The sequence below is a fragment of the Panicum virgatum genome, chromosome 8K (assembly GCF_016808335.1).
Source record: "Panicum virgatum strain AP13 chromosome 8K, P.virgatum_v5, whole genome shotgun sequence".
In the NCBI taxonomy this organism is placed as follows: domain Eukaryota; kingdom Viridiplantae; phylum Streptophyta; class Magnoliopsida; order Poales; family Poaceae; genus Panicum; species Panicum virgatum.
Genome location: NC_053143.1, coordinates 48654049 through 48798227, shown reverse-complemented (window position 1 = coordinate 48798227; position 144179 = coordinate 48654049). Strand labels below are relative to the sequence as shown.

Sequence of the window (144179 nt, the reverse complement as noted above, 5' to 3'; positions counted from 1 at the left end):
CTTGCTCTTCTTCTTTGCCATCTTCTCCATCCCCACCGCATTCTCTCTAATGAGAGTTTTGTACCCAAGCTCATAGAGCTCATGTACATGCTTGGCTATCTTGTGGTGGTGATATAGCATGGCGCTTGGGTATTTATCCTCACTTGAACTTGATTCATCATCACTTTCTTCCAAGTGTTGGGTTGTCATCAAATCACCAAAACACATATGAGGAAATATGACAACCTTGGCATGAGAGGCCATTTCCCTAAGAGGGGCCATTTTCCTTACAACAACATTAATTTTTAGAATTATCTAATTCTTTAGGTTAATCCAAAAAGTTTGTTAAATACTATTAATATATACGTTAACTTTTGAAAATAAAATAACAAAAATTATACTATTTTATATGAATTTGGAAGGAAAAAAATATAGAACGTTGAGCATAAAGCGGAAGATTGTACATTGCTATCTGCAAGCTGCAACAGTAAATTTGTGGAGCCAGTGCACAACACGTGATGGAAAAAAGATGCAACATTTGTATGCATGTATGCAAGGAGCTTTTGGAATCGAAGGTTAGAGAATAAATAAAAGAAAGAAGATTGTTTACTTCAACTGGTATTTTTATTTTTAACAAACTTTTTGGATTAACCTAAAGAATTAGATAATTCTAAAAATTAATGTCGTAAATACTTTTGAATCTACCATAAATAAATTTATTCTATACGGACTATTTTCATATGTCATTTTGCTTTCCAACTCAAAAGAAATCAAAGTATCTATTATCATTATTTTGTTTCCATATAGTTCATTATTAATTATATATGACACATACTTTTGTTTAGCTATTTTATTTAAAAATCATATCCAAATTAACTACTCACTTTCTTATTTTTAATCCCTTTGATTAAGCTATTTTTCTTCCTAATTTGCTAGTTAATCGCAATACAAATCGACTACTAGTATTTTTATTTTTAATTATAAATTTAGCTATCCATTAGTCATATTTGATAAGGACTCTTCAGTGAACTACTAATTTTTTTTAGTATTTGTATTTCAAATTTAGCTATTTATTAATCATATCCAATATGTAATGTTTTATCGGGGCTAATTTTTATTTTGAATTTAGCTGTTCTAATCATATTCGTCTTGGACTCTTTGATCAAATCCTAGTTTTTTTATTTTTTAAATTCCGAATTTAGCTAGTTACTAATCGTGTTCTTCATGGATTTTTAATTATTAATCATATTTGATATCGACTCTATGAGTCGGTGTAGATTCGTAGATCTTCGTAAAATTCAACTATGTAAATCTTCTCTTTTTTAGATTTTTTTGCGGGTTCTTTTTTTAGATTAACGTGTTAATTTTTAAACTCTCTTAGCGATCGTAGTGGTTTCTTTTAATATTCCTATATTAATATAATAGATAGATAATTACCGAAATCAATATGAAATCAGTAATGGTTTATACTGACCATATAAGGCGTGAGCCAGTCACGTGAGCTGTTCGCTTGTCGGCAGACACGGACCTGCAACCGGCGACTTTTTTTTTTTTTTTTTTGAAGGATGCAACCGGCGACTTGGCAACAAACATGGCAGCGACGCAGCAAACACATTCTCGCCTCGCTCATCGCCTGACAAATTGTCCCTGCAACATTCTTGCCAGCCTTTTTTTTTCCATGGCCTAAAGCAATAACATATCGCTAAGATGCAAGTAGTTTGTGAATTTGCTGATCGGGCTATTCTTACCGGCCCGGCCCATAAGTAAAAAACAAAATCCAAACAATCGAGCCCATGTACGTTTTTATGATTGCATGGTGGATGGATTTTGTTTAACGAGAACGCTTTTATGATTTTGTAAGTCGTGGTTAACTTTGAGACTTCAGCCATTTTTAATAGTTGTAGTTTGACCTAATATTTTAATTTGTAGCCTAAGGATGCGTGAGCACAAGTTTTTTTATTTCTCAGTACTGAACGTTTTACGGGCACCCAAACCTGATGACGACATCGTTGAGGACGCCATCAAGTGGTTGAGAGTCTTGTAACTGAGCTCGGCGCAACAGTAAGGAGCGTACATTTGGATGACGTCCCCATAATTACCAAAGGTTTGATCTGTTGCTTAACAAGTGAAAAGGTTATGGTACGACACAGCACTGAACCCAAAAACCAACCATGATCCTGCAACACATGGAACGTCGTCTTCAGAGGTTCAGGTTCCGTGCGAGTACTCCAACTATTGGAGTCTGTTTTTAGAATTTTTGAGGGAACAAAACTGCAGCTCTGAAGTTTGCTTCAGGTTCTTACACTTTGGAACTTGGAAGGCAGGGACAGATTGGTGTAGTATGATCACTGATTCCGTTGCATATGACAGAGCTAGTGAGATTTTTTTTCCTTCCATTGCCACCCGGCCGGATTCTGAGTTCAGACTTGAGTGCATGCATACCACTACCTCCTAGAATATGTCCCAGTGTACAGCACCCCACTAAAACGATAAGTCCGGATATTTGTAAAGGGAAAGGATGATCATCAGCGCAAGATCAAGATGCCATCTTTCACCAAAGCCTGTCTACTTCACTTTGGTCATGATCATCAGTGCAGGAAGATGCCATCCTCCACCACGGCCTGTCCACTTCAATCACTTTGGTACAAGGAAAAAGAAGATTCGTCTTGTTACTGCAAATGCTTTAAGAAAATCAGATATGATATCTAAATAGTACATAAACACTGCTAAAGTCCATCTCACGGTAAATAAAATAGCTACAAAATGAACTTTATTTCATTTTTATTTCTATCATCCCTGCAGCGACATCGTGATTTGCTACAGTGGCAAGACGGAAACAGCAGGACAACGCAGATGACCCATGCGTGCTCGATCAAATTCTTCTTAGCAGGTCATCCCACTCTTAATTAAACAAGCTGCCATCATTATTGCTTTGAGAAAAAGAGATTCCTTTTGTTGGTGCAAGGATGAAAGAAAAAGGCATTACGCATAAATAAATCAACAAAGGAAATGGCCGTGCCAGCCTACCAAACGAACTTTTATCCTCTTATCCCTAAAGTGCTTCAATTTGGAAGCACAATTCCAATGCACCCGGGCAAACTTTTGATATGCTCCCCTTGTATTTCTTGGGTCATTTGCACACTTCCCTCCTGTCTCTTTCATTATTCAAGCAATGCAATACATTTGCTTTTACACCTGTGAGCCCTTGGTTGGTTGGTGCGAGTCAAGGAGTCTGTTGCTTAACAAGTGAAAAGGTTATGGTACCACACAGCACTGAACCCAAAAACCAACCATGATCCTGCAACACATGGAAGGTCGTCTTCAGAGGTTCAGGTTCCGTGCGAGTACTCCAACTATTAGAGTCTGTTTTTAGAATTTTTGAGGGAACAAAACTACAGCTCTGAAGTTTGCTTCAGGTTCTTACACTTTGGAACTTAGAAGGCAGGGACAGATTGGTGTAGTAAGATCACTGATTCCGTTGCATATGACAGAGCTAGTGAGATTTATTTTCCTTCCATTGCCACCCGGCCGGATTCAGAGTTCAGACTTGAGTGCATGCATACCACTACCTCCTAGAATATGTCCCAGTGTACTGCACCCCACTAAAATGATAAGTGCGGATATTTGTAAAGGGAAAGGATGATCATCAGCGCAAGAAGATGCCATCTTCCACCAAAGCCTGTCTACTTCACTTTGGTCATTATCATCAGCGCAAGAAGATGCCATCTTCCACCAAGGCCTGTCTATTTCACTTTGGTTTCTGGAAAAGGAAGATTCTTCATGTTAGTGCAAATGCTTTAAGCAAATCAGATACAATCTATAAATGCATAAAAACTGCTAAAGTTAATCTAACAGTGAAGAAAATAGTTACAAAATGCATTTCATTTCATTCATGATTCAGTGATCACTACTAGAAAAGAGGCCATAGGTACCGATTAGGAAAGGCTTTAGGTACCGGTTTTCGAACCGGTACCCCGAAACCGGAACCTTTGACCTCGATCTTCGGCACCAGGTATTTCAACCGGTGCCTTTGGTCACCATCGGTACCGGTTGGAAATACCGACCGGTACCAAAGAGGCTGGACGCAGCCTCTTTGGTACCGGTCGGTATTTCCAACCGGTACCAAAATGTTTCCCTTTGGTACCGGTTGGAAAAATCAACCGGTACCAAAGAGTTTTCCTCATTTTTATTTGTTTTGTTTATTATTTGAGAATTGCTATGCGTACCCGATCGAGCTCTACAGTACTATACGTCCATTGGTCATGTTTCAAATTCAAAGACTATTCGAAATTAACTAAAAGTTAAAGGCAAACATATAATTATGTTATAGCAATAACAATATATTTACAAATATACAAGTCATGTTTATAGTAGGACCCTCACGACGTCGATACGGGCAGTTGCCTCTGATCTCCCTGAGAATGAATCCCGCGAGCTGATCGCACACGGTGTTAATCCGATCAACATCGAAAGCGGCGTTGTAGATTTGCGACATCTATCATTTTGGGAAAGATTGATAATATTAATTCATCACATTAGTAAAATTAGAACTCCACGGAACTATATGACAAAAACTAAAACATAAATTTGTAAACTAAATAATCTAAAGCATAATGAAAAATAGAAATAAACAAAAAATAAAGAAAAATAAAAAATGGCGCGGCGGCCTTACGTCGACGCGGCGGCTTTACGTCAGCGCAGCGGCGCGTGGGGGTCAGCGAGATGCGGCGCGTCGGGGCCGCACGGCGTGTGGCGCGTTGGAGCCAGCCGGAGTCGGTGAGGAGAAGAGGTGCCGCGCTCGGGGTCATCGGCGTCGGCCCGATGCAAGCGCGGGCGGCGGGGGACGAGGGCGTCGACCCGATGCACGCGCGGGCGGCGGGGGACGAGGGCGTCGGCCCGATGCACGCGCGGGCGGCGGGGGACGAGGGCGTCGGCCCGATGCACGCGCGGGCACCGGCGGGGACGATGAAGGCGCAGGCGTGTGGAGGCCCTCCTTCAGGCAGTGCGGGCGCGCAAAGGTGACCGGAGACGACGACGACGCCGAGGCGCGGGTGAGGGCACGGAGGAGGCAAGGGCCACGGGTGCGGGCGGAGGAGACCGAAGCAGGCGCGGAAAAGACGCGAACGGCGGCGGGGCAAGATGATGCGGCAGCGGCACTCACGACGATCGAAAATCAGGGGACTAGAGGAGGAAGAAGGACAAGGGTTTGGTTTTATGTTCAGGGACTTTGATACCGGCTAGAAAAGTCACCCAGTACCTAAAGCACCCTTAGGCACCAGTTTTAGATCTACCCGGTACCATAGGACAGCCTTAGGTACCGGTTGTTCACCTACCCGGTTCCGTCCCCAACGGGCGGAAAATGAAATCCCGCTTTGGTACCGGTGGAGAACCCTAAGCGGTGCCTAAGGATGGTTGTAATTTTGTTTTCCTGTGTGTTGGCGGCAATACTTCTAAATATCCAACTGTATCAGTCATCGGCACCAACCGGGTCATCGGCACCGGCTCAGCGGCACCCGGTGCCTTTGCCATGGGCCCACCAGGCGGCATCAGGTCATCGGCACCCGATGCCTTTGCCATGGACCAGGAGGCACCGGGTCATCGGCACCCGGTGGCTTTGACATGGGCACCAGACGCGCGGCATGGAGTCATTGGCATCGGGTCATCGGCACCCGGTGCCTTTGCTATGGGCCCACTAGGCGGCACCAGGTCATCGGCACCCGGTGCCTTTGCCATAGACCAGGCGACACCGGGTCATCGACACCCAGTGCCTTTGCCATGGGCACCAGGCGCGCAACACAGAGTTATCGGCACCGGGTCATCGGCACCCGTTGCCTTTGCCATGGGCCCACCAGACAGCACCGGATCATCGGCACCGGGTGCCTTTGACATGGACTAGACGGCACCGGGTCATCAGCACCCGATGCCTTTACCATGGGCACCAGGCGCGTGGCACTTGGTCATCGGCACCCGGTGCTTGCGATGGAGCATTGGCACCGGTTCGTGCCATGACCCGGTACCTTTGGCCTGAACATTTGAGCGCTGCTGCTGCCTAATAAATATGTTAATTGCCTAATAAATCTTTTAATTGCCTAATAAATCAAATATTGCTTGAAAATATTATGAGTGAGTGTATGTGCGTTTGAGTGTGTGTCTGTGTGTTTCAGTGAGTGTATGTGTGTGTGAGTAGGTGAGTGCGTGTATGTGTGTATGTTTGTGTGAGTGAGTATCGAGGTTACCATAATACTCTATATGGTCCTCACAAATAATATTTCAAATATTTCTAATGATGAGTACAAATAGTAAATGTTGATGAGAAATATTACAAGAGATAATCATTCAACTAATGGAATATTAACAATGGTTTGCTTTACGATCGTCCCTTCATTGTGATCATGGCGTGCGTAGGGAGCCTCCTCTTGGGCTAAAAGGATACTTGTGTCGACCTCCATAGCAAACGGAGTCATGTCTTCAACCTTATTGTATTCTTCTTCATCTGTGACATCGTCAACTCCCACAATTTTTTGTTTACCTGCCAGAACTATATGACACTTTGGCTCATCTCCATCTGACTTGTCCTTTGCTGATTTATTTCTAGACTCATTCTTTTTGGGTTTGCTAGACATGTCATGCACATAGAAAACTTGAGTGACATCCTTAACTAGGACGAATGGTTCGTTTCGAAAGCCAAGCTCTTTGATGTCTACTGTTGTCATTCTGTACTCGTCGATATCGACACCTTTTCCAGTCAGCTTTACCCATTGGCCACAAAATAGAGGAATCTTTAGCGGCTCATAGTCGACTTCCCATATCTCCTCAAGGTAATCAAAATATGAGTTCATTTGGCCACTAGAGTCTGTGGCATCTATACGGACACCACTATTTTGATTGGTGCTCTTGTTATCTTGGGCTCTTGTGTAAAATATGTATCCATTAATTTTATATCATTGGTACGTCAAGATTAAATTAGCTGGACCCCTGGCCAGCCCGGCCAGCTGCTTATGAATTTCATCGTTGCCCATGAGTTCCTTATGCAACCAGGTGGCGAATGTATCGTTATGATGGTTTGTAATCCATGTTTCAGACTTTGAGATGTGCTGACTGTTGCAAAACGGTGAGATGTGCTTTCCTCAACGTAGCATGATCGCTGGCATTTACAGATTTTCTTCCAAGTGTGCCCTTTCCAATCAGCCGCCCCTCATGTCGTGATACTGGAACCCCAATCGGGCAAAGTTCATCCACATAGTCAACACAAAACTCAATGACCTCCTCTGTCACATAACCCTTCGCAATGCTTCCTTCAGGACGAGCATGATTACGAACATATTTCTTTAAAACTGCAAAGAATTGTTCAAAAGGAAACATATTATGAAGGAAGACAGAACCGAGAATACCAATCTCTTTGACCAGGTGAACCAAAAGATGCGTCATAATTTTGAAAAATGATGGAGGAAATATCATCTCAAGGCTAACCATACTTTGGACAACATCCTCTTGTAGCCTGATTAGACTCGTTGGATCGATTGCCTCATGAGAAATTGCATTGAGAAATGCACATAGCTTTATGATTGTTGCTCGAACATTAGCTGGCAGAATACCTCTAAGTGCAACTGGAAGTAATTGCGTCATTAGCATGTGACAGTCATGGGACTTTACGTGTGCGAATTTCTTCTTTTTCATGTTTAGTAGCCTCTTTATATTCGAAGAGTAGCCTATTGGGACCTTGATACTGTTCAAACATTCAAACATACTTTGCTTCTCTTCCTTGCTTAGAGTGTAGCAGGCATGACCTAAATAATGATGTCCTTTATCTCTCTTTTCTGGATGTAGGGCGGCCCGTTGTTTCATACGTTGAAGGTCTTGCCGCGCTTCCAGTGTATCCTTGGGCTTACCGTAGACACCAAGAAAGCCTAGCAGGTTAACGCAAAAATTCTTTGTGAGGTGCATCACATCAATCACGTGGCGGACCTCTAAGACTTCCCAATAAGGTAAATTCCAAAATATACTCCTCTTCTTCCACATAGGGGCACGTCCGTCATCACTCTGCACTGATCTGCTACCAGGTTCTTTTCTGAATACTACTTTTATTTCTTTGACCATTTCAAATACCATTTTCCCACAATGGTGCCTTGGTTTTGTACGATGATCTGCCTTTCCACCGTAGTGAGCATGCTTCCTCCTTAATGGGTGCTTGATAAGAAGAAATCGTCGATGACTCATGTACACGATCTTCCTACAGTGCTTCAGATACATGCTGTCAGTTTCATCTAAACAATGTGTGCATGCCCTATAACCTTTATTGGACTATCCGGACAGGTTGCTTAGTGTAGACCAATCGTTGGTGGTTACGAAAAGCAATGCACGTAGGTCGAAATGTTCCTCTGTGTGCGCATCCCACACACGAACACCCTCCTTTTTCCATAGCAATAGAAGATCATCAACTAATGGTTTCAGGTATACATCAATATCATTACCAGGTTGTTTCGGGCCGGAGATAAGCTCCAGCATCATAATGAATTTCCGCTTCATACACAGCCAAGGAGGAAGGTTATATATACAAAGTGTCACAGGCCAGGTACTGTGACCACTGCTCTGCTCACCGAAAGGATTCATGCCATCCGTACTTAAGCCAAACCTTATATTCCTCGCATCATCTGTGAATGTTGGAAATGTTCTATCCACCTTTCTCCATTGGGACCCATCAGCGGGGTGTCTCAACATATTGTTTTGCTTACGATCTTCTTTGTGCCATCGCATCAATTTAGTATTCGTTTCGTTCATGAACAATCATTTCAGACGTGGTATTAGAGGGAAATACCACCTCACCTTGACAGGAACCCTCTTCTTGATACGAATGCCCTCAACGTCACCTGGATCATCTCGAGGGATCTTATACCGACATGGACTGCATACCGGACACGCATCCAAATTTTCATACTCCTCACCACGATAGAGGATGCAGTCATTAAAACATGCATGTATCTTCTGTGCTTTCAATTCTAGAGGACAAACAACCTTTCTTGCCTCGTATGTTGTTTCGGGCAAGGTGTTTCCCTCAGGGAGTAGGTTTTTTATAAATTTCAGCAACTCATCAAATCCCTTGTCAGACAAACCATTTGATGCTTTCCATTGCAACAATTCTAATGTGGTACCCAACTTTTTATGGCCTTGTTTGCAATTTGGGTACAACATTGTTCTGTAGTCCTCCAACATACGCTTCAGATCTCTGGATTCCTTTTCTATTTCGCAAACTTCCTCCGCTTCGCACAGCATCTGACCAAGATCATCTTCTGCAACGTATCCTTCAGCATCTTCTTCAGGCTCACCCATTGCAGTATCTTCAAAAAAGACATCATGATAACTATGCTCAAAGTGAGGAACAAAATCATCTTCTTCTTCACCATCCTCTAGAATAATCCCTCTTTCTCCATGCTCGGTCCAAACATTGTAGTTGGGCATGAAACCGTTGTGGAACAAGTGACTGTGAATGGTTCTTGTTGAAGAGTAATCCTTCTCGTTCTTACACAATTGGCATGGATAACGAAAGAAACATCCATGCCCGTGTTTCTTGGCCACATCGATGAATTCATGCACGTCATTAATAAACTCCTTTGAACGTCGGTCGGCGTTGTACATTCATTGCCGACTCATCTGAAAAAATAAAGAGTAAACTGCACTATTTTCAAAAACAAAACTAATTATCACATGTATAACAATAAATATAACAATAATAAGCTAAATCAATTGCTAACTCCATCTAAAAAAATAGCACATGTATAAAATAATGACAAACTAACCAAATTGCTAACTACATCTAAATAAATAATTATTTTATACCTAATAATTTATATAACAATATCAACAAAATTAGATGCTAACTAATCTAAAAACAATCATCACATGTATAACAATTAATAAAACAACTACAAACTAAATCAAGGGCTAACTAAATCTAACAATATTTATCACATGTATAAACTAAATCAAATGCTAACTACATTTTTAAAATTAATTTCTAAAGCATGGAGAAAAAAATACTAACCTCTTAAACAAAAAAATTGCAAAAATTTCCCACCCCTCCTCTCACTCGGCTGCCATGAACAGTGAGTTCACGGTAGCTTGGAGGGGGGGTGGGCTGGGGGTATTTATAGGCGCGGCCCAAAAGCACCGGTTGGTGGCAATGACCCTGTGCAAAATGTTGCGCATCGGCACCGGATCATGGCACCAACCGGGTCATCGGCATCAACCGGGTCATCTGCACCGGGTCATCGGCACCCGGTGCCTTTGCCATGGGCACTAGGTGGCACTGGGAAGCGGCATGACCCGGTGCTAATAGGTCATCGCACCAGGTAATCGATGCCGGGTCATCGGCACCGGGTCATCGACACCAGGTCATCGGCACCCGGTGCCTTTGCCTTGGGCACCAGGCGGCACTGGGTCGAGGCTTGACCCAGCGCTAATGTCCTCAAAATTGGTACCGGTTGAAGCCACAATCCGGTGCCTATGCGACTGAGAGCATTCGGTACCAGGTCATGGCTCAACCCGACGCCTAAGCTGGATCATCGACACCGGTTCGTTCCATGATCCGGTACCGAATGTCGCATGCTGAGCTGGGCATTGACCAAGAGTACCGGCTGCTGTTGCGGCTGGTACTGATGCCTCATATCAGTACCGGTTGCAACAGCAGTCAGTACATTTGGTCTGGACATTTGGCCCGTTTTCTAGTAGTGGACATCTTGTTTCGCTACAGTAGTAAGGCGGAAACAGGATGACAACGCAAATGACCCATGTGCTCGATCAAATTCTCTTCTTAGCAGGTCCAACTCTTGTGATTAAACAAGCTGCCATCTGTATTGCTTTGAGAAAAAGAAGCACTACTAGAAAAATAGGCTTTTGCCACCAAAATTATTGCAACAACATATAAATTGTTGCAATAAGTAGGTAATATTGCCACAATTCAAAATTTCGTTGCAATATATCTATTGTATTGCCATGAATTTTTTTGCATTGCCATATGTTCAACTTCTGTTGCAATAGGTTAGCATTTATTGAAACATTAGCTTATGTTGTTGCATTGAGGTGTTTGTTTTTCCACGGTAAACTAATGTGGTAATATTTCAAAAAATGGTTGCAACAAAAAAGTTATTATTGCCACGAGTGAAGTGGGGTTGCAATATATGAATACTATTGCCACATTTTCTAACTAGTGCAACATTTTCTTACTCATTCTCATGGTTAATAGAGAGGATAGGATGTCACGAGTGAAGATTCCTTAAGTTGGTACAAGGATGAAAGCAAAAGGCATTGCGCATAAATAAATCAACAAGGGAAATGGCAGCGCCAGAAGGAGAAGATGAAAACGAAAAGCATATGATGCCTACCAAACCAAGTTTATCCTCTTATCCTATAGTACTTCAATTTGGAAGCACAATTCCACTGTACTCGGGCAAACTTTTGATATGCGCGTCTTGTACTCCCTCCATGTTGGTAAAAAATATCGTTTAGAACATCGTTACTGTCTTCAAAATGTAACTTTGACTACTACTTTTTGCTATAAAGTATTTTAAAATATAGCCAAAATATACTTTTATGAAACAATATTTGGAGATGAATCTACTTGTACCATTTTCACATCTCACAACTCAACATATAAAAATTTATTTGTAGTCAAAATTTGAAATGATTGACTTAGGACAAATTCAAAACGATTTTCTTTACCAACCTGGAGAGAGTATTTCTTAAGTCATCTACACACTTCCCTCCTATCTCTTTCATTACTCAAGCAATACATTTGCCTTTATATGATTCGATTCCAACTCTCCCTCATCTATCGTTGTCGTTCACTCCATTGGCTTAGCATTCTATTCCATGGCACCTGCGAGCACCTGAGTTGGTTGGTCGCAGCAATTTCGAGTCACGGGAGCCATGGAAGTTGCATACCGCCGCAGAAGCACGATCTGGTGACAACCAGCGGCGACTCCATCCAAGGACCTGGGGCAGCTCTTGATTCCCATCAAGAAGAACCTAGTGGGCCCTACATCTTGTGCCCTCTTGTCCTTTATTATATTATTCAGAGTTTTAGGCACGCCTTGTGCAACACCGAGAAAAAACAGAAACAATAACTTACTTGCTCCTTGCCCTCTCCGAGGGACAGATCCATGGAGGTGGTGACAGGTGCACTGCCAAGCGTTATCACCAAGCTCGGTGAACTTCTCATTGGCGAGTACAATCTGCAAAAGGGGGTGAAGGGGGAAATCAGGTTTCTCCAATCTGAGCTCGAGAGCATGAAGGGTGCCCTTGAGAAGGTCTCTAGCACACCGGTAGACCGGCTTGACATTCAAGACAAGATCTGGGCTAGGGACTTGAGGGAGCTGTAGAGGACAGTATTGACACATTCATGGTCCATGGCCAGGGTAAAGAGCAGGCCGATCTGCTTGTGATAAAAAATTGCCAAACTTGAAAATTTTTGTGATGCCTTGCTTATTGAGAATGAGAAATTGAAAAGAGATGTCTCTCTTGGTGACAAGCAACTTGAATGGTTTAAAAGTTTACTTGATGAGCCTTCTATTGATTATGATGCTCTAAAAGCTGAAAATGACATGTTAAAATTCAATGCTTCTATGCCACGCAATTCTTGTATTGCCTTGCACAATGATCTTGATTTGGCTAGAAATGAAATTAATGAACTAAAATTGACTCACACCACATGTGTAGATGAACTTGAGCATGCTAAGGCTAAATTTTTTGAAATGAAGTCTATGCCTTGTAGCATGTGCTATTTTATTCTTGATGATGATGTTTGCCTAACTTCTTGTGATATTCATGATACTTTGCCTGATGTGAATGTTGATGATTGTTCTTGCGGTCTTATTTGCACATCATGCATTGAATTGAAAAATGAAGTTTTGGCTTTGAAGAGAATGCGCGATGGTATGAGCGCCAAGTTGGTTGAGCACAATGAGATGAGTGGCAACCTTGAGCATAATTTGGAAAATGCTCTGTGCGGTACTTGTGATTGCGTTAAACATGAAAATGAGATTTTGGTCACAAGATGCAGGAGTCTTTGCGCTAAGTCTTTGGATTCTCACGATTCTTGTCACTCCGATGTTGGTGTTTCCAAAATTGCTTCTTCCCAACCGGAGTTGGCTTCTTCAGTTGAGCGTGAGTCTTTGATTGTTGGCACTTGTGCTACTGCTTTGGATAGCTCTTCCATAGCTATTCCTAAGCTTGTTGCTTCTTCTGGTATTGCCCAAGATAATTCTCTTGGCAAGGGTGCTTCTCACTTCTTTGGAACTCATACTTCTAAACCGAAGTTCCATTGCACCTTTTGCAAGAAAGATGGGCATACCGTTGAGTTTTGCTTTCGCCGTGTCAAGCACGAGCGACATGTGCGTGCCAAAGCTTTTAGAAAGTCACGTAGCATTTCACATGGCACGTATGGTTCTAATTTGAGCACCAAGTTGGATGTTGATGCTTCTTGCTCTAAGTCCCAAAGGACGTCTCACTTGAATGAGAATGGTAATTTGTACTCTCGGATTGTGCCTCCAAATAGGCCTTTGTACCGTTGCTCTTTTTGTGAGAAAGATGGGCATCAAGAGAGTTTTTGCTATTGCCGTGCAAGACGCATGCGGTGAGCTCGTGCTTCTAAGTCATCTGGTGTTCATAGCCTTTCTCATGGCATGAAGACTAGTGAACCTAGCACAAGACCTCGCTTTATCGATGGATACTTTGACTCCTTTTCGAGTGGGTTTTGTCGTGATCGTGGGCATGCTTCTAGTGCTTCTTGTGTTGGTCCACGACATGTATCTCGTGATGCTTGTGTTGGTTCTTCTCTTAGACCTTCGGGAGACTGTTGCCTTTTTGCTAATGGTAGCACTCGTTCTTCTTCTTGAGTTTCTATTTTGAGGCATGGTTCTAATTGTGCCTTGAAAACTTCTCATTTGAATCGGCATTTTCATCATGCTAACCCACATGATAAGTTGAGTGAATCTTTTACCCATGTTTTCAAGTCTTGGGTTCCCAAGTTCATGCTTGCTAACCCTTCGGGATCCAAGACTCGGGCTTGTTTGTCCTCTCATGTGTAGGTATGAGGACGCGGGATGGAGAACATGGGCTTGATGGCTCTTGGTCTTTTGCATGATCAGGACTTGATGGTTCTCCACACTGTTTGGATGGCTCTCATGAGCCTTTGTACTCTTGTATAGTGAGTCTTTCCCTTTGTACACTATTGCTCTCACTTGTATAATTTTGCATGTTTTACATTTGTTTCATGCTGTGAATATACCATAGTAGGCTAGCCAACTTTTCTTGTTAGCATGTGTTATCCTCTTGTATATCTCGTCATGCTAGCTTTGTAAGATATCTTGGTGGACTAGTCACCTTTTGATGATAGTGTGTGATCCTCATGAACCTTGTGCCATGATCTCTTATTTGCTTCATTTTGTTAAAATGACATGGTGTTCATTTGGTATTTTTTGTGTGGGTCTTTTTGTACAGACTCCTTTGTAGCTAGTTGACATGTGTGCAAGCCCATGCTTTTATTCATTCAATTGGCATCATGCTACAATGCTTTAATCCCTGTCATTTGATATCTTCATTGCATTGTGTAGCATGAATTGAGCTTTAACTTGCTTTTGGGCTTGTCATGTCTTCGAGTTGCATTTTACTCTTTCTTTGAGTTCTCCTCCCTTGTAATTGGTTTTGGAGTCTTTCATTTGCTTTTTGTGTGACTCTTTTTTCTAGTTTTGCTTTTCCTAGGTGTCTTTGGTTGAGGGGGAGTTCGGCTTCATTTGAGGGGGAGTTTGGGCTAAGAACTTGTGTTGGATTCGGTATCAACTTTTGATCACTTAATTGGTATCCATTTTGGTCCTTCAATTGGTATGTTTCTCACGGTACGTAATTGGATCCTTGGTTGTCCTTCATTTGCTATGGAACTTTTTCCAGATTTGTTCCAAGAATTAGACTTACTCCTCATCAGCTTTCTTGATCTTGTGTTGAGCCCCGCCTCTTCTAACTTTGCAATTGCATGTGTCTTTTTGTTTATTTGACCTTTTTCTTTGGTTCTTGATCATATTCATGCGTTGCATTTGTATATCTTGCATTAGCTTCCTATTGAGCTTCTCATATATGCCATGTCTAGTTTTTGTACACTATTTTGTGGATTAGCCACTTTTCTTGCTAGTGTATGTTTTATGTATATATTGTGTCTTGGAAACATCTGTTTTGGAGACTACAGATGAACAAGTGATGAGTGAAGACATTTTCATGAAGGAGGACCTTTTATAGTGCTTAATTAAGAGAACTCTTTTATAGTGTTTAATTCCAATCTTTTAAGTGAGGCTCTTAATTGGCTTTTTAGTTAAGCTTTGCTTCCGCTTGATTTTGTGATGTACTAATTGTTGAATCTTCGTATGCTTAGTCAAGTGAAGTTTTGGTGTTAGCTTTGCTTGAGTAAATCGCTATTCTTTGGTTTCCGTTTTGTGTTGAGCTTTTAGCATTATTAATCTTTGCTTTTGCTTTGCGCCGAGCTTTACCTAACTGTTCTTTGGGTGAACTCGTCACGTGTTAGCTTGTGTCATCTTGACGGTTAGAAGAGAGGTGTGTCGGGTTGAATTCGGGACATAGGCTTTGTTTCTTTGGAGAACTTTTAAAGGCTCCCATTCAACCCCCTCTGGTCGTCTGTTCGGTCCTTCAAAACCATACGTGTGAATCAGGTGAAATTAGCAGAAGAAGAAAATACTTTTATCATTCCCCCTTAATCTCCTTTATTTGTTGGATTGTGGAATTGAGAATACCATGCAATGGCATCAGTTCGCCTGGACTGGCGCACATAAAAAATGCAACTGCAAAGGCTTGGCATCAAGCTCCAGTGCAGGCTATGTTTGCCATGACAAGACTGAGAAACTACGCCATCCTCTGCTATCCCTTTCTTCTCCCGTTCTCCATTGCTCCCTTGTTGGCAAAACAGAGTTGGCAAATCGGACACTTGTTGCCCCATTGCAATGCTGAAACCAGAAAAAAAACACGAGTATTTTGTTACTCCACCAGCTACTCCCTCTTCATATCTTTCAAATGTGATGAGAACTGCACCAACCGGGGTACAAAGATTTAAACGCTCTTCTATCCTTCTCTCATCTATTATTACTTACGCGTGCATGTTGCCTCGTCAGATCCATGGCCCATGGGTACCCAGCGAAGACCTTGACCTCCGGCGGGCACCCGACAGGGCGCGTGGGTGTGGCCGTCCTCGACAAGCAGCTACCAGACGCTGAATTCATCTGGTAGCAATTGGCCTTAGGTGTAGGACAGGCCGTGCGGGAATCCAATGGCCTCGTGTCTCTCTCTCGTTCATTATTTGCCTCCCATGCGTACCATAGGACCCTCCGTCCTCCCCCACGGCAGCAGTGACCAGCGAGCTGTGACAAGAGCTGAGCAAGCAATCAAATGAATGGAGGACGATGGGCCAGACCGAAGACCTTGACCTCTCGACTGGAGTGAGCGCGTGGTCCTGGACGATGATCCACCCTTCTACCGCCCCCCCCCCCCCCTCTCATTTTTCGAGATTAAGAAAATAGTTCCGGCCTTGAACATTCGGATAAATATCGACAGCCAAATTCATACACAGCATTTAGACTGTCAGCTACTGCCAAACAAAGAAACTGCTATGATTTGTCAATGACCCTCCACTCGAAAGGGACAGCGCGTTGGCCATAATAACATGTGTGTCTGGTGTCTCTCTGCACAAGCAGATGAGGTTACACAGTGACATCTTCTACTAGCTCTCCCGTCTATTTATTCTTGCCTTCACCTTCACCCCACCACCGGGCTCTCCATCCTGTCCAAGGCAGCTGCAAGGCAGAAACCTCGAGCGAGCTGACTGATCCAGATCTCCATTCGGAACAAGCAGCGCTCAGTGATTCATGGAGATCGTCATGGGGGCACTGCCGAGCCTCATCCCCAAGCTTGCTGAGCTGCTTGCTGGCGAGTACGGTCTGCAAAAGGAGGTGAAGGGGGGGATTATCTTCCTCCAGGCTGAGCTCGAGAGCATGCAAGGTGCCCTCAAGAAAATCTCCAAGACGCCAGCAGACAAGCTTGATGACCAGGACAAGATCTGGGCAAGGAAAGTGAGGGAGATGTCCTACGACATAGAGGACACTATTGACACGTATATGGTGCGGTGCAAGGGGGGAAGGAAGCCGGCTGAACAGCATGGCTTCAAGGAAGCCATTGACCGGACCCTCAAATGGTTCAGGCAGCCCATGATCCGCCGTAAGATTGCTAAGGAGATCAGAGAAATCAAGAGCCATGTCGAAGAGGTAGCCATGCGACGTGATCGGTACAAAGTCAATGACACTGATGTTGCTAAGCCTGTGGCCATCGATCCTCGGTTATTATTTGCTCAGTATGAGGTTAAAGAGCTCGTTGGCATCGATGAGGCGAGAGAGGAGGTAATCCGGATTCTAATGGAAGGCAATACGGAAGTGTCCAAGCAGCATGGCAAGATAGTTTCCATTGTTGGGTTTGGAGGCCTGGGGAAGACTACTCTTGCTGATGTGGTGTACAAAAAGATCAGAGCACGATTTGATTGCTCAGGTTTTGTTTCTGTATCTCAGACACCTGACCTGAAGAAACTATATAAGGAGTTGTTATATGATCTTGACAAGACAATGAATGTAGAAACATTGGATGAGAGGCGGCTCATAGAATTACTCAGAGAATTCCTTCAAGATAAAAGGTACGAAAGCACTCCTTTCATCAATTTCTACATATAAAGTTTTTTTAGCCACTGATAATTTGCACCCTCTGTTCACGATACTCCTTCCGTCAATTATACATATGAAATACAAGGCTAGATATGGTTCATTAAATGGTCATGCATGGCCCCTAATAAATTGCAAAACACAACCACTTAAGATTTATCACACAAGCCTATCAACCCATGCTTCCGCACGGGCTAATTAGAATTAATATAAAAATAAGACTTACAGCCAAAAGAGCCTCCAATTAGTAATAGTAAGATCGTATTACATGCAAATAGTTTCTTGACTGGACTTAATTTTTGTTTTGGCAAACATTCTGAGTGGACTTATTTTAGTTGTCCACGAACTTGCTAAACCAGCTGCTCCGTATATATTTTAGTCTAACCATTCAATCATTAGTAGTGTTCCAGTTAACTTAATTTGCATACAGCTGCAATATGAACAATATTAGAACTCTTTTCTATCCTAATAACGTGGTGTTGTTTTCTCTGACAACGCAGAAGAGCTGCGTGTCATTTCATTAAGAAGAAGATAACGTGTGGTATGTGTAGTTAATTTGTTGTTGATGATTTTTTTAAAGATTATACAGTACAATTCAGGCACTCACAACACACATTCATCCATATGAACACACGTACGCAAACTCTACTCCTATAAGCATCTTCGAAGACTGAGATGGCAAATCCTTGAGATTGACGAAGTCATCATAGGCGCCTCACTGTCCACGGGAATGGCACCTACCACTGAATATAAGATGTGTTTTGCCTGATAATAATGATTTATGAGATATCTCAGAAAATTATTATATGTGCTTTGCCTGATAATAATGTTGGATACACTATTATTACAACTATTCGTATTCCTAATGTATAGAAGAACATTTGGTAATGGTCTAATGGAAACAAAGGCTTGGCTTGTTTTGGCAAACATTCCGAGTGGACTTATTTAGTACATGGACTTGCTAATCCAGCTGCTCCCTAGCTATTTTAGTTTAATTATTATCATAGTTGTCCAGTTAGCTTAATTTGCATAAAGCTGGTATATGAACAATATTAGAAATTTTTTCCATCCTAAAACCAAAAGTTTTTTTCTAATAACTTGTGATATGTGTAGGTATTTTGTTGTTGTTGATGATATATGGGATATCTCAGTTTGGAATATGATTAGATGTGCTTTGCCTGATAATGATGTTGGATACACTATTATTGCAACAACCCGTATTTCTGATGTTGCTGAACAAGCCGGTGGTGCTTACAAGCTGAAACCCCTTTCTCCATACAACTCACGGAAACTATTTTTTAGAAGAATATTTGGTAATGTAAACAAAGACAACAATGAAGAAACAGAAAAATGTCCAGATGAGGAGCTAGCTGAAGTATCTGACAGAATACTAAAGAAATGTGCTGGTGTACCATTAGCAGTTATTACGATGGCTAGTATGCTAGCATGTAAAGCAAGAAATAAAATGGATTGGTATGAGGTGTACAATTCGCTTGGTGCTGGTCTTGAAAACAATCAAAATGTGAAGAATATGAGAAAGATTTTGTCATTTAGCTATTATGAGCTGCCATACCATCTAAGGACTTGCTTATTATATTTAAGCATGTTTCCAGAAGATTTTGAAATTGACAAGGACCGTTTGATAAGAATGTGGATAGCTGAAGGTTTTATCCAATGCGAAAAACATGGGAAGAGTCTATTTGAACTCGGAGAGAGTTACTTCAACGAGCTCATAAATAGAAGTATGATCCAACCGATACATAACTCAGGAACTAGCATGCTACATAACTCAGGAACTATCATGCTACATAGTTGTCGCATACATGATATGGTGCTTGATCTTATCCGTTCCTTGTCAAGTGAAGAAAACTTTGTTACTGTACTGAGTGATATGCATAGCACATCTCCATCAAATATGATTCGGAGGTTGTCCCTTCAAAATGGCAAGAAAAGTCACGTGATGGCTCAAGCTACTAGAAACTTGTTGCAACATGCAAGGTCAGTTGTTATCTTCCCAGCTGCCGTTGCTCAAGTGCCGGCTGCTGGCAGCTGCCGATTTTTACGTGTACTGGATTTGGAGCATTGCAACCTTTCACATACTGATAGCCTTAAGTACCTTGGAAATTTATACCAGTTGAGGTACTTAAGACTATATTCTACGCATATTTCTCAGCTCCCGGAAGAAATAGGAAACCTGCAGTTTCTACAAACATTGGATGTGAGGAGCAATCCTATTTCCATCTTGCCTTCAAGTGTTGTCGAGCTAAGAAATTTGATGTGCCTAGACATTGACGAGACTACAAGGGTGCCAAATGGAATTGGAAACCTAACATGCCTTGAACAGCTATCATGGTTACGTATTGATGACTCCACCATAAACATTATAGAGGAGTTGGGCCAGCTAACTGAACTGAGGCAGCTGCGTATTCAATTAACATTATTGGACGAGTGGAACGACAAGCTGTTGGGGTGCCTACACAAGTTACAAAAGATCCAGGAACTACGTATAGCAGTCCATCTCCGTTCGCCATTCAACATCGGTGCCTGGGTCGCTCCTCGACATCTCCGTTTGTTGACTACACAAGGCATCTGTTGGTTTTCTACACTGCCGGATTGGGTGAATCCATCGTTTGTTCCGGTTCTCACCTGCCTAGAGATTTCCGTGAGGGAGCTACATCAGGTGGATCTCGACATCCTCGGGAGCTTGCCAGCTCTCCGCTGTCTATGGCTGAGGGTGGACAATAAGAACCTGGGAATCCTTCAGGGGTTAATTGTTAGTCCTGGTTCGTTCCCGTGCCTTGAATCTTGTTGCTTCTTGGAATTTGTATGGCCAGTGGTGTTTCAAAAAGGAGCTATGCCAAGGCTCACACAGCTTCGCCTCTGGTCGTTGTTTTATGTGCGGGAGGCAAGAGGAATTGGCAGCAGCGATGGTGGTCTCGACTTGGGCCTGGGGAACCTGCCATCGCTGCAGGACGTCAGAGCTGAGCTCCCATGTGAAGGCGCTAGCGAGGAGGAGGCCAGGCAAGCCAAGGCTGCGCTGACGCATGCAGCTAAAATGCATCCCAATCATCCCTACCATTATATACGTATACGTGTATATTGATTGTGAAGGTGCGCTAGCTCCTGTCCTTATTCCTTGCGTTAGTTTTTTCCCACCCTGTGCCATTTTTTCCCGCTTTGTTTTATTACAATCTTAATTGAAGATGAAGGTGAGTTAGCTGCTGTTGTTATTCCTTGCTACTCCCCTTCTACATTTCTTCTAAACTTAATTTGCATTTATTTTTCCCTGTTTATTTCCTCAGATTCGGATGATGGATCTTGGACTGACAGTGCTAATAGGTATATAAGCCCAGCCTGACTCCTGTTGTTCAATATAACCCCCTTTTCCACCTTCTAATCTTAGTTTTGTATATTTGTCTCATACTAGACAGCAAAATTTTTATTCTAAAATTAATTGCGTTTGTTAGATTGCTCACCTCTTCATATTCTTCTAATCTTATTTTTTTCGATTTCTGTCTCAGGTTCAGATGATGAATAACGAACCGGATAAAAGATTTGAGTTAATGCAAATGATAAGTTGCCGGTGGAGCTTCGCCACATTTGCAGAGATTAGATTGCTCACCCATGGACAGTACCAAACAACTCGAACCTGTATTTAGTGATGTTATCTACTCAGTTTCCCGTGGAAATGCCACGTCTGTGGTTAGATTTGGTTGGTTAACAACTATTACGATGTCTGGCTTCTGCACACTTGGAACCTGGAGGCCTTCCTAGACGGCTCAATTTTACTCCCTTTTTTGCAGTACTGATGTTGCTCTCTGGAGTTATTTTGCATGAGACTTCAGAGCATCGGTGCCGGAATGCATGGTTTTTTTGAGGGGTCAGGAATGCATGGTCGATCGCTCTGTTTCTTTCTAATACAGGGCAACTGATGTAGCATTTCATTGCAACTAAGTGCAACTAAGCCGCCTGCTCTGCTCTGTTTTGGTGCGCGACGAGAATATGAGATCACTAGATAGTAGTGGTTCCCATGCTCTGTCTCGTGCTCTGTTCTGAGGATTTCTCTAGACTGCAGAACATGGTGCCGAAACATGAATGTCAGGTCAGCGGTGCCAGGTGTGCGGTCACCTTCTAGTTCTAGCAAAGATCGCCCATTGCTTATTTTCTGCATTGTGCTCTGTTCATCTCATCTCATCTGTTATTATTGATGCATTGCATGGATAATTTGATGACCCCCTATGCTCTCTTTCCGTGTGCATATCTCTGCTCCGACCAACCGGCTGCCGGCAACACTCGTCAGGAGCGAACTGCCTGTATTATCATCCTTGCTGATTAGCTTCTCTCTCGCTTACATGTGGGCCCCACCTGTCATCACCCAAATCTACTCCCTGCTCTTCTTCTTCCGGTTCCCTCCACCGCCGGCCGGCAAAGCCAAGGGATGGATATGATGTGAACACATGCATCAAGCCAATTAATAGCTTGGAGGAGCCAAGATTGACCAACAATATAATTCAGCCAAGATTGCAATATGTGCTGTGTTATTCGACCGATCGCAAAATTAAAGATGCATGACCAGTTGCCACGATCGAGCATATTTAATTTAATGGAAAAAGTCTAAATTACTCCTCTCAACTATAGTTGAAGTCTGAAAAACCCCCTAAACTATTGTTTGGTTCATTTAACCCCTCAAACTATACCATTTGGTTCAAATTACCCCCTACTGTAATTTGTCTTTTTCATTTCTCCATGTATAGTGGAGTTTTAAGTTGAAATTTAACAATATGATAGTACACACCATAACACATGTTAAAAAAATAAATCATAATTTTTCACCATTATTTTGACAGGTTAGGATATTTAATAATAAATTAGTCATTGTAGTTCAAAATTATATGAAAACTAATGGGGGAAAATTATAAAAAAATTTCTAAATATGCATTATGATGTCCACTACTACCCTGCAAAATTTGAAATTAAAATTCAACTTGTGTAAGGAGAAACATAAAAAATAAATTATGTTTTGGGGTAAAATAAACTAAATGACATAGTTTAGGGGGTAAATTGAACCAAATTAAAATTTAGGGGGTTATCTAGACTTTGGCTATAGTTGAGAGGAATAGTAAATTGAATTTTTCTTAATTTAATTGTGCTATATATTAATTACTCGACCGCAACAGAAGAGATGACCACCAATTGCCTCCGGCGGCGCTCACCGGCGGCACGGACATGTGCACGTCAAGCTCCACCATCACGTACTCCTCGGACACCACCAGCTCGACCATCCTCCACGTCAGGTAGCCGGCTGGTGCCGCCGACCACCACGGCCTCCGCCTAGTCGTCGTAGACCCCGACGCGGCCGGCCATGGAGAAGGTGCTGCCGCTGTACGGCCCCGCGGTGAGCGCGACGGTGACGGCGACAGCGAGCTGCTGGTAGCTGGAGGCGAAGCAAGCCAAAGCTGCGCTGACGCATGCAGCTGAAATGCATCCCAATAATCCCCGACTTCATATAAGTATTGAATATGAAGGTGCGGTAGCTCCTGTACTTACTCCTTGCTTCTCTCATTTCCCATTTCTCCGAAACTTAATTGCGTTGGTTTTTCCTGCCCTGTGCCACCCTAGCTCCGGTTGTTTTTTCTCCCGTTATTCTAACATATCTTCTCCGCTTTATTTCTTCAAACCTTAATTTCATTTCTATTTCCGTTTCAGGTTGAGATGATGAATAACGAATCGGAGAAAAGATTCGAGTTAACGCCAATGATAAGTTGCTGGCACATGACAAGTTCCTCTGCTTCCCCACATCTGCAGAGATTAAATTGCCTGCCTTATGCACGCTTTGGAACCTAGAGATCTTCCGGCTGGCTAAATTTTACTCCATTTTCTGCAGTACCTTAATGTCGCTCCCTGTCGCTGACATCAATCATGCAGTAGTGCACGGAAAAGGCAGCGCAATGTGTTGTCCACAGGAGGAGCCTGCAACGGCAGCCTTGGACAGAACAAAACGCAATGGTATTCCGGTGACAGAGTCGGGCCTAGATGTCATGCAAGGGTATCCTATTGTACGGTGTGTTCCTGTTGAGTGCTAGTGATCTACTTCCATGAGGCTCTCGAAAGTGCAATTATTTGCATAGCTTTTATTATGCTGTATTTGGCCTGCCGTTTGTTTGTACTAATCTTCTGGAGTCTACCTATGTTTGACGAAGAGGAACAAGAAGTATTTTTTGGGTTATTTGCAGCTTGTGGCCTTGACCGTCATGTGTGCCGATGAGATGTCAGAGCTAGCATAGCTGCCAGTGTGCATGGTCGCCGTTCTCTTTCTAATGATGTAGTATTTCATTGCAACTCAGACGCATGCCCTGTTTGAGGGACAGAGGCGTGCCATGGAGCCGCCCCTTGGCGCCGATGATTCCTCCCAGCCCCGCTCCTCGATGACGGACGGTCGCTAGGGCTCTCATCTGGAGAGAGCCAGAGCCATCCGACGGAGGTCCAATATTCGGTTCAGAAATAATCAAGATAACTAGGTGGGCCACCCGCGCATTTGCGCGGCTAGATATTATATAAAGTTACATTCTTTATTTTGTATTCTAATGTTGTACTTTTTAAGTTTTTAGTACAAACTATATTTTTTATGTGTAATTTTTTTAATTTTAATTTGTTTTAACATTTTGTAGATAAAAGTAGTATACAAAGTTGTTTTATTGAGGGTATGTGTAAACTCTGAAATGTTAATAAAATAGCGTGGACAGTTCACATGAGATAGAGAAATAACCTTAATAACCTTATCAGCCTTATCTATTTCCCATTCGATTTGTCATTGTCTTCCATTACATTAGGCTATTCGTACTCGTGGTAGCTATTTTTTAGAAGAATATTTGGTAACGAAAACAAAGACAACAATGAAGAAATAGAAAAATGTCCTGATGATGAACTTGCGGAAGTATCTGACAGAATACTAAAGAAATGTGCTGGTGTGCCCTTAGCAATTATTACAATGGCTAGCTTGCTAGCTTGCAAAGTAAGAAATAAACTGGAGTGGTACGAGGTGTACAATTCTGTTGGTACTGGCATGGAAAACAATATGGATGTGGAGAATATGAGAAAGATATTGTCTTTCAGCTATTATGAGCTGCCATGCCATCTAAGGACTTGCTTGTTATATTTAAGCATGTTTCCTGAAGATTTTGAAATTGACAAGGACTGCTTGATAAGAATGTGGATAGCTGAAGGTTTTATCCAATGGGAAAAACAGGGGAAGAGTCCATTTGAAATAGGAGAGTTTTACTTCAATGAGCTCATAAACAGAAGTATGATCCAACCGATACAAAATCAATATGGCATGTTAAATAGTTGCCGCATACATGATATGGTGCTCGATCTTATCCGTTCCTTGTCAAGTGAGGAAAACTTTGTTACTGTACTGAGTGATATGGATAGCACATCTCCGTCAAATACGATTCGGAGGTTGTCCCTTCAAAATGGCAAGAAAAGTGACATAATAGCTCAAGCTACAAGAAACTTGTTGCAACGTGCAAGGTCAGTTGTTATCTTCCCAGCAGCCGTTGCTCAAGTGCCGGCTGCTAGCAGCTGCCGATTTTTACGTGTACTGGATTTGGAGCATTGCAACCTTTCACATACTGATAGCCTTAAGTACCTTGGAAATTTATACCAGTTGAGGTACTTAAGACTATATTCTACGCATATTTCTCAGCTCCCGGAAGAAATAGGAAACCTGCAGTTTCTACAAACATTGGATGTGAGGAGCAATCCTATTTCCATCTTGCCTTCAAGTGTTGTCGAGCTAAGAAATTTGATGTGCCTAGACATTGACGCGACTACAAGAGTGCCAAATGGAATTGGAAACCTAACATGCCTTGAGCAGTTGTCATGGTTATGCATTGATGGGTCCACCATAAACATTATAGAGGAGTTGGGCCAGCTAACTGAACTGAGGCGGCTGTGGATTAAATTGGACGAGTGGAACGACAAGCTGTTGGGGTGCCTACGTAAGTTACAAAAGATTCAGGAACTACAAATAGTTCCTCGACATCCTGATAGCATTGATCGTTGTCTATGCAACATCGGTGGATTGGATGCCTGGGTCGCTCCTCGACATCTCCGTTTGTTGAATACACAAGGCATCTGTTGGTTTTCTACACTGCCGGCTTGGGTGAATCCATCATTTGTTCCGGTTCTCACCTGCCTACGGATTGCCGTGAGGGAGCTACATCAGGTGGATCTCGACATCCTCGGGAGGTTGCCAGCTCTCCTCCATCTATGGCTGATGGTGGACAATAAGAACATGGGAATCCTTCAGGGGGGGTTAATTGTTAGTCCTGGTTCGTTCCCGTGCCTTGAATTCTGTTACTTCTTTGAATTTGTATGGCCAGTGGTGTTTCAAAAAGGAGCTATGCCAAGGCTCAGAGTGCTTGAGCTGTGGTTGTTGTTTTATGTGCGGGAGGCAAGAGGAATTGCCAGCAGCCATGGTGGTCGCGACTTGGGCCTGGGGAACCTGCCATCGCTGCAGGAGGTCATCGCTACTGTCCAATGTGAAGGCGCTAGCAAGGAGGAGGCAGAGCAAGCCAAGGCTGCGCTGACGCGTGCTGCTAAAATGCATCCCAGTCATCCCCACCATAATATACGTATATGTGTATATTGGTTGTGAAGGTGCGCTAGCTCCTGTCCTTATTCCTTGCGTTAGTTTTTTCCCACCCTGTGCCATTTTTTCCCGCTTTGTTTTATTACAATCTTAATTGAAGATGAAGGTGGGTTAGCTCCTGTTTTTATTCCTTGCTACTCCCCTTCTCCATTTCTTCTAAACTTAATTTGCGTTTATTTTTCCCGGTTTATTTCCTCAGATTCGGATGATGGATCTTGGACTGACAGTGCTAAAAGGTATATAAGCCAGCCTGACTCCTGTTGTTCAATATAACCCCCTTTTCCACCTTATTCTAATCATAGTTTTGTATATTTGTCTCCTACTAGACAGCAAAATTTTTATTCTAAAATTAATTGCATTTGTTTTTTCGTGCCCTGTTGGCAGACGGGCTCTAGTTGTCCCCCCTCCTAAGTCCTAAATTTCCCCTCTTCATCTTCTTCTAATCTTTTTTTTTTCTGTCTCAGATTCAGATGATGAATAACGAACCGGATAAAAGATTCTAATGCAGAGATTAGATTGCTCACGGCTCACCCGTGGACAGTACCAAACAACTCGAACCTGCATGTAGTGATGTTATCTACTCAGTTTCCCATGGAAATGCCACGTCTGTGGGTTAGATTTGGTTGGTTAACAACTATTACGATGTCTGGCTTCTGCACACTTGGAGGCTCAATTTTACTCCCTTTTTCGCAGTACTGATGTTGCTCTCTGGCATCAATAATGCGGGGCGTGGGGAAGGCAGTGCAATATGCCGGCCCAAGGAGCCTGCAAACCCTGTATTGTAGGGTCTGTTGGTGTTGAGTGCAGCAGCTTGATCTCTTGAGGCTCTCAAAACCAAAATCTTTTGCTTATTTTCTGCATTGTATTTGTCCTGCCGCTCGTTCCTATTATTCTTCACGAGTGTTGCTTATGTGACGAAAAAGGTCAAGTAGTTATTTTGCGTGAGACTTCAGAGCATCGGTGCCGGAATACATGGTTTTTTTGAGGGGTCAGGAATGCATGGTCGATCGCTCTTTTTCTTCTTTCTAATACAGAGCAATAGATGTAGCATTTCATTGCAACTAAGATGCCTGCTCTGTTTTGGTGCGCGACGAGAATATGAGATCACTAGATTGTATGATTCCCCATGCTCTGTTTTGGTGTGCTCTGTTCTAAGGATTACTCTAGTCTGTAGAACATGGTGCCGAAACATGAATGACAGGTCAGCGGTGCCAGGTGTGCGGTCACCTTCTAGTTCTAGCAAAGATCGCACCCATTGCTTATTTTCTGCATTGTGCTCTGTTCATCTCATCTCCTCTGTTATTATTGATGCATTGCATGGATAATTTGATGACCCCCTATGCTCTGTTCTGTGCATATCTCTGCTCCGACCAACCGGCTGCCGGTAACACTCGTCAGGAGCGAACTGCCTGTATTATCATCCTTGCTGATTAGCTTCTCTCTCACCTACATGTGGGCCCCACCTGTCATCACCCACCTCTACTCCCTGCTCTTCTTCTTCCGGTTCCCTCCACCGCCGGCCGGCGAAGCCAAGGGATGTATATGATGTGGAGAACACATGCATCAAGCCAATTAATAGCTTGGAGGAGCCAAGATTGATCAGCAATATAATTCAGCCAAGATTGCAATCTGTGCTGTGTTATTCGACGGATCGCAAAATTAAAGATGCATGACCAGTTGCCACGATCGAGCATATTTAATTTAATTGTGCTATATATTATTAGTTAATCGAACGCAACAGAAGAGATGACCACCAATTGCCACCGGCGGCACGGACATGTGCACGTCGAGCTCCACGCCTCCACCATCACTTACCCCTCCGACACCACCAGCTCGACCATCCTCCACGTCAGGTAGCCGGCGGCGCACCGGAGCCGGCCGGTGCCGCCGACCACCACGGCCTCCGCCTTGTCGTCGTAGACCCCAACACGGCCGGCCACAGAGAAGGTGCTGCCGTTGTACGGCCCCGCGGTGAGCGCCACGGTGACGGCGACGGCGAGCACCTCCTCGTGCTGGGAAGCCAGCATGTAGGTGCCCTGCGCCCGGCCGACGGCCCGCGCGCCGGCGTCGGGCTCCTCCATCACCACGCCGTCGATCGCCACCGTGTCGCCGAAGTAGGCGCCCCGCTCAACGTCGTGCGGCGGCCCGACGCCGTGGATGAGGTGGATGGCCGTCGTCCCTGGCCCGCGCATCACGTCGTGCATGCCGCTGGTGGACCGTCTGCCGGCGGCCGGACGCGCCGGCGAGCAGGAAAGCCACCACGACGACGGCGACGAGCTGCTTTGCGGAGGAGCTGGGGGCCATTGTGAGGATGAGCTAGCTTGCTTGGGACTGAGCGATCGATCTGGTGGTAGCTGGGGTGTCTCGATCGTCCGTCTTGCTTATAGCGGGCCGGAGCGATCGAGGAGACATAAAGTAAGACACCGTGCATCACGTGTTGACGTGTTGTCACAATATATATACTCTGTTCGTTTTTATTAACATATGAATGAATGTCATATATATCTCTCTCTCTTTCTCTCTCTCTATATATATATACAGCAGCACTATTCTACACCTAGCCAACCCAACCAGCAAACCCAAACCAATCCGTGGCCACCCCTTGACCCGACCCATCCCCACATGTCCAGCTTATCTGTGAGCGTGCGGAGTGCGCGAGCGGCGAGTGGGAGACCACTCTGGATTGGCGGCGCGCGGACCGGCGGGCGGCCAAGGCTGTGCCGCGGCGCTATCGGTGTCGGGGGCGGAATTGGAAGCGAGCGCGAGCCGCGAGCCGCGCAGAGCGCGGCGAGAGGCGAGCGCGAGCAGGAGGCGCGCTGGGAGAGGATGGGCGGCCTGCACGGGACCAGCGGTGTAGCCTCGCAAGGAGCGGCGGCGTGGCCTCGCAGGGAGCGGTGGTGGCGTGGGGAGCAGCCGCGGCGGCCTCGCTTGCAGGGATGCTGCGACGCAGGGGAGAGCGGCCGCACAGGCCGGCGCAGGCGGCAGTGGTGCCGCTGCTGGGGTGCTGCGGCACAGGGGAGGCAGCCGGACGGGCCGGCGCCAGCCCACGCGAGGTGCAGGCAGGCTGCGGAGGCTGCTTGCGGGGGTGCTGCGACGCGGAGGCGGCCGCACGGGCCTGGTGCGGCGAGTGGCAGCGAGTGCCCCGGTGCCGGGAGATGTACCGTAGCGAGATTGGGGATGAAAAAATTACTGAAACCTTGCACTGAAAATCGAAAAATTACTGAAGAACTTGACTTCTTATCTCAGTCAATGAGCTACTACTCCTCCTGTTATAACTTCTCTCCGTGTATTTTGCTACGATTGAGTTTAGTAATTTATGGCATGATTTTTAGTTTTTGTTCTTAGCCTTGGAGATCAGTATCTGGCATTTTATGGTTCAGTAATTAGCCTATTCAAACTATGTTGTGGAGTACTCACGAGCTCAATAGTTTTTAGTTTTAGTAGTTTTTTTTTACTGAGCTGTGAGCTCTATTCAATCTCATTTTGTTCGGTCATCTAGTATTTTGTTGTTTGATTCAGTAGTTCAGCAGTTCCTAAAAAAATAGTTCTTTATTCAGTGATATACCTGTAGTTCAGTAGCTCAGCATTACAGCAGTTTAGTATTTTTCAGTAGTTTGTGAGGTCAACTTTGAGCCACTAAAATGGTACGCATGAGTTTTACATAGTGTATGCCAAACTTGCATGTTTTTCTAACAAGAAAGAATGTGCGAGCGGGGGAACACAAGGAGAAAGTTGTGCTAGAATAGCAGGGAATGGAGTTTTACACGCATTGTGCTTCAGCATAACTACATGCACGTCCCTACACCGCGAATAACGAGGCAGTATGAGGGCGCACAAGGTGAAGACCCAACTATGATGAATCCAGTTGACACCATATATGCGAGCCATGTCCTCCAACCCAACATTATGCGCGTCCTATGCAGTGTTGATCAACATATATACTGGATTACTGATTATTTATTACTATGATTCTGGAATAGTGAATCCAAAACATGTGCACAAGCGTTACTAGATCATAAAAATTCAATGGATTTGCTAGATAAATTGTAAAAAGAATTACTAGGCCTGCGTGTATTGAGTAACTGAATCTACATATACATAAAAAATACTGAATTGAAGTATCACCACACCACATTACTGAACCCAAATGAATGTACAAAAATTATTAGATGTATTACCAAATCTACATATACATAGGTATTGTTGGATGAACATATGCATATGCCTTACTGAATAACTGAAACTGTGCATTACTGAAACCAAGCATGTAAATGGTTGTTACAAGAAAATGATTCCCCCAAAAACATAAGAAATTACTGGAAGTGCATAATACTGAATAATTGATTCTCTAGATTACTGAAAATCCAAGCATATACATTTAGTTGGCGGTGGCATGGATAGTGGGTATGGATAACTGGAAATACTAAATAACATTAACTGGATGTCCTTGTTACTGAATCGATGCATGTACATGGTGTGTTACTGAAAAAAACATTCATTCAAGAATATGAGAAACTATTGAAAAAAGTACATAATACTGAATAGTTAGTTCCCTGGATTACTGAATCCAAGGATATACATGTAGTTGGGCGGCAGACTGTACATATGTACACATATTAGTTATGATTATCTATCTCATGCAGCCTCCAAAATACAAAAAGTCTTCAAAGAACACATGAACCATCTTTCACTTCACTTGGAACCCTCTCCCCCTTGCGAACTTCAGTACTATCACTGTCATGTGCATGAGGTGGCAGAGTTGGAAAGTGATGCCATGCCCACGTAAGCCTGCCACCAGTAAAACTCTGAAAAGATCATTGTCAAAAATAGAGCAAGAACAATAGGATATTGAATTACTGGGTTACTACTTTACTAAGGGTAACTGAATTACTACATAGTATTACTGGGTTACAGAGAATTACTAAAAAAGGCACAAAGTAATTCTGGGGTATCGAGGGATTACTGATATGTAAGTATTACTGGCTTACTGGAGACATACCGTAAGCGAGGGCGGTAGGATGACCTCATATCCGACAGAATTGGGGTTTCGTTCTTTATCATCAAGCGTCGGTAATGAAAAAAATAGTGACTATCTACTAAACCTAAAAAGTTACTAATACTAGATCCTAACAAAAATGACTAGCCTAACTAGGCAACATGGAGCACAGTTTAGAGCATCGAAATATTCAGTAATCTCCGACAAAAATGGGTATGCGATTTTTCATATAGAACATTACTCCCCCTATTCTCACCCCAAGTTGTCAGCATCATTGCTTGCTTAACGACTAGCTCGATGTGATCAACGTGTCTCCAGTTCCAACGTACTCCAAGAAAACCTAGAACACATATATCGGTCAAATATTGCAAGATGATTCAGTAATTAGCATATTCAAACTATGTTGAAGTGTCTGGCTCTAGATGATTCATGAGATGATTGAGCGTAGTAGTTTTAGTTACTGAGCTCTATTTCAAACTCATGTAGTTTGATAGTCTAGTAGTTCATTGTAGTTCATTACTGAACTACCTACTCAGTTCAGATCATCAATGCCCAGGAAATAAAAAAAATACTGGACTAACCACCAAACCTAACGAAATTACTAATACTACTGGCCTAACTAAATTTTGAGCATCAACATTTAGTAATTGCCAACAAAAAAAAGTGGTGCTGGGAATATTACTGAGCCTAGAGCGTCTAAATATTCAGTAATAGCAGACAAAGAGATATTAAGCATTACTTCCACAGTTTTTATGAATTTATCAGTGCCACTGATTGCTTAATGATCAGCTTAATGGGATCAACATGTCTCCATTCGAATTGAGCATACATGGATATGAATTCCGGATTAGGGGGTTGCAAAAAAATTAGAAAAACAACACAGTGTTATGCTCACCGGAGCACCTCACGTAGGATCAGGATGCCTCTTCAACCTACTGCTCATCGGGATCGTGCAGGGAGGGAGCCGCTAGGCGCGCAGGGGAGGGATGCTTTCAGGCCACATCCCCACGCGGCCACTGTGCAAGGGCCCAATGCGAGGATGGGGAGAGCGCGGGCATCTGGCAACCTCTGAGACGCCGCTTGATGCTGCTGCAGGCCACGTGCAAGGCCCCAGGAGGGTGTGTGTGGGACCGCGACCGCCACTCGCCCCACCGCACTCCATCGCCGGTGATGCACCTCGGCTGCTCAAGGACGTCGATAAGCCTCCTCCGCACCATGCCGCTCGCTGCCTCCGCGCCCCGCTCGACACCTCCACCCATGCTACTCGCTACCACCTCCACCTCCGTACCCATCCTCGGCCGCCGCGCTCCCTCCCGCTCGGGTCCGCCGCGCAATCGCCGCTCGCGGCTGCTGCGCTGATTTGGATCGGGAAGGGTTGTGGTGGGGGAGGAGCCGAGGAGGCAAGGGGGTAATTGGAACGGGGTGGCCTGGGCCGAACGGGTCTGGCATGGGGACGGGGTGACGGGGCTGAGTGGATCGGCTGGCTGGTTGGGTTGGGTTGGGTTGCGTTGGTGGGGGTGCTGGGTGTAGAATGCTATTCTACACCTAGGGTATACCCTAGGTGTAGAATAGCACTAGAAAGAATGTGCGGCGTTGCCGCGTTGGGCCATTGCTGGTCCATTTGTTTTGGCACGTCAGAGCTTCTTCATCTATTTTACCTGCAGGTGTCTGAATACCCAAGAGTTGGAGATATTGAAGTTTACCAAAGCAATCAAGAACGTAATGATGCGTATGGTTATGAGATTTTAGGACCATACAAATATGGTAGGAAATGCTCATAGTGCCATTCTACCAAACAGATATGTTGCCAGTACTTTCATGCGACCATATCTTGGAGTGTGATCTTGGCCCATGCAGGTAGCCAGATGCGCTCTACATTTACAGCTATAAACTTAATCCAGTCACATTTGTCTCAATGACCAACAAAATCATTCTCCCAGTTAGCTTCAACAAATTACCAGCAGGAGGAACCATTGATAACCACCTGTGGATATTGCATAGACCGTATCTGGTGATGATCTTTCCATTATATGTTTGCAGAGGACCTCAGCATCAACAAGCACCTTAGGATGCAGAGGTGCAATTACAAAATAGTCAGTCTTTGTTGTTGATAGAAGAAGCAACGTGATGTATACTGCATCTGTGCACCAGTTGGAAGCCTAATCCAGTCTGCACATGAAGAAACGCTGGAATGAAAAAAAAAGAATGGAATGAATCATAATACTGAATCAGCTAAAGGAAAATGCAGCAATAAATTAGGATTTATAGCCAAAAACTGAACCCAATCACTGTTATCTGATTTACAAAGTTTTCATAAATTAAACCTTTTACTACTCTGCATCTATAGTTGTCTCAAAATTGTCGCCCCTGTATTGGCGGCGGTAGCTGCCGGAACCGCCAGCCTTCGCCGCCAATTAAGTTGCAACAGATACTGTCACACAATGCAGACGTCAGTATTAAACTATTAGTAAAAGCTTTTAATACATTGTGCTGGAGTTCTAGTGATCTAAGTTAGAAATGAGGTAAAGAACAATCTATTTATGTATGGAAAATACCAAACATAGATCATATTTATCCATGGAACAACTATGTACTTGCATCCTTGGACTAACTTCAGTATGCGTATAGTTTTAGCTACCCCTCTGATTCATCTTGGAAACAGAATCCATTATAATTAGTGCATTTCTTACTATCACGAGTTCACGATGCTAAGCAGGACAGATAATTACTTAAATTGATTTCATGTGCCATACAGAGTTTTTCTTTGCTATCTTATTTTCTTTTGCTTCCACCAACTTAAAAGCAAACACATTTCAAGGAGAGAGCACCAAAGGAGGTGAGAGCCAAACCAATCGCTTCTCTCTAAGTCTCCTACTTGGGCATACGAGTTGAACTTGTTAGCAGAGACAAGTGAAATGGACGAGATGCAGAAGCAGAAATCAACCTTGAACAAATGAATTGGCAGGGGATCATCAGAACTTCTTTGCCATTATCTTGAGGAAGAAAAGAGCTGAACACCCAGTAGCTTTGCTTGAACCTGGTGGCACTCGACCTGGATTTTCATGTAGCACATAATCAGCCTCATCGGCACTTGTTGCTATATTTGTCATTGCGTGCAGTAAATTACAATCATTCGATAAATACACTTACACTGCAAGGGACATGGGGAGGAGAACCAGTAGCATCATCTCTCAAAATCAATTCATCGAGCACATCTTGTGCATCTCCTGTATTGACATCGATTCAACCTGTGCACCTGCACTCAAGCCTCTCCGAGCTTGCAGGCATGGATGCACGCGTGAGCACCAGGTGCGTGCCCACGATCATTGAGCAGAAGGGCGATAGGGCCAGCGTTGCTGTCGCGTGGCCGCGTCTCTCCGATAATTGCCGGCCGCCATGGATCCCTCAATCCAATCCAGATTGAAAGGATGATTGCAAGGGGCTATGGTGATTTTTACTTGATGGGAATTGGGGACAATTTTTTAGAGCTGGCACTGAGCTCTGCCATGTCGCCGGTGAAGCGGCCCGTCTACCCGCGCTGGATGTCGTCTCCGTATCCTCTGAGGCGTGAAGACCATTTATTCGAGCAGGTGGAGGGTGCGCCGGGGGGCAGGGAGTGGAGGAACGGCACCAGGAAGGACTCACGGAGCAGGGGTGGGTGGGAGTCGAGGAGGCCAAGCGCGCGGTCCGTACCGGTGGTAGTGAGGGTGGGGCGAAGCTAGAGAGAGGACAGCAAGAGCGCAGGGTAGGAGGACGCATACCTATCGAGGAGGAGTAGGGACGTGGCCGGAGAGAGTGGGAGCACGAGGAGCAGGGCCAGACAACGCGGGGTGTGTGAGTGGGAGGAGAGCATGGCGCGAAGGCGGGAGAGGCACGAGCACCTCCGTCCATGACGTCGTGGCGGCACCGGTGGTGGAAGCAAGTGCCGCTCGTGGGCGCCGAGAGGAGGGACGAGCGGGTTTGGGAGTGTTCGGGTCCGCTGCTTAATGGACAGAGAGATAGCTAGGCTCGCGCTGAGACGATCAAACGGTCGACATTGCGAGCTGGGCGAATCCGACGGCTCGTGGGCTAACGGGCGACGTGGACCCGCTACCCACCCGTGGAATCGAGCCAGCTTTCGATCTTAGAAGATTCTACACCTAGCCGGCCCACCCTCCCCCGCGCCAGACCTACTTGGCCCATCTTGGCCCAGCCCGCCCCCAATACCCCCTCACCAAACCCACCCCCGATCCCCCGATTCAAATCACCGCGGCGGCGTGAGCGGGATGGAGCGTGGCGGACCCGAGCGGCGGATGCACAGCACCGAGGCGGCGGCGGCAATGGCGGCAAGGAGCATGGCGCGGAGGTGGCTTGCGGGGTGTAGGAGCTGCGGCGGCATCGAGTATTGGTGCGCGGAGGCTGCGGCGGCATCGCGCCGTGGGGCATGGAGGCTGTTGGCGCTCCTTAAGTACCCATTTTATCCCTTGTTTATCCTTGATAATGGCATGAATTCAATATCAAAATCACTAACCGTCCTAACCCCGGCCTAATTATTGGTCATTTTCACATATGCACATATATTTTGGAGGAACTTCGTTTTTGCAGGTTTTTGGCCTATTTTGGAGCATGAAATGACGAGGCCCGTGATCGAGCGCTAACACGGAGAAAGATGAAGGCCAAAGCCCAAAGGAAGGACCAAAGCCCATGTTGATTCGAAGCACATTCATGCACATCCATCCTCCAAGAGAGCCCAAAGGACCAAGCCCACGAAGATGAGATCAAGATACTTCGGGATTAAGCAAAACAAATGAAGATTTAAGGAAGGATTCCCTATCCTATCCTTTCCTCGAAGATGTCTCCAAGATAACAACGTCCAAAGGGGTGCAATCGTGAAGGACAGAAACTCTAGAAGATGCGAGGAGTCTACACGCCAAAAATGAGACCGAGGCGAGCCCGAAAAGGGGTAGGCCGGCCGGCCTAGGCCCATGGGGCCGGCCGGCCCAGCCCTTTTCTGAGGCGGTTTGCCTTCCCCTTCGACCGGTGGCTTCCTCGGCTTATAAATAGCTCGCACCTTATTCAACTCGAAGCATCCATCCAACCAGAACTCGACGAAAACCTAGGGCCAAGACCGGAGGGAGACGACGGCCGCCGCAAGTCTTCGAAGTTGTTTAGGAGATGGCTTAGGCCATCCCTAGCCACCATGGCCTCCCTGCGTGGTTGTGTCATGGTGGAGTTCATAAGCTAGTTGGAGTCATCAATGGTGTATACGCGGTGGTGGCGATCCAAACGAATCTATTATGTGAGTAATGTCTTCATGTCATCCGATCTATTTAGCGATCATGTCTCTCCTCTTTCGATTTCGTTCTTGCTTTGGGTGCGCTTATTCCTAGATCTATTCTCGAGATAGATTGCATGGGGTGTTCTTGTAGCTATGGTGGCTAGGAGTTCATACCGGATCTACCCAAACGGGGTTTGACTTGCTTCAGGGTATCCCGTTGAAAAGGGGGGCGTCGTGACAGGCCATCTCCACAGAGTAGGTTGGGTATCGAGGGATTGGATTGGAGGTTTTGATTTAAAGAGGCTTTGGATGAGATGCATGTTGAGCTTACTCGTTTAGCTAGAACTACAACTAGAATGCATGTGATAGGTTTAGTCATGCCTTCGGTCATGCTTTATCCTTACCGATGTTCATGGATGAGATCAACCTTCGTACATCACTTTTATCTATCAAAGGTTCACCTTTTATATGCAATTAATGCTTCATGTTAGGATAGATCCGTTAGATTAGATGGAAAACCCTAGTAAGTTCATTGTCGATCCACGGATTGATAAACCTTGGGGGAATACTCTAAGGGAAAAGCTACCACGAACCGTGCGCTTGCGGTATACAAATCGGGGGCGTTAGTGAACGTCAACAAGCTTTTCTGGCGCCGTTGCCGGGGATCGGCAACTCGAACCCTAGGGCAATCTATCTAGTTTTTTTGGACTAACCCTAATTTTTATTATTGCATATACCCTTGTTTTCTTGTTTGTGTCCTTGAAAGCAGGAGGAAAAAGCTAGACACCAAACTTGGACTTCGAGAAGTCCATAATCCACTTCGACAAATTTCAACAATCGGCAACAAGATGATCGAGGAGCCTCGACATGGAACATCGACAACATCCACATCGACATGACGGCAACAACATCAAGATTCACTCTTTAGTGGTAGGTGCTAACTTTTGTTAGTGGCCCAGCATCCGCTATCGAGTCCCCACTCCCTAAAGCAAAAGATGATAAATAAGGTATGCCGCCATGTCAATTGATTTTAAAGACTAATGTTTTTGGGAAGATTTGTTTGCTCAAGCAATAGGTATGAAGCATGTCCGAAAAGAAAATCGTGCGATTGGATCATCATCATCTATGAAGTGTCGCTGTTGTGATGAGTTTTTCGTCCAAGATCAGATATGTGCCATGAGGAAATAATAGATTATTATGAAGTTCCATCAAGTCTTCTTTCCAATGCATCAAAAATCGTTAATTTTGGAGATCGGTGTGAAGAGTTATGGAAAGATTTTTCAACGCTGCGCGTTCTGAAATCTCTCGGGACGAAGCGTAGCGCCGGAGTAAAACAAGCATAACTTTTTCATCCGAGATCCAATTTGGGTAAATGACCACTTGTTGGAAACATGATTTGATACACCTCACAATGAGCTTGGAGTTTGGTACATGTTCTGCACTGGACAAAGGAGCAATTCAACGAAGAAAGGTGCAGCAGCAAACAACGGAGAAAGTGATGACGATGTCAAAGGATGATTGGAAGGCCGAGTGCACAAAAGATGATGATTTGAAGTTGACCAAAGCTGGAGGCAACAAGATTAGAAGAATCATGACACCACCTATCTTCTCAGTGGGATGCTCGATATACTTCTAGTCGAGTGATGCTATCAAGGAAGAAAACCGCTCAGATCATCAACACAAAGCACGGGAGCCTCCACTAATCCCGATACCTTGGGTAAAGCAAGAATCATGGAGAAGACACATCATTGAAGCCATGCTATGTGCTGGTAAATCAATGGTGATGACCTTGAAGCCAAGGACGCACGACAAGACACTCCAAAGACCACATGATTGAGATCATTGACATCTTCGGATGAATTCACAAGAAGATACTGTTCTCATCAATATTCTGCTCAACCTCAGAAGAAAATTGCAGTATATTTTTGGATATTCAAAAGCTCCACGAAGTTCCCGTCCCAACGAATCAAGAACCAACTCAATCGGAGATTCCTACAAGCAGGTATGGCCAAAATATTGAAGGTTGTGCACTCTGAAAATTTCTGGACAGCACGCAGCGCTAAAGTAAAACGGTCATAACTCTCTCGTTTGGACTCCGTTTAAAGCGAGTGACCACTCGTTGGAAAGGTAATTTCATAAACTTTTCAATAGATCTATATTTTGGTATATGTTCTGTTGAGTGTACAGGAGAGATTCTACGAAGAAGAGGTAGGAGCAACGCGATGAGAACAAGATAGAAAAGATGACGATGACAACAATGAAGGGGAGCTTGGGCAATGTTTTCATCAAGCGTACATGATAAAATTCAGAGGCTTGGAGCAGAGGAAGAACCCCAATGACATTGGCAAATGAAGACACAAGCGGTCGACTTTCGACAAACGAAGATGGTGCAAGCAAACCGCGACGGACCATGAAGTGTGCATCAAGACGACATCTCGCACAAAGCACCACGACTCCAATGAGTATGAAAAAGCTCCGAGGCTAAGGTATACAGTGAATTCTCAAGCTTCTATTGGTTTTGTTGATAATCTTTAAAAATCTCATGCTCGAACCGATAGTCTTAATGAAAGTTTAAATTCTATGCCTTGTTCTTTTCATGATGATAGGCTAGAGTTTCTTGAGAAGGTTGATTTCATGCTTAAAGAACATTTGCCTAATAATGAGCTCCGCGCTATGCAAGAAATACATGCTGTATTTAATTACACCATGCCTTGTTGATGAAATTTAATTGAGGATGTGATTATGTTGCATATGTTTACAAATAATTGCAAATCTCGATCTTGCTTTGCGCTTGGTCAAGCTCATGACCCTAAAAGAGCACATGTCGGGAGAAGCCCGGGATTTCACTAACCATGTAGGACATGAAACTCAAATGATGAGGACGAAAACCGTGCCCAAAATTTTGAACACCATCATCAACATCTTCAAGTTTCAAGAACGGACGTCGCTAAGCCTCATCAATTTTGTGCACAAGTCCAGAGGTTTACAATGCAAGAAAGTTGAATATTCAGGATCTCCATCAAGTCCTCAGTTCAATGCATCCATGATCGATACAATTGAAAACCCACGGGAGGAGCTATGTCTCAAACATCGGAGATGCACGTGCTGAAATCAGCACGAGCCAGATTGCAGTAACGGGGAAAAAGGGGCATAACTCCCTCAATTGGAATGCGTTTTGGGTAAATGAAGACTTGTTGGAAAGAAGATTTCGTGCACCTTGCATTGGATCAATTGGTTGGTGCAACTTCCAATCTGGACAGAGAGGAAAATCTGTGAAAAGAAAGGTAGCGATGAAGGACAACAAAGAAGGAGGTGACCATGATGTGAGAGACGATTGGGCAAGTTTTCCATTAAGCATGATTGATCATGTCCAACATGGGAAGTGGAATAAGAGCTGCATGGAACACCTTCACCTCTTGCATGAAGGACCATGGCTTCGCATCAATGAGAAGGTATGTAAGAAAGTCGAGCTCTATGACTTTAAATGAAGCGCTTTGCGGGAGGCAACCCGATCTTTTATTTTATATATTAATATGACCGTCTACATTGCACTCTTTAATCGGAATATCAAGTAACATTGTACCATTGCTCTAATAAAAACCACAACTTCATGTTGTTCATTCTAAATGTTATTGGGGGAGCACTTTGTTATTTGATCTTGGGAAACTTGTAGACCTTTTTGTGTGCCTATTAGTGTTTAGAGTCTTTTTCTTTGTGTCCCTTTTAGAGAGATTTATGAAGCATTGCACCACCCTTTGATTCTAAACTTGTGGCTAATTAACTTAGGCTAACTTTTTATTTTGTTTTAGACCACCTCATCATGTCATATCATTTTGTTCGTCTCACCCTTGCATTGCATTGCATGTTGCATTAAAAAAAACCTTTTCTAAAAACATTGACTAGCCTCGCTTTTGAGATCCTAAAACCCTTAGGAAAACCACTCATAGAGCAATCCTAAAACCATAAGGTATGTTGTTCTTTCAAAAAAAATCTAACTTTTGTTTCTCTCTAGTTTTTTTGAAACCACCTTAGATAGAATTTTTATACCCAACACTCTCTCTTCAAAATTTTTGTTTTAAGACCAAAATATAGGAACCCCATAAACCTACTTCTAAAACCTTGATTAGCTCGGTTGCTTGACCCCTTTTTCGATAAATAACCTTTTTCATTGACAAAAGCCTCACTTCTTATGAAGTGCCGCGAAGGCTTTTTGTCACTCTTAGCAATTGTTTTTGAATAAGCTAGTTGCGGAACAACATCGAAAGGTCCTTTCAACCTTGTTAACACTTGTTTTTGCTAACTTTGCATTTGCACTTTGCATCCATTCCATTGTTCATGCACTCATTTTACTAGCTTGGTCTTAACTTTATTGATGAAAGCTTTCATATCCATGTTAATGCTTCACGTGAGCATTTTCCTTTTTGCAATCTTGTGTAAACATGGTGTTTAGACATGATTGAAGACCATCATCATTTAGTTACCAAGCTATGAGGTTGCATTTGGTTGGTTTATAAGCTTTGCAATGCGCTTTATTTTTTCTTGTGCTATGAAGGCCTATTGATCTTGGGATAGACATGATGTTTTGACCTTTGTTAAATAAGTTTTTGTGGCTATGGAGAAGTTCGGCAACCTAGTTGTAAACATGGTGTTTAGAACTAGGTGTAAACATTGTCTTTGTTTATTTACCTTCCTCTCATTTGCATTTACACTAGCACACACGTACACTCACTAGTTTCGCTAAGTTAACTTTGCCACAATTTGAGATTTTAGGAATGGTAGGTTTGTTGGCATTTGTTTCTAATCCCGACCGTCACCTCGGGGGTAGTGTGTGTTTAAAATGTTTTGCAGGCATGAAGAAGCGCTTCCATGAGTTCAAGACCAACAGAATTTCAATCAAGATCGTCAACATCGTCGAAACCCGAGAAGGACGCAGCTGTTTTCATCAATTTGAGAACATGTTCAGAGCTGTACAAGAAGCAAAAAGTTGATATTCAGAAGCTCCATCAAATTCTCATTCCAACGCATTCAAGATCAATAAATTTGAAGACCCGTACAAGGAGATATGGCAAGAACATTGGACGTTGCGCGTTCTGAAATTCGTCGGGACAGATTGCAGCGCTGGGATAAAATGGACACAACTCTCTTGTTCGGAATCAATTTTGGGCAAATAAGGACTCGTTGGAAAGAAAAATTCGTGCACTTCGCAATGGAGCAATGTTTTAGTACAGGTTCTGTTCTGAAAATTGAAAGAAAAATTCATGAATATGAGGCATCAATGAGACAACGAGGAATTGAAGGTGGCGACGATGACGTGAAGCAATGATTGGGACCATGACTTAGTACAAGAAGAAGTTGAAGGAAATTGAGGCAACAAAGGTGAAGACATATTGAAGATGATATTCATACACATGAGGGAAGGACTTCAAGAATTGCAAGATGGTCCATCTTCCCCTTCCACGCCTAGCATCATGCTAAGCATGGGGGAGGATTTCGTGGACAAGGAAGAAAGATCTCATGGAGTAAGAGAATCACAGTTGCCACAAGATGCTCATGATTCTTCTTTCATGCTTAGCACAATGCTTAAGTATGGGGGAGGCCGCGCTACACTTCATTACGAGCATCGAGAAGGACGGTAATTCTTCCTCAACTCTCTCTTTCTCTAAATGCTTGTACATATATGCCTTCAACCATAGATGCAATCTTTGTATATATCGCTCAACCTATGACATGGCTTCTAGGAGGACAACCTAGTTTTGTTTTTGTTTTCAATAAGTGTAGGATTGCCATCACTTTGAGCTCATCACATTGATACATTTTGGCAATGCCTTATGCTTATGGAAAAATGATGAAAGTTGCTGCTTTGTTTTACCTACGCTATGTTGTATATGACTTGACCATTTGCTCTCAATTAAATGGAATTAAAATGATTAAATACCGGCTCTTTTAATTGTGGAGGTTAAATGACTAAATTCTAAACCCACATATTCTATGTTGCTCTTTGATTTAAGTCTACCGATGACCTTACACCTTGTGTTGTTTAATTTGAAAACTTAATTCCTATGCTATCTACATTTGTGAATCTCTTACAAAGTTCTACCTACCAAAGCCTATAGAAGCATATTCTTTCATGATGAAACCTTTAGATTGCAAACTTATATTTTGATGAGTTGGATTAAGATTGATTTCTTTGGTATGAGACTAAGAAGCTGGTCATTCCGTTTTTTTGTGTAACCTCCTTTTTGCTAGCCTATTTATCCATGCATTGTGAGTTTCCACTTCGGGAATTTTGCAAACCTCGCTGGATATCCACCCTAAACCAAAAATATCTTTTTGTGATTACCTCCTTGACCACAACCCAATATGAGTATGGATTATCATTTCGACGGAATCAAAAGAATCAAGGGCACCATATAAAGAAAAGTTTTGGGAGACAAGGCTCCCCGGAGATACTTTGGTGCCTAATAGAATCGCGACTTGGCTTTGGGTTTGCTTTGCTCTTGCATGGTTTACCTAGAGTACATCAACTATCGTGTTCTTGTTGTTCGTTACCGATTATCCTTGTGTAGTGACAGTATGCGGGAGGGAAAGGTTTTGATCCTGGAACACACCTTCAAGCGGTTTTACGAAGAAGAAGGTGAATTTGAGATACTTACCCTAGCTAGTTGGTTCTCCCACTATTCATACTCGAGGACGAGCATTCGTTCAAGCATGGGGGGATGGCTGGGTAAGTATTCTATGTTATCAAAAGTTCTAAGGAGCAAAAAGAAAGAAAAAAAAGAAAAATGAAAAAAGGGGAGAAAAGAAAAAAAGAGAAGAATAAAATGCTCCTTAGTTCTTTTTGGTTTCATTAATTTTCCAAGTTACTTTGAAGAATTATTCCATACTCAAATCTTCCAACCATGTGCAATCCGATAACGAGAACTTCATTTGTGTCTCGGAATCATCCATTTGCCAATTGCACATGTCCACCTATCTAAATGTGTGTGTTTCATCTTTCTCCCTCGCCAACATTATTTTCCAATGGCCTTTTTGACTAGTCTCAGTAAATCCAATAGATCTCTCTCTTAGTTTGACAATATTTCAGATATAATGTTTTGCTAGGATTGTTTTTACCTACCAAGCTCCACATAAGCCTTCCACTTTTATATATGAGTAGAATAGGTTGAAGGCAATCTAATGTAGGCTTGAGCGACTTGATGAGATGAGTATTTCCATGATCTTTTGCAAGAGAACCTCACTTATGTTTGATATGCATTCTTTTGAAAACTCTTCACGATGAAACAAGGTAAAGGTTTGAAGTTCGCTTAAGTTTGAGAGCATTGCATTTATTTATTATTGTGGCTTGTTCTTTAATTGCTAGTCTATCTTCCATAATGAAGAAGTAGCCGGTCACAACATGAACTTAAATGCTAAATACTTGAGAGAGCAATATGTCTTGTTATGTATGACTAAGTGCAGAGAGGACATTGAGAGGCAACGCTGATTTCTTTATAAGCAAAGCTCCTGGACTTACTCGAGGACGAGCAAGGTTTAAGAATGGGGGGAATGTTGGTGCTCCTTAAGTACCCATTTTATCCCTTGTTTATCCTTGATAATGGCATGAATTCAATATCAAAATCACTAACCGTCCTAACCCCGGCCTAATTATTGGTCATTTTCACATATGCACATATATTTTGGAGGAACTTCATTTTTGCAGGTTTTTGGCCTATTTTGGAGCATGAAATGACGAGGCCCATGATCGAGCGCTAACACAGAGAAAGACGAAGGCCAAAGCCCAAAGGAAGGACCAAAGCCCCTGTTGATTCGAAGCACATTCATGCACATCCATCCTCCAAGAGAGCCCAAAGGACCAAGCCCACGAAGATGAGATCAAGATACTTCGGGATTAAGCAAAGCAAATGAAGATTTAAGGAAGGATTCCCTATCCTATCCTTTCCTCGAAGATATCTCCAAGATAACAACGTCCAAAGGGGTGCAATCGTGAAGGACAGAAGCTCTAGAAGATGCGAGGAGTCTACACGCCAAAAATGAGACCAAGGCGAGCACGAAAAGGGGTAGGCCGGCCGGCCTAGGCCCATGGGGCCGGCCGGCCCAGCCCTTTTCTGAGGCGGTTTGCCTTCCCCTTCGACCGGTGGCTTCCTCGGCTTATAAATAGCTCGCACCTTATTCAACTCGAAGCATCCATCCAACCAGAACTCGACGAAAACCTAGGGCCAAGACCGGAGGGAGACGACGGCCGCCGCAAGTCTTCGAAGTTGTTTAGGAGATGGCTTAGGCCATCCCTAGCCACCATGGCCTCCCTGCGTGGTTGTGTCATGGTGGAGTTCATAAGCTAGTTGGAGTCATCAATGGTGTATACGCGGTGGTGGCGATCCAAACGAATCTATTATGTGAGTAATGTCTTCATGTCATCCGATCTATTTAGCGATCATGTCTCTCCTCTTTCGATTTCGTTCTTGCTTTGGGTGCGCTTATTCCTAGATCTATTCTCGAGATAGATTGCATGGGGTGTTCTTGTAGCTATGGTGGCTAGGAGTTCATACCGGATCTACCCAAACGGGGTTTGACTTGCTTCAGGGTATCCCGTTGAAAAGGGGGGCGTCGTGACAGGCCGTCTCCACAGAGTAGGTGGGGTATTGAGGGATCGGATTGGAGGTTTTGATTTAAAGAGGCTTTGGATGAGATGCATGTTGAGCTTACTCGTTTAGCTAGAACTACAACTAGAATGCATGTGATAGGTTTAGTCATGCCTTTGGTCGTGCTTTATCCTTACCGATGTTCATGGATGAGATCAACCTTCGTACATCACTCATATCTATCAAAGGTTCACCTTTTATATGCAATTAATGCTTCATGTTAGGATAGATCCGTTAGATTAGATGGAAAACCCTAGTAAGTTCATTGTCGATCCACGGATTGATAAACCTTGGGGGAATACTCTAAGGGAAAAGCTACCACGAACCGTGCGCTTGCGGTATACAAATCGGGGACGTTAGTGAACGTCAACAGAGGCTACAGCGGCGCGGAAGCGGCGGAGGCATCGAGCAGCGGAGCGTGGAGGCTGCGGCGGCATGGCGCGGAGGTAGCTCGTCGGCGTCCTTGACGGTCGTTCCTATCCCCACGTCAGGCCCTTGCACAGCGGCCGCGGCGACCTCAAATTGCGAGGGGTGCGGGCTGAAGGCTTCCCTCTCCTGCGTGCCTAGTGCTCCCTCTCCTGCGGGGCACACGCGGTACTCTGCCACCATCGCGCCGGTTCCGGCGGCGGTGAAATGCTGTGCCCCGAGGGTGTGAGCGGCGGCGACGGGAGTTCGAGCGGTCGCGGTGGCCTCAAGCGTGCCCCGCTGGGCATCGAGCAGGCCTCCTCCCTCCCCATGTTCCTCTATGCTCTCCGCATGTTACTCTGGTGAGCAGTATGCTTCTAATTTTTTTTCCCCAATCCTCCAATCTGAAATTGGTGTGCATATATGTGCAAATAGAGTAGTAATCAGATTCTCTGATTAGGCGACCCATCCTGATATGCTTATTCAGATCTTCTAGTATCAGATCTTCTCTGATTTAAATGCTGATGCTCAAAATTGATTAGTTAGGCCAGCAACTACAGAACTACTGGATCAAACAACAAAATACTAGACTACCAAACTACATAAGATTGAATAGAGATTCGTAAGTAAAACTAATGCAACTAAAAAAATACTGAGCTCGTGCACTTTTATATTCAGTAACTCAAATTAACATAATTTTTAGCAGGCTAATTACTGAACCATCTAGAGTGGATACTGATCTGGATTTAGATCACTAATTTGTTAGGTTTCGTAATTCGTCTAGTAATTTTTACGATTACTAAGCACTGTCGATCTGAAGCGAGTACTTCCTCTAGTAGTTCTGTTAAGCATTTTCAGTTTAGTAATTTGTTATTGCAAGCATAGTAGTTGTTTGATCCAGTAGCTCATTACTTTATTATTTCAACATCAACATCAACATCAACAAAGCCTTTTCAAGTGTAATAGTTTGGGAAGTCACAGTAGGTGTACCGGCGGGCCGCTGGGAACCTTTGGTTAGCAACAAACCATTCAGTTAGTGTGCTCTTGCTTGAGTCTGGATCGTTTACAATCCCCTCGAGATCGTCTTCTTCGGACACCGCGACTATGTTCATACCCGGCAAGTGCACATGCAGCCTTTCAACTGCAGGGAATTTTTCATGTATCTCAAAACCAAGCAAGCGCCACACAGCTTCGCACCAGGAAAGGTATCTCGATTTGATGTATTCAGCAATCTCATCAACACCTGAACTGTTCTCTGTGTCTTTATCCATATTGACTGAATTCTGAGGAGCGATACCTAACCTGGCAGCATCAGCGCCTTTGTGACAATATTTGGAAAGGTACTTTATAAGATAGGATTGATTGCAGGCCTCTACATTGATATGGGCTTGGAATTTCTTAAGGATGTCAAGGTTGTGCGGCACAACCCATCTATTGTCGAGGTCCACACCATTTTTGCGTGCCTTGATACCAGAATCACGTCGTCGATAAATAGGAAATCCATCTGCGTCGAATGTGGTCTGTTCCTGGGTAACATCCCGGATTTTTCCAGAATGTTATAAAGTCGAAAAATGTGAATTTCAAAAAAATTTCGTGGCAATGCTGTAAATATCAACTTAAGTAGGATTTATGCCTCCTCAAAAATCCTAGTAATTAAAAACTTTGATTTGAATTAAGAAATTATTGTTGCTAGTGTGAAAATATTTGGAGTTAATTGGATTTTATTTGGCTCTACCATGTTTAATTCGAATTCGATATGGATTTATTTTATTGTGTGAAAATTGTGTGGAAATACCTCAATTTAATTTCAGCTCCCTACACTTGTGTGGGATTTAACTTGAATTAAGCCATTCAAATTAAATCCAAACTCTAACCAGCCCAGCTAACAAACCTAGCTTAAACCATGGCCTGCTAACCCTCTCTCCGGCCCGTTAAGCACCACCACCGGCCCAACCCCGTGTGGACAGCCCAGTTGGCGCCCCTCACCTCTCTCCCTCGCTGCCAACCCGACCCCACGTGACAGCCACCCTGTTCCTCTTCTTTTCCCCCGACGCCGCCGCCTGCTCTGTTCGCCGCCTCCGCGCCTCGCCTTTCCACCTCCATGCCGCGACAAGGCGTGGGCAACGGCCACGCCAGCACGCCGCACGCGTCACCCACGAGCCCCGCGCTCCCTTTTCCCGGCCGCGCGCACGCTCCCATACCCTAGAGCCCCCATGCCGCTCTGCGCGATGCAGCCACGCGTCCAGGGCCCAAACGCCGAGGATCCCCGCCGTCCCTTCACCTGGCCGCATCCAACCCTAGCCGACCGCCCTATAAAACCCCCCCCAATCGGCCGCCTTGAACCCTAGAGCTCGGGTTCTTTTTCCCCTCTGCGCCGCCGCCTCCACACCAAAATAGAGAGAGGCGGGAGTCGTGGAGAAGAAGAAAGAAGGGGGAAAGAGGAAGGAGGAGAAGAGGAGGAACCGCGGGAGAGGCTAGAAGAGGAGGACGACGCCGCTGTACCCAGAGCCCACCAGGGAGGAGCCGTCGCCGCGTCGTGAAGAGGAGCCGGGGGAGGAGGCAGCCACCCGGAACACGTCACCGCCGCGGTTCAGCGCCCTGTACGACGACCTCGACGTTCGTGAGCTGCACGGCACCGCACCAACGCGCCACTGCCGTGACTCGACCCTGCTCCGCCCCCTTTCTTCCCCAAGTCCACCAGGTAGGCCGCCACTGCCCGTCTCCCTAGCCCCTTCGTGCTGCCGGTGTGCTGTGCGCCACCGATGAACCCTCTCGTAGCAAGCCCATAGGACCACCCCGTCCCTTTCTTCTGCAAGAGCCCGTCACGCCGCTGTTTCCATCCCACAGCCGCCGTCGTTGTACACCTGCACCTGAGCTGCCGTGGCCACGCCATGGCCTTGCCATGGCCATGCCCGGCGCACACGCTCATGGAACGCCCCAAGGCTGCACCTGTTCTGGCCCCTTGGCACGCACACGTTGAAACCAAGACTCACCACAACCTTCTGGACATGAACACAGCCATGTCGTCGCGTTTGCGACAAGACGAGCCCTCTCGGGCATTTCGTTGAGCGCTCACAGCGCGCACGCCCACACAGCCCGCACGTGCACATGACCGCACCTTGCTGTCCACCATCACCTGGAATGCCGCCTTGGCACCGTTGCACGCACACACGACGCTTCAAATGCGGCCAAGCACTAACAGGTGCCCCCTTGGCATTCTGACGAACACATAGCATGCAGCCACAAACCTGTGCTCATGCGCACCCGACAGGACGCAGCTGGCTTGTTCGTCGTGTCGCCATCGTGTTCCACCTCCGCCTCAATATCCTTGCCCCGTTCTAGCCTTGACCTCTCCTTTTCGCACCGCCGATGGACCGGGAACGCCCGCGTTCTGCTCGCGAACGCGCACGCTAGCCTCACTTGCCCCACGACGGCGCCACACCGAGCCGCCGCCCTGGACACACGCACACACCAGCCCGCGCGTGCGAGGCCACCACTGGTATGCGCACACCCAACTGTCCGGTCCCGCGTCGTCTTGACCTCGCCGTGACCCTATCTAGACCAAGTTGCCCCGTCGTTGCCGCGGGCTCGAGATACCGATGTTCCACGAGCACCTCCTGTCTTGCCGCCCTTGCCTTTCCCCTGGGCAAGCCCACCGCCACCGACGAGCATAGCTTCATCTGCGCCTCCGCCTCAGTTTCACCGCTGCAGTCGCCGTCGAGGAGAGGCCGCAGAGGATCCAGCCGCCATCGACACGTGGGACCGCCTCGTCAGCAAAGGATGAAAGAAGACCTGGCCATGGGACCAGTCTGTCAGTGATGGAAGGAAGAAGGAGGAGAAAAGAAAAGGAGAGAAGAGAAGAAGAGTGGGCCGCCAGTACCCCGTCGGCCCAAGCCGGCCTGCCGAGTCCACGAGCTAGCCTGAGCCACTCCGAGCCGAGTTCCCGAGCCGAGCCCAGTTATCCGCCAAGACGGCCTGTTGAACCCGAGCCGAACCAAGTCGAGCTAAGTGGGCTGCCGAGCCGACCCAATCCCAGTTTGAGCCCGTAGACCACCAGCCTTTCTTCTTTTTCTTTTTCTGGTTAAACCTGACACGCGGGACCCACTGGTCAGTGACCCAGTGCCGCTGACATGTGGAACCCACTTGGACGCGGACACAGTTTGACTTGTTGACTTGGTCAATGTTGACCGAGTCAACGCTGACATCATCAAAGGCCATGATGATGTCAGCTTTTTGCGGACCCCGTGCTGACGTCATGCTGACGTCAGCAGGACACGTGGCACTCTCTGGTGCTGCCACGTGTCACGCTGTGTGTTTTTCTTTTTTCCGAAAACCTTTTATTAATTCTAGAAATTATTTTAAGCTTCAGAAAATCTTAATAAATCAACCGAAACTCCGATATACCTGTTAGAGTAGGTTTTGGTGTGATTTGGATCTTATTTGGATACTTTTGTCCACTTTTGCACTTTGGCCCCCCTTAGTAACTCGTAATTACGAATAGGCCCTTAGCGAGGAGGAGCTGATCGACGCCCCGGACGCCAAGAGGACCCAGGAGGACGTCCCGGACAACGAGAAGACTCTGAAGACCTAGGACGACTGCGAGAAGTCTCAGGTTCACGCCCATCTATGATTTGATTACCTATTAGACATTGCTTGCTAGAACTGCTATCGCTTTATTACCGTTATGAGATGAACCTGCATAGCCTATTGTGTGCCCTTATTCCTTGAACTCCTAATATAAACCATGTTTGAATGGTTGATATGCTTGCATGTGTATGTGTGGGATTTCCTCGTGATATGATAGTCTTGGCGTGAGTAGAGATCCACCATATCAGGAGTTGGTGATTAGGGCTTTTAGCAGGGGGCGAGCAAGTTGACTTTGCTGGGGGTGTGTGTTGGGCACACCCTGCGAGCACCTGTTGCGGGTGTATGTTTGTGTCGTTGGACACGGTTGGACTTTTGGCCTTACCTGTAATGGGTGCCAGTCGCGGACCGCTGTGGCGGATACGCATGAGGACGGAGATGCTCGCCCCGGCATATAAGGAACCGGTTGGTGTAACTATGATTAGTGGGACTTTGTGAGCGTGCACACCACTTATCCACTATGCGGGTGGATCCGGTCCGAGGCTAGTAAGCATGGTGCCAAGCCTGTAGGCGGATGTAGTATCAGTGCAGGGGGAGCAGGTGTGGACCTGACGTTCCCTGATTCGCAGGATTCATGGAAATCCTATTCTAGATGGCTTCACAGTCCCGGGGCGACCTCTTGCGAGGGAACGCGCCCAAACCCGGGAAAGCAGGATGGTGCCATGGCTGCTAGTTCTTGTTCTCAATAGACCGGTGCCTCGGAGTCAGTCGGAGTTGTCTGCTGGCTGGCGACGGGGCGAGTGGGTACAGGTGTACAACCCCTACAGGGTGAAAACTATACGTATAGCCGCGTACTCGGTCATGTACATTCCTACTCTTCTGTTACTTCCATTAGTTAGTGTGACTTGATACTTTTCTACCTCCCTCTAGTCTACTTTCCTACTTAGATAGCAGCTGAGGTGCGAGGAGAGGGAGTTCTCGCACCGACTTGGTTATCAGGGACTTGGGTGAGTCTCAGAGGTGTGAGTTGACTGGGAGTCCGGGATGCCGGAATGGAGTCCGGGATGCCGGAATGGCCCGCGTCAGGTGACTTTGCAGATGCTATACTTTGTTGATGCTACGCATAGGAAACCCTAGCCTTATCCGTTGACTATTTCTTTTACCATAATGCATCCACTTAAAGCTTGCATACAGATGGTGACGTGAACCTATCCCATCCTTGGGGATAGTTTGGTAGATGCAGGATCCGACTCGAAGATCGACGATGACTTTGAAGGAAGGACTAAGGACGACTCGTGCTTCACTCAAGTTTGCCTGTGGATGAAAGAAGACGTCAAGATGAAGGATGCCCCAGAAGTCTAGCTACCGCTTCCATTTTCTGGTTGTTCCCTTTTAGCCCAATGGGCTTTGTACCAGATGAGTTCGTACCACAATCCGCTGGATTATGTAATAATTAAACCTTTGTTGTGTTTTATCGTGAAGTATGACTGTGATATGTAATTGAAATGAGTTCTGTATGTGATAGCTACTGATCCAGGGACTATCACGACGATACAGGTAGTCGGGTTGTCCGTTCAACAACCCGGTTCGTTTCATCCTGGAAGCTCTTCGGAAACCTTTTAGAGCACTTTCCATCTTTCATACATGGGCAGTTTGGATTCAGGTCACCACAAGGGCCATACATCATGAATTCTTGGACTAAGACAAAACCTAATGGATCTTCACGTGGATCTGGCAGCTCCGCAGATATAAATTTATCCACAAAGGTGGTTGAAGGTTCGCAGTTTAAGCCGGCTTGCCAAATTAGTGTATGAGCGTGAGGTAGGCCTCTTTTTTGGAATTCTATAGTATCAGCAACTACAGGCAAGCAAAGGGATTTTCATAGCACGCGAATTCTATAAAGGAATAATGTAAATGTTGAAGTAAGGTAATGTTAGATCTTACAAGCTGTGACAGGACCGTAGGCTTCCCCGCTTCTAATAGACTCTATATATTCTTGGAGCTTCATGTGGAATACGCGACTTGTGATATCAGCACGATCAGGAGGTTTTTGTCCAGGCTCACAACGCAAGGCTTCCTCTATCTCTGGCCAGTTAGCATCGCATGTGAAAGTTGTGAACAGCGTCGGGCACCCATATGTTCTAGAAATGGCCATACAATCATGGTAGTTTTGATTTAGGTTTCGCTTGCTCCCTGGATAAGATGCAGGCAACATTGTTTTGACTCCCACATCCTTACCCGTCGATGCACCTCTACAAAGGGCATCGGAGATCCCCTGATATGTTTCGCTCCTTAAGAGTTTCTGATTGAAAAAGTGAAAGGAGAGCTTGTTGGACTCAACACATGAGTAGGCATTAACACCATACTGCTGTGAAAGGCGTCTTGAACAAAGGATTGGATTTGGCTCGCCTCTACGGTAATGCTGGTAGTAGCTATGGAACTCCATTATGTTCACCTCAGTACGGCTTCCTACGGAACCCTTCCTGAATTTGATACCTAACTGATACCCCTTGTCACCATATGGGAACAGAATTGGGTACTGCAATGCCATTAGAGAAGGATGGATAGGAGATACGCATTTGAACCTCCCCTGGCATGATTCAAGAACTATATCAAAAGGATGCGTGGAGGATGACATATCCCCCACAAGAAGTGCAGCCAACTCATTCACTGTTGGTAGGCTGTATCTGCCACCACTTGTGTCAGAGGACCCAAAAAGTTTAATCCGGACATCTGGAGCGGTAGGAGAAAGAAGCCTATCCCGAGCCATCCGAAATTGCTTAACTAAAGGGTTGCAGCGATCAAACATGGAAATCAAAGACTGGACAACTTGAGCCTTTGGTGCCGAATCAGTACCCGAATCTAGAGAGTAGATAGCCAGCCTATTTTGCACTTCATTTGCAGTGTCATAGATGTACAACTGCGCATACTACGGTCTATCTCCTTTTTCTGGAATCAAAGAACCAATGCAATGGTGGACCACTCCATTGATTCTAAATATGTAGGGGCCTCGGCCAGTATTTATGGATTTGTCTATATCTACTCCTAAAGATGTAAAAGCAAACATAGAGTTGTACTGCCTGATAAGTTTCATGAAACTATTTGATGTAGGTCCTCCATCGAAGCCTATCAAATCACTCAGTGGTTGAGGAAATGGCCGGTGTTTTGGAAGAGAAATCCGCCCACCACGGCAACATGAATGGTACACAATGCGTTTTTGGGCATAAGAACTCAGGCTCACCACCCGCTCCTGATACTAGAACATAGCATCTACTATTATTTCAGTAGTACCAAAATAGTTGTGTTAGCATCTACTAGTATCTATAATTTTCAGTCATTACTAAACCTTTGATGCTCTGAGTTAGCATAGTAGTATAGTAGTCATTAGTCATTACTGAACTACTAGATCAAATAACGAAATACCAGAGTAGTGAACTACATGAGATTGAGTAGAGCTCAGTAACAAAAACTACTGAAACTAAACAAATTGTTGAGCTCGTGCAATTTTATATCCGGTAGCTCAACATAGTTTGAATAGGCTAATTACTGAACCATCTAAAGCATGCCCATTTTTTGTCGATGATTACCAAATATTTTGATGCTCTAAACTGTGCCCGATGTTGGCTAGGTAGGCTAGTAGTTTTTGTTTGGAATTAGTATCAATAATTTTCAGGTTTCGTGGATAGTCCATTATTTTTTTTATCACTGATGCTTGATGACAAAGAATTAAACCTCAATTTCTTCGGATATGGGGTCATCCTACCGCTCTCATCTTGGGTATGTCTCAAGTAATCTAGTAATACTTACAAATATCGGTAATCCCTTGGTACCCTAGAATTACTTGCGTATTTTCCAGTAATACTCTGTAAACTATTAATACTATGTAGCACTTCAGTTATTCTTAGTAAAGCAGTAATCTAGTAATTCAGTATCATGCTGGTCTTGCTAAGTTTTTCTCAATGATCTTTTCAGTTTTATTACTGGCGGCAGGTTCGTGTGGGCATGGCACCCCCTTTCCAACTCTATCACATCATGCACATGACAGTGATAGTACTGAACATCACAAGGGAGTGGGTTCCAAGTGAAGACAAAGAGGCCTCAAGTGTACTTTTAAGATTCTTTTTGAAGGCTACACGATACAATTTAATTGTGAATAATATGTGTAAATTTGTGTAGTCACCACCGAACAATAATATATGCATATGTTTGGATTTAGTAATCCATAGGAAGCTTTTTATTTTTAATATTATGCACTTCTCCATTATTTTCCTTGTGTTGCTGGTGAATCCTAATTTCTAGTAACACCGTACCCTTGTACATGCTTGGATTCAGTAAAAATAAGATCTAGTCATTCAGTACTTTTTTATATACAACTCTAGTAATGCTTATGTGTATGTAGATTCAGTAATCAATAGATCCTGTTAATCAGTATTCCATGCAGGCCAGTAATTGTTGCAAATTTGAGGGTGGGAGGAGGGATGATTTTTATGTGAATTCAGTAATTTGGATGTCTATATAGCCCCTGTATTTTGATTCAATTACCAAGAGACTGGAGAAAAATATTCAGTTGATGTTAGTAACCCAGAGCGCCTATTTAGTATTTTATGCAATATGTATGTAGTAATTTCTTCAGTTATTCAGTATTTTTATTCATCCAATAAAACCATAATTTCTTTTGTGATCCAGTAATGAAGTTGTCTTATATTCAATAATCCAGAGCCACAATAATAAATATTCAGTAATTTAGTACTACATGTTCATCAACATTGCGTGGGACCTACATGTTTACCAACACTGCGTGTTAGTGTAGTAATAAATATTCAATAATCTAGCAATACCTGTCCTTCTTGATTTTTTTTTTCAAATAATTCGGGGGGATCCCCACCTACTCAATTAATCGAAGAGGCAAAGTTCAGCCATACAAGTACTCCCCGGTGCTACAAAAATTTTGGAGGGGAGAGAAAAAACGGGAGGGAGGGGAGGGTACATCAGAGTGATTAAAAAAACTTTGAATGAAAAGCTTCCAGGCCTCCATCTCATGCTGACGCTTCTTGAAGCGGCATTGCCAGAGGTTGATGTCTTGAAGGGCGCCCCGCAGCGTCTGTTCCCAGCGTTTGTCCTTCTTGATGAGAAATCCATCAAACTCGACACACACTCGGTAGAACTCATATGCAGCATCCAATTACTCAAAGTAATTTTTCAATTAACGGTACGGTTGTGAATCGATTCATTAATTTTTGTGAATCCCTTCGCATAGCCTTAGCTTCACCTCTGCTGCCAATCCCCACGTGCGCTGCATCCCATCCGTGCTGGGCTGCGCCGCTGCTCCCCGCGGCCGCCCGTCTCGCAGGCCGCGGCTGCGCGCGCCCGCTGCCGTTGTTCACCGCCAGCTCCTCCCACGTGCCGCACCACATCGTAGCGGCCTCCTGTGCCTGCCAGCTCCTCCTGTGCCCGCAATTACTGAGAGAGAAGCACAATTGACAACTAAATTTGCTGCTCCCGTGCGACTAGACGCCGCTGCTCCTGGAAATCCCCAACGCCGCACGTTCCTCGCCGCCCAAGCACGTCGCGCCGCCGCCTACCCACCAGCAGGCCCGTGCGACGACCGCACCGCGCGCCACCGCGTGGCCTCGAGCGCCTGCTGAACTGCGCCGCCGCCGCCCTCGCCGGCCTACGCCGCGCCACCGTAGCCTTGCGCATGCCTGCGCGCCGCCGCTACCCGCCGGCCTGCACGCCGCCGCTGCCCTTGGACCCTCGTGCCGCCAATTCGGGGAGGTCTCGCACTCACCGCTCGCGGTGCTCCGCGCCGCTCGTGGCTCTTGCTCGCAAACAAAGAAGCTGGACAAGGTTGGGTGGGTCGGTCGGTTAACTGGGTGGGTGTTGGGCTGGTTGGCTGTAGAATAGCGCTTAGGGTTTAATATATGATATAGAGGCAGGCTGGAATATGATCTCATTATCTGAAAAAATGAGTTTGGGTGTTGCCTATACAGGTATATATGATCTTACATTTTGCTATACTTGCATATAAATCGCTAGTGCGGTACATTTGTACTTCCTCCTTTCATTTTTATAAGACGTGCACGTATATCAAGATTCAAACTTTGCAATCTCTGACCAACAATTTAACAATTAACTTTTTATTTTTATAATGCAATTTTTTTATTATTGGATTGGTAATCAAATATACTTTACTATTAATATAAATTTATAACTATAAGTGATATAATATACGATAAATTAATAGTCAAAGTGTTATTCGAAAGACTGGGCCATATTATACTAATGACTTGTCCAAGGAGAGGTACTACATTTTGTAGTACGGATATGCACATGGGGATAGAAAAAGATGCTGGTCCTTGGCCGTACATGCAGTAGCTGCTAATTATTGTCATTGCTCGTTATTAGGAGTGTCAGCGATATTTGCAGCCTTCGGTACAGTACTCAAAGGTGGCATGATGCTACTGTTCTGTGTACCATTATGTGTGCCATTCACGATCATCGATCAATTCAATGTTGTAAGATCGTGAATTAATTATTGTGCTCCATGAAAGGTTCGTGCAGGTCCTGACGCGTTGGAACTGTTACGAAATCTGGAGCCCACCTGTTCGGCTGGGCTAAAGCTGTTGGGCTGGAGCTGCTGGGCCCAACCGCAGTCTCTGGATTTCCAGCGAGTTCAGCGCCAGCCCAGCTCAAGCTGCATCCTTTTCAGCGAGCCGAACAGGCTTCTGTAGGAGCGTGTGGCCGCGCCGCCGCTTCAAGCCGTCGGTGCGGTTGTTCTGTCGCCGCTCTTGCCCCGGCGGAAGTGACTGCCAAAAGAGGAAAGGAGATCGTGACTGCCATCTATCAACAATAATTGACGCAAGTGGGGGCAATACTGATCCATCTGAACAACTTCGTCTCAACTCTCAAGAAGCGTTAGAAATAAGCAAATTTACCGGAGGAGAAAGAGGAAAGGAGGCGTGCGATAGCGAGAGAAAGTTATAAACTTAGAAAGGATAAAACTCTAAATTTTGGCTCCAGTGATCCTATTTCTAATGGTAATCGTAAATTTTTTGGTTTGTAATATATAGAATTATATCATTGGCATAGTATGTGTTTAATTTTTTTTATTTTTACTAGCCTATCAATCGTGGTCTCGCACGGACTAATTAGAATTAATATAAAAATAAGACTTATAGTTAACAATTATAATTATCCATCTATGTATTAAACATTCTAGGGTTAATTAGATCCATGCCATTACAATTTTTCAAGTTCACTGATCTGTCATTACAATTCACCTATTTCGAACCGTGCCATTACAATTTCACATCTCTTCCAAACATACTACTACGTACCCCTTCGACGTTTTTCTGAGAATTTATGGACCAAAGTACCCCCGTCTTCTTCCTCCTCTCACTCCCCTTTCTTCTCCTTCCTGCCTCCTTCTCCATGGCCCAGGCAGATCCGCACCCCCCCAGCAGGCGATGTGGGGGCCGCCACCACCATCCGCTGCTCCGCGCCCCTGGCCAGCGCTCCCATCCCTGGGCCCGTGCCCCTCGCTGACCGACTACTGCTGCTGCTGTGCAGTGGCGGCTGCTGGGGGCCTGGGGCGGGGCCCCAGGAGGCAGTCCGGCCAGCCACCAGCTTCTTCTTCCCTTTCTTCCCCAATCCACTTCTTCCGATGGCCACCGCCGCCACCCTGACCGTGCTCATGAGTCACTGCCGCCACCCTTCCATCCTCCGCTGGATGATGCCGCGGGCGTGGAGGTAGGCAAGGTCCGCGCCGTTGCCGACGACACCGAGCTGCTCTGCGCGCCCGCCGCCCGGTCCTGTAGCAGCCGCCGCACAGCAGCAGCAGCATCAGCCGGTCGGTGCAGGGGGCTCGCGGTGAGCCAGGATTCCTTGCCTACGCCTACGGGCCCAAGTGCTCGTGAAGCCCTCCGCCATAGCAACCTCAAATCGATAAAGCTGTCAGGCATTATTGTCGATTTGGACATCAAATCGAGCTTGGCGCGGTCACCAATCCATTTATGAGCTGCTCTGGTAATTTTGTTGATTCCGCCGGACAGGAAATCGATCCGCCTGATTCAGCTGCCGCAGCAACATCGTGGCCTCGCTCCGCACGACGTCCGGCCGTGCCCGACCTTGACGCCAGCCAAGAATAATAGTGTGCCGCTACCGCACGGCCTTCCCACGTCGTCTGTCCCACACCGAGCTGCTATGCGTGCCCGCCGCCGGGTCCAGCAGCAGCCGCCGCACAGTTGCAGCAGCATCAGCCGGTCGGCGAGGGGCACGGGCCCGGGGGCGGGGGCGGGGGCGGCGCCGGCACATCCTGCCATGGAGAGAGAGGAAAGAGAGAGAAGGGATGAGAGGAACAAGAAGGTCAGGGTTATTTTGGTCTACAAATTTAAAAAAACAGGTCGAAACGTAGTGGTATGTTTGGAAGAGATGTGAATTTGTAATGGCATGGTTCGAAATAGGTGAATTGTAATGGCAGATCAGTGAACTTAGAAAATTGTAATGGCATTAATCCAATTAACCCAATATTCTAATACATACTCTAAACTACATATTTATTATTATCGATTTGCAATATATTTCATGCATCCCACCTCCATATCTGCCTGATATATATTTAATTAAACTATTTGCTTATGAATTGGTATTCTTATCTCATGCATCCTACATAAGTACATGGGGACACATATCATGGGTAGTATTTTATATACACATTAATATAAATAATACACTAATAATGATAGAAATAGTAATTTAGAATTTTATATTGGCGCACTTTAATATTTATTATAATTATATAATTTTGATTCAGATTTAGGGGTTAATTTCAAATTTGATAATGATATAATTGAATAATTTATATGTAAATTTAGTCGATATTTGCATTATTTTTATAATGATGTAGGTGGGTAATTTACACAAAGATTAGGGGATTATTTTAGATTTTTTTATAATGGCAGAGGTGGGTAATTTAGACACATGTTTAGGGGTTTGTTTTAATCTATTTTTGGTTGGTAATTTATTAGAAAAGATAATAGATCCAATAACAATTATAACTAGAATTGTTGGATGGATGACCGGATGTTTCTAATTTTTGTAAGAGTTTCTAGAATTTCTCTATTTTGTTAGTGTATCCATCTAGAATTCTAGGTGGCTTCTCAAAAAAAACCTCCATTTAGTAATAGTAGATACATTTTAAAATGATGCGGGGATTGAACTTGCTGGCCTCCACGCACACTGCCGTGATCATATATATCAAATGATGATACCAAATACACAAATTGATAATTTTCCAACTGGTAATATCATATTTTTAAGGCATGCCTATTTGTAGTAGTTCCTTATTAACACACAGAGCATCTCCAAAAGTTCCTAATATTTTCTTCCCAAAAGTTATTGTTTGCCAACTCCTCAAATAGTATGAGAAGGCAAAAAAAAAAAAGAGTCAATCTCCAATAGTTCCCTATTTTTCTCCAAAAAATGAGAAGTTGTGGCCCCACAAGGATAATTCCACGAGAAACTTCCATGGCTGGCGGACATGGCTGGCAGACAGAAGCTTCTTGCAAGTCAGATTGCCGGTGATTTAGAGCACGAGAGGGCTTGAAATTTTTGAGAAAAGAAAGAGAACGACGAGAGGGTTCCGTTTTACCTCTTACTTGTGCCGGTCATGCACCGTGACGGCTGGAATCAGTGCAAAAAGAAGTGGCGATGGGCGCAGTCCATGGCGGGTAGGCCAACGGTGGCGGCGGCGGTCACAGAAACTAAACCCCAAATCCTAGAATGTGGGAAAAACCAAAAGAACAGACTGGATCCATGGCGCGAAGGAAGGACGGCGCGGGGAAGAAGATGGCGCCAGAAAAAAAAGTCGTGAGGGAGGGGTGATGGGGAGCGACGGAGGCGTGCGTCTTTTTACGCACAAGGGAATCCAATTTGCCAATTGTTAGGAGATAGAGAATTAGGATGGGGAACTATTGTAGATTGTTTTTTTTGCTTTTTTTTCAAAAAAACTAGTAGAGATGCATGTGCCCCAAGCACGTGTTATAAAAATCTAATACTAAATTTTTTCTGTTATTTAAATATTATAAATAATAATTAATATGTATAGTAAAGATGTGCATGCATCGAGAATATTTTTTATAAAAATAGGAATAAAAATTATACATTCAAGAATCAATAATTTAGCTTAACTTGCAGGTTCTTTTTTCCGGCTTTACTTGGAAGCATCAATGCACAATTCTAACTTCTAATTTTGGACAGGTCCTTCCGAAACAAAAGATGTATGTGCATTAACACGCGTGAATTCAAAAATTCTAGTAAACAAGAAAACTATGAACATAAGATTCATGCATCCCTAAATAATAAACTTTTTCTGTTGACATTTTGGGCATGTACCCGAATAACATATGACTAAAATAATACAAATTTGGATGTTGACGTGTGCGAGGTTCAAATATAAAAAAAAGTTTAAATATACACGTACATATATTCATTCTCCAAACATCACAAAAATTTGAATGCGCACACACGCACACATCCATCCTGCACTCTTTTCTTGTTATACACAAAGCCAGATCAGAGAAATAGGTTCCACACGCTTCTAAATTCTAACCGCCATGTTCTAAAATAGCTTGCAGATGACAATGATCCTCTGGACATCTTAACTCCAATAAGTTACAGAAATTCTGCACTTTATGATTGCCACTCCATGTTGTGTTGTCCACTGCCTTTTCCACCATGAATGCTGCCTCCAACCTTTTCCATTGTTCTTCGCTCAAGCACCTCTCTTCTTCTACCCCACTATTTCACGCTTGAGCATAAAAAGATGTACCTGATACACCTCCTCTTAATTTGATCTTATCATCATATGGAGCAGGATGGAGAACAACACTAAGAAGTCGCAGGAGGCCAGGATGATATGTTAGAATATGAAGGTCAGACTTTGCAGTAAAATTAACTCCACCATAAGGCATCTATGATCTATTTTTTATATCAAGCTTCTCCTTTCGATAACCTTGTTCTATTTCAGACATTGGGAGCTAAATGAATTACTTGCTCCAGAATCAAATATAAGGTAATTACTCGATATGTTACTCAATATAATGTTACTCAGCGTGTTGGCTTGACAAGTAGAGTAGTATAGTGTCACAAGCAAAAAAAGTAATACCGTTACTCTCAATGACAAGTAGAGTAGTACAGTGTTATGAAAAATGCATATGCAGGGAATTGTACCTGTCCAATGCAATGGGATCCCCAATGATGTCATCAATGAGTGTGGCCGCCTCCATTCAAGATTTTAGAATGGCCCAGATCAGATAAAAGGCAAAGTGATCTTTACTCACCCTCAAGCACTCAAGGGATCAAGATGTCCTGTGAAGAATATGATTTTATTACCAAACTTTTTCAAGACCATAGAAATATTCTTGAAGAGAAAATAATTAATAGACAAAGTCACTAAAGTTCATCACCTCGTCCCCACGGCCGGCAAAGACGAACATGTCCCTCCCCTGCCCCGCGCCGGCGCCCTCCGCCATGGCCACCTCCTCCGCGAGCGCCCTGCGGCGGCGCACGTACTCCTTCCTCTGCGGCCTGCCGCCGCCGTCGCATCCTCCCGGCCCCAGCCCCCCCCCCCCCCCTCTGCCGGAGACACCTCCGCAGTCTAGGACCCCGCCGCCCGGCGCCGGTGCAGGCGCGGACCTGCAGCTAGAGGAAGAACGCGCAGCGCCTCGGCTTCTTATGCTTCGCCCCCCTCCTCCTTCGACGCCGCTGCGGCCCCCGCGGAGGCGGCAGAGCCCGAGGCTGCATCACAAGTTCATATATCACCTATTCAGCCTATCCACAATTCCACATTTCAGTGGAGTTGGAGTGGCTGTGTCCAAATTCAACCGGTCGGTTTCTTTGTCGTTGTTATTTTGTGCAGTTTGGGTATTGTTTCTTCTTTTTAATATAATTGGCAGCTCTCCTGCATGGTTAGTTTCAAAAAAAATGTTGCATTGGCTTTTTACCGCCCTGGCTCCAGTTGTTCTTTCTCCATTGTTCTATCACATCTTCCCCGCTTTATTTTCTCTAATTTTAGTTTTGTTTTAATTCAATCTCAGGTTGAGATGACGAATAACGAAATCGGTGCAAAGATTTGAGTTGACGTAAATGCTCAGTTGCTGCGCCACATTTGCAGAGATAAAATAGCTCGCCCATGGACAGTACCAAACAACTTGAAACCTTTGACTGCTTGAATCCTGGAAATTGCTCGCAAAAGTAGCAATGTTATTAACTCTGTTTCCCATGGAAATGTGACATGTGTGGGTTCAGATTTGGTTGGCTAAGCACAGGCACTACTATGATGTCTACCTTGTGCACGCTTGGAACTTGGAGGTCTTCCTATCTGGGTAAATCTTACTCCCTTTTTTTGCAGTAGTAAAGTAACGTTGCTCGCTGACATCAATAATGCGGTGTGCCGGCCTCAGGAGTCTGCAACGGGCATCCTATTGCAGGGTGTGTGTTCCTAGCCGCCGCCCCTCCCTCTCTCTCAGCCGCCGCCCATGTCGTGCGTGCGGTGCTAGCACACCGACGCCCGGCGTTTCATCCCCATACGTGTGGACTCCGTGGAGGCGCTGCTGCGACTGCTGCGCTGATCGGCTGCTGGGATCAAGTACGAGGAGCTCGGTTCGTGGGACGAGATCGACTACTCCCTCTACATCGACGCGTGACTTCTTCCGCTTCGCTGCGCGTCTAGTGGTAACGATCTATGATCTTCTACTCGCAAGTATCTTGGGTATATGCGGTAGTGATGCTAGCGTAGCCTACCCGTTTACCTACAGTATGGTACCAGAGCCATCTTGCGTAGTTTTTGGTCTGGATCATAAGCATATAGGTGATATGTTGTTGTAGTAGATTGGATCTATTACTTTTGAACGGTTTGATTAGATCAATTGGTCATAAGGGGTTAAAACTGGAGCGAGTTGTTTGCGCGGCATGTGACAAAAAGATTAGTTCGTGTTCTTTCTCTGTTGTGCATACGACATGTCCCTACCGTCTGGAATCACCATCAGGGACTAACTGTGTGCATAGTCAGCAGATTGAACCAACAGATCGAGGTCATGTGTAGATGCAGTCTTCTCAAGTGCAAAGTTTGCACAGTCAATGTGATTGACCTAGTGAAAATTGAGGCATTATGAATGGCTCGGATTTGAGGTGATGCGATCACTCTGATGAGATTTTCATAGGGATTCCATAGATGCAATCTGTGTAATTCCGTGAGGTTTTCAGGGCGCTGCCCTGAGACCGCCGTTGCTTTCTCGCTGTAGCGGCTTCCTAAGCGCTATGTTGGTAGAACACGTCGTACGCCTAACTTGTTTTTGCAGGGTGTGATGTGAATGGTATGGCCTCAATGTCATGTGATGATGTATGTGATGATTTGTGCGGCCTGCGTGTCACAAGTTAACACAATCGGGTTGAGGTTGCACCATTATTGTATAACGACCTGCATGTCGACTTGTGATGTTTGAATCCTCATGTAATTATTTCACTAGCTATTAGATGTAGTAGCTTAGTATCTTTTCATGGAGGCTTCAATCATGATGGCGATGATGATCACCACAAGACAGGACGGATGGCAATGGAGGTCACCTTGGAACCATGGCGATGGAGCCCATTGTGATGCAAGAGGCCATACTATTCACAATATAATATGATTATATGCCTGTGATGTTTATTTTTCTTTCATACTATTCTTTCATGCTTTTACATATGGTGGATGTTTTAGTCATGATAGAATAGCTTCCCTCAGAAAAGGTTGAGTTTTTTATGCCTTTTACCAATAGCTGCACCTATAAATTTTGATCGTTGTGTGGTAGGTTTACCAAAGTAGAGTACCCTCAGCTATCACTTACCTGTATCACTACTTTTCTAGCCATGATACTAAAGCTCACTAGAATTTTAGTGATTATGGATCTTGAACCACTATATGTCATTAGAGGGAATATGACTTTGATATAGTAGATTGTCTTTTGTTAAGTCAGTTAATGAAATTCTTTACATAAACTTAGTGCTGAAATCTTGCTTTACTTTAATGTTGTAGATCATGTCTGCCAGTAACAATTCCGCTTTCAATTTGCGTTCTGTTCTTGAGAAAGAAAAGTTGAATGGAACAAACTTTATTGATTGGTACCGCAACCTGAGAATTGTTCTCAGACAAGAGAAAAAGGAGTATGTTCTTGAGCAGCCATATCCTGATGATCTCCCTGACAATGCAACTGCTGCTGATCGCAGAGCTTATGAGAAGCACTGCAATGACTCACTTGATGTCAGATGTCTGATGCTCGCCACCATGTCCCCTGATCTGCAGAAGCAGTATGAGCATGAGGATGCTCACACCATGATCGAGGGGCTGCGTGGGATGTTTCAGAACCAAGCCAGTACTGAGAGGTTCAATATCTCAAAGTCCTTGTTTGCGTGCAAGCTGCCAGAAGGTAGCCCAGTCAGTCCTCATGTGATCAAAATGATTGGTTACATTAAGACTTTGGACATACTTGGTTCTGAACTTCACCAAGACTTGGCTACTGATGTTATTCTCCAGTCGCTCCCGGCGAGCTATGAGCCTTTTATCATGAACTTTCAGATGAATGGCTTGGATAAAACATTGAGTGAGTTGCATGGGATGCTAAAGACAGTAGAGGAGAGCATTAAGAAGAATCCCAATCATGTGATGATGATTCAGAAGGGGAACAAAAAGAGGAAGCGTTGGACGTCTCCTAATCCCAAATGTAAAGGCAAGGAAAAGAGTTCCGGTGGTGAGTCCTCGAGCTCTAAGCTAAAGCCAACACCTAAGGCCAAATCTGGCCCTACTTCTGAGGATGAATGCTTCCACTGTCATGAAAAGGGACATTGGTCTAGGAACTGCAAGAAGTACTTGGAAGAAAAGAAGAAGAAGAAGAAGAAGGGAAGTGAGACTTCCACTTCAGGTATAAATGTTATAGAAATAAATATTGCATTATCTTCTAGTGAATCATGGGTATTTGATACTGGATCGATGATTCACACTTGCAAATCATTGCAGGGTCTAAGTGAGACTAGAAGATTTGCAAGAGGCGAGTTGGACGTTCGTGTCGGCAATGGCGCAAAGGTTGCGGTGTTGGCGGTCGGCACCTACCACTTATCTCTACCCTCCGGATTAGTTTTCGAATTAAATAATTGTTATTGCATTCCTGCTTTGAGCAAGAACATTATTTCTTCTTCATGTTTGGAAGAAGTTGATGATTTTAAGATTGTAATAGAGAACAAACGTTGTTCTATTTTTTGCAATGGTATTTTTTATGCTCATTGTCCATTGGTGAATGGATTATATGTTCTTGATCTTGAGGATAAATCTATCTGTAACATTAATACTAAGAGGCTTAGACCAAATGATTTGAATCCCACTTTTATTTGGCATTGTCGCTTAGGTCATATAAATGAGAAGCGCATTGAACAACTCCATAAAGATGGATTGTTAAGCTCATTTGATTTTGAATCATTTGACACATGTGAGTCTTGTTTGATTGGAAAGATGACCAAAGCGTCTTTCACTGGTCATAGTGAGAGGGCGAGTGACTTGTTGGGACTTGTACATACCGATGTATGTGGACCAATGAGTTCAATAGCCAGAGGTGGTTTTCAGTACTTCATTACTTTCACTGATGACTTTAGTAGATATGGCTATATCTACTTAATGAGGCACAAGTCTGAATCGTTTGAAAAGTTCAAAGAATTTCAGAATGAAGTACAAAAACAAATAGGCAAGACAATTAAATTTCTGCGATCTGATCGTGGAGGAGAATATTTGAGCCTTGAATTTGGTGATCATTTGAAGCAATGTGGAATTATTCCGCAGCTAACTCCGCCCGGAACGCCTCAAATGAATGGGGTATCCGAACGGAGGAACCGAACCTTGTTGGACATGGTTAGGTCCATGATGAGCCAAGCTGATCTTCCATTGTCATTTTGGTGTTATACTCTTGAAACTGCTGCGTTCACACTGAATAGGGTTCCAAGTAAGTCTGTTGAGAAGACACCATATGAGATATGGACTGGGAAGCGTCCCGGATTATCTTTTCTCAAAGTTTGGGGATGTGAGGCTTTTGTCAAACGTTTGATGTCAGATAAGCTCACTCCAAAGTCAGACAAATACTTCTTTGTGGGGTATCCTAGGGAAATCAAAGGATATTATTTTTACAATAAGGCGGAAGGCAAAGTGTTTGTCGCTCGCAATGGTGTTTTCTTAGAAAAGGAGTTTCTCTCAAAAGGATTTAGTGGGAGCAAGATGCAACTTGAAGAAATTCAGGAAACACCCGAAATTGTTTCAGCAACCACTGAACATCCACGGGATGTGCAAGATGTTGCACAACCCGTAGTTGAGGCACCAGCCCCACGAAGGTCTATAAGGGCACGTTGCGCTACTGACAAGCTCAACCTCCTTATTACGGAAGAGCGCCACGTATTATTGATGGAAAATGATGAGCCCTTGACCTACAAAGAAGCAATGATGGGACCCGACTCCGACAAATGGCTTGAAGCCATGGAATCCGAGTTAAAATCCATGCATGATAATCAAGTTTGGAACTTGGTCGATCAAATTGACAGTGTAAGACCTATCGACTGTAAGTGGATTTTTAAGAAAAAATTAGACATGGATGGAAATGTTCACATCTATAAGGCACGATTGGTGGCGAAAGGTTTCTGACAAATTCAAGGTGTTGACTATGAGGAAACCTTTTCGCCCGTCGCAATGCTAAAGTCTGTTCGGATTCTCCTAGCAATTGCCGCATATTATGACTATGAGATATGGCAAATGGATGTCAAAACCGCTTTCCTTAATGGACATCTAAGTGAGGATGAAGTAGTCAAAGGGTTTGGCTTCATCAAGAATGAAGATGAGCCTTGTGTTTACAAAAAGGCTAGTGGGAGCGCACTTGTGTTTCTAGTCCTATATGTGGATGACATATTACTGATCGGAAATGATATTCCAATGCTTGAAGCCGTTAAAACCTCATTGAAAAAGAGTTTTGCGATGAAGGATTTAGGAGAGGCGACTTATATTCTGGGTATTAGGATCTATAGAGATAGATCAAAAAGGCTAATTGGATTAAGCCAAGACACGTACATTGACAAGATATTGAATCGGTTCAATATGCAAGATTCCAAGAAAGGTTTCTTGCCAATGTCACATGATATTACTCTAAGCAAGAGTCAGTGTGCTACGACACCTGATGAGTAAAAGAGGACGAGTACGATTCCTTATGCTTCAGCCATAGGGTCGATCATGTATGCTATTCTTTGCACGCGCCCAGATGTTTCCTTTGCTCTAAGTGTTACGAGAAGGTATCAGTCAGATTTCAGTGAAGCTCACTGGACAATTGTAAAGAGTATCCTTAAGTACTTGAGAAGAACTAAGGATATGTTCCTAATATTTGGAGGCGAAGATGAGCTCCTTGTAAAGGGTTACACCGATGCTAGTTTTCAAACAGACAAAGATGACTCCAAATCGCAATCCGGTTTTGTTTTCTGCCTCAATGGTGGGGCGGTGAGCTGGAAAAGTTCCAAGCAAGATACGGTGGCTGATTCGACGACAGAGGCCGAGTATATTGCAGCTTCCGAAGCTGCAAAAGAAGTTGTTTGGATCAGAAAGTTTGTTTCTGACTTGGGTGTTGTTCCTAGTGTGTCCAGTCCAGTGGACCTCTATTGTGATAATAGTGGTGCCGTTGCACTAGCAAAGGAGCCTAGAACAACTAAAAAGTCCAGACATATACTACGGAAGCCTAGAACAACTAAAAAGTCCAGACATATACTACGGAAGTATCACCTCATCTGTAACTTTGTTGAGAGAGGTGATGTGAAGGTTTGCAAGGTGCACACGGATTCAAACGTTGCTAATCCGTTGACGAAGCCTCTCCCACAACCAAAGCATGAGGCGCACATGAGATCTATGGGTATTAGATACTTACATCAGTGATTCTAGTGTGCGTGGGAGATTTTTGTGTCATGGGTATGTTTATGTAATGATAAATAATTGTTATTTGTTCCATGGATGATTATTTTTTACATTGATTATCAAGTATGTGACTTGTTCGTGAAACTCTTTGTTGACAATGATATGATTCTAAATTATCCCTAGTTTATGTCGTTGTGTGGTACAACAACGACATTGAGACTAGCACATGCATTAATTGATGATCATGTTTCACGGATCATGGATATGGAGATATCGGATTAATGATGTGGACACATGTTGGTGAACATGGTGTTGGATTGACCCACTACAAGACAATGTTGGGATTGTTATTTTGTATGTGCCATCAGTTGTTCTTGAGTGTTATACCTACTGGATCCTTAGACCTGAGATCGCCATTGTTTCTCACTGTGTGTAGTGGTGCATCTTGGGGCTGCTAAACGCTACTCCGTGATTGGGTAGTTACAAAAGTAGCTTACAGGTGTGTCATGAAACATAGAATGGGATGTGAGCGGATCAAGATGGAATTTGCCCCTCCTAGATAACGGGAGAGATACTCTGGGCCCCTCGAGATAGTTGGATTTGAAAGTGCATGGCCATGCCAAAGTGATTAAAGAGTTAATCATGATGACTAAAGGTTAGTTATGAATAGAATCCACTATTAGATCGAGAGAATGGTCGAGCTATCACAAAGGTGGCACGCATCTCGCTTTGAGCTTGACTGGTATCGTGTGGCAAAGGGATCGGTGTATGAGTATATCTAAGGTTCGGCCGATATGATCTTTATGTGTATTTGTGAGTCACTATGCCCTGCTAGGTGCCGCTATTGACTTGTGATTCGGAAATGATTTCCGATCATGACCACCTACACATGAACCTAACGGGTCACACACTTAAGGGATTTGGAATGTTGGAAAGCTTGCCTGTATGATTGTCTCTCGTGCAAGTGGGAAATTGTTGGTGATATGCCCAAGAGTCCATCATCATAATATGGTTTAAAGGCCCAAGAGGATATTGATCCAAGAGGGATTAGGGTTACTTAATGGGCCTATGAGATAGAAGCCCATTAGTACACCCTATATATACGAGGGAGGGGCTAGGGGGGCGATACCTTGTGAGCCGCGCCACCTCCTAGCCGCCGCCCCTCCCTCTCTCTCTCGGCTGCCGCCCATGCCGTGCGTGCGGTGCTAGCACACCGACGCCCGGCGTTTCATCCCCGTACGTGTGGACTCCGTGGAGGCGCTGCTGCGACTGCTGCGCTGATCGGCTGCTGGGATCAAGTACGAGGAGCTCGGTTCATGGGACGTGATCGACTACTTCCTCTACATCGACGCGCGACTTCTTCCGCTGCGCTGCGCGTCTAGTGGTAACGATCTATGATCTTCTACTCGCAAGTATCTTGAGGATATGTGGTAGTGATGCTAGCGTAGCCTACCCGTTTCCCTACAGACCTTTGAATAGTTTTTACGTTGTGTGGAGCCTGCTGTTTGTTTAGTCTCATCTCACCTGTTATTAGTGACGCATGGATGATTGGATGATCCCCCATGCTCTGTTTCAGTGTGCTCTGCAGCCACACAGAGCTAAATTTTAACAAAATTCTCAGCACACAATCTGATAAAATAGAGAGAAGAGTACACAAGAGTACACATGTTGCTTAGCACACATGGAGAGACGACATCTTGAAGCAACAAAAAGTTAATGAAACATGTGAGAGAATGCGTCATGTTGATCTAGTCAGTTCATATCCCGAAACGATCCAGCTGATAAGTCCGAAAGGGACTGCAATTTTCCAGTACCATCGTGCTAAGCAATCATCAGTGTACGCTTATTGTCAAAATGGAGTTGTGCAAACTACGAAAAATGAATTAACAGACACTGCTAGAAAAACTCTCATTAGTACTGGGCGGGAACTCCCGGTTAGTACAAGTTTCCCGCCCGGTACCGCTCCTCCGGTACTAAGTGCGCGTGCACTTAGTACCGGTCAGACCACCCAGTACTAAACGGTCTGTTTAGTATCGGTTGGTAACACCAGTCGGTACTCAACTGCTGTCCATGCCAGTAGCTAGGCCGAGCAGTTTAGTACCGGCTGGTAATACCAACTGGTACTAAAAGAAGTTTTTTTTTTCTTTTTGATCCTTTATATTTGTTATCTTTTCCTTTCAATTTCAATTAATTAGTATTAGTAGTCATAGTCGCAGCGGTTTGTGTATTCATACTCATACTCGTATCTAGAATTCGTATTTGTATATGGAGCAAAGCAAGTAAAAGAAATTATATACATACATGGATAAAAGAAATGTTAGAAATTATATACATACATGGATAAAAGACAATAATATTTACAAGTACAAATGCTCATAAGTTTTTTTCGACAAATTCTTCAATAATTCTAATCATCTTTATCGTCATCGGCACCGGCATCCTTCTTGTGGTGTTTCTTGAGTTCAGCTCGAGCCACACTTATCCTTGGATCGGAATGAAATTCACCTTTTGGATTTATCACCTCATCCAACAGGAATCCACAGAGTACTTCTTGAATTGCCCTGATTCTTTCCGGTTCGATGAGGTTCTCTTTCATATTCTAAATCTGTCAACAACAAATAAACACCAATATTTTAATTTAGTACCTACATGGAATTAGATACAAGAAATTATTACTAATGTTATACGTACTTTGAAGTTTTCTTGTGTCACCCTCTTGGTATCTCTGCAAAAAAAAAGTGCATGTGCTCACATACGTAGTATCCGCAGAGGTTTTTTCCTTGGTTCTGTCTCAAACACTATATACATATATACATGTTATGAAATATTCATGCTGTTTGAATAAATGAAAGTACATGTGCGATATTCGTACCGGCTTGTTATGGTTGAATTCAAGTTCAGTCGGTGTTGACGTGACACCTAATTGTGTTTTGAGGAACCGAGACCATGCCCTTTGCATGATGTCTACGAGATTTTGATATAATTCTGGTGGCTTCTTCAAGGAGTCCCACACAGTAAGTTGGGACCGATCGATTTCGATCACAAGTAGGATCCAGTGGAAACTGTTGATACATACATATGGATACAAGAAATGTTAGATATATACACTTATTAGCTAGTTGAAGTGACTCAAAAAGTCAAAGGACTCACTCGAAGTTGTACGGAAACAGAATGAATGTGCGATCGTACTGCCCTTCCAAGGATATGAGTATATTATTCTCGGTCCGATTAGGATATTGGCGTACACTCTCCTCATGTACAACATTCGGATCGATGAAGCCAACGTTGTAAATCCCGCTCTTCCGGCATTCTTATATTTTCATCCTGCATGATTACAAATAAAAGGATGGAATGAGAAATCTAAATGACTTAATAGAGCTAGAGTATACAATTGACAGGAAACACTTACATAGACCATACACTGACGAGGGACTTGTCTACGACGTCTTGATGGAATAGAAACAAAAAATGATCAAAATCGATCCAAATGTCATCCATCCCCCTATAGAAATGGGTATGTTTAATTCGAGCAGCTATCATTATATACCCCTTTGCACAAGCTTTCAAGTACCATTTATAGAACTCACGCATTCTTGTTGGTAGGGTGTCAATCAACTCTGGCCATATAAGAGGTTCCCCCATTACAAATGGCTTTCTTCCTGCCCCTTCATGAATCGGGATTTTTTCATGACCTAGGAGCTGAGCTTTTGTGAGGTTTGTATCCTTGACAAACTCAGCAGTAGCTTCATCCTCTTTTGAAAGCACTACTAGAGGGGGTACCATTTTTTTGGATTGTTCTCCGAGCTAGGGAACTCTCTGGTTCTCTCGCCGGTTACTCTTCTTCTCCCATGACTTTGTGATCGAGCGGTCGTAGTCCGACATCAGTGGAGGCTTTGGTTGGCACATCATGGATAGAAAGAATTTCTTCACTGCTGGATCCACTGGTTCCTTTGGCGGAGGCTTCTTTGGCTTCAACTGCTTGCGCACATCTTCTTGCACCCAAGCAATCAATTCCTCATCAGTCATTTCGTAACCTGACTTCTCTGGCGCGGGCTTCTCTTTCTTCTTTCGTTCTTGGGTTTTCTTCGGCCTTGGAGGTGGTGGTGGCGGCACCCAAGCAAATTGTTTCTTCTTTGCGGGGGGAGGAGATGGCGGAGGCGGACTAACACTGGGATCCCGGGAAGCGGCCGGTGACGGCGATGGACTAACGCTGGGTCCCGGGAAGTGGCCGGTGACGGTGAATCCACGCTGGAGTACCCTTGAGCAGCTGGCGACCTCGGAGACGGGCTAGGATCCCTTCTTGCAATTCTTATGTACTGTTTTTTTTCCAACAGATCCAAGTGTAGAGGGCCTGTCCTAGTTCCTCTTCTCCATCGCCTCCAGGGATCTCCAGGTCGAGGTCCTCCCATCCTTTCTCGACATGGTCAACCATGACTCTAGCATATCCTTCTGAAATCGTCATGCCATGGATTGTCCCGCCTTGAATAGGGACTTCAGCAACCCCGTGAGTGACTACTTTCAGTTTTTTCCATAGTGGACATAGAAGCTCACAGGGGGTCCTGACGGCGATGTCATCCACGGGGTAATGTTCCGCAACCGTTTCCTCTCGATCTGCGGCTGGGAGTTCCGTTGAAGCGACGCTGCTACAACGCTGTGAGCCGACGGGGCTAGTCTCCAACTGAGCTGTTGATCTGGCTTCTGGTGGCCGCTGTTGGCTAGTTGCAAGTGCACCTTCGATCGAAGCAATCTGTTCTTCTAGGGCACGCATCTTCTCTGCGACTTCCGCCTTTCTTCTCTGTCGGCTTCGATACGTCTCTATGTCGCCACTGAAGCCATGCTTCCATGGAACTACGCCCATGCCTCGCACATGTCCTATGTGTTCTGGTGTGCCAAGAGCGTACATCAGCTCGTCTTTCTCTCTGTCCGACTTGAAGCTGCCTTCAAACATAGCCTTTAGTGCCACATCGAGCCTGTCGGCCGCTTCCCATATGGCATCGCTTGTGACGAACGACCCATCTTCCATATTCAGTGAGCCTCTATGAGCGTAGAAGTAATGTTTTGCTCGCAACGGCCAGTTGAAAGTGGCTGGTACGATTCCTCTGGCAATGAGATCATCTTCCATCTTCTGCCATTTCGGAATCGCCAATGCATATCCTCCTTGCCCAAGATGATGGAAGTGCTTCTTTTTGCTCGCATTCTCTTTGGCTTGGGCTGTCTTCTTCTCGCTATCCTCGGACGACTTGTACTGCACGAATGCCTCCCAATAAGGACGTTGATTCTTGAAGTTTTTCTCAAAGTTCGGTGTGAGTCCCTTTTTAACATAATATTTGTTCAATTTTTTCTTGAACGTCTGAAAAGCAATAGCCATCTTCTTCATGACCCAATCCTTAAACAGTTGTTCTTTATCCTCCGAAAAGGTGAAGTGGCGTTTCACATCTGCCCATAACATTTCTTTCTCGGTCTCGGGGACGATGTCAGCATCGATATCTGTGGCTTTACTTTTCTTCCATAGCTTGAAGCTAATGGGAGTATGGTCCCTGACATAACATCCGCATTGATTCACCAATGTCGTCTTCACACACTTCAGAGACTTTGGTTCACCGTCAGGGTGGAGTGAAGTGATAATAGCGTGCCCCTCCATAATTTTCTTCGACCCTCGTTTCTGTTTTGGTTTCCTAGTCGATCCGGATGCCTAGAAAAATATGTATTTAGTATGCACGAATTAATGCGTATATTTATATGTATAAGCACGAATTGTATATACCTCGGTGCTAACACCTTGCACAGTCATTTCTTCTGTCTGATTATCATCGCCATCACTAGTATCATTCAGATATTGGCTGCCATCGTACTCGACTTCATCCTCTTCGTAGTGGTGTGTGCCGGTACCAATGATGTCCTCAAGAAAGGCCTCGTCGTCATCACGACAAAAGGGTTCCATTTCGTTTCCCATGTGAATCATCATATGTTTGATATGCAATTTTATACTAATTAACAATGTATCAAAAAATTACAAGTACACCTTCGATAAAGCTGTACAACACAAAAGGGTTCATATCGTTTCCTATGTGAATCATCATATGTTTGATATGCAATTTTATATTAATTAACAATGTATCAAAAATTACAAGTGCACCTTCGATAAAGCCGTACAACACTGACATGGACAAAATTTCTAAAATTTACATCATATACATCTTATATACAATGTGCCCTAACATTTCTAAGATTTTCTACTATTTTTCTACTATTTTTGTACTATTTTCACCAATTTCAAAGATTTTCTACTATTTTCTACAAATTTCACCTGTTTATAGTATAGCAAACTAAAATTAGACATAATTCCTAACATTAGGCCTCTATTTACTTCATTTGTACAAATATCTACAATTTAGACATAATTTCTACAAATTTTTTTACAATTTTCTACAAATTTTCCTACTATTTTCATCAATTTCTAGAAGTGTTCACAAATATCATCAATTTCTATAAAATATTAATATTGATACAAAAATATAATATGTGCAATTTTCCATGGGAGTTTCTACAATTTTCTACTATTTCCTAGTATTTAATGGAAAATAACAACATGAAAAATATTGTAACATTTCGTACTATTTTCTATGAATTTTTACTAATGTTCACAAATTTTCACAAATGTTCACAAATGTTCGATGTAATTCATCATTTTTTACAAATATTCACAAATATGTACAAACGTTCACAAATTTCGTCGATTTTAACAAATGTTCATAAACTTGTACAAAAGTTCACAAAGTTCATAAATATATATAGACATTTCATCAATTTGAACAAATTTCTAACAAATTCCTCAATTTGAACAAATTTCTAACAATTAAATAGCTTTGCTGATGTCAGCACAGACTCGTGCTGATGTCAGCCCAAGTTATCACGTCGGCGGCGAGGCGCGCGCATTCGAGGCGGCGGCGGCGTCACCCGAGATGGAGGAGCCCGGACGACGCGGAGGACGGCGGCGTGTTCGACGCGGCGGCAGCGGCGAACGTCGACGCGCGCACGGAGGTCCTGGGCCACAGACAGCCCGTGCGGAGGTCGGCGCGGAGGTGGCGCTGTGGACGGCCAGGGGCAGCGCAGGAGTCGGAGGCGGAGGGGCCGGGAGCCGCGGCGGCGAACGGCGGCGTGTGCGCGCGAGGAGGCGCCAGTGGCATGGAGGATCGGGGGCGCCGGCCCGCTGCCGAGGAGGAGAGGGCCCGGCATCGCAGAGGCGGAGGCAGTGGTGCGACGGGGCGTCGGCTCGGAGACGGAGGCGAGGCGCGGTGGTGGGGCGGAGGCGGAGTGGCGACCGGCGGCAGCAGCAGCGGCGAATCGATCTCAGCGGAGGCGAAGGTGAGGGGGATCGGTGCTCCTATTATATATATATGGGTGCCACTTTAGTACCAGGCCAAGGTATGACCCGGTACTAAACTGGCGCCAGCGCAGGTTAGTACCGGGCCTAGCCACGGCCCGGTACTAAATGGCCACATTTAGTACTGGGTAAGGGCTACGCCCGGTACTAACCTGCGCTGGCGGGAATTAAATAGCTGTTTAGTACCGGGCTAAGATTCAGCCCGGTACTAAACAGCTAATTAAATAGCTTTTCTATTTTCTTTGTGAGTGTTTTACATGTTGTTTATTCATAATAAATTAATTATAAATACAAATATATGTTGTTTTCACCATGCAAAATTATATTTCTATATTTTAGGTCACTATGTTAGATATATTTAATGTGTATGCACTTAATTTATGATATTGAGTCCAAAATTTTTTTATATATGTTTCAGTTGTGTTTCCTGTGCAAATTATTATATAAATGCATAAAAAATTTAAATCTCAATTATTTCATACATGTTAATTAAACAGTTAATTAAATAGATTTTCTGTTTTCTTTGTGCGTGTTTTACATGTTGTTTATTCATAATAAATTAATTATAAATACAAATATATGTGTATGCACTTAGTTATAAATACAAATATATGTGTTTATTCATAATAAATTAATTAAATAGATTTAATGTGTATGCACTTAATTTATCATATATGTGCATGCACTTAATTAAATAGATTTTCTGTTTCAATTGTGTTTATCACATTGAGTATGGACTTAATTAATTTATCATATTGAGTCCAAATATTTTTTATATGTGTTTCAATTGTATTTTGTGTGCAAACTATTATATAAATGCATAAAAATTTAAATATAAATTATTTCATACACCATATATTACATCAATCACTTGGTCACATGAACATGAAAGAATAACATAATGATTACACATCATTGTTTAATGGAACGTTGACAACTTTTCTTTTTACGAATGTCCCTTGATCATGATCGGGGCATAAGTAAGGAGCGTCTTTTTTGGACAATAGGATGCTAGGGTCAACATCGACAGAGAACGGAGGACGGTCGTCAAACTGATCAAAGTCTTCTGACTTGTCCGAAATGTCTTCAACTCCAATGATTTTTCTTTTTTCTGGAAGAACTATGTGGCGTTTTGGCTCGTCGTCGGACTTGCCTTGATTTTTCTTAGGTTTGCTTGCCATGTCCTTCACATAGAAAACCTGCGTCACATCCTTGGCGAGGACGAATGGTTCATCTTTATATCCAATCTTTTTTATGTCCACTATTGTCATCCCATACCGGTCTATCGTTACGCCGCCACCTGCTCAGTTCACCCATTGGCATCGAAACAAAGGAATCTTCAAGGGGCCATAGTCAAGCTCCTATATTTTCTCTATGACACCAAAGTAGCTGTCCTTATTTCCATCATGGCCTATTGCATCAATAGACACACCACTATTTTGGTTCGTGCTCTTTTCATCTTGGGCTCTTGTGTAAAACGTATATCCATTGATCTCGTACCCTTGGTATTGCATGATTGTGGCCGATGGTCCCCTAGCAAGCCATTGCAGTTGTACATCAATCGTGCTGTCACCTATGAGTTTTCTTCTCAGCCAAACCGCAAAGCTATCTATGTGATGACGTGTAATCCAGGCCTCAGACTTTCCTATGTTTTCAGATCGGACAATATTGATGTGCTCATCCATATATGGGGCCACGAGGGATGAATTCTGTAGAACGGTGAAATTTGCTTTGCGGATTTCACTTTCAGAGATGTGCATATTAGATTTCTTACCTAGTGTGCCCTTTCCTTTCAGTCGCCCATCATAGCATGACACGGGGACCCCAATCGGACTAAGTTCATCAATGAAATCAACACAAAACTCAATGACCTCCTCTGTTCCATAGCCCTTGGCGATACATCCTTCTGGCCGACAACGATTCCGAACGTACTTCTTTAAGACTGCCATGCATCTCTCGAAAGGAAACATATTGTGTAGGAATACAGGGCCTAAAATATTTATCTCTTTCACAATATGAACCAGGAGATGGGTCATAATATTAAAGAACGAAGGTGGAAAGATCATCTCAAAACTGACAAGACATTGGACCACATCATTCTGTAGCCTTGTGAGCTTATTTGGATCGATTGCCTTCTGCGAAATTTCATAAAGAAAGGCACATAGCTTCACCACTGCTAATCTTATATTTTCTGGTAGAATACCACTCAGCGCGACTAGAAGCAATTGGGTCATCAGAATGTGGCAATCATGAGACTTTAAGTTTGTGAACTTTTTCTCTTTCATATTAATTCTTTCCTGCATATTCGAGGAGTAACCGGACGGTACCTTCATACTGTTCAACGCTCAAAGGCATCATGTTGCAAAGGCATTTCTAATAAGTAATATTAATAACATGTCAATTATATGTCTCACTAATAAACAAAACTAATTCGAGTACACTAATCAGATAAATGTAAAAACCTGAACAAATTATTAGAATTAAAATGAAAACATAAATTGTAAACAATAATTTTTTTGACACTCTTCAGTTCAACACGAACACGTCATTCCACGCCATAAGGGATGCACAATCAATGTTCGCGGCGTTGTTTCAGGCTCACCTTCTCTAAAATCATCGAGAAGAAAAAATGTTTGTTTCGAAACATGTCTATGTCGTTAACCTTGACCCTGCAGTGATAACACTGACATTCGGGGCTAGTATTGACATCCACGACACAGTGCGGTACAATAGGACGCGATTTAGGTGTACGACCTTGGTCCGAATAATTACATTCTCAACTCGCTCAAAGGTGTGGATTTCATAATTAGGACCAAGACCGTACTCCTTCATCGCGTCCTCATATATACCGCACCGCATCGTGGATATCGATGCTAGCCCCAAATAGCAGTTCATCGCGTCCTCATATATACCGCACCGCATCGTGGATATCGATGCTAGCCCCAAATAGCAGTGTTTTCACTGAAGAATCAAGGTTAACGACATATTCATGATTCGAAACATACATTTTTTAAACTTCTCGATGGTTTCCATGTGAGTCCGAATAAATACATCATTAGAGTGCCAAAATAATGCAACTAAATGCATAACAAATACCAAACTAATTAACCATCCCACTTGAAAAAAATTGAAAAAAAATCCCTATAAATTATCCACATTGAAACTATCCAATACACCTTCTCCAAATTCAAATAATGGGTTCTATACATCTCAAATCCATCCATAAATCATAGAAAATGTGCTCATTCTATATATTTCTAAAAATCACAAATATCTCAAACTACAGAGCATGAAACAAATAATAAATACCATCAAATAAGAGAGGTAGAAGTTGCAAACCTTTAGTGCACTTGGATGAGTGAAATCTCCACAAAACTTGAGAAAATGGGGGCAGCACCTCCTCTCTAACTCGCAATGGGAAGAAAGCCCAAGCTCGGTCAAATGGTTGGCTCGAGCTCGGGGAGGAAGAAGACGAGCTGATTTATAGTGGGCGGATTAGTACTGGCTGGTGGCTCCAGCCGGTACTAGAAGTCGCAATTTCATACCGGCTGAAGCCATCAGCCAGTACTAAATTACTCGGCACCATTTAGTACCGGATGGTGGGTCCAGCCAGTACTAAGTGGCCACCTAACTGTTGCGTCCGGCTGTCGGTGGCGCACTTTAGTGCCGGCTGGTGGCTCCAGCCGGTACTAAATGGCTCCAGGGGGTACTGTAGCTTTGGCCCGGTACTAAAGATGCACGTTAATACCGGGCCAAAGTGCGCCCGGTACTAATCTTCGCGGACGAATGAGTAGTTTTCTGGCAGTGAGAAAAAGAAAAATAGTATATAATTATGGTAGTACAAAGCTTATCTCATCTGTTATTAGTACCAGTTGCGTAGCCTAGAATTCACCTTCTGAATAACGATAGGCTTAAAGTCCAACATAATTGATTTCTAGATTTTTTTTTTCGTTTTGAACTCTTGAATATTAGCTGATTTGCATGCTGCCGCCCGCGACCCATGAAGACAAATGGCTAGCTGCTAGGGTACCGTGTCACCGGAGATGACAAAAGGTGTGTTACGCGCTTACTGTTTTCAAATGAAACTTTGAAAAAACCTCTATTCCTCTGCGTATGGAGATCCGACACGTTAAATGAAAATTATTGTTTTCTGGCAAAAAGCTGCGGCAAGAGGCTTGTTTTCTGGCAAATGGTTGCAGCAAAGAGGCTTCTTTCGAGGAGCGCAACGTGCTTTCCCATGGGAGATGCAAAAACTTTCTATTTTCCCGTACTAGCAACCCGGCGCTGGCAGTGGCGTGCGAGGTGCGCCCGGTATTTTTTTTTGTCCGTCCAAGACCAGGCTCATCACCAGGCTCGCTGATCTGGCCGCCGGCGAGTACACACCCATCCAGCTTCTCTTATGAACTTGGCACGTCACAGGTTTACACGCCCTGCACGGTCTCTCATCCTACCGGACTACTCTCCGGCGATGCTATTATGCCTACCTCACTCGTTTGATGTGTTATACCTAACGGATCGGCTAGGCATAGATCTAGTGGGTACAACTTGATTAACTTGAGTAAAACAACAAGAGTCTTTACATCTGGAACAAGAACTAGAGAGAAAGGTGTAGAAGTAGCAGACCAGATCCAGAATCGGAGGCCTCGGCGTTGTTGGCCATGGCGTGGACGCGGTGGTCGGAGTCGATGGCGAGATCGGTGCAGAGCAGTGGCGGGGGTCGCAGTGCAGCGGCGGCGGCGGCGCTTCCTGTCACTGACAGTGCACCCTAGATCGGATTAGTGTTGTAAGGTGGGTTTGGAGAGGGGCACGACGAACTTTGGCGTGTTTGCCCCCGCGGCCCCCACCTCCTCTTCATTGACTGCGCGACGGGAGCCCACCAGCCATGGTTCAGGGTCCGGATCAAGGCCCGACTCGGCCTTTGGGCCGAGTTGGGGTGGAGATCAATCTAACATGATGATCTGTTGGAAGATCTGACCACAATTTCAAAATTTTGTTTTACAGATAAATATGTGCATCATGCATGGTGAGAATCGAACTGAAACTCTGCCAGCAGGTCCCCGTCCATCTGCGTATTGAGATTTGCGAAGTTAAAACAAACTTGTCTCCTCTTGATGCAATGCATGCGGCTTCTTTCATGGAGCGCCCCGGCACTGGCAGCGGCATCCCAAGGCGTGGCACGTGCACACAGCCATTCATCACCATTTTTCTTTTGCCCCTCGTGAGAGCCACTGCACGAGGTCTGATTTTGCTCAGAAGCCAGCCTAAGCACCACAGTCAACTCTTCACACCATTACTGCTCACAGCTCACACACACACACCCCAAACTTGCTTCTTGCGCCCATAGCCAGATCCTCCGTCTGGCCATGGAGCTCGTCATGGGGGCACTGCCCAGCCTCATCCCCAAGCTCGCTAATCTGGCCGCCGGCGAGTACGGTCTGCAAAAGGAGGTGAAGGGGGGGATCATCTTCCTCCAGGCTGAGCTCGAGAGCATGCAAGGTGCTCTCGAGAAGATCTCCAAAACGCCGGCAGACAAGCTTGATGACCAGGACAAGATCTGGGCAAGGAAAGTGAGGGAGATGTCCTTCGACATAGAGGACACTATCGACACGTATATGGTGCGATGCAAGGGGGGGAGGAAGCCGGCCGAACAGCATGGCTTCAAGGAAGCCATTGACCGGACCCTTAAGTGGTTCAGGCAGCCTATGATCCGCCGTAAGATTGCTAAGGAGATCAGAGAAATCAAGAGCCATGTCGAAGAGGTAGCCATGCGGCGTGATCGGTACCAGATCAACACTGATGTTGCGAAGCCTGTGACTGTCGATCCTCGGTTGCTATTTGCTCAGTATGAGGTGAAAGAGCTCGTTGGCATTGATGAGGCTAGAGAAGAGGTAATCCGGATTCTAATGGAAGGCAATAAGGAAGTGTCCAAGCAGCGCGGCAAGATAGTTTCAATTGTTGGGTTTGGAGGCCTGGGAAAGACTACTCTTGCTGATGTGGTGTACAAAAAGATTAGAGCACGATTTGATTGCTCAGCTTTTGTTTCTGTATCTCAGACACCCGACCTGAAGAAACTATACAAGCAGTTGCTGTATGACCTTGGCAAGAGCATCAATGAAGAAACACTGGATGAGAGGCGGCTCATCGAACTACTCCGAGAATTCCTTCAAGACAAAAGGTAAGAAACACTCCTTTTCATCAATTTGTACATACCGATTTTTTTTAGCCACTGATAATTTGCACCATCTGTTCATCATACTCCTTCCGTCAATTATATATAAAGTATAAGTCTACATATGGTTAATTAAATGTTCATGGATGGTTTCTATCAAATGACAAAATACAAGCACTTAAGCTTTATCACAACATTATTAAGTGCAAACAATTTCCTAAGTGGCCTTATTTTTTGTTTTGCAAACATTTCGAGTGGATTATTTTATTTGTCCATGAACTTGCTAAACCAGATTCTCTATAGATTAAATTATCAAATCATTAGTAGTGCTCCAGTTAGCTTGATTTGCATAAAGCTGGTATATGAACAATACTTAGAAACTTTTCCGTCCTAAACAAGGAGTTTTTTTCTAATTACTTGTGATATATGTAGGTATTTTGTTGTTGTTGATGACATATGGGATATCTCAGTTTGGAATATGATTAGATGTGCTTTGCCTGATAATGATGTTGGATACACTATTATTACAACTACCCGTATTTTTGATGTTGCTGAACAAGCTGGTGGTGTTTACAAGATGAAACCCCTTTCTTCAAACAATTCTCGGAAGCTATTTTTTAGAAGAATATTTGGTAACGAAAACAAAGACAGCAATAAAGAAATAGAAAAATGTCCTGATGATGAACTTGCAGAAGTATCTGACAGAATACTAAAGAAATGTGCTGGTGTGCCCTTAGCAATTATTACAATGGCTAGCTTGCTAGCTTGCAAAGTAAGAAATAAACTGGAGTGGTACGAGGTGGATAACTCTGTTGGTACTGGCATGGAAAACAATATGAATGTGGAGAATATGAGAAAGATATTGTCTTTCAGCTATTATGAGCTGCCATGCCATCTAAGGACTTGCTTGTTATATTTAAGCATGTTTCCTGAAGATTTTGAAATTGACAAGAATCGTTTGATAAGAATGTGGATAGCCGAAGGTTTTATCCAATGTGAAAAATATGGGAAAAGTCTATTTGAACTCGGAGAGAGTTACTTCAATGAGCTCATAAATAGAAGTATGATTGAACTGATAGATGACTCAGTAACCGGCATGCCACATAGTTGTCGCATACATGATATGGTGCTCGATCTTATCCGTTCCTTTTCATGTGAAGAAAACTTTGTTACCATACTAAGTGATATGGATAGCACATCTCCATCAAGTACGATTCGGAGGTTGTCCCTTCAAAATGGCAAGAAAAGTCACGTGATGGCTCAGGCTACGAGAAACTTGTTGCAACGTGCAAGGTCAGTTGTTATCTTCCCAGCAGCCGTTGCTCAAGTGCCGGCTGCTGGCAGCTGCCGATTTTTACGTGTTCTGGATTTGGAGCATTGCAACCTTTCACATCCTGATAGCCTTAAGTACCTTGGAAATTTATACCAGTTGAGGTACTTAAGACTATATTCTACGCATATTTCTCAGCTCCCGGAAGAAATAGGAAACCTGCAGTTTCTACAAACATTGGATGTGAGGAGCAATCCTATTTCCATCTTGCCTTCAAGTGTTGTCGAGCTAAGAAATTTGATGTGCCTAGACATTGACTTGCTTAGAAGAGTGCCAAATGGAATTGGAAACCTAACATGCCTTGAGCAGTTGTCATGGTTATGGATTGATTGGTCCACCATAAACATTATAGAGGAGTTGGGCCAGCTAACTGAACTGAGGTTTCTGCGTATTGAATTGGACGAGTGGAACGACAAGCTGTTGGGGTGCCTACATAAGTTACAAAAGATCCAGGAACTACATATAGCAGTCCATCGTTGGCTATGCAACATCGGTGGATTGGATGCCTGGGTCGCTCCTCGACATCTCCGTTTGTTGAATGCAGAAAACGGCTGTTGGTTTTCTACACTGCCGGCTTGGGTGAATCCATCGTTTGTTCCGGTTCTCACCTGCCTACGGATTGCCGTGAGGGAGCTACATCAGGTGGATCTCGACATCCTCGGGAGGTTGCCAGCTCTCCGCCATCTATGGCTGATGGTGGACAATAAGAACCTGGGAATCCTTCAGGGGTTAATTGTTAGTCCTGGTTCGTTCCCGTGCCTTGAATTCTGTTACTTCTTTGAATTTGTATGGCCAGTGGTGTTTCAAAAAGGAGCTATGCCAAGGCTCAGAGTGCTTGGGCTGTGGTTGTTGTTTTATGTGCGGGAGGCAAGAGGAATTGCCAGCAGCGATGGTGGTCGCGACTTGGGCCTGGGGAACCTGCCATCACTGCAGAAGGTCATCGCTAATGTCCAATGTGAAGGCGCTAGCAAGGAGGAGGCAGAGCAAGCCAAGGCTGCGCTGAGGCATGCAGCTAAAATGCATCCCAATCATCCCACACATCATATATATGTATATTGATTGTGAAGGTGCGCTAGCTCCTGTACTTATTCCTTGCGTCAGTTTTTTCCCACCGTGCCATTTTTTCCCGCTTTGTTTTATTACAATCTTAATTGAAGATGAAGGTGGGTTAGCTCCTGTTATTATTCCTTTCTACTCCCCTTCTCCATTTCTTCTAAACTTAATTTGCGTTTATTTTTCCCGGTTTGTTTCCTCAGATTCGGATGATGGATCTTGGACTGACAGTGCTAAAAGGTATATAAGCCAGCCTGACTCTTGTTGTTCAATATAACCCCCTTTTCCACCTTATTCTGTGGGACCGAAGCCGGCGACCAGAGGGGGGTGAATGGAAGCCGATCAAAATTTCTTCTGAAATTCAAACCGTCGACCTATATCCCAAAAATCACCCAATCCCTCAAGCATTCTGACCAAAGTTTGGAGTAGCTATGGAAAAGCTAAGCCAACACAAAAGGCCTCGAACGAGCGAGCGAAAACACGAAGCGAATCGGAAGCAAAGTGGGAAAACTGCAGAACTGATCTGCCTGAACCGATCTGACCGGTGCGCTGGACCGGTCTGACCGGTGCGCTGGACCGGTCTGACCGGTCGTGCCTACCGGTCTGACCGGTAGCACCCAGAAAACCCCCGAGAAATTGGATTCAAACGGTGAATCCCGAGCAAACGACCACGAAAACCGATGAAACTTGGGGGATTGCTTCGCCCCTACCCCGTGAACATATCCCCAAAAGATCTCGTCCTAAAGTTCAACTAATCGTGAGAATTATGGGGGAGATCAAAAGGGATTGGGGTTTTCTCAAACACTCAAGAACTCGAATTCGAACACGCCAGTGATTCCAGAGGGTTTGGGTCAGAGTTGGGAGCACGGGAATCACAGCAAAGAACTCGTAGCCTCCTCTCAATCAAGTGTGCCAAAAACGAAATCGAAAATCCATTGCACAAGGCACAAAACCAGGGGATTGAATCAAATCAAAAGCCCAGAGGGCACGAGGAGGATAGGGCCTCCTTTCCCAATCAAATCCCTTACAAGGTTTCAACAATCCATGGACAAAATCAACTCAAACGAGAAGAACAGAGGGAGGGAGACGCAGGGGCGGCGGCCTGGAGAAACAGAGAGTCCACGAACAGATTACAAAAGCCGCAATTAACCTAACACAAGTGAAGGGGTATTTATACCCGCGGGACCGGTCAGACCGGTTGGTTAGACCGGTCAGACCGGTGCCAGGGACCGGTTAGACTGGTTGGCCTGCAGCACCCCCTGTACACGATCTCATCCGACGGCCGAGGTTCTTTCTTCAAAACGAAGTCTTCTCAGCGATGCCGCCGTCTTGATGAAGATCCATTCCGCGGTTTTGGAGGGTCCGCGAAACCCGGGTAGGTGGCCGGTTTTGAGAAAACCGCCAAAACCTCACGCGCGGGAAGATTCCCGCCTCCACGCCGTGGCCCTAGACGCCATTCCCGCCTCAGCCTTCTGACGGCCCTAGACGCCGCCCGACGCCCGTCACCTCCTCGCCCGCAGCGAGGCCCTAGACGCCGTCGACGCCCGTCGCCTCCGTCAGTCCCGAGACCGACGCCCGTGCCTCCACGACTTGGCGTCTTCAACCGCCGTCCGCCTCCTTGGTTTTGTGGCGCAAACCAAGAAACCCGCCTTCCGTCGCCGCTTGCACCCTCGATCCAGGAGTGGACGCCACAGCTGCCGCCCGGTCTGAGCTCCGGTCCCGGCTGCCCTTCACTGCCGTCCACCGCACGGTCCATCGGCCACAGCACCTCCACGGCAGCTCCCCATCGACACTCGACGCCCGTGTACCTGCAATCCAAAGACCAAGCGCACGATCACACCGCACGGTTGACAATTCACTCATCACAAGCAGGATAGAGTACTCTCATTCCTCAATCTCCCCCTTGATGAGTGCATTGTCAACACACCACAAACGAACCAAGAGAAGTGAAAAGAAGAGAAACAAGAAGGCGAAGAACTCAAGCAAGTGACACAAAACTCAGAAAAGCAGAAACAGTCACTTACTCAAGCAAAGATCGATTCCCTAAGACAAGGGCAACGGCTCGACGCAATCGATCAAAAGCCAAAACATGACTCCTCAAAGACAGAGGTAACGCTCGATGCAGTCATGCAAGAAGCAGGGGGAAAACGAGGAAACCCAGAGCCAAAACAAAGCAGAAACTCCCCAAGAAAAGTTTTTCCCTCTCACAAGTGCAACTCTCCCAAAATAATGCACTCACAAAGCCCTGTGCACAACAAGTTTTTCAAAAAATCAAACAAGTCTCCCTCTTGTTCGATCACTTCTCTCAAAATTCTCCCCCTTGTTGGCACATGCACACATCAAGTCTAAAAAGACCTAAAGCTCCCCCTGAAGCAAAAACTCCCCCTGAACAGATGCTATGCCATGAATGCAATGCAGGAGGTGTAAGTGAAAGCATTCAGGGATACAAAAATATGAGCAACATCTAGTCTCAAGCATGTGTGCATCCATAAACCAGACCTGCATCTAGCTCAATAGGGTATATCAAATCAGTCTAGAGCTAGGCAAGTTCAGTTTAGGAGAAATAAAAGCATCACCCATGATCTAGCACCAACAAGTAGGAAATGGAAAGCAGTGCTACTCAAACTCATACAGGTGAGCCAAACCAGCCAAAGATGTTGTTAACATTCATTTTTCCATCAAATTTATATCATGCAATTCTTAATGCCAGGGGTTGAAAGCTTGTCATGATTTACTTAGCAACGAGGCCAAGCCTATGCCAAAAGACAATCAGAAGCTTAAAGCACTCGTTTCAGTCATGCACAGCCTTGCCCGGGTTCTCACAAGTGCAAAGTGAGCCGTCCCGAAAGCTCGATCAGTGCGACAAGCAATCCCACCTGGATCTTTTCAATCCATTTCAAGAATAGTTCAAGCAATTTTATCAGATTTAGATCATTTCAAGTATGAATTGCTGAACGAAAAGGCACACTAGCATGAATAAGATAGTAAAGCACATCAACACGCCCTAGCATGCTAGTAGCCAAGACAAGGTGATCATGTTTTCAGATTTTCAAAACAAAATAGCTTAACTCAGATGATGTCATATACACAATGGAGCAAGCTATACATAATCAAGTTTATCAACTCACACTAGCAGGCACTAGAAGATCATAGCAATGTATACAAGAATGCTAGTGCAAGTGAGAGAATGCAAAATGCAAACATGTACAATGCATATGCACAATGCAACTACCAAACCTAGAAAACAAAAAGAAGAGCAAACAAGACCTACAAAGCTAACCAAAGAAAAGTCAGCGATCAAAAGGGTAACACACCCCAAGCTCCCCTCGCAAGCGAGCAAAGGTGTCCTGCTCTAGCGGTTTGGTGAGGATATCTGCAGTTTGCCTCTCAGATGGGACATGGATCAAGTCTATGTGTCCTCTCTCATGGTTGTCTCGCAGGAAATGGAATCGGATGTCTATGTGCTTGGTTCTGGAGTGTAGGACAGGGTTCTTTGCAATGCTAATGGCTGACATGTTGTCTACAAAGATGGGAACCCTACCGAAACTCAAGCCATAATCCTGCAAGGTTTGTTTCATCCAGAGTATCTGCCAGCAGCAGCTAGCAGCGGCAACATACTCAGCTTCTATGGAAGAAAGCGATACGCTAGCCTGCTTGCGAGAGGACCAAGACACCAAAGATGTACCGAGAAATTGATAAGTGCCGGATGTCAACTTGCGATCCAATCGACACCCACCGAAATCGGCATCAGAAAAGCCCACCAAAACTAGAGAACAATCAGCAGAATACCAAAGACCAAATTCAGGGGTGAATTTCAGATACCTGAAGATGCGTTTCACCACCTGCCTGTGGGAGGTGCGCGGCGAAGCCTGATACCGCGCGCAGAGGCAGACGCCGAACTGGATGTCCGGTCGCGTCGCCGTCAGGTACAGGAGGGAGCCGATCATGCTCCTGTACTCCTTCTGGTCCATCGTCTCGCCGTCCAAGTCCTCATCAAGCGCCGTAGATGTACTAATCGGAGTCGGCTGAGGAGACAAGTCGCTCATGTCGAACTTCCGCAGCAAGTCTCTAGTGTACTTGGCTTGATGGACAAAAGTGCCCTGAGGAGTTTGCTTGATTTGCAGTCCGAGGAAGAACTGCAACTCACCCATCATGCTCATCTCGAACTCCCTGGACATCTGCTCAGAAAACTTGGAGACAAGAGCGTGAGAAGAGCCACCAAAGATAATATCATCCACGTATATCTGAACCAAAAGGAAATCAGTGCCAGATCGCATGAGGAACAAAGTTTTATCAACAAATCCCATTTTAAAGCCCAGAGCCAGCAAAAAGGTTTTCAATCTATCATACCAAGCTCTAGGTGCCTGTTTCAAACCGTAAAGAGCTTTCTGAAGTTTATAAACACGGTTTGGAAACTTGGGATTTTCGAAACCAGGGGGTTGCTTCACATAAACCTCTTCTTCAATAAAGCCATTCAAGAAGGCAGATTTAACATCCATTTGGAAAACCTTAAAACCCTTGGAAGCAGCAAATGCAAGAAAGATTCGAATAGCTTCCAAATGAGCAACAAGGGCAAAAGTTTCCTCAAAATCAATACCCTCTTTTTGGCAAAACCCCTGGGCAACAAGATGAGCCTTGTTTCGAACAACCAAACCATCATCACCCTGCTTGTTTTTGAAAACCCACTTCGTTCCGATGGGATTACAAGCAGGTGGAGGCTCGACCAAAACCCAAACTTGGTTTCTTTCAAAATTTTCAAGTTCCTCATGCATGGCATTGACCCAATTAGAATCAGAAAGAGCATGTCCAATATCTTTAGGCTCAAAAGAGGCAACAAATGCTGAATGAGCAAAGCCAGCGATACTTGTTACCTTGGACCTGGTGACTCGCTCGTTGAGATCACCTAGCATCAGTTGAGGTGGATGGCGACGCTGAATATGTTGCGGTGCTTCCCGTGTCGAAGTCGCCTCCTCCTCAACCAAAGCTGGTGCCTCCTCAGGTGCATCTGGTGTAGCCTGAATCACCTCCTTGAATAGCCCCCGTGAAGTAGACGTAGTCGGATCGGGGCCGTCGTCATCGTCCGAGCTCGTGGCAGAGATAGCTGGGTCCACAGCACGCGTGGTAGCCTCAGCCTCGCCATCTGCAGCTTCTTCCTCCTCATCTTCAAAGATGGAGGTGCCGAGCTCATCATCTCCTACAACTTCAAAGACAGAAGAATTGCACGGTGCAGTCTCGTCGAAAGTGACTTCACAAGTCTCTCTGACGATGTTAGTATCAATAATCAGCACACGGTATGCTCTAGAGTGAGAAGCATAACCGAGAAAAACACCGTCAGATGAGCGAGACTCAAACTTATCAAGATTTCCATCTTTCAGCACAAAGCACCGGCAACCGAAAACTCTGAGATGGTCAACACGGGGCTGGCGTCCAAACCGCAACTCATAAGAAGTCCTGTGCATGAAAGCACGCAAGAAAATACGGTTGGACACGTAACAAGCGGTGTTAACCGCCTCAGCCCAGTATTTGCGAGGAGTCCTATGCTCATCGAGCATCGTCCTCGCCATCTCAACCAGCGTCTGATTCTTCCGCTCTACAACTCCATTCTACTGTGGAGTGTAGGGACAAGAATACTGATGTTCAAGCCCTTGATCACTGCAAAAGGCGTCAAAACGAGCGTTTTTGAATTCTGTGCCATTATCACTGCGAATCGCTCGCATGGCCTGGGGTAGCTCGTTTTTCAACCTCAAGATCAAGTCTCGAACAAACTCAAAAGCCTCATCCTTGGTTCTCATGAAAAAGACCCAAGAATAGCGAGAAAAATCGTCCACAATCACAAGCACGTACCACTTCCCACCAACGGACATCACCCTAGAAGGACCAACTGTGTCCATGTGTAGCAACTCTCCAGGGTGAGCGGTCATCACCTGATTAACAGGCGGATGAGAAGCGGCAATCATCTTCCCGTGGCGATAGGGATGGCAAACAAGGTCCTTTTCAAACTTCAATTTGGGCAATCCTAAGATCAGACCAAGTGAGCTCAGTCTCGACAACAAATCGAAGCTCCAATGTCCAAGTCTCCTATGCCACTTCCACAAATCAGAAGAAGGACCAGCCATCAAGCAATGAGAAGGGCCAAAAGGAGTTCCAGAGAAGTCAACCAAGAAAACTCGATCACGAGGTGTAATCCGGCAAACCAAATCTCCCCTGGAATCCAAAACACGAGAGCAACCCTCCTTGAAGCGGACTTCAAACCCCTCATCAAGAAGTTGCGAAACAGAGAGCAAATTAAAACCAAGATTCGAAACCAAAGCAACTTCTGTCAGGGTAAAGCGATCAGAAATCCGAACAGCGCCAAGTCCACGTACCTTTCCTCTTCCATTATCCCCGAATACAATGTACTCCTTTGAGCGCATCGGGGTGAGGCTGGAGAACCATTTGTCATTTCCGGTCATGTGGCGCGAACAACCGGAGTCCATGATCCACCTGTTCTCCAAGCCTCCGACCTGCACATCAGTAGTGAGACAAAGGGTGAGCAAATGTCTCAACACTGGGGTTAGCAAAGTGAGAAGTAAACCAGTGTCGAGCCATTTGCTCTACAAAAGGGTTAGCAAAACCAGACAAAGCGTATCCCCCGTCCCGTCTACCGCGTGACTGACGAACACCACCGCGAGGAAAGCGTGGAGCCTCAAAACCTCCTCCAAAGCCTCGGTCTCATGGTCCATAGCCGTACTGAAAATGACCAGGAGCACGGCCGGCAAAGCGACCACCTGCTGGAGCACGGTAACCACCACCGTCTCCCTGACCTCCACCTACACGGCGCGCCCTAGCATCTCGCCTATCACCACGCCGAGAAGGACCATGCACCCGAGCAGAGTACATGTCCGCGTTCCGTCTCTCCTGCTCTCTCCTCACAGCTCGCTTCCTCCTGAAGCAAAACTCCTCCAGGTGACCTTCCCTGTCACAGAACTCGCAGTGGTACCTCACCTCACGCTTGGGAGGTGGAGGCCTAGCCTGCGGACGGGGAGGAGTAGCCCTCTTCTTCTGGGCAACCTAGGCTGTGGCAGCAGGGAGCGTGTCGAGGGAGTTCCTCAGCTCATTGGGCTTTGGAACCCAAACCTGCTTCTGTGGAGGTGCTTTCGGTGGTTCTTTAAGCACACCATCCGCGGGGTCAACAAGCGAAGGCTGCGTGCTCGTGCTAGCAGTGTTTCCAGCAGCCTTGCCAATCTTACCGTACAACCTGTCAAAGTCTGACTTCATGTACGTGTAACCGACCCCAAACCCATCACCACGCTTGAACTGCTTGATCATCATGCCCAACTGCGGCTCACTAGCAGAAACCCAACTAAGAATCGCCCTAAGATAGGTATTCTCATTCTCCAGGTTGGCTTTCTCTACCGCAAGATTATCCAAATCAGAAATTAAACCAGGGCAAACAGAGCAGTCAATATGTGGGCTAGACTCTATGACCTTAGTCTTTCCAAAAGACTTGATCAATGCGTTCTTCTCCTCTAACTCCAACCTAAGCGTGGGACAAAGCTTACAAGCACCAAGCAAAACTGGCCTAGACTTCATCTCCTCTAGCTCGCACACAACAGTAGCAAACTTGGACTGCAAAGAAGCTAGATCAGACTTGAAGATAGGACACTCCTCACATTCAAGCACATCGCTAACAATAGGAGCATCCTTAACCAGTTCTAGTTCATGCTTGGCCTTAGCGAGCTCATGAGACACGTCAGCAAGTGAAATCTTAGCAACATCTAAGTTCGCGACGTTCTCATCATGCTTGGCACGGAGAGCAACAAGATCGTTCATGTGAGATATGCAGCCAGCGCACTCATCCTCACTAGACTTCTCTCTAGCACAAGCCAGCTCAGCCCTAAGCTTTCTACGCTCTCTAGCTGCTTTCTTAAGCAGCCTCTTCTGGTTGTCGAGAGCGGCGTACAACTCCCTAACCTCTGTATCAAGAAGGTCGATCGTGGAGTTTACCTCTGAATCGCTCTCGGATCCAGGAGAAGAGCCGGAGTGCGTCGGTGTAGCGTGTCCACCTGAAGACGCACGAGCACCATCAGCTTCGCCCGCCATGGTGCAGAAGCTCTTGCGCCGACCGGCCGCCAAGCAAAGGCCGATGAAGCCGGTGGCTTCCTTGTCCCGCTTCTTCTTCTTCTTGTCGTCGTCATCGGAGGTCGGTGAAGAAGAGCGGTCGGTGTCGGAGCTCTTGTCGAGGTCGTTGAGCTGCGCCAGGAAGGCCTTTTCCCGCTTCTTGGCCTTGTATTGGAAGCGCTTCTTGAGCGACTCCTTGTCGAAGCGTCCTCCCCGGTCACGACTGCAGTGCTTGTGGCGCCGACGCTCCTTGTTGGAGCCTCCCTCGTCGCGGTCGCGGTGGCGGTAGTAGTCGAAGGAGTTGTTCTGGCCACCACCAGACTTCTTGGGGCAATCGGCGATGAAGTGGTTCAAATCGCCGCAGTTGTAGCACCCGGGGTTCTTCTTCCTCTGCCTGTTGTGATAGACGCGCTGGAACTTGCTGATGAGGAGGCACAAGTCGTCGTCGCCCAGCGTCTCCAGCTGCTCATCTAAAACAGAAGGCAAAGAGGCAAGAGAAAAGCCAAGAGCAGAGTTAGCGTTAGAGCTCGATCCACCTGGGCCAGTCACAAGAGCGATGCTCTTGGAAGGAGGGGCACCATTGAGCTTGGCTCGTGTCTGGTTATCGACCTCCGTGGCCTTGAGCTTGCTGAAAAGCTCGTTCATGGTCAGAGTCTCATAGCCTGCAGACTCAATGATCGTGTTCACCTTGAGATCCCACACAGAGCGGTCAAGTGCGTAAAGCAACTTGAGAGCCTTCTCGTGCTCTGTGTACTCAAGGGCACCAGTAGATCTGTTCGCATTGACCTTGTTCACAATCGACTGAAAACGACTGAACATCAAGTCAATGCTCTCACCCGGCTCCTGTGTGAAGTTCTCGTACTCACGCCGGTGAGTCTCGAACAGTCTGGCCTTCACCTGAGGTGTACCCTCGTGGTAGTTCTCAAGACACGTCCAAATTTTGTGGGCTTCCTGAAAACCCTGGACGCGTGAGAACTCCGCACGAGAAACGCCAGCGAACAAGGCATTGACGGTCTTGGCGTTAGCCTCGTGCTGGGTCACCTGAAGAGGCGTAGTCCGAACAGCCAGCACCTCGTAAAGCTGGTTCTTGGTAATTTCCCAGACCTCGGCTCCCATGCTCTGCAGGAAGGCTCTCATGCGAACCTTCCAGTAGGCATAGTCCTCGCCGGAAAACACCGGGATCTTACCAAGACTCGCCATGGTCGCCGAGTGGTTTTCGAACCGGTTAAGGTATTGAAAACCTCAACCAAGCTCTGATACCAATTGTGGGACCGAAGCCGGCGACCAGAGGGGGGGTGAATGGGAGCCGATCAAAATTTCTTCTGAAATTCAAACCGTCGACCTATATCCCAAAAATCACCCAATCCCTCAAGCGTTCTGACCAAAGTTTGGAGTAGCTATGGAAAAACTAAACCAACACAAAAGGCCTCGAACGAGCGAGCGAAAACACGAAGCGAATCGGAAGCAAAGTGGGAAAACTGCAGAACTGATCTGCCTGGACCGGTCTGACCGGTCATGCCTACCGGTCTGACCGGTAGCACCCAGAAAACCCCCGAGAAATTGGATTCAAACGGTGAATCTCGAGCAAACGACCATGAAAACCGATGAAACTTGGGGGATTGCTTCGCCCCTACCCCGTGAACATATCCCCAAAAGATCTCGTCCTAAAGATCAACTAATCGTGAGAATTATGGGGGAGATCAAAAGGGATTGGGGTTTTCTCAAACACTCAAGAACTCGAATTCGAACACGCCAGTGATTCCAGAGGGTTTGGGTCAGAGTTGGGAGCACGGGAATCACAGCAAAGAACTCGTCGCCTCCTCTCAATCAAGTGTGGCAAAAACGAAATTGAAAATCCATTGCACAAGACACAAAACCAGGGGATTGAATCAAATCAAAAGCCCAGAGGGCACGAGGAGGATAGGGCCTCCTTTCCCAATCAAATCCCTTACAAGGTTTCAATAATCCATGGACAAAATCAACTCAAACGAGAAGAACAGACGGAGGGAGACGCAGGGGCGGCGGCCTGGAGAAACAGAGAGTCCACGAACAGATTACAAAAGCCGCAATTAACCTAACACAAGTGAAGGGGTATTTATACCCGCGGGACCGGTCAGACCGGTACGCTGGACCGGTCAGACCGGTCAGACCGGTGCCAGGGACCGGTCAGACTGGTTGGCCTGCAGCACCCCCTGTACACGATCTCATCCGACGGCCGAGGTTCTTTCTTCAAAACGAAGTCTTCTCATCGATGCCGCCGTCTTGATGAAGATCCATTCCGCGGTTTTGGACGGTCTGCGAAACCCGGGTAGGTGGCCGGCTTGGAGAAAACCGCCAAAACCTCACGCGCGGGAAGATTCCCGCCTCCACGCCGTGGCCCTAGATGCCGTTCCCGCCTCAGCCTTCTGACGGCCCTAGACACCGCCTGACGCCCGTCACCTCCTCGCCCGCAGCGAAGCACTAGACGCCGTCGACGCCCGTCGCCTCCGTCAGTCCCGAGACCGACGCCCGTGCCTCCACGACTTGGCGTCTTCAACCGCCGTCCGCCTCCTTGGTTTTGTGGCGCAAACCAAGAAACCCGCCTTCCGTCGCCGCTTGCACCCTCGATCCAGGAGTGGACGCCACAGCTGCCGCCCGGTCTGAGCTCCGGTCCCGGCTGCCCTTCACCGCCGTGCACCGCACGGTCCATCGGCCACAGCACCTCCACGGCAGCTCCCCGTCGACACTCGACGCCCGTGTACCTGCAATCCAAAGACCAAGCGCACGATCACACCGCACGGTTGACAATTCACTCATCACAAGCAGGATAGAGTACTCTCGTTCCTCATATTCTAATCATAGTTTTGTATATTTGTCTCATACTAGACAGCAAAATTTTTATTCTAAAATTAATTGCGTTTGTTTTGTCGTGCCCTGTTGCCAGACGGGCTCTAGTTGTCCCCCCCCCCCCTCCTATGTCCTAAATTTCCCCTCTTCATCTTCTTCTAATCTTATTTTTTCGATTTCTGTCTCAGATTCAGATGATGAATAACGAACCGGATAAAAGATTTGAGTTAATGCAAATGATAAGTTGCTCGTAGAGCTCGGCCACATTTGCAGAGATTAGATTGCTCACCCATGGACAGTACCAAACAACTCGAACCTGTATGTAGTGATGTTATCTACTCAGTTTCCCATGGAAATGCCACGTCTGTGGGTTAGATTTGGTTGGTTAACAACTATTACGATCTCTTGTATGGTCTGTTGGTGTTGAGTGCAGCAGCTTGATCTCTTGAGGCTCTCAAAACCAAAATCTTTTGCTTATTTTCTGCATTGTATTTGTCCTGCCGCTCGTTCCTATTATTCTTCACGAGTGTTGCTTATGTGACGAAAAAGGTCAAGTAGTTATTTTGCGTGAGACTTCAGAGCATCGGTGCCGGAATGCATGGTTTTTTTGAGGGGTCAGGAATGCATGGTCGATCGCTCTGTTTCTTTCTAATACAGGGCAACTGATGTAGCATTTCATTGCAACTAAGACGCCTGCTCTGTTTTGGTGCGCGACGAGAATATGACATCACTAGATAGTAGTGATTCCCCATGCTCTGTTTTGGTGTGCTCTGTTCTAAGGATTACTCTAGTCTGCAGAACATGGTGCCGAAACATGAATGTCAGGTCAGCTGTCCCAGGTGTGCGGTCACCTTCTAGTTCTAGCAAAGATCGCACCCATTGCTTATTTTCTGCATTGTGCTCTGTTCATCTCATCTCATCTGTTATTATTGATGCATTGCATGGATAATTTGATGACCCCCTATGCTATGTTCTGTGCATATCTCTGCTCCGACCAACCGGCTGCCGGCAACACTCGTCAGGAGCGAACTGCCTGTATTATCATCCTTGCTGATTAGCTTCTCTCTCAATTACATGTGGGTCCCACCTATCATCACCCACCTCTACTCCCTGCTCTTCTTCTTCCTGTATTATCATCCTTGCTGATTAGCTTCTCTCTCACTTACATGTGGGTTCCACCTGTCATCACCCACCTCTACTCCCTGCTCTTCTTCTTCCGGTTCCCTCCACCGCCGGCCGGCGAAGCCAAGGGATGGATATGATGCAGAGAACACATGCATCAAGTCAATTAATAGCTTGGAGGAGCCAAGATTGACCAGCAATATAATTCAGCCAAGATTGCAATCTCTGCTGTGTTATTCGATCATCGCAAAATTAAAGACAGTTGCCACGATCGAGCATATTTAATTTAATTGTGCTATATATTATTAGTTAATCGATCGCAACAGAGATGACCACCAGTTGCCACCGGCGGCGCTCACCGGCGGCACGGACATGTGCACGTCGAGCTCCACCATCACGTACCCCTCAGACACCACCAGCTCGACCATCCTCCACGTCAGGTAGCCGGCGGGGCGCCGGAGCCGGCCCGTGCCGCCGACCACCGCGGCCTCCGCCTTGTCGTCGTAGACCCTGACGCGGCCGGCCATGGAGAAGGTGCTGCCACTGTACGGCCCCGCGGTGAGCACGACGGTGACGGCGACGGCAAGCACCTCCTCGTGCTGAGAGGCCAGCATGTAGGTGCCCTGCGCCGGGCCGACGGCCCGCGCGCTGGCGTTGGGCTCCTCCGTCACCACATCGTCGATCGCCGCCGTGTCGCCGAAGTAGGCGCCCGGCTCGACGTCGTGCGGCGGCCCGACGCCGTGGATGAGGTGGATGGCCGTCGTCCCCGGCCCGCGCATCACGTCGTGCATGTACAGCCGCAGGTGCACCGGCTGCGGGCGGCCGGACTCGGCGGCGAGCAGGAAAGCCACGGCGGTGGCGAGCAGGAAAGCCGCGCCGGCGACGGCGATGAGCTGCTTTGCGGAGGAGCTGGGGGCCATTGTGAGAGCTCGGGACTCAGCGAGATGTCTCGATCGTCCATCTTGCTTATAGCCGGCCGGAGCGATCGAGGAGACATAAAGTAAGACAACGTGCATCACGTGTTGTCAGAATGTACATACTCTGGCTGTTTCTTATTAACTAGTTTAGATGCACATGCGACAGACACGTAAATTAAAAAACCTAATTAGATTTTAACTTAAAATATATTTATTTAAATAATTAAAGTAATATTGAAAATAAATTTCAAAATATGTATCATGATAAATATTATCGATACAAATTCAATGCAACAAGTATAATTAAGAATAAAACTATGGACGATCAAAATTGGCATTAGACAATACAGACCGGTCTGACACAGGGTTTACAAAACCGGTGGGAACCGGTCCAGCCCGGTTCCGGTTTGGGCCGTTACCAAACCGGCCAAAATTCAAAATTCAAATTTGAATTCAAAAAAATAAAAAAATCCTAAAAATACTTCAAGGTGCGACGAATCTAATGGTGTCAAATTTTCTCAAAAATTCGTTCATTTAACATACTTTTCGGGCATTTAAAGTTAAACCAAAAAAGAAAAGAAAAAAATGAGACGGCACATTAAGGCCCACTTGGTAAACCGGTCAAACCGGCCGATAAATCGGTCAAACCGGCCGGTATACCGTTCCAAACCGATTACACATGCGATTTTGAATTTGCATTTGAATTCAAACTGGTCAAACCGACCGGTAAACCGGTCAAACCGGCCGGTATACCGGTCCAAACCGATTACACATGCGATTTTGAATTTGGATTTGAATTCAACTGGTTTCCAGTCAAACCGGTCCGGTAAACCGCTACCGGAGGGCGGCGGTTTGACCGGACCAGTCGGGATTATTAACCCTGGTCTGACAGGTGCGCCCTAACGGTCTGACTGGTCAGACGCTGTAGCCGGTCCGCCAGCAGCCGACCAGTCTGACCGGTAGGGTCGACCGGTCTGACCGGTCTAAGTGGAATTCGAGTACAACTAGGGATTTTAATAAATTTTAATCTTCTAATAGGATTTGTTACGGGATAAATCCACCCCACCCTATAAATATAAAGGGTCACGGCCGATTAGGGTATCCAATCGATCAAATACAAAAACTTTTATCTTTTTTACTTTCTTTTTGCCCTAGCTTTTTCCCATCTACTATATGTTGTTCCTCCTTCATCTCTATGTCGATTGAGGGCATTCTAGGTGGCCTGCCAACCCTAGAACAACCTTGCGTGTGCCTGCCCCGACGGGTCCTTCCCAGGGGACGTTCGTTGGTTTTGCTGCCGGCCTGCCCGGCGACAACCGGTCTGACCGGTATACTCGACCGGTCTGACCGGTCTGAGCATCGGTGTTGTGTTGTGCCGTCGCTCGCTGCGCGTTCTAACGCTTTGGTGTGTTGACCCTTATTCTGCGCCAACATACTTTTTGGCGACTCCGCTGGAGAAAAGAAAAAATAAATTGGTTGCCATGACCGGTATTCCTAAACCTGGTGAAGTTGATGCTGCTAATATTCGGAGACCGAATGTTCAACAACTTCTGGCCAAGCATCAGAAGATTCTTGATGACATCCAGAAGAAGATCAGAGAAGGAGATCCAGAGGCTAGAAGAAGAAGCCATGAACCAGTACATCTCGGACTTCTCCATCGATCGACAAGGAAAGGTCACGACGGATGCCGCCTTCGATGCTTCACAATTTGAGGTAAAATTCGATGAGAACGAACAGCATGTCCTTAATTCTGAAGTAGCTAATGCTATAGATAATGTTGTTTCTTCTCATATGAATAATAAGTTGAAATTTATTGGTCAAAATATGCATGATATGTTTGATTATCGCTTTAGCCGAATTGAAATAAATCTTGGTATGAAATCTGTCGGTAATAATGCATGTACATCTAATACCGATAAGACAATGCATGGTTCGGCAATTACAACTAATAATGTTATTGTGACTAATTTGGCTAATCAGCGAAACTGAATTAATTATAATGCATCACCTAATGCCAATGTGCCATATGGGACAGCAAATTTGTTGCGACATTCTACACCGCCGAAGTTTGCTCAACCTAATAATACACCGATCACTAATCGGCTTAACGCCGATGATGTTGGATCAGGTAGTATTAAAGAGGAGGTGATTAAGATATTTCGGCAAACTTTTGGCATAGAGTCTAAAGCAAAATGTCGATCTTATCAAAGAACATACCCTGAGAATTACGATTATGTTGCATATCCTCAAGGGTTTAAAATTCTGAATTTGTTAAATTCACTGGTGATGATAATAGAACTACATTGGAGTATATTGGTCAATTTATTATACAATGTGGTGAAGCTAGCACTAATGATATTTACAAATTAAGGTTATTTTCTTTATCTCTATCGGGTGCTGCATTTACTTGGTTTATTTTATTGCCACCCAATTCAGTTTTCACTTTTGCTGATTTAGAGCAAAAATTTCATGATTATTTCTTTAGTGGTGAAACTGAATTGAAATTGTCACATCTTACATGGGTTAAGCAAAAGATACATGAAGGTATTTCTGAGTATATTAGAAGATTTAGAGATAGTAGAAACCGATGCTATAGTTTGACAATTTCTGATAGAGATTTAGCTGATCTAGCTTTTGCTGGTTTATTTGATTTTCATAAAACAAAGCTAGAGGGACAAGAATTTCTAGATGTTAGTCGAGTCTTACAAGAAGCTCCGTCTAATGAATGCCGAGCTAAAGAGACTAGAGATTCACAAAAGTCCAATGAAAAGCCTAATCATCCTGTTTATGTGTTTGGGTGTGATTCCAATTGTTCGGACGATGAAGGTAAAGATGTTTATACCGCTGAATTTGTTTGGCCCTCCAATGATAAACCTTGCGTTTGCTTTTCTCTTAAGCCGATTCATAAAGATCGCCAAGAAAGATTTACTTTTGATGTATCCAAATGTGAGAGGATATTTGATGAATTATATAAGAATGGATACATCAAGATGTCGCATGCCATACCGCCGCTTGAAGAATTAAAGCGGCGAGCTTATTGCAAATTTCATAATACTTTCTCTCATGCGACCAATGATTGCAATGTACTTCGGAGGCAAATTCAATCGGCTGTTAATGAAGGCTGAATAATTGTTCCACAAATGAAGGTGGATCAGAACCCTTTTCTGCACATACACATCTGCTTGAATTGAGTAATCCTAAAGTGTTAATTCGGCCAAATCATACTGAATTGGCAAAAGGGAAGAATATAATTATTGGTGAAGAGAAATCTAAGCTTTTGAAATCATACCAGGAAGCTCTAGCAAAGAAGGTCCCTGAAGATTCATTGAAGAATTCAACGCTCGGGGGGCAAGAAAAGGACAAAGGCGCCAGGTCTGCTCAGACCGGTCTGACCGGTCGCTCTGGGAGTTCTGGAAAAAATTCCAGAAATAGTAAAAAAAATGTCGAGTTTTAAAGAACTCTTGGCCAAATATGAGAAGAAAGGGGTCGTCCAGAAATAGAGGGGACGGCCAGATAGAGCCAAGGATACAAAGCCATCATCGTCTCAAGAGCAATCGAATTTAAGTCAAGGTAATTTATTTAATGAACCGATTGCTTCATGGTATTGCTGTATCTTTGTTATATGCCCTTAGATTATAGTAGGATGCACATGTAGTCATATTATATTCATTATCCTCCTATATATCCAAGTTTTGCTTCACAAAGACCGATTAGCGATAATCTGATAAAAAAGAACATTGATTGCAGCAAAGAGTGTGAGAAGAGCATAAAATAAAATTCAAAATATCTATAGCCGAGGTAGTGTCCCTCAGGCTTGTCTCATACTCAAAAGAGGAGGCTGCAACGGATGCGCAAGAAGGAGTCCATGGAACAGCAAGCAGAGGTTGTACCAGCAAGGTCAGCAACCATGAAGCAGGTATGGAGGCCTAAGCAAATTGTTTCGTCACCAGCTTGAAGAAGAAGCAAGATATGGCCGATAAATTGTTATCGCCCTTAGCATAAAAAATGGCCGATGTATTCATCGCCCTTAGACAATTTTGTTCCAGAAGAGTGTTCTTTGGCACGCAAGCTTTGTCAAAGAACAGGGGGCATATGTTGACGACCAAAATTGGCATTAGACAATACAGACCGGTCTGACCGGTGCGCCCTAGCGGTCTGACCGGTCAGACGCTATAGTCGGTCCGGCAGCAGCCGACCGGTCTGACCGGTCCAAGTGGAATCCGAGTACAACTAAAAATTTTAATAGATTTAGTTCTTGTAATAGGATTTCTTGCGGGATAAATTCACCCACCCTATAAATATAAAGGGTCACGGCTGATTAGGATATCCAATCAATCAAATATAAAAACTTTTATATTTTTTTTGCGCTAGCTTTTTCCCATCTATTATCTGCTGTTCCTCCTTCGTCTCTACGTCGATTGAGGGCGTTCTAGGTGGCCTGTCGACCCTAGAACAACCCTGCGTGTGCCTGCCCCGACGGGTCCTTCCCGGGCGACGTTCGTTGGTTTCGCCGCCGGCCTGCCCGGCGACAACCGGTCTGACCAGTATACCCGACTGGTCTGAGAATCGTTGCTGTGTTGTGCCGTCGCTCGCTGCGCGTTCTAGCGCTTTGGTGTGTTGGCCCTAGTTCTGCACCAACAAAAACTACCTGCATTCTTTCTCCTAGCTAAATTGAGCTGAACACTTGTCTCGGGTACGGCGACGAAACGGTCGTCATCTCCTGTGAATTTCAATTTGCAATGAAATGGAGTCATTTGATTGATGGTGGCTTCAGATTGATACCTTACGGCAGCAAGCGTTCGCGAGATGTTGCTGTAGAACAGTGAGCTGTAGATGCTGCCGCCGCCGCCGCCCCTGATGGCGCCGCAGACGGCCGGGGGCCATTGTGAGGATGAGCTAGCTAGCTTGGGACTGAGAGCGATCGATCTGTTGGAGTGCTGGTAGCTGGAGTGTCTCCATCGTCCGTCTTGCTTACAGCCGGCCGGAGCGAGGAGACATAAAGTAAGGTACCGTGCATCATGTGTTGTCGCAATATATATACTCTGTTCGTTTTTATTAATATATGAATGAATGTTATATATCTGTACATATATAATGTATGTACTCCCTCTGTTTTCAAATATATGTTCTTGTTCTAAACATATATTAAAATAACACTTTCGTTCTTCAAGAATTTTGAAGAGTCAAAACAATCTCAAGTTTGACCAAGATTATAGAGAGAAATATAAAGATTTATGATATCAAATTGTTGTACTATGAAAATATAATTAATAAAAAAATCTAATAGTACTTAGTTTATATAATAAATATCATTATTCTACTATATAAATTTGGTCAAACATAAAAATTTTTGACTCTCCAAGATTATTGGAATGCCTTATAATTTAGAACGGAGGGAGTTGTATGTTTGAGTGTCATATATTTACACTCTCGCTTTAGAAGAAAATGACATATAGTATTAAAAAACGGAGATGGTACGAGTTTGGGTGCTTTGATGTAGAGGCAGGCTCGAATATGATTTCATTATCTGAAAAAATGAGTTTGGCTGCTGCCTATACATGTATACATGATCTTACATTTTGCTATACTTTCATATAAATTGCTTGTGCGGTACACTTGTACTCCCTCCTTTCACTTTTATAAGGCGCGAATGTATATCAAGATTTCAATATTCAAACTTTGCAATCTTTGACCAACAATTTAACTATTAATTTTTACTTTTACATTATAAATTTTATATGATTGGATTGATATATTTTACTAATATAAGTTTATAACAATAAGTGATATAATATATGATAAATCAATAGTCAATATATTATTTGAAAGATTGTGCCATATTATACTATAAGTTATAAAAGTGGAAGGAGAAAGTATAAAGTAGAAGGAGGGAGTACTTGCCTTTGCTGCAACTTGCATAGAGACAAATATTTTGGTTCACCACGATCGGCCCCATTGCATTAATTATCAGCTACAACAGGCAAGCTTGGTGAGATGTCAGTGCAGCAGGGTACTACATTTTGGGTACGGATATGATCATGGGGATAATCAGATAAAGATGCTGGTCCTTGCTCGTACGTGCAGTAGCTGCTAATTATTGTCATTACTCGTGATTAGAGAGTGAAATTTAGAAAAACTTTTGCACAGTTATTGTGTTTAATTTCCTTCTGCCATTAGTCTATTGCCTACCCTTAGGAGCTTCCGAGTTCTACGTGTACTGGATTTACAAGGTTGTGATCTTTCAAAAGGTTACAGGCTCAAGTATGTTGAGAAGTTATTTCACTTGAGGTACCTGGGATTAGGTGACACACGCATTGCTCAGCTCCCTTAAGAAACAGGGAACATACGATTTCTACAAAAACTGGACCTGATGGGCACCTGCATCTGTAGCTTGCCATCAACCGTTGTTCAGCTCAGACATTTGATGTGTCTCTACATCGAGTCATATACAAGATTGCCAAATGGTATTGGGAGCCTAACAAGCCTGGTACGCTGCTTCGTGAGGGAGGCGAGAGTAATCCCCAGCAGCGATGGTGGCTTTGGCATGGGCCTGGGGAACCTGCCATCGCTCCAGGATGTCTGGGTTTACTTGAAATGTGAAGGCGCTAGCAATGAGGAAGTGAAGGATTTGAAGGTTGCGTTGAGGAACTCGGTTGAAATCAATCCCAATCATCCAAAACTCCACATATACTGATGAATCGAACTTGACATGCGGATGAATATGAAGGTGCGTGATCCCCGGTCATTTTTTTCCCTACTTTCATCTTTCACGTTCCATCTGACCTCAATTTCTTCTACTTTTCCTCAGTTGATGGACTGAAAATGAAAGACAGGAGAAACTGCTGAAAATGGACAGGGCCCCAGAGGAAAATATTTGTAAGCATGCATATCCCCAAGCCTCCCGGCGAAGGACCTCTGCTTCACTCCGTCGGAAGTCGACCTTTTCCTTTTGTGCAATGAATTTGGATCACAATATAACAAAACTGATATGTTTTCTTTTTTGGGTACTAACTGACCTGTAAAGCAAGAATCCTGGACATAAGGATGATTATACCTGCATAATTTAGAATAAAAAAATCTACTTGATTGAACAAGTACATTAGACCAAGAACCAGATGCAAGAAATTCCAGCTTTTCTGGTTGTATATCGAGAAAAGGTTGTATTTGTAATTTTAGATTGTAATACTTGAGAAATAATTAATATAGCTTACAGTACTACTTTAACTTCTTTTTCTTCAAGTGGTACTTTTCTTTTTACCAAAATTGTGCCTTGAACGGAAATTTGCTCCTACCCCTAAAAAACCATGAATGAGTGGAGCCGTAGAACGGATTTGTGAAGTCTCTTGGGCCTCCCTAAAATGAAGTCTCTTGGGCCTGTTAGATTTAGTATTTTGACTAATGCTAATAAAATCGTTTAGGGACTGTTCTCTAAATTTTATTTCAAATGATAAATTTTATAACAGTATTAGGAGCAGTATAGGTTACATCCTTACAGCAAGAATTCATGATTTATTTTTAAGGAAAAGTCTGGCATATTGAAACTATTGCAAAGGTTAATTTTCAAGCTTCAACTATAAAACCGGGTAACAAAAGCATCCAACTATCGAAACCAGACAAATTTGGCCCTAGGATGATTTTGTATTTTTAAAAAAATAAAAAATCTAACTAGATTTAAAAGTAAAAACTAATTTATTTCAAATCAGAAAAATATGAAAGTTGTACCAAAATTTTTATAAAAATGTAATTATCTATTATTGCTCTATTTGAGTCTTAGTTATTTAAAAAATAATAGGTATAGTTGCAAGCAACCAAATATTATGAACATAGAAAAATAGATCTGAAATAACTGACAAGTATTGTTCCAATAGATAGGTTACATTTTAAGAAAACGTTTGATACCTATTTCGTAATTTTTTTACTCAAAATGAATTAATTATGATTTTTGGTTTAAATCTGACTCTTTTAATTATCAAAAAATATTAAAGCACTTTCAGAACCATCTAAGGGGCTAAATTTACTCAATTCAATAGTTGGTTGAGAATCATACTTTTATGATTTGAGGGTGTAAAGTGGATTTTTTCCCTATTTTTAACATGTTAACTTTTGTTAGAAAAAAACTAATGCTTCAAAATATAAATGTCGTTGCACCATGGATCATGGTTTTACAGGGGTTTCGAAGTTTAGTTGATAGATGATTATTCTAGAATATTTTTTAAAACGTTTGCAGATTTTAAAAAAAAACCACGACTAGCTCCTCCCGGATATGTTTTGGCCGCACCTTTCTTTGTCGTCAGTTCCAAACACAGTTCAAAGCCTTCAAGTGCTCCAGTCTTGGTCCTGTTCCAAGTCAACGGCGGCAGCCAGCGAGCTCCGGCTTCGATTCAAGCGAGCGGCGGGCGGCCGCTCCGCCGAAGAGCAGCTGCGCGATACGCACCGGCGGCGGCTGGTAAACTCCTAGTTCGATCTTCCTCCCGTTCTTTTTGCCAATCAAGTTCGAGTTCGTAATAAAGCCATGATTTTTTTTTTCTTTTGGTAGAGACAGCAGCACCACTCAACTCCACACGCCATTGCTCGCCCTCTCGCAGCGACGGATTCATGGAGGTCGCGATGGGGTTGCTGTCGAGGCTCATCCACAAGGTTGGGGATCTGCTCGTCGGCGAGTACAAGCTGCAGAGCGGGGTGAAGGGGGAGATCATGTTCCTCCAACCTGAGCTCGAGAGCATGCAGGGGGCGCTCAAGGAGATTGCCACTGCTCCTCCGGACCAGCTCTGCGAGCAGGACAAGATCTGGGCCAGCGAGGTGCGGGAGCTCTGCTACGACATCGAGGACAGCATCGACATGTTCATGGTACACTGCACGGGTGGTGCGCCGTCAGGGCCGGTTGGTATGAGGGGGTTCATCCATAGGAGCCTGAATTTGCTGACGAGGCTCCGGATCCGCCGTCAGGTTGCTACCGACATCAGAGACATCAAGAGGCGTGTCATAGAGGCCGGCGAGCGGCGCGAGAGGTACAGGATCGATGTGGCTAGGCCTGCTGCTGTCGATCCTCGTTTGTTGGCTCATTACAGCAAGGCAACAGAGCTTGTGGGGATTGATGAGGCTAGAAATGAGGTGATTGGCATTCTGATGGAAGGGGATGATCAGGTGTCCAACCAGCATGGCAAGATAGTTTCCATTGGTGGATTTGGGGGGCTGGGGAAGACGACTCTTGCTAATGCAGTATATGAAAAGCTCAAGGAAAAATTTGACTGCTGGGCTTTTGTTTCGGTGTCTCAAACTCCTGACATGAGAAAAATTTTCAAGGGGTTGCTCTATGAACTTGGGAAGAACGTCAATGATGAAACATTGGATGAGAGGCAGCTCATCGATCAAGTCAGAAAATTTCTTCAGATGAAAAGGTACTAAGGAATCACACAACACCTATATTACACGGACTTGCAAAGATTCTGAGTGGACCTATTTTGTTCACGGACATGCCAATCCAGTTGCTCCCTAGCTATTTTAGTTTAATCATTAAATCATCAGTAGTGATCCATGGTAGTTAGCTTAATATGCATCTAGCTGGTATATGAACAATATCAGAACCTTTTTCCATCCTAAAATCACTAGTTTTTTTCTAATAACCTGTGATATGTTCAGGTATTTCATTGTTGTTGATGACATATGGGATATCGCAGTTTGGAAAATGATTAGATGTGCTTTGCCTGATAATGATGTTGGATACACAATTGTTACAACTACCCGTATTTCTGATGTTGCTGAACAAGCCGGTGGTGCTTACAAGTTGAAACCCCTTTCTTCGAACAACTCTCGGAAACTATTTTTTAGAAGAATATTTGGTAATGAAAACAAAGACAACAATGATGAAATTGAAAAATGTCCAGATGACGAACTGGCCGAAGTGTCTGAAAGAATATTAAAGAAATGTGTTGGTGTGCCCCTAGCAATTATTACAATGGCTAGTTTGCTAGCTTGCAAAGCAAGAAATAAACTTGAGTGGTACGAGGTGTACAACTCTATTGGTACTGGTATGAAAAATAATATGGACGTGCAGAATATGAGAAAGATTTTGTCTTTTAGCTATTATGAGCTGCCGTGCCATCTAAGGACTTGCTTGTTATATTTTAGCATGTTTCCTGAAGATTTTGAAATTGACAAGGACCGTTTGATAAGAATGTGGATAGCTGAAGGTTTTATCCAATATGAAAAACAGGGAAAGAGTCTATTTGAACTAGGAGAGTTTTACTTCAACGAGCTCATAAATAGAAGTATGATCCAACCAATACATAACTCAGTAACTGGCATGCTACATAGTTGCCGCATACATGATATGGTCCTTGATCTTATCTGTTCCTTGTCAAGTGAAGAAAACTTTATTACTGTACTAAATGATATGGATAGCACATCTCCATCAAATACAATTCGGAGGTTGTCCCTTCAATTTGGCAAGAAAAGTCACATGATGGTTCAAGTTACTAGAAACTTGTTGCAACATGCAAGGTCAGTTGTTATCTTTCCATTTGCCGTTGGTCAAATGCCGGCTGCTGGCAGCTGCCGAGTTTTACGTGTACTAGATTTAGAGCATTGCAATCTTTCACAGAATAAAAGCCTCAAGGACCTTGGGAAGTTATATCACTTGAGGTACTTGGGACTACGTGGGACAAGTGTTTCTCACCTCCCAGAAGAAATAGGAAACCTGCAATTTCTACATACATTGGACGTAAGGTCAAATACTATTTCCAGCTTGACTTGGAGTGTTGTCCAGCTAAGAAATTTGATTTGCCTAGATATTGACGTATCTACAAGAGTGCCAAATGGAATCGGAAACCTAAGATGCCTTGAGCAGCTGTCACGGTTATGCATTGATGAATCCACCATAAACATTATAGAGGAGTTGGGCCATCTAACTGAACTGAGGCGGCTGTGGATTAAATTGGAGAAGTGGAACGAAAAGCTGTTGGAGTGCCTACACAAGCTACAAAAGATTCAGGAACTACATATTGTAGTCCCTCCTGGTCAACGCAGCATCGGTGGATTGGATGCCTGGGTCGCTCCTCGACACCTCCGTTTGTTGGGTATAGAAGACTGCTATTGGTTTTCTACACTTCCGGCTTGGGTGAATCCATTGCTCGTACCAGATCTCACCTGCCTATACATCACCGTGAGGGAGCTACATCAGGTCGATCTTGAAATCCTCGGGAGGTTGCCAGCTCTCCGCTTTTTACATCTGAGCAATAAGAACTGGGGAATCCTTCAGGGATTCATTGTTCGTGCTGGTTCGTTCCCATGCCTCGTATTCTGTTCCTTCTCGCGATTTGTATGGCCAATGGTATTTCAACAAGGGGCAATGCCAAGACTCAGAGAGCTTTACCTCTGGCCATTGTTTTATGTGCGGGAAGGAAGAGGAATTGCCAGCAGCAATGATGGTCTCGACTTGAGCCTCGGAAACCTGCCATCGTTGCAGAGGGTCTTTGCTGAGCTCCGATATGAAGGCGCAAGCAAAAGGAGGAGGCCGAGCAAGCCAAGGCTACGCTGACGCGTGCAGCTGAAATGCATCCCAATCAACCCAGACATGATATATGTATATTTAAATATAAAGGTGTGCTAGCTCCTGTAGTTATTCCTTGCATTAGTTTTTCTCACCTGTGCCATTTTTTCTTGCTTTATTTGTTTTCTTGCAATCTTAATTGAAGATGAAGGTGCCCTAGCTCTGTTCGTATTCCTTGCTACTCCCCTTCTGTTTCTTCTAAACTTAATTTGCATTTATTTTTCCCGGTTTATTTCCTCAGAGTCGGATGATGGATCCCGAACTGACAGTGCTAAAGGAATGCCAGCCTGACTCCTGTTGGTTGATGTAACCCCCTTTTCCTCCGTATAATCTTAGTTTCATATATTTGTCTCAGAGATAGCAAAATTCTTATTCTAAAATTAATTGCGTTGGTTTTTCCTGCCCTGTTGCCAGCCTGGTCTTCTTTCCCTTGCCCCTAAACCATTTCTGCCTCTATATTTTCTTGTAATCTATATTTTGTTTCGATTTCTGCCTAGAATTTAGATGACGAATATAGAACAGAAGAAAGATTTGAGTTAACACTTAACACCAACTATCAGTTGCTCATAGATGACAAGTTCCTCTGCTTCACCACATCTGCAGAGATTAGATTGCTCACCCATGGATAGTAACAAACAACTCGAACCTGTAAGTAGTGATGCTATCTACTCAGTTTCCCATGGAAATGTGACATTTGAAATGTCACATGTGTGGGTTAGAAAAAAGGTGAAGAAGTTATTTTGCGTAATTTTCTGGTGAGACGTCAGAGAGCATAGGTGCCGGTATGCATGGTCGCTCGCTCTCTCTTTCTAATATGGTATAGGCCAACTCATGTAGCATTTGACTGCAACTATGACGCCTGCTCTGTTTCGGTGTGCAATGAGATAGTGACCTTGTTTGGTTTCCTGGAATTCCAGGAATAGTAACATTTTAATCGTTAATTATGGTGTCAAATAAAGTCAGTTTACAAAATCAACTCTAGAACTATGTTACTGTAGCACGAGACGAATATAATGAGACATTTGACCACATAATTAGAGAATGATTACTGTAGTATTAATGTAGCTAATCATTGATTAATTACTGTTATTAGATTCATCACGAAAAGTTACACTCATCCCTCAAGAGGTTTTACAAATATATTTCATTTAATAGCCCATGTATACAAGATTCTTTCCTAGAATAGAATAGAAGAGAAGGATCCAGACAGGGCCAGTAGTGACTCCCCCATGCTCTGTTCTCTGCATGACTCTGCTCCGACCAACCGGCTGTCGGCAACACTCGTCAGGAGCGAACTGCAAATAAAGAAGAATCCTAGAAACTAAAGAGACATGGTCCTTAATCTTCTCCTCACACGATGGTGAAAGACATACGGGGCTTAATCTCATGGACAAAAAGGAAAAGGATCAATCGGTCTGATAAGGTGAGTCCTCTCTCTCTCCCCTATTTTGTTCTATGAACATAGGATGATGCGTGAGAGATTCAAATATTTTCACGGGATAAAAAAATAGAGACGACGCCTAAGAGATTTGGTTGGCTGATCATCTTTAGACTCTCCCCCTTCTCTTTTTCCCTTCGTTGGGACTCCTCTGTACTCTCAACCCAGTATGATGGGTCCACTATGTACTTTGCGTTGTACTTACGCCTCGATCAATGAAAATGTCACACCCGGTTTTAAGGACAACCAAATGTATATCTATATGTATGTCAAGTTTCATACATATAAAAACATTATAAGTAAATAATCAGTAACAGTATCACGAAAAGAGAAAATACAACAGATAAAAGACTATCAGAGTTATGCAGCTTATCCTGGAAACGAATGCTTCAACTTCATAGGCAATCGACTGGGGTTGCGTACGCCTAGAACTCAGCAACCTCTTCAACAGACTTCACACATCTTTCCTTCTGAGCAGCAGTAAGTAAGGGTGAGTACACTTATGGTTGGTACTCAGCAAGGCCACAAGAAATAACCAGAATATGATTTATATTCATCTTTAAGTTTATTAATCATGTGAGGGTCCAAGCCGTTCTTGACTGTGAGCACGGCTAACCGGTTAGTTTTAACTCTGCAGAGGTTGTACACTTTCACCACAATTCGCGTAAAAGTTCCGAAGAACTTTGAACCCAACCACGCAATGTGCTAGCTAGGCACAATACCACACTTTCGAGGTGTGATTGCATAGGGATGCTACGAGGCATTTACAAAGATTCCCTAACCCATGACAATCCGCTAAGGTTTCAAGCCAAAGTGGTCATAACACTGTTCTAATGAGGTGGTACCTTGCCAAAGGACCATTAAACAATACCAATTGCCCCAAGAGGACCGAGCTATACCCCATCGATGCATCCCCTCTTGCCCTTTCGGTAAGACTGTCACAAACTAGAGTCTCTAATTAATTAGCCAAGACCAGAGCCATGTAGTATTGTGGTTGTACGGTTTTCTTGGGTGGTTCTCCATGTTCCAATTAATGCATATAATACTCTTGTAAATAAGCATAGATAGAAGTATGATTAGGGTCACTTGCCTTTCTCCAACGAAAAGCTACTCTTACTGCTCTTCAGCTTTTGCTCATCTAGAACTCTTGATCTTCAATCTTCAAACAGCGATCCCTCTACTCGGAGCAATCAACGAGCAACCATACAAAGAAAACAAAAAGATACAACTAAGAACATTACACCATAACAAAAGAAAGGCTCTAAAAGAACACACTAAAGGATAGGGCTTGCTTCTATGGTTACGAGAGCTCAAGAAACGCGGAAAACGGAACTAAAACGGTGATTCTATGGGATAAACGATGCTTCAGGGATCTAGTCGCGATTAACTATAGAGTTAAGAGCTAGCAGAAAAGATTTGCAAGACACAGAAAACTGTGCTCACGGAAGATAACCAGGTCATAAAGCTATCGCACATGTTGCAAAGATCACGTGAGCGCGAGAATCGATGAAAACGGAGTTAAAACGTGAAAGATATGACTAAAACAAGGTTCCAAGGACTTGTTTGCGATAGATTTAAACTTCTAGGGGCTAGCCCTAAAGAAACTAGGGACTAAAATCAAATTAAACCTAACTCGCGAGGGTTAGAAAGCAAAACTACACTTCCTGGACGGCGGGTTCTATTTCCTAAAAGGTCAGGGTCTAAAACATAAATAAAAGGGCTCTTTTGTAAATACTTTTGAACCATACCGGGGCGTGGGTTGATTTCCTAGAAACTGGGGGGTTCTTTTGCAAAAGGTACTAGGTTGACCGGTAAATGATCTAGTTGACTTGGTTTGAATCTAATCTAGGCCACTGATCTCAGATCGGACGGCTGGGGTCTGTTGGGGCGGCTGTCGGCGGCGCTAGGCAACCGACGGCGAGGTTGGCGGCGGCGTGCAGCGGCGGGATGGCCGGCGTATCGCGTAAACGCGATTCTGGTACGCACTCGGCTCGGGTTTGGGACTGGAAGCGAGCGCACGTCAAGGCAAAGCCATCTAGGGGCTCTGCGCAGGACCTAGACGAGCGGAGCAGGCTTGCGGCGGCGCATGGCGGAGCGGCGGCGAGTTCGCCGGCGTAGGCCGGAACGGCCTTCCTGCGCTTGATTCGAACCGGGCTTGGGGAGGCTGTGCGCGACGCGAGGAGACCGATTGCGGGCTCTGCGAGATGCGGTGGAGGCCGGGCGTGGGTGCGCGGCGGCGAGCGGCGAAGCAGAGCTCCGGTGAATCGTGCGCGCGTGCGCAGGAGAGAGAAAGGAAGGGAAAAAACGGTTGACGGGGTTCCTCACCGTGGCGCGGATCTCCGGGGACGCTCGGCTTGCGAAGGGCTGCAGTGAGGAGGTCGTTCGGCGGCGGCCCGAGCTGGAGCAGAGCTCAAATGGCGGCGGCGAGGCTAGGGTTCTGCGCGGGGGAAAAAGGCGGCGGCCTGGGTGTGCAGATCAAGGGGTGCGGGGGCGATGCTATTTATAGGGCCCGAGGGACCTCGGCGTGCGGGCCCGGGCTCAGGGTACTGCGGGGCGCGTACGACGGCCAGATTCGGACTAGTGTCCGGTTCGGTTGCGAGCTCGTGGGGAAGAGGGTCCGGGTCGGCGCGCGCGCGGGGCTGAGCTGGAGGGGGCCTCGGGTAGGCCGGCTCGGACGGAGGCCCACAGGCAATGGCGGAGCACGGTGCGGGGCCTGAAGCAGAGGCACGGCGCGGGCAGGAGAAGGAAGATGACCCTGACAGGTGGGCCCCACCTGTCAGCGGCAGATCGGGTGATGGAGCGGCGTCGGGCTGGAGAAGGAGGCGGGCCGCGGAGCTGGGCCGCGTGGAGAAAAAGGGAAAAGGGGAAGGGAACGGGCCGGCTAGGGTGAAAGTGGATGAGAAAAGCTTTCTATTTTCTTGAGAAGAGCAAACACATTCAATTTAAATTCGAATTTAAGAATTCAAATTCAAACTGAACAACAAACAATAAAACAATGCAAAAGCAACATGAATGCAACACAAGAAGAATAACCTTATTTAATTTAAAAGACAAACAATTATTTTTTTATACTAAATTCCCTATAAAGAAAAGTAAATGTTGGCAAAATTCTAAAATTATGAGAAAATTATTGAATTATTTTTAATTTTAATCACATCCTGAAATCAAGAAATTTCAGGGTGTGACAGAAAAATAGGTGGGGACCCCCCCCCCGGGGAGTTGCTCGGAAAAAAAAAAGATTTGAACTCTCACGGGGAAATCCCATGTACTTAGCAGGCACACGCCTTAACCACTCGGCCAAAGCATCAACGAGCACATGATTAGGCCCACAATCTCCACTCCTCCCCTGCCGACCACTGCTCATCGCTTTGCTGGACCTCTGCTTCTGCAAGACCATGTCCGAGCTGTAGGAGGCCATTCTCCCCGCCGGCTGCTGGAGCCGCCCGGCGAGGTTCATCTTTGTTCATTGATGCTACACGTCGCCACGTCGAGGTACGGGCACCCAAACCTGACGACAACGCGGAGACCCTGGGCTTTTGAATGTGATATAGTTGTCCATGGTAGGAAATGGCTGATCTGATCTGTTGTTCAGAGTTTCAGAACTGAGCTCGGCACAATAGTAAGAAGCGTACATGGGATTACTTCCTCGTAATTACCAAAGCTTTGATCTGCTACTTGACACATGAAAGGGTACGGTACAGCACAGCACCGAACCCAAAAACCAAACAATGATCCCATAACACATGGAACGTCGTCTTCAGAGGTTCAGGTTCCGTGCGAGTACTCCAACTATCGGAGTATGTTTTTAGAACAAAACTACAGCTCTGAAGTTTGCTTCAGGTTCTTACTCGTTGGAAGGCAGAGACAGATTGGTGTAGTACGACTGTACGATCACTGATTCCGTTGCATATGAAAGAACTAGTGAGATTTTTTCCTTCCATTGCCACCCGGTCGAGTTCAGACTTCAGTGCATAGCCGCCACCGTGCTCGGCGTGCTCATCCTGCCATGATCCGTATGTATTTCTTTGACCCTTGCTGCTTACTCCTTCTATCTGTTCATAAACAGGCATAATAATTCCCTAGGTGATCCGCTACTAGCTTGCTCCTCCAACCTCGCCGCCTCTTTCGTCGCCGATGGCATGACACCCATGTTTCAGCCGTGCCATGGCGCGTCGTCTTGCTGCAACCAAGAATGCCCGGTCTGCGGCACGGGCCTTCATGCCCCGCTGCTACCTGCAAACGAAACCGACAGAAGATCGAGCAGGCAGGCCGGCATCATCTCAGGTCACCATCAGCCACGTATTACGCGAGTTTTCTACGTACTGCCGTGGCCGAGACTTTTAGGCAACCTTCCTCTTCTTACGTCGTCACTCATGGAAACTTTCAAACCATGACATCTGCAATTGCTACTCTTCTGCAAAATTGACGTGCAAGTGGATGGAGAGTGACGGACAGATCGACCGCAGACCTTGAACTCGAGCGACCTCAATCGCTCTCAACGAGCGGTGGCTCAATCTAGCTAGCAAACTACCTGCTCCTCTATTCGGAACCAGATAGCTGCGACGGTGGTTCTTTCTACGGTGGTTCAAGCCAGGTTCTTTCTACTACGGTGGTTCAAGCAGTACCACATCATTCAACTCGGCTCTGAGTCTATTAATTATTAAAAGAAATAAACGAAGGTACAAAGAGAGGTCTCAATAAGATGCAAAGGACGAAAGGAAAAAAAAGAGAAAGATTACACAAGGGTTTTTAGCCATGTAGACATCAAAGTTTTGAATCTAGCTTTTGCTCATAGAATAACTAGGGCAAATTCCTTCAGGAAATGACGACGGCAATTGTCAGGATGGGGCTGCAAGCCTTTGAAGATGAGATCATTCCTCTGCATCCAAATGCACCAACTCATGAGGATTATTACATCCATAAAGAAAGGAACTCCCAGCTGTGTCTTGAGCTGGTGAAGTGTGTCAAATGGGTCGTCATCCCCTATGTGAAGACCAATCGAAGCCCAACAGGCTTGAGCAAAAGAGCAATGGATAAAGAGATGCACCATACTTTCCTCTATCCCATGAGCCCAACACACACACGTATATGCAGGGAGGGCCATGTTTCTCCTTCTCAGCAGTTCCTTTTTACTAAGCCTGTCACAGTTTCTTATGTTAATCGCACGGTCACATACACGCACCTACTCCGCGCGCAGAGGCGTGCGTGCTTAATAATCTAATCTAATTCATTTGTTAATAACTAGGTGGGCCACCCACGCATTTGCGCGGCCAGATACTACCTCTATATTATAAAGGAAGTCGTTTTGAGTTTGTCTTAACTCTAACATTTTAAACTTTGTCTATAAATAAATTCTTTTGTGTTGAGTTTGAAAATATGATAGCGATGTAAGTAGATTTATCTTAAAATGTAGTTTCATAAAAGTATATTTTGACTATATTTTATAAATTTTTTGTAGTAAAAAATAGTGGTCAAAGTTATTTTTAAAGACTATGTCGATATCTGTAACGACTTCCTTTACGATACGAAGGGAGTATTATATAAGGTTACACCCTTTATTTTGTATTCTAACTTTGTGCCTTTTAAGCTATGAGTACAAACTAATTTTGTTGTTTTGAGTGTGGATATATTAATATGATTTAAAATATTTTTGTTACGTGTAATTTTTAAATTTAATTTGTTTTGACATTTTAAGATAAAAGTAGTATACAAAGTTCTAAATTGAGGGTATGGGTAAACTCTCAAATGTTAATAAAATAGCGTGGACAGTTCACATGAGATAGAGGAATAACCTTAATATCCTTATCAGGCTTATCTGTTTAGAATATCAATGCTTATAAGTTCGTCCATTAAAATCATATCCATGCTTATAAGTTCGTCGGTTGCATTGTTGACTGAATCCCAAAATCTGATAACTTTCACTTTAATGCTCCACATTTGTCCTTTAGTTGTAAGATCACTCAATTTTTTGTATGTCATAATCGTCAATACCCTACTTGAAAAGAAACCATATATATTAGCTGCAAATTCATATTAGGTGAAAAGACATGATGATATTTTAATAATTCTTTTTGCAAAGATTATTCATGAAAGAAATTTGCATGGAAGTGTGATAATAGCTTACCGAGTGATCTAACAACTAATGGACAAACATGTAGCATTAATCAATCTGCCTACCGTAAAGTTAAAACAAAAAAAAATATAGGGTTACCTCTGTTGCTACCTGCTGTAATTAATTGCAGCTACTCTGGCTGATGCAACCTTGCACAAATCGTTCACTGAATATGAGAGTTTCATCAACAAAGATGCTTTGCTTTAATAAATTTTATTACTTAACTCATCCCCTTATATTCATGATGACCAATGGGCGAATATGCAAGCATGAGACTACCTTTGCATGGGGGTTTCTGACGCTGACGCCGCAGCGCATGGAGAGGCCGAGAGCTTCGAGCAATCGGATGCTCAATTCTTTGAAGATCTCCGGCGAGGTGTAGAGATCGCGGAGGCAAGTTCTGAAACTCCGGCGACGAGTCGTAGTGATCGCAGAGGCGAGCCACGCGTTGTGGAACTCCGGCGGCGAGTTCTACAGATTGCTTTAATGAAGTCAACCTGTTCTCCTCGTATGGGTTCTGTTTAGATTTTTTGAAAGTAAATTTGTCTCATTTATGAAAACGTGATGATGACGTTAAACTATACTCCTCGTATGTATTCTATTTAGATTTTTTTTAAAAAAAATCTATCTCATGTATGGAAACGTGATGATGATGCAATTTGTCTGATTCATATAGCGGTTGATATTTGATATTAACATATTCATTTTAGTAATGTTAGTAATGTTGCAAAGGTGGGTTAACTCTAATTACGTATAGGGGTATTTTTGACCAATTTTAATATAATGGTAGTGGTGGATAATTTAAATTTCTCTTATTTTCTCCGATTAACGTAACTCTGGCAGCGAGTCGTAGAGATTGCAGAGGCGAGCCACATTGTGAAACTCCGGCGGCGAGTCCTACAGATTGCTTTAATGAAGTCAACCCGTTCTCCTCGTATGGGTTTTGTTTAGATTTTTTTAAAAGTAAATCTGTCTCATTTATGGAAATGTGATGATGACATCAAACTATTCTCCTTGTATGGATTCTGTTTAGATTTTTTTAAAAAAGTAAATCTATCTCATTTATGGAAACGTATGGAAAAGTGATGATGACGTAATTTGTCCGATTCTTGTAGCGGTTGATATTTGATATTAACATATTCATTTTAGTAATGTTAGTGGTGTTGCAATGGTGGGTTAACTCTTATTATGTACATGGGTATTTTTGATTAATTTTAATATAATGGCAGTGGTGGGTAATTTAAATTTCTCTTATTTTCTCCGATTAACATGGGAATTTCTAGGCCTTGAGAGCGAATGTGGAGACTCCATTTATTGGCTAAATAATAAGATAATTCTAGTCCTTGAGAGCGAATGTGGAGGCTCCGTTTGTTGGCCAAATAATAAGATAATAGATGATGTTGAGATGTTGACTAATTGTCTACGCAAGCAGCAAGCGGCATCTTTCCTGGAGCCCCCCGTGAACGGGCAGCGGCATCCCGAGGCGTGCAACGTGCATACAGCCATTGCCCAGAATTTTGTTTTTTGCTCGTCAGCAGGAGTCACGAGCCCTGCTCAAGATCTACCTTGAGCACCACCATTCAACTCTACACTGCACACCACTACTGCTCTCAGCTCACACAAACACAGCAAATTTGCTCCTTGCTCCCAGAGCCAGATCTACATGGAGGTCGTGATGGGGGCACTGCGCCGAGCCTCATCCCCAAGCTTGGTGAGCTGCTTGCTGGCGAGTACAGTCTACAAAAGGAGGTCAAGGGGGGGATTATCTTCCTCCAAGCTGAGCTCGAGAGCATGCAAGGTGCCCTCGAGAAGATCTCCAAGACGCCGGCAGACAAGCTTGACGCTCAGGACAAGATCTGGGCACGGAAAGTGAGGGAGATGTCCTACGACATACAGGACACCATCGACACGTATATGATGCGATGCAAGGCGGGGAGAAAGTCAGGCGAACATGCAAGGAAGCCATTGACCGGACCCTCAATTGGTTCAAGCAGCCCGTGATCCGCCATAAGATAGCAAAGGAAATCAGAGAAATCAAGAGCCATGTCGAAGAGGTAGCCATGCGGCGTGATCGGTACAAGGTCAACACTGATGTTGCAAAGCCTGTGACCGTCGATCCTCGGTTACTAATTGCTCAGTATGAGGTGGAAGAGCTCGTTGGCATTGATGAGGCCAGAGAAGAGGTAGTCCGGATACTAACGGAAGGCAATAATGAAGTGTCTAAGCAGCACGGCAAGATAGTTTCCATTGTTGGGTTTGGAGGTCTCGGAAAGACTACTCTTGCCGATGTGGTGTACAAAAAGATTAGAGCACGATTTGATTGCTCAGCTTTTGTTTCTGTATCTCAGACACCCGACCTGAAGAAACTATACAAGCAGTTGCTATATGACCTTGGCAAGAGCATCAATGAAGAAACACTGGATGAGAGGCGGCTTATAGAACTACTCCGAGAATTCCTTCAAGACAAAAGGTAGAAACACTCCTTTCATCAATTTGTACTTACAAAGTTTTTTAGCCACTGATACTTTGCACCCTCTGTTCACAATACTCCTTCCGTCAATTATACATATATATGAAGTATAAGGCTATAGCTACATATGGTTAATTAAAGGTTCATGCATGGGCCCTATTAAATGGCAACACAACCACTTAAGCTCTATCGCATCATTATTAAGTGCAAAGAGTTTCCTGGCTGGACATATTTTTTGTTCTGGCAAACATTCCGAGTGGAATAATTTTATTTGTCCACGAATTTGCTAAACCAGATGCTTTGTAGATATTTTAGTTTAATCATTCAATCATTAGTAGTGTTCCATTTAGCTTAATTTGCTTACAGCTGGACTATGAACAATATTAGAACCTTTTCCATTCTAATAATGTGTGGTATGAGTAGGTACTTTGTTGTTGCATTGATGACATATGGTATATCTCAGTCTAGAAAATGATTAGATGTGCTTTGCCCGATAATGTTGTTGGATACACTGTTATTACAACTACCCATATTCTTGATGTTGTTGAACAAGCTGGTAGTTTTACAATACGAAACACCTTTCTTTGAATAACTCCCTAAAATTACTGCATAGAAGAACATTCGGTATTGGAAACAAATGCTTGCCTTGTTTGGCAAACATTCCGAGTGGACTTATTTTGTCCAAGGACTTGCTAATCCAGCTGCTCCATAGCGGTTTTAGTTTAATCATTAAATCATCAGTAGTGGTCCAGTTAGCTTCATTTGCATAAAGCTGGTATATGAACAATATTAGAATATTTTTCCATCCTAAAACCAAGAGTTTTTTCTCTAATAACTTGTGATATATGTAGGTATTTTATTGTTGTTGATGATATATGGGATATCTCAGTTTGGAATATGATTAGATGTGCTTTGCCTGATAATGATGTTGGATACACTATTATTACAACTACACGTATTTCTGATGTTGCTAAACAAGCTAGTGGTGCTTACAAGCTGAAACCCCTTTCTCCAAACAACTCTCGGAAACTATTTTTTAGAAGAATATTTGGTAATGTAAACAAAGACAACAATGAAGAAACAGTAAAATGTCCAAATGAGGAGCTGGCCGAAGTATCTGACAGAATACTAAAGAAATGTGCTGGTGTTCCCTTAGCTATTATTACGTTGGCTAGTTTGCTAGCTTGCAAAGGAAGAAATAAACTGGAGTGGTATGTGGTGTACAACTCTGTTGGTACTGGCATGGAAAATAATATGGATGTGGAGAATATGAGAAAGATTTTGTCATTTAGCTATTATCAGCTACCATGCCACCTAAGGACTTGCTTATTATATTTAAGCATGTTTCCTGAAGATTTTGAAATTGACAAGGACCGTTTGATAAGAATGTGGATAGCTGAAGGTTTTATTCAATGCGAAAAACAAGGGAAAAGTCTATTTGAACTCGGAGAGAGTTACTTGCATGAGCTCATAAACAAAAGTATGATCCGGCCAATACACAACTTATTTACTAGCATGCTAGATAGTTGTCACATACATGACATGGTGCTCGATCTTATCCGTTCCATGTCAGGTGAAGAAAACTTTGTTACTGTACTAAGTGATATGGATAGCACATCTCCATCAAATACGATTCGGAGGTTGTCCCTTCAAAATGGCAATAACAGTCATGTAATTGCTCAAGATACTAGGAGCTTGTTGCAACATGCAAGGTCAATTGTTATCTTCCCATCTGCCGTTGCTCAAGTGCTGGCTCTTGGTAGCTGCCGAGTTTTACGTGTATTGGATTTAGAGGATTGCAACCTTTCACAAACTAGTAGCATTAAGTTCCTTGGAAATTTATATCAGTTAAGGTACTTGAGACTACATGGTACGCAAATTTCTCAGCTCCCGGAAGAAATAGGAAACCTGCAATTTCTACAAACATTGGACGTAACGTTCAATGATATCTCCAGCTTGCCTTCAAGTGTTGTCCAGCTAAGAAATTTGATGTGCCTAGACATTGACTATGATACAACAGTACCAAATGGAATCAGAAACCTAACATGCCTTGAGCAGCTGTCAACGTTACACATTGATGACTCCACCATAAACATTATAGAGGAGTTGGGCCGGCTAACTGAACTGAGGCTGCTGCGTATTGCATTGGAGGAGTGGAATGATAAGCTGTTGGAGTGCCTACGCAAGCTACAAAAGATCCAGGAACTAGATATCTGCATTGGTTATGTTGTACGCAACATCTGTGTATTGGATGCCTGGGTCGCTCCTCGACATCTCCGTTTGTTGGATATAACAGGCATCTGGTTTTCTACAGTGCCGGCTTGGGTGAATCCATACGCGACTAGAAATTGATCCCTATGATCTAGGTAGCCTTTCATAGTCCAAAGCCTTTGTGTGCGGATCCGCCATTAACCCTCTCATACCTACTAATTTGTACAGATTTCATTTCATGCTCGAAATCCTCGGGAGGTTGCCAGCTCTCCACACTCTAAAGCTGAAGGTGGACAATAAGAACCTGGGAATCCTTGAGGGATTTGTTGTTGGTGCTGGTTCGTTCCCGTGCCTTGTAAAATGTTACTTCAGGCAATTTGTATGGCCAGTGGTGTTTCAAAAAGGAGCTATGCCAAAGCTCAGAGTGCTTAACCTCGGACCGTTGTTTTATGTGCGGGAGGGAAGAGGCACTGCCAGCAATAATGGTGGTCTCGACTTGGGCCTGGGGAACCTACCATCGCTGCAGAGGGTGATTGTTGGTTTACAATGTGAAATGCATCCCATTCATCCCCGACACGATATACTTATTAATTATAAAGGTGCAGTAGCTCCAGCAGTTATTCATCTCTTCTCTCTTTTCCCATTTCTTCTAGACTTAATTGTGTTGGTTTTTCCCGCCCTGTGCCACCCTGGCCCTAGCTGTTCTTTCACCCGTTATTCTAACATATCTTTTCCGCTTTATTTTCTTCTAACCTTAATTTCATTTCTGTTTCTGTTTAGGTTGAGATGACGAATAACTTATCCGCGCCAACGATAAGTTGCTGGCACATGACAAGTTCCTCTGCTCTGCCACATCTGCAGAGATTAAATTGCTTTGTGCACGCTTGGAACCTAGAGATCTTCCTGGCTGGCTGGCTAAATTTAATTTAGGCCTTGTTTAGATGCGTAAAGTTTTGAATGTAAAATATTGTAGCACTTTCGTTTGTATTTGGTAATTATTGTTCCGCCATGGGTTAATTAGGCTCAAAAGATTCGTCTCGCAAATTATAGACAAACTGTGTAATTAGTTATTTTATTTAGCTACATTTAATACTTCATACATGCGTTTAAAAATTCGATGTGATGGAAAATCTTATAAAATTTTAAAATTTTGAAGGCATCTAAACAAGGGCTTAGCCCATTTTCTTCAGTACCGTAATGTCGCTTCCTCTCGCTGACATCAGCGCAATGTGTTGTCCACAGGAGGAGCCTGCAATTTTTTGGAACAAGGAATCTTGCGTGCATAGTATATTAAATAAAGTCTATTTGCAAAATCTTTTCACAGATGAGTTTAATTTGACGCGACAAATCTAATGAACCTAACTAAGCCAAATTTGCTACAGTGATGCTACAGTCTGTGAAAGTGGCATAGAAGACTTGGACATTTGAGTTTTGACTTGTTGTCGAGACTTAACTCACTTGGCCTGATCCGAGGATTGCCCAAATGGAAGGTTGAGAAGGATCTTGTTTGCCATCCGTGTCACCACGGGAAGATGGTTGCCACCTCCCATCTGCCTATTAATCAAGTGATGACCACCCACCCTGGAGAGTTGCTACATATGGACACAGTCGGTCCTTCTCGGGTGATGTCGGTTGGCGGGAAGTGGTACGTTCTTGTGATCGTGGATGACTTTTCTCGCTGTTCTTGGGTCTTTTTCATGAGAACCAAGGATGAGGCTTTCGAGTTTGTTCGAGACTTGATCTTGAGGTTGAAAAACGAGCTACCCCAGGCCATGAGAGCGATTCACAGTGACAATGGCACAAATTCAAAAATGCTCGTTTTGATACCTTTTGCAGTGATCAAGGTCTTGAACACCAGTATTCTTCACCCTACACTCCACAGCAGAATGGGGTTATAGAGCGGAAGAATCGGACGTTAGTTGAGATGGCTAGGACGATGCTCGATGAGCATCGGACTCCTAGAAAGTACTGGGCTGAGGTGGTTAACACCGCTTGTTATGTTTCCAATCGTATTTGCTTGTGTGCTTTCATGCACAAGACTTCTTATGAGTTGCGATTTGGACGCCAGCCCCATGTTGACCATCTCAGAGTTTTCGGTTGCCGGTGCTTTGTGCTGAAGGAAGGAAATCTTGATAAGTTTGAGTCTCGATCGTCTGACGGTATTTTTATCGGTTATGCTTCTTACTCTAGAGCTTACCGTGTGCTGATTATTGATACTAACATCGTCAGAGAGACTTGTGAAGTCACTTTCGACGAGACTACACCGTGCAATTCTTCTGTCTTTGAGGTTGCAGGAGATGATGAGCTCGGCACCCCCATCTTTGAAGATGAGGAGGAAGAAGCTGCAGAGGGTGATGCTGAGGCTACCACGCATGCTGTGGACCCAGCCGCCTCCTCCACGAGCTCGGACGATGATGACGGCCCCGACCCGACTGCATCTACTTCCTGGGGGCCGATCGAGCAGGTGACTCAGCCTTCACCAGCTGCATCTGAGGAGGCACCAGTTCTGGTTGAGGAGGAGGCGACTTCGACAAGGGAAGCACCACGACACATTTAGCGTCGTCATCCACCTCAACAGATGATAGGTGACCTCAACGAGCGAGTCACACGGTCCAAGGTAACAAGTATCGCTGGCTTTGCTCATTTAGCATTTGTTGCCTCTTTTGAGCCCAAAGATGTTGGACATGCTCTTTCTGACTCCAATTGGGTAAATGCCATGCATGATGAACTCGAAAATTTTGAAAGGAATCAGGTTTGGGTTTTGGTTGAGCCTCCGCCTACTTGTAACCCCATTGGAACTAAGTGGGTGTTCAAGAACAAGCAAGGTGAAGATGGGTTGGTTGTGCGGAACAAGGCTCAACTTGTTGCCCAGGGGTTTTGCCAGAAAGAAGGGATAGATTATGAGGATACTTTTGCCCCGGTAGCACGCTTAGAAGCGATTCGAATCTTTCTTGCATTTGCTGCTTACAAGGGTTTTAAAGTTTTCCAAATGGATGTGAAATCTAACTTCTTGAATGGTTTTATTGAAGAGGAAGTTTATGTGAAACAACCGCCTGGTTTTGAAAATCCCAAGTTTCCAAACCAAGTTTACAAACTTCAGAAAGCTCTTTACGGTTTGAAACAGTCGCCTAGAGCATGGTATGATAGGCTTAAAAGCTTCTTGCTTGCTCAATGTTTTAAAATGGGATGTGTTGATAAAACCTTGTTCCTCATGCGTTCTGGCTCTGACTTTTTGTTGATTCAGATTTACGTGGATGATATCATCTTTGGTGGCTCTTCTCACGCTCTTGTCTCGAAGTTTTCTGAGTAGATGTCCAGAGAATTCGAGATGAGCATGATGGGTGAGCTGTAGTTCTTCCTCGGGCTGCAGATCAAGCAAACTCCTCAGGGCACGTTCGTCCATCAAGTGAAGTACACTAAGGACTTGCTGCGGAAGTTCGACATGAGTGACTTGTCTCCTCAGCCGACTCCGATCAACACATCGATGGCGCTTGATGCGGACTTGGATGGCGAGGCGGTGGACCAGAAGGAGTACAGGAGCATGATTGGCTCTCTCCTGTACCTGACGGCGACCCGACCGGACATTCAGTTCGGGGTCGGCCTCTATGCGCAATATCAGGCTTCGCCGCGCACCTCCACAAGCAAGTGGTGAAACGCATCTTCAGGTACCTCAAATTCACTCCTGAGTTCGGTCTTTGGTATTCTGCGGATTCATCTCTAGTCTTGGTTGGCTTTTCTAATGCCGATTTTGGTGGGTGTCAGTTGGATCGCAAGTCGATATCCGGCACTTGTCAATTTCTCGGTACATCTTTGGTGTGTTCGCAAGCAGGCTAGCGTAGCGCTTTCTTCCACAGAAGCTGAGTATGTTGCCGCTGCTAGCTGTTGCTCCCAGATCCTTTGGATGAAACAGACCTTGTAGGATTATGGATTGAGTTTTGGTAGGGTTCCCATCTTTATAGACAATATGTCCGCCATTAGCATGGCAAAGAACCCTGTCCTACACTCCAGAACCAAACAAATAGATATCCGGTTCCACTTCCTGCGAGATAACCATAAGAGAGGCCACATAGACTTGAACCATGCCCCTTCAGAGAGGCAAACCGCAGATATCCTCACCAAACCACTTGAGCAGGACACCTTTGCTCGCTTGCGAGGGGAGCTTGGGGTTTGTTACCCCTTTTGATCACTGACTTCTCTTTGGTTAGCTTTTTGTAGGTTTTTGTTTTTGTTTCTCTTCGCTTTCTAGGTTCTGATAGATGCATTTGCATTGTACATGTTGGCATTTTGCATTGCTTCACTACACTAGCATTCTTGTATACACTGTTATGATCCTCTAGTGCATGCTAGTGTAGTTTCTTAGACTTGATCATGTATAGGTTGCTCTTCAGTATATGTCATATCATCTGAGTTAAGCTATTTTGAGTTGAAAAATCTGAAAACATGGTCACCCTGTCTTGGCTACTAGCATGTTAGGTTGCATTGATACGCTTTGCTATCTTATTCATGCTAGTGTGGCTCTTAATCTTTGACATGAGCTAAATTTGTTAAAATTAGTTAATATACGTCTGAAATGGAATGAAAAGATCTAGGTGGGGCTATCTTATTCATGCTAGTGTGGCTCTTAATCTTTGACATGAGCTAAATTTGTTAAAATTGGTTAATATACGTCTGAAATGGAATGAAAAGATCCAGGTGGGATTGCATGTCGCACTGATCGAGCTTTCAGGATGGCTCACATAGCACTAGTGAGAACCCGGGCAAGGCTGTGCATGACTGAAGCGAGTGCCTTAAGCTTCTGACTGCCGTTGGCATATGATTGGCCTCGCTGCTAAGTAAAGCATGACAAGCTTTCAACCCCTGGCAGGATCACTTGCTTGATATAACCTGTTCAATTGCAAGTTCAAATGCAAGTTTTGAGTCGCAGAATTGATTCATGATAAAATATATTGGCTGCTTTGGATCACCCTGTATGAGTTTGGCTAGCACTGTTTTCTTTCTCCTACTTGCTGTTGCTAGGTCATGGGTGATGCTGTTATTTCTGCTAAACTGAGCTAGCTAGCTCTAGAATTGATTGATATACCCTGTTGAGCTAGATTCAGTTCCTGTTTATGAAGCACACTTGCCTGTCACTAGATGATCATATCTTTGTATGCACGACATTCATTGCATAGCATGATTTCAGGGGGAGTGTTATGCACATTTTAGGCTTGATGTGTGCATGTGCCAACAAGGGGGAGAATTTTTTGGAGAAGTAATCGAACAAGGGGGAGAATCGTTTGATTTTTGAGAAAACCAAAAACTTGTTGTGCACAGGGCTTTGAGAGTGCATACATGTGGTGAGAGTTGCACGTGTGAGGGGGGAATGCATTTCAGGGGGAGTTTCTGTTTTGTCTGGCTCCTGGTTTCCTCGTTTCCTTGTCACTTCTGCATGACTGTGTCGAGCCCTACCTCTGTCTTTGAGGAGTCATGCTTGTGTTTGATCGATTGCGTCGAGCCGTTGCCCTTGTCTTAGGGAATCGATTTCTGCTTGGTCAAGTGACTTGTTCTTGCTTCTTTCGAGCTTTTGTCACTTGTTCAAGTTCTTCATCTTCTTTGTTCTTCTCTGTTTTTGTTTCTCTCTTGGTTCGTTTGTGGTGTGTTGACAATGCACTCATCATGGGGGAGATTGAGGAATGTTGAGTACCTTCTCCTAGCTGTGATGAGTGAATTGTCAACCGTGCGGTGTGATCGTGTGCTTGGTCTTTGGTTGCAGGTACACGGGCGTCGAGTGTCGACGGAGAGCTGCTGTGGAGGTGCTGTGGCCGATGGACCGTGCGGTGGACGGCGGTGAAGGGCAGCCGGGACCGGAGCTCGGGTAGGGCGGCAGCTGTGGCGTCCACTCCTGGATCGAGGGCGCAAGCACCGGTGGATGGCGGGTTTCTTGGTTTGCGCCACAAAACCAAGGTGGCGGACGGCGGTTGAAGACGCCAAGTCGTGGAGGCACGGGCGTCGGTCTCGGGACTAGCGGAGGAACGGGCGTCGACGGCGTCTAGGGCCTCGCTGTGGGTGAGGAGGTGATGGGTGTCGGGCGGCGTCTAGGGCCGTCAGAAGGCCGAGGCGGGAACGGCGTCCAGGGCCACGGCGTGGAGGTGGGAATCTTCCCGCGCGTGAAGTTTTGGCGGGTTTTCTCAAAACCGGCCACCTACCCGGGTTTCGCGGACCCTCCAAAACCGTGGACCGGATCTTCATCCACACGGCGGCATCGCAGAGAAGACTTCGACTCGAAGAAAGAATCTCGGCCGTCGGATGAGTCCTTGTATCGTTTTCCTGTTTTGCCCCTACGGGCCTTCTAGTTTAATTTCAGCTCTTAGGGGTAGTTTAGTCCTTGAGTCTAGAATGAGTGGGATAAATATCTCTCTCACCCCCTCCCTCCCCCCCCTCTCTCTCTCTCCCTCTTTTTCCCTTGCCTGGCGCCCAGAGCAGCAGCTCTCTCTCTCCCGTGCGCCACCTCCCTCTCTCTTGTACTTCCTCTCTTCTCCTCTCTAGGGTAGGATTATGGAGATGGATTTTTTAGACCATGTATTGAATTCGATTGGGAAAGGAGGCCCTATCCTCCTTGTGCCCTCGGGGCTTTTCGATTTCGTATCGATTCAATACTCCGTGCACCCTTGTTTGCGTTGAATTTTGATTCTGCTTTGATTCTTTGTGTGCAAGAGATCATGGTGGTTCTTAGAGCTCTTTGTTGTGAATCTATGCCCTCTTGCCTAGTGCAAAACTCCTAAGATTCACGAGCTCCTTAGGATCGACGTTCTTGAGCGTTTCACGTTCTTGAGAAAACCCCATTCTAGCTCGAGAATTCTTCGATTCCTCCCAAATCATGGAGTGACTCGTCAATTCCTTCCGTGGACATGTTCACAAGTCCCTTGTGATCATGCATACAAGTTTTGATGAGATTTGGACATGATTTGACCATTCGATCGTCGAGTTCTTCAAGAATCGCGGGCTGAAAATTCCGTTCTGGGCTCAGGCAGAAGTTTTTCCAGTCACCGGTTAAACCGACGCTTGTGACTTGTTGCGTCGGATCAACCGGTGAATTGGTTTTATACGCATTAGGGTTTTTGGGGTTTACAGTTGGTTGCACCGGTGCATTAGTCCCACATGCATCGGATCAACCGGTGATACCTTTTCACTGACCTTTAATGTGTTGTTTTGAGCGTTGCACCGGCATATAGAACTTTCTTAACGTCGGTTCAACCGGTGCTCAGTTCGTTTCGTCTTGCAATCTCTCTGGACAATTGCACCGATGCTAGGGTGTTGCTTTCATCAGTTTAACCGGTGTTAGTCATGCGTTTTTGAGTCCCTCTGGACAACAGTACGGACGTCGGTTTTGATTTTGCCGGATCATCCGTTGTGGTAACACCGGTTGAACCGACGCTGCTCAAACCCATACGTCGGATCAACCGGTGCTCGTGGTTCTCTGCTGCCGGCTCTTTCTCACCGGTTGAACCGACGTGTTCATACCTATACACGTCGGATTAACCGGTGAGTTATACCGTGTCATTTCTCGTGCTGTTTTTTCGTGCTTGCTTCCGCAATTGTTTTCGCTTATCCCTAGGGCTGTTTTGTGTTAGTGTAGCTCCCCTATAGCTACTCTGCACTTCACCTAGGACTCTAGGGTTGGGTGCGCACTTGGGATCAAAGGCCGAACCTTCGTTTGCAAGAATTTTTTATTGGCTCTCATTCACCCCCCTCTGGTCGCCTTTTCGGTCCCTCACTAATGAATATAGGCCAACTGATGTAGCGTTTCATTGCTCTGATTCAGTGTGCTCTGTTATGCGCATAACTCTGCTCCACAAACACGAGTAGCTTCACCTACGCCTGACGGCAACGCTCGTCAGACGCGAGGTGCCTGCATTCTCCCTGCCGCCAGGTGCCTGCATTCTCCCTGCCGCCGCCTCCATGGTCTCCTCCGATCATGACCGCATGCTGAAGAACGCCGAGGGCCGTGTCCAGGATCGATCAAACTAAAGTCACGTACGTCGCAAGTTCTCCTTACAGCCTAAATCCTAAATCACCACCTTTTGATATATGTAACGATATGTGGAGGCTTACTAACCATGTTTTACAACACTGGTAGATTCAAAATTTTGATTTGGAGACATGTTCCATTGACACGGTTATAAGACCAATAGATATATCATCATTTATTATCTTAATACAATAGTGTTAAAAGAAGCCACCACGTTCGCCGAGAAGGTCTTGAAGTTCCCACGTTAATCTAAAAAAGAAAAAAACCTACACCGTTGGATTTTATGAAGATCTGACGATCTATATTATTCTAAAGAATTTATATCATATAAAAATCAATATTGGATAAAAATTATGTATTTCCTATTAGACTCGAACTCCATTAAGAAAACATCACATCAATTAGACTCTGACTCCATTAAGGAAACATCACATCTTAAGTACATGCATGTCCGTTTATAGTTACAACAAAGTTTGAGTACGGTTTGTGGCTAAAGTTTGTGCACCGTTTGTGTCTAGAATAAGAAAATAAGGAAACGTCACATCATAACACGTATGTTTATGGAAAAAAACTTTTGGTTGGATTTTATTTCTCCTCCAGCATTGCATCTGCTGATTTGCATCCATAGAAGATTAATTATTTTTATCTGCGATCGATTTAGAATATGAATAAAGTTTTATTCATCACACTTAAAATTCTCCAATCGCCTGGACATTGATGCTTGGTTCAGTTGATGGTGGCTGCCTAGGCGGCAAGCATTCCTTGATCTAGAGAGGTGCCCCTAGGCTTGCAGGATGCCTGAGGCTAGAGACCGGGCACGAGGGGTGGTAGTGGTTGGCACTTAGCAGCATGGTGGTGGCTAAAGCGCCGCCAAAGTCATCACGAGCTACTCTCATATGTATCCCATGCGCGTTCTCGAGAGAACGACGATAGTTGCAAGCGGCCAGGACAGGTACAAGTTTCAATAGGGGAGGAAGATCATTGGACTAGCAAGAGGGCAATAAATAGAGGTGAAGACGAGCCTTGGCCATCGCCCATCTATCGGACCATCCAAGTGATTTAGATTTTTTTGTCACTATATAAAAGAAGCTACCATGTTCGACTGATCAAGCATGCCACAAGCTGTATGCAGCTGCTACCTGCAATGCGACCTAAGCATCGGGAATAATCTTTTATGCTCTACAATCCGCAATGGATGAGACTATTAGACAGATGCCTCGGCCACGCTGTAAAAAATGCAATTAACTTCTAGCTTTCATGGGTGATGATTGACGACATCTTCGGTGAAGTGAGGACAAGAACGTTGGCCGCATACAGCCTGAGCTCGGTGGTGACCAATTAAAAGTTGCATGTCAGGCGGTGCAGAATATAACAAATCAATTGTTGGCCGAGTCTGAAAGAAACAATGGTTGCTTTCTTAGGAGAGGAGCTAACCACAACATAGAGAAAGCTAATAAGGTTGAGGTTGAATCCATCAGCATCTTTAACCCAAGAAACTAACAGGCCGTTACATGATGATGGATAATTGCATGAAATAGAGTCAGAGGTAGCGACAAGGCTTGCTTTTTGCATTTTTTGCAGGGTTAGCAAAAGAAGGAGAAGGGATGAGGGTGCTAGCGCTAGAGAAGGGAGGAATTAGCAAGTTTGGCAACATGAGAGTGGGAAGGACACAAAATCGAGTCGCAATATGATGTATTAGTTTTTACCAAGCAAACTTCTGGCAAGGCGCAGTTGATAGTCACAATGAAGCTATGCAGTTAAGGATCGGTACGCACAATATAGGAGCTGATTAAGTGTGGCAATCTATTCTTCAAAGTCGCATGTTTGCGATGAGATATTGATCTATATATGTTGAAGAAAAACTTCATCAAGAAAATTAAAGATTAGACAACACTTAATTATTGCAAAGCGTAATTGGGTGACTGGGGAAGCATAAACTGTGGACATCATATGTGTCCGGCTGGACCAACTGCACCATACAAATTTCTTTTGAAAACAACCTTACAACATATATTGTAGGTGTAGCAGTCTTACAGAAAGATCCTCCAAAGTGGAGCTAATTATGAACCAGGCCTAAACGACTAGACACACGCGTACACGTCCACTCACCGCAGAAGTGAGAACCTAGAGGAATTTACGAGCGAGCTACAAAAAACGGTCTTCGCCTCCATGAAGCTCACCGACAAAAGCCACCAGAGGCACCGGAGTCCGAAGGAACTCATAATGATGCTTGGAGCTATAGGACGGAGAAGCCGACCCAGGAGTTTGAAGAGGAAGAATACTTCGTTGATGAAGACCAAAACCGGTGACCTAAGGGCGTAGAGGAAAGAGATGCCAACATGTAGAAAGTAGAATCCTCAAATCCAAGGAAAGTTTTGAAATGCAACAAACGACAGAGGTCCACAGGAACCCAGAGAGAAAAAAGCTCAAAGCTGCTTCAATAGAAAAGACAGCAGGGTGGGATGAGAAGCAAACTGGAGCTAAAAAAAATTAGAAAGCAAAGACCACTTAGATTCACTCTGAAGAACATAAGCAAATCCACAGCACAAGCCAGAAAATCTACCGTGACTCTAACCAAAACAAAAACTAAAGTAACCAGATCAGTAGAAACCTGGAAGCAAGAGAGAGTAGGGGAAAAAGAGGAAGGAGGAAGATGAAGAGTTGAACTAGGGAGCGAGGAAACAAAGGAAGAGGGATGAGATTAGGTCAGGTAGAGCGAGATGAAGAAGAGGGAGGGAAGGAACCTTTATTCGAGCTCACCCTGCAGCCATCGTAGCAAGCCACAACGATGAGGGCACTAGTGGCACCAGCAATATCCACAACTGGTGGGAGGGGGGGAGGGGGCAAGGGCCCATCCAAGCATAACAAACTACAGATAGTATACACTAAGAGAAAGGAGGCTGGCCCACCTCCCTCTCATCGGCAGGCTGGGAGCGATGGGATCTCTATGAGCTACAGTAGAATGGGATGGGAGACGATAAGATTAGGGGAAGCTTCGGAAGCTCGCTTGATATTCGGATGGGCATCGGGTAAGGCATTGCTTACAAAACGATTGTGGTTTAGTGATGATAAAAATTTAAGATCCTACAATATCTATATCCTTTTACCAAATACTCATAAACACTTCGGTCAATATGAATAAATCAATTGATCTATAAGAAAATATTTAAGCTCATTAGATCTTGAAATTAGACATATATGAACTACAAATAGATCCATTAATCGTACAAATTTAGACTATACAAAATAGAGCATGCGGAAGAGTACAACAAATAAATATAAACATGTTTTAAATGTTAAGAGGGTTTAGGAATTACAAAGTTAGTTGAAAAGTAAAAGAACATATAGCGCTAACTTTTATGATGATTTAGTGGTTTTATTAACCTGTGACATTACCTTGGTATTGATTTACGTTGGTATTATAACTTTGATGGTCTCAGAATTTACTTGATCCAGAAACAACAAAAAAAATTGAATTAATTAATTTTAATTTTTTTAAAAAAATATAAATATTAGTACGAAAATTCTAGATACCCGCGCTATTTGCGCGGGCCACCTTGCTAGTTTTCTCGAATAACAAAGCGTGCATAAGCATGTCTACTCTTTATCGAAAAAACTAAACATGTCTACTCCGGCTTCCCCTGCCAGTAGCATTCTATATAGTCATCATTACACATAGCAGTAACGGATCAAACAAAAAAAATTATAAGAACAAGTGGACGGGGGACGGTTCAATATGTCAAGGGCCCATCAGTATCACATCACAGTCGACAGGGACTAGCAGAGAAATTGCATTGCATTCATCTGTCAGGCTGTCGCTCAATTAGCTAGAGAACGATGGTACCCAAAGACCTGGACCTCGTGCCTGGGCAAGCAGATGAGGCAGAATTTAATGCCCTCATTAGGTGAAACGTGCCATCGGGTTACAGTCGCCATGGGCCACGAACACGACGGGGTTCTACAGTCCACATCTGCAGTGCCGGCGAGCAGTGATAAGAGCAAGCAATCCATAGAACAATTGGACGGGAAAGGTTTGAAGCAAGCCGTATCCAACAGACCTTGATCTTGACCTCCTAGTCTCCTGGACAAGCAGCGGGGCTCTTCCTCCTCTCATTTCCTATCTCCCGCATCTACCACTGCATTTACCTTCCCCCTCATCCCATCGGGCTCTTCCACCTCTTCCAAGGCAGCAGCGACTTCTAGTTAATCACGCATCAACAAGTGAGTCGCCGATCTGCTGGCAGCCTGATCCGGCGAGGAGCCTCCATTCGTGACCAGCATCGACCAGTAAGTCTCAGCTCGCTAACTCTTATTCTTTACAACTCTGCACGGCACTGCTTATTGGTATTGGCAAGGCTGTGGGGCACACCAACACCCAAAAATCTCAATCCTTGCACTCGTTTATTTAGGGGCAAAAAACCATGGAAGTCGTGACGGGGGCTCTGCCAAGCGTCATCGCAAAGCTCGCTGGTCTAGTCGCCGGGGAGTACAATCTGCAGAAGGGGCTGAAGGGGGAGATCAAGTTCCTGCAAGAAGAGCTTGAGAGCATGAAGGCTGCGCTGGAGGACATCTCCAGGACTCCGGCAGAGCAGCTTCCCAATAATGACAAGATCTGGTCCAGGAATGTGAGGGAGCTATCCTATGACATAGAGGATAGCATTGACACGTTCATGGTGCAATGCAAGGATAAAGGGCTTGGCAAACAGCACGGGCTAAAAAAGGTCATTGATAGGAGCCTCCACTTGTTGATGCCGCCAAAGGTTCGCCATAAGATTGCCAAAGAAGTCAGAGAGATCAAGAGCCGCGTCATGGAGGTGCACGAGCGGCGGTGCAGGTACGAGGTCAACCTGGGTGTTGATAAACCTGTTACTGTTGACCCTCGTTTATTCACTCAGTACACCGAGATGAAAGAGCTTGTTGGAATTGAAGAGGCAAGGGATGAGTTCATCAATAATTTTTTGACACAAGGGAATAACGTTCCCATGAAGCAAGGGAAGACCGTTTCGATTTTTGGATTTGGAGGCCTGGGAAAGACAACTCTTGCTAATGCAGTTTTTGAAAAGATTAGAGCACAATTCGATTGTTGTGCTTTTGTTTCTGTGTCTCAAACTCCTGACTTGAAGAGATTATTCAAGGGCTTACTCAATGATTTTGGCAAGAGCATTAATGAAGAAATATTGGATGAGAGTCGACTCCTAAAACTACTCAGAGAATTCCTTCAGGACAAAAGGTACGAAAGCACTCCTTTCGCCAATTTATACATATGAAGTTTTTTAACCACTGATAATTTACACCCTCTGTTCACAATACTCCATTCATCAATTATACACATGAAGTACAAGTCTACATGTGGTTAATGAAATGTTCATGCACGGCTGCATTAAATGGTAGAACACCACCACTTAAGCTTTATCACATCATCATTAAGTGCAAATAATTCCCTGACTGGACTACATTTTGTTTTGGCAAAGATTCTGAGTGGACTTATTTTGTTCACGGACTTGCCAATCCAGCTACTCCCTAGCTATTTTAATTTAGTTTAATCATTAAATCTCCAGTAGTGTTCCATGCCAGTTAGCTTAATTTGCATATAGCTGGTATATGAACAATATTAGAACATTTTTCCATCCTAAAATCACAAGTTTTTTTTTCTAATAACTTGTGATATGTTTAGGTATATCGTTGTTGTTGATGACATATGGGATATCTCAGTTTGGAAAAGGATTAGATGTGCTTTGCCTGATAATGATGTTGGATACACAATTATTACAACTACCCGTATTGCTGATGTTGCTGAACAAGCTGGCGGTGCTTACAAGCTGAAACCCCTTTCTTCATACAACTCTCGGAAGCTATTTTTTAGAAGAATATTTGGTAACAAAAACAAAGACAGCAATAAAGAAATAGAAAAATGTCCTGATGATGAACTTGCAGAAGTATCTGACAGAATACTAAAGAAATGTGCTGGTGTGCCCTTAGCAATTATTACAATGGCTAGCTTGCTAGCTTGCAAAGCAAGAAATAAACTGGAGTGGTACGAGGTGTACAACTCTGTTGGTACTGGCATGGAAAACAATATGGATGTGGAGAATATGAGAAATATATTGTCTTTCAGCTGTTATGAGCTGCCATGCCATCTAAGGACTTGCTTGTTATATTTAAGCATGTTTCCTGAAGATTTTGAAATTGACAAGGACCGCTTGATAAGAATGTGGATAGCTGAAGGTTTTATCCAAAGGGAAAAACAGGGGAAGAGTCCATTTGAAATAGGAGAGTTTTACTTCAATGAGCTCATAAACAGAAGTATGATCCAACCGATATATAACTTTAACACTGGCATGGTAAAGAGTTGTCGCATACATGATATGATGCTCGATCTTATCCGTTCCTTTTCATGTGAGGAAAACTTTGTTACCATACTAAGTGATATCGATAGCACATCTCCATCAAGTACGATTCGGAGGTTGTCCCTTCAAAATGGCAAGAAAAGTCACGTGATGGCTCAGGCTACTAGAAACTTGTTGCAACATGCACGGTCAGTTGTTATCTTCCCAGCAGCCGTTGCTCAAGTGCCGGCTGCTGGCAGCTGCCGATTTTTACGTGTACTGGATTTGGAGCATTGCAACCTTTCACATACTGATAGCCTTAAGTACCTTGGAAATTTAGACCAGTTGAGGTACTTAAGACTATATTCTACGCATATTTCTCAGCTCCCGGAAGAAATAGGAAACCTGCAGTTTCTACAAACATTGGATGTGAGGAGCAATCCTATTTCCATCTTGCCTTCAACTGTTGTCGAGCTAAGAAATTTGATGTGCCTAGACATTGACGAGACTACAAGAGTGCCAAATGGAATTGGAAACCTAACATGCCTTGAGCAGTTGTCATGGTTATGCGTTGATGGGTCCACCATAAACAATATAGAGGAGTTGGGCCAGCTAACTGAACTGAGGCGGCTGTGGATTAAATTGAACGAGTGGAACGACAAAAGATCTATTGTTGTAACTTGTTGACAACGCATATAAAAGGCCGTCGACGTTGGCCACGCAACATCGACATTGGTGGATTGGATGCCTGGGTCGCTCCTCGACATCTCCGTTTGTTGGATGCAAGAAACATCTATTGGTTTTCTACACTGCCGGCTTGGGTGAATCCATCTCTTGTTCCGGTTCTCACCTGCCTATTCATCCCTGTGAGAGAGCTACATCAGGTCGATTTCGATATCCTCGGGAGGTTGCCAGCTCTCAGCTCTCTAAGTCTGGTGGTGGCCAATAAGAACCTGGGAATCCTTCAGGGATTCGTTGTTGGTGCTGGTTCGTTCCCGCGCCTTGTATTCTGTTCCTTCTCACATTTTGTATGGCCAGTGGTATTTCAGCAAGGAGCTATGCCAAGGCTCACAGAGCTTCACCTCTCGTCATTGTTTTATGTGCGGGAGGCAAGAGGAATTGGCAGCAGCTTCACCTGCCATCGCTGCAGCACTTTGCGGCTTATCTCCGATGTGAAGGCGCTAGCAAGGAGGAGGCGGAGCAAGCCAAGGCTGCGCTGACGCATGCCGCTAAAATGCATCCCAATCATCCCAACCATTATATACGTATATATGTATATTGATTGTGAAGGTGCGCTAGCTCCTGTCCTTATTCCTTGCGTTAGTTTTTTCCCACCCTGTGCCATTTTTTCCCGCTTTGTTTTATTACAATCTTAATTGAAGATGAAGGTGGGTTAGCTCCTGTTGTTATTCCTTCCTACTCCCCTTCTACATTTCTTCTAAACTTAATTTGCATTTATTTTTCCTGGTTTATTTCCTCAGATTCGGATGATGGATCTTGGACCGACAGTGCTAATAGGTATATAAGCCCAGCCTGACTCCTGTTGTTCAATATAACCCCCTTTTCCACCTTCTAATCTTAGTTTTGTATATTTGCCTCATACTAGACAGCAAAATTTTTATTCTAAAATTAATTGCGTTTGTTAGATTGCTCACCTCTTCATCTTCTTCTAATCTTTTTTTTTCGATTTCTGTCTCAGGTTCAGATGATGAATAACGAACCGGATAAAAGATTTGAGTTAATGCAAATGATAAGTTGCTGGTGGAGCTTCGCCACATTTGCAGAGATTAGATTGCTCACCCATGGACAGTACCAAACAACTCGAACCTGTATTTAGTGATGTTATCTACTCAGTTTCCCGTGGAAATGCCACGTCTGTGGGTTAGATTTGGTTGGTTAACAACTATTACGATGTCTGGCTTCTGCACACTTGGAACCTGGAGGCCTTCCTAGACGGCTCAATTTTACTCCCTTTTTTGCAGTACGGATGTTGCTCTCTGGCATCAGTAATGCGGGGCGTGGGGAAGGCAGTGCAATATGCCGGCCCAAGGAGCCTGCAAACCAAAATCTTTTGCTTATTTTCTGCGTTGTGTTTGTCCTGCCGCTCGTTCCTGTTATTCTTCACGAGTGTTTCTTATGTGACGAAAAAGGTCAAGTAGTTATTTTGCGTGAGACTTCAGAGCATCGGTGCCGGAATGCATGGTTTTTTTGAGGGGTCAGGAATGCATGGTCGATCGCTCTGTTTCTTTCTAATACAGGGCAACTGATGTAGCATTTCATTGCAACTAAGACGCCTGCTCTGTTTTGGTGCGCGACGAGAATATGACATCACTAGATAAGTAGATAGTAGTGATTCCCCATGCTCTGTTTTGGTGTGCTCTGTTCTAAGGATTACTCTTGTCTGCAGAACATGGTGCCGAAACATGAATGTCAGGTCAGCGGTGCCAGGTGTGCGGTCACCTTCTAGTTCTAGCAAAGATCGCACCCATTGCTTATTTTCTGCATTGTGCTCTGTTCATCTCATCTCATCTGTTATTATTGATGCATTGCATGGATAATTTGATGACCCCCTATGCTCTGTTTCCGTGAGCATATCTCTACTCTGACCAACCGGCTGCCGGCAACACTCGTCAGGAGCGAACTGCCTGTATTATCATCCTTGCTGATTAGCTTCTCTCTCACTTACATGTGGGTCCCACCTAAATCGTCACCCACCTCTGCTCCCTGCTCTTCTTTTTCCTGTATTATCATCCTTGCTGATTAGCTTCTCTCTCACTTACATGTAGGTCCCACCCAAGGTTTTAAATAGCCGGCTATAGCTGCCGTTATCTTCCGCTATAGCCTTTTTGGAGAGCTACCGCTAGGAGAAATAGCCCGCTATAGCCGGCTATAGCCCGCAGCCGGCTATAGCCCGCTATATCTGGCTATAGCTTCCGCTATCAGCATTTTAGGATCATTGCCGCTAAATGGCATAGCCCGCTATTTAAAACATTGGTCCCACCTGTTATCACCCACCTCTACTCCCTGCTCTTCTTCTGGTTCCCTCCACCGCCGGCTGGCGAAGCCAAGGGATGGATATGATCCGGAGAACACATGCATCAAGCCAATTAATAGCTTGGAGGAGCCAAGATTGACCAGCAATATAATTCAGCCAAGATTGCAATCTGTGCTGTGTTATTCGATCGATCGCAAAATTAAAGATAGTTGCCACGATCGAGCATATTCAATTTAATTGTGCTATATATTATTAGTTAATCGATCGCAACAGAGATGACCACCAGTTGCCACCGGCGGCGCTCACCGGCGGCACGGACATGTGCACGTCGAGCTCCACCATCACGTACCCCTCGGACACCACCAGCTCGACCATCCTCCATGTCAGGTAGCCGGCGGCGCGCCGGAGCCGGCGCGTGCCGCCGACCACCGCGGCTTCCGCCTTGTCGTCGTAGACCCCGATGCGGCCGGCCACGGAGAAGGTGCTGCCGCTGTACGTCCCCGCGGTGAGCGCAACGGTGACGGCGACGGCAAGCACCTCCTCGTGCTGGGAGGCCAGCATGTAGGTGCCCTGCGCCCGGCCAACAGCCCGCGCGCCGGCGTCGGGCTCCTCCGTCACCACATCGTCGATCGCCGCCATGTCGCCGAAGTAGGCGCCCCGCTCGACGTCGTGCGGCGGCCCGACGCCGTGGATGAGGTGGATGGCCGTCGTCCCCGGCCCGCGCATCACGTCGTGCATGTACAGCCGTAGGTGCACCGGCTGCGGGCGGCAGGACTCGGCGGCAAGCAGGAAAGCCACGGCGGTGGCGAGCAGGAAAGCCGCGCCGGCGACGGCGATGAGCTGCTTTGCGGAGGAGCTGGGGGCCATTGTGAGGGCTTGGAACTCAGCGAGCTGTCTCGATCGACCGTCTTGCTTATAGCCGGCCGGAGCGATCGAGGAGACATAAAGTAAGACAACGTGCATCACGTGTTGTCATACTCTTTTCTTATTAACTAGTTTAGATGCACATGCGACAGGCACGTAAATTAGAAAACCTAATTAGATTTTAACTTAAAATATGTTTATTTAAATAATTAAAGTAATATTGAAAATAAATTTCAAAATATGTATCATGATAAATATTATCGATACAAATTCAATGCAACAGGTATAATTAAAAACAAAACTGTAGACGATTAAAATTGGCATTAGACAATACAGACCGGTCTGACAGGAGCGCCCTAGCGGTCTGACCGGTCAGACTGGTTGGCTGCTGGTGGACTGACTACAGCGTCTGACCGGTAGGGTCGACCGGTCTGACCGGTCCAAGTGGAATTCGAGTACAACTAGGGATTTTAATATATTTAAATCTTCTAATAGGATTTCTTACGGGATAAATTCACCCCACCCTATAAATATAAAGGGTCACGGGCAATTAGGGTATCCAATTGATCAAATACAAAAACTTTTATCTTTTTTACTTTCTTTTTGCCCTAGTTTTTTTCCATCTACGATCAATTGTTCCTCCTTCGTCTCTACGTCGATTGAGGGCGTTCTAGATGGCCTGCCGACCCTAGAACAACCCTGCGTGCGCCTGCCCCGACGGGTTCTTCCCAGGCGACGTTCGTTGGTTTCGCCGCCGGCCTGCCCGGCGACAACCGGTCTGACCGGTATACTGGACCGGTCTGAGCATCGGTGCTGTGTTGTGCCGTCGCTCGCAGCGCGTTCTAACGCTTTGGTGTGTTGGCCCTAATTCTGCGCCAACATATTTTTTGGCGACTCCGCTAGAGAAAAGAAAAAATAAATCGGTTGCCATGACCGGTATTCCTAAACCTGGTGAAGTTGATGCTGCCAATATTTGGAGACCGAATGTTCAACAATTTCTGGCCGAGCATCAGAAGATTCTTGATGACATCCAGAAGAAGATCAGAGAAGAGAAGGAAAAGGAGATCCAGAGGCCAGAAGAAGAAGCCATGAACCAGTACATCTCGCACTTCGCCATCGACCGACAAGGAAAGGTCACGACGGATGCCGCCTTCGATACTTCACAATTTGAGGTAAAATTCGATGAGAACGAACAACATGTCCTTAATTCTGAAGTAGCTAATGCTATAGATAATGTTATTTCTTCTCATATGAATAATAAGTTGAAATTTATTGGTCAAAATATGCATGATATGTTTGATGATCGCTTTAGCCGAATTGAAATAAATCTTGGTATGAAGTCTGTCGGTAATAATGCATGTACATCTAATACCGATAAGACAATGCATGGTTCGGCAATTCTAACTAATAATGTTATTGTGACTAATTTGGCTAATCAGCGAAACTGAATTAATTATAATGCATCACCTAATGCCAATGTGCCATATGGGACAGCAAATTCGTTGCGACATTCTACACCGCCGAACTTTGCTCAACCTAATAATACACCGATCACTAATCGGCTTAACGCCGATGATGTTGGATCAGGTAGTATTAAAGAGGAGGTGATTAAGATATTTCGGCAAACTTTTGGCATAGAGCCAAAAGCAAAATGCCGATCTTATCAAAGACCATACCCTGAGAATTACGATTATGGTGCATATCCTCAAGGGTTTAAAATTCCTGAATTTGTTAAATTCACTGGTGATGATAGTAGAACTCGATCGTCCGTCTTGCTTACAGCCGGCCGGAGCGAGGTGACATAAAGTAAGGTACCGTGCATCATGTGTTGTCGCAATATATATACTCTGTTCGTTTTTATTAATATATGAATGAATGTCATATATCTGTACATATATAATGTATGTACTCCCTCTGTTTTCAAATATATGACCTTTAGAATAAGAAATTTTTATTTCTTGTTCTAAACATATATTAAAATAATACTTTCGTTCTAAATTATAAGACATTCCAAGAATCTTGAAGAGTTAAAACAATCTCAAGTTTGACCAAGATTATAGAGAAAAATATAAAGATTTATTATATCAAATTGTTGTACTATGAAAATATAATTAATAAAAAATCTAATAGTACTTAGTTTATATAATAAATATCATTATTCTACTATATAAATTTGGTCAAACATAAAAAATTTTGACTCTCCAAAATTGTTGGAATGCCTTATAATTTGGAACGGAGGGAGTAGTATGTTTGAGTGTCATATATTTACACTCTCGCTTTAGAAGAAAATGACATATAGTATTAAAAAACGGAGATGGTACGAGTTTGGGTGCTTTGATGTAGAGGCAGGCTCGAATATGATTTCATTATCTGAAAAAATGAGTTTGGCTGCTGCCTATACAGGTATACATGATCTTACATTTTGCTATACTTGCTTGTGCGGTACACTTGTACTCCCACCTTTCACTTTTATAAGGCGCGCATGTATATCAAGATTTCAATATTCAAACTTTGCAATCTTTGACCAACAATTTAACTATTAATTTTTACTTTTACAATATAAATTTTATATGATTAGATTGATATATTTTACTAATATAAGTTTATAACAATAAGTGATATAATATATAATAAATCAATAGTCAATATATTATTTGAAAGATCGTGTCATATTATACTATAAGTTATAAAAGTGGAAGGAGAAAGTATAAAGTGGAAGGAGTACTTGCCTTTGCTGCAACTTGCATAGAGACAAATATTTTGGTTCACCACGATCGGCCCCATTGCATTAATTATCAGCTACAACAGGCAAGTTACGTGAGATGTCAGTGCAGCAGGGTACTACATTTTGGGTACGGATATGCTCATGGGAATAATCAGATAAAGATGCAGGTCCTTGGTCGTACGTGCAGTAGCTGCTAATTATTGTCATTACTCGTGATTAGAGAGTGAAATTTAGAAAAACTTTTGCACAGTTATTGTGTTTCCTTCTGCCATTAGTCTATTGCCTCCCCTTAGGAGCTTCCGAGTTCTACGTGTACTGGATTTACAAGGTTGTGATCTTTCAAAAGGTTACGGGCTCAAGTATGTTGAGAAGTTATTTCACTTGAGGTACCTGGGATTAGGTGACACACGCATTGCTCAGCTCCCTGAAGAAACAGGGAACATACGATTTCTACAAACACTGGACCTGATGGGCACCTGCATCTGTAGCTTGCCATCAACCGTTGTTCAGCTCAGACATTTGATGTGTCTCCACATCGAGTCATATACAAGATTGCCAAATGGTATTGGGAGCCTAACAAGCCTGGTACGCTGCTTCGTGAGGGAGGCGAGAGTAATCCCCAGCAGCGATGGTGGCTTTGGCATGGGCCTGGGGAACCTGCCATCGCTCCAGGATGTCTGGGTTTACTTGAAATGTGAAGGCGCTAGCAATGAGGAAGTGAAGGATTTGAAGGTTGCGTTGAGGAACTCGGTTGAAATCAATCCCAATCATCCAAAACTCCACATATACTGATGAATCGAACTTGACATGCGGATGAATATGAAGGTGCGTGATCCCCGGTCATTTTTAAGCATGCATATTTGTAAGCATGAATATCGCCAAGCCTCCCGGCGACGGGCCTCTGCTTCGCTCCGTCGGAAGTCGACCTTTTCTTTTTGTGCAATGAATTTGGATCACAATATAACAAAACTGATATGTTTTCTTTTTTGGGTACAAACTGACATGTAAAGCAAGAATCCAGGACATAAGGATGATTATACCTGCATAATTTAGAATAAAAAAATCTACTTGATTGAACAAGTACATTAGACCAAGAACCAGATGCAAGAAATTCCAGCTTTTCTGATTGTATATCAAGAAAAGGTTGTATTTGTAATTTTAGATTGTAATACTTGAGAAATAATTAATATAGCTTACAGTACTAGTTTAACTTCTTTTTCTTCAAGTGGTACTTTTCTTTTTACCAAAATTGTGCCTTGAACGGAAATTTGCTCCTACCCCTAAAAAACCATGAATGAGTGGAGCCGTAGAACGGATTTGTGGAGTCTCTTGGGCCTCCCTAAAATGAAGTCTCTTGGGCCTGTCATATTTAGTATTTTGACTAATGCTAATAAAATCGTTTAGGGACTGTTCTCTAAATTTTATTTCAAATGATAAATTTTATAACAGTATTACGAGCAGTATAGGCTACATCCTTACAGCAAGAATTCATGATTTATTTTTAAGGAAAAGTCTGGCATATTGAAACTATTGCAAAGGTTAATTTTCAAGCTTCAACTATAAAACCGGGTAACAAAAGCATCCAACTATCGAAACCAGACAAATTTGGCCCTAGTATGGTTTTGTATTTTTTTTAAAAATAAAAAATATAACTAGATTTAAAAGTAAAAACTAATTTATTTCAAATCAGAAAAATATGAAAGTTGTACCAAAATTATTATAAAAATGTAATTATCTATTATTGCTCTATTTGAGTCTTAGTTATTTAAAAAATAATAGGTATAGTTGCAAGCAACCAAATATTATGAACATAAAAAAATAGATCTGAAATAACTGACAAGTATTGTTTCAATAGATAGGTTATATTTTAAGAAGGCAACGTATGCTATGCAAACCACCTTCGTATGCAAACTATGGAAACTCGAATCTAGGCCATCGTTGCAGAGGGTCCTGGCTCAGCTACGATGTGAAGGCGCCAACGAGGAGGCTGAGCAAACCAAGGCTGCGCTGGCGCATGCAGCTGAAACGCATCCTAATCATCCCCGCCATGATATATATATATATATATATATATATATATATATATATATATATATATATATATATATATATATATATATATATATTGACTATGAAGGTGTTGTAGCTTCTGTAGTTACTCCTTGCTTCTCTCATTTCCCATTTCTTCTAAACTTAATTGCGCTGTGGCAGGCTGGCTCCGTTGTTCTCCTAACCCATTTTCCCCAGTCCATTTTCTTCTAATCGATCTTAACTTTGTTTCTATTTCTATCTCAGATTAAGATGATGAATGATGAACCGGAGAAAAGATTTGAGTTAACACCAATGATTA

At 44.4% G+C, this 144179-nt stretch overlaps 7 protein-coding genes, 1 long non-coding RNA gene and 1 pseudogene across 14 annotated transcripts; 5 read left to right on the top strand and 4 right to left on the bottom strand.

The window, feature by feature from the left end:
* Positions 1-2622: 2622 nt before the first annotated feature.
* Positions 2623-5368, bottom strand: LOC120645009. The gene is made up of 2 exons (XR_005664041.1): positions 4652-5368; positions 2623-4474 (listed from the first exon to the last, which is right to left on the bottom strand). It is a non-coding gene; the product is annotated as an uncharacterized LOC120645009 (long non-coding RNA).
* Positions 5369-16599: 11231 nt separating this feature from the next.
* LOC120644994 (disease resistance protein PIK6-NP-like) lies at positions 16600-27298 on the top strand. 3 transcript variants are annotated; one of them, XM_039921738.1, is made up of 5 exons: positions 16600-17710; positions 18849-19733; positions 21257-21343; positions 26899-27010; positions 27082-27298. In XM_039921738.1, exons 1-3 carry the CDS (start codon positions 16896-16898, stop codon positions 21264-21266), a joined length of 1710 nt encoding a protein of 569 aa, XP_039777672.1. In that variant the 5' UTR covers positions 16600-16895; the 3' UTR covers positions 21267-21343; positions 26899-27010; positions 27082-27298. The 3 variants fall into 3 exon arrangements, with proteins under 3 accessions (XP_039777672.1, XP_039777671.1, XP_039777673.1); XM_039921737.1 differs by lacking the exon at positions 27082-27298 and having other exon boundaries at positions 26899-27048; XM_039921739.1 differs by lacking the exons at positions 26899-27010; positions 27082-27298 and adding an exon at positions 21539-21685 and having other exon boundaries at positions 21257-21386.
* On the top strand, positions 24586-27048 carry LOC120644998 (disease resistance protein RGA5-like). Its single transcript, XM_039921742.1, has 3 exons — positions 24586-26396; positions 26588-26624; positions 26853-27048. The coding sequence occupies exon 1, from the start codon at positions 24724-24726 to the stop codon at positions 26392-26394; it is 1671 nt and encodes a 556-aa protein (XP_039777676.1). The 5' UTR covers positions 24586-24723; the 3' UTR covers positions 26395-26396; positions 26588-26624; positions 26853-27048.
* Positions 27299-27973: 675 nt separating the features above from the next.
* On the bottom strand, positions 27974-28729 carry LOC120645005 (pterocarpan synthase 1-like). The gene has a single exon (XM_039921748.1). The coding sequence runs from the start codon at positions 28590-28592 to the stop codon at positions 28200-28202; it is 393 nt and encodes a 130-aa protein (XP_039777682.1). The 5' UTR covers positions 28593-28729; the 3' UTR covers positions 27974-28199.
* A 52154-nt stretch (positions 28730-80883) lies between these two features.
* LOC120644988 (disease resistance protein RGA5-like) lies at positions 80884-137344 on the top strand. 3 transcript variants are annotated; one of them, XR_005664037.1, is made up of 5 exons: positions 132936-133206; positions 133329-134149; positions 134594-136535; positions 136727-136763; positions 136945-137344. XR_005664037.1 is itself a non-coding variant. In XM_039921730.1 (4 exons), exons 1-2 carry the CDS (start codon positions 80979-80981, stop codon positions 84171-84173), a joined length of 2769 nt encoding a protein of 922 aa, XP_039777664.1. In that variant the 5' UTR covers positions 80884-80978; the 3' UTR covers positions 84174-84181; positions 84371-84407; positions 136945-137344. The 3 variants fall into 3 exon arrangements, 2 of the variants coding, with proteins under 2 accessions (XP_039777664.1, XP_039777665.1); XM_039921730.1 differs by lacking the exons at positions 132936-133206; positions 133329-134149; positions 134594-136535; positions 136727-136763 and adding exons at positions 80884-81790; positions 82217-84181; positions 84371-84407; XM_039921731.1 differs by lacking the exons at positions 132936-133206; positions 133329-134149; positions 134594-136535; positions 136727-136763; positions 136945-137344 and adding exons at positions 80884-81790; positions 82217-84181; positions 84371-84407; positions 95282-95471.
* LOC120645000 (dirigent protein 3-like) lies at positions 96486-97137 on the bottom strand. Its single transcript, XM_039921744.1, has one exon. The coding sequence runs from the start codon at positions 97133-97135 to the stop codon at positions 96521-96523; it is 615 nt and encodes a 204-aa protein (XP_039777678.1). The 5' UTR covers positions 97136-97137; the 3' UTR covers positions 96486-96520.
* LOC120644987 (disease resistance protein Pik-2-like) lies at positions 105405-109080 on the top strand. Of its 3 annotated transcripts, none has more exons than XR_005664036.1 (4): positions 105405-105578; positions 105671-106530; positions 106772-108731; positions 108922-109080. XR_005664036.1 is itself a non-coding variant. In XM_039921729.1 (4 exons), the coding sequence occupies exons 2-4, from the start codon at positions 105728-105730 to the stop codon at positions 107770-107772; spliced, it is 1704 nt and encodes a 567-aa protein (XP_039777663.1). In that variant the 5' UTR covers positions 105405-105578; positions 105671-105727; the 3' UTR covers positions 107773-108168. The 3 variants fall into 3 exon arrangements, 2 of the variants coding, with proteins under 2 accessions (XP_039777663.1, XP_039777662.1); XM_039921729.1 differs by lacking the exon at positions 108922-109080 and having other exon boundaries at positions 106772-107632; positions 107733-108168; XM_039921728.1 differs by lacking the exon at positions 108922-109080 and having other exon boundaries at positions 106772-108854.
* LOC120644992 lies at positions 117879-121499 on the top strand (annotated as a pseudogene).
* Positions 137345-138263: 919 nt separating the features above from the next.
* LOC120645875 (dirigent protein 19-like) lies at positions 138264-139107 on the bottom strand. The gene has a single exon (XM_039922595.1). The coding sequence runs from the start codon at positions 139105-139107 to the stop codon at positions 138493-138495; it is 615 nt and encodes a 204-aa protein (XP_039778529.1). The 3' UTR covers positions 138264-138492.
* Between the last annotated feature and the right edge of the window lie 5072 nt (positions 139108-144179).

Excerpts from the sequence above, each read along its gene's own strand:
- LOC120644988 (XM_039921730.1), top strand. The coding sequence starts at position 80,979 with ATGGAGCTCGTCATGGGGGCACTGCCCAGCCTCATCCCCAAGCTCGCT. Across the intron at positions 81,791-82,216 it reads GAATTCCTTCAAGACAAAAG|GTATTTTGTTGTTGTTGATG; the intron begins GTAAGAAACACT and ends TGATATATGTAG.
- LOC120645875 (XM_039922595.1), bottom strand. The coding sequence starts at position 139,107 with ATGGCCCCCAGCTCCTCCGCAAAGCAGCTCATCGCCGTCGCCGGCGCG.
- LOC120644998 (XM_039921742.1), top strand. The coding sequence starts at position 24,724 with ATGGCTAGCTTGCTAGCTTGCAAAGTAAGAAATAAACTGGAGTGGTAC.
- LOC120645000 (XM_039921744.1), bottom strand. The coding sequence starts at position 97,135 with ATGGCCCCCAGCTCCTCCGCAAAGCAGCTCATCGCCGTCGCCGGCGCG.
- LOC120644994 (XM_039921738.1), top strand. The coding sequence starts at position 16,896 with ATGGAGATCGTCATGGGGGCACTGCCGAGCCTCATCCCCAAGCTTGCT. Across the intron at positions 17,711-18,848 it reads GAATTCCTTCAAGATAAAAG|GTATTTTGTTGTTGTTGATG; the intron begins GTACGAAAGCAC and ends TGATATGTGTAG.
- LOC120645005 (XM_039921748.1), bottom strand. The coding sequence starts at position 28,592 with ATGCACGACGTGATGCGCGGGCCAGGGACGACGGCCATCCACCTCATC.
- LOC120644987 (XM_039921728.1), top strand. The coding sequence starts at position 105,728 with ATGGAGGTCGCGATGGGGTTGCTGTCGAGGCTCATCCACAAGGTTGGG. Across the intron at positions 106,531-106,771 it reads AAATTTCTTCAGATGAAAAG|GTATTTCATTGTTGTTGATG; the intron begins GTACTAAGGAAT and ends TGATATGTTCAG.